Source organism: Quercus robur, chromosome 8 (genome assembly GCF_932294415.1).
Source record: "Quercus robur chromosome 8, dhQueRobu3.1, whole genome shotgun sequence".
NCBI classification, from domain to species: Eukaryota; Viridiplantae; Streptophyta; class Magnoliopsida; order Fagales; family Fagaceae; genus Quercus; species Quercus robur.
In genome coordinates this window covers 22,635,272-22,768,966 of record NC_065541.1, presented here as the reverse complement: position 1 = coordinate 22,768,966, position 133,695 = coordinate 22,635,272, and the positions used below count along the sequence as shown (strand labels likewise).

At 34.8% G+C, this 133,695-nt stretch overlaps 3 protein-coding genes and 1 non-coding gene across 10 annotated transcripts; all 4 read left to right on the top strand.

Annotated features, from left to right (window-relative positions):
• The first annotated feature begins 9,298 nt into the window (after nucleotides 1–9,298).
• On the top strand, nucleotides 9,299–9,449 carry LOC126697977 (U4 spliceosomal RNA). The gene has a single exon (XR_007646346.1). It is a non-coding gene; the product is annotated as a U4 spliceosomal RNA (small nuclear RNA).
• A 9,170-nt stretch (nucleotides 9,450–18,619) lies between these two features.
• LOC126695010 (uncharacterized) lies at nucleotides 18,620–23,694 on the top strand. Its single transcript, XM_050391604.1, has 2 exons — nucleotides 18,620–19,042; nucleotides 23,171–23,694. The coding sequence occupies exons 1-2, from the start codon at nucleotides 18,799–18,801 to the stop codon at nucleotides 23,482–23,484; spliced, it is 558 nt and encodes a 185-aa protein (XP_050247561.1). The 5' UTR covers nucleotides 18,620–18,798; the 3' UTR covers nucleotides 23,485–23,694.
• A 29,790-nt stretch (nucleotides 23,695–53,484) lies between these two features.
• Nucleotides 53,485–115,669, top strand: LOC126695006 (probable leucine-rich repeat receptor-like serine/threonine-protein kinase At3g14840). 7 transcript variants are annotated; one of them, XM_050391597.1, is made up of 25 exons: nucleotides 53,485–53,525; nucleotides 83,543–83,663; nucleotides 83,882–84,041; nucleotides 98,442–98,513; nucleotides 98,604–98,675; nucleotides 98,765–98,836; nucleotides 99,373–99,444; nucleotides 99,666–99,737; nucleotides 99,843–99,914; nucleotides 100,011–100,082; nucleotides 100,184–100,255; nucleotides 100,341–100,412; nucleotides 101,609–101,683; nucleotides 102,447–102,509; nucleotides 103,634–103,690; nucleotides 103,770–103,805; nucleotides 103,999–104,039; nucleotides 104,901–105,277; nucleotides 105,374–105,569; nucleotides 106,205–106,339; nucleotides 106,695–106,813; nucleotides 106,980–107,190; nucleotides 107,299–107,536; nucleotides 112,263–112,413; nucleotides 115,170–115,669. In XM_050391597.1, the coding sequence occupies exons 2-25, from the start codon at nucleotides 83,567–83,569 to the stop codon at nucleotides 115,560–115,562; spliced, it is 2,997 nt and encodes a 998-aa protein (XP_050247554.1). In that variant the 5' UTR covers nucleotides 53,485–53,525; nucleotides 83,543–83,566; the 3' UTR covers nucleotides 115,563–115,669. The 7 variants fall into 7 exon arrangements, with proteins under 7 accessions (XP_050247554.1, XP_050247559.1, XP_050247555.1 ...); XM_050391596.1 differs by lacking the exon at nucleotides 53,485–53,525 and having other exon boundaries at nucleotides 83,470–83,663; XM_050391602.1 differs by lacking the exons at nucleotides 53,485–53,525; nucleotides 83,543–83,663; nucleotides 83,882–84,041 and adding an exon at nucleotides 54,026–54,038 and having other exon boundaries at nucleotides 98,442–98,509.
• LOC126695008 (uncharacterized) lies at nucleotides 57,387–60,510 on the top strand. Its single transcript, XM_050391603.1, has 2 exons — nucleotides 57,387–57,790; nucleotides 57,865–60,510. The coding sequence occupies exons 1-2, from the start codon at nucleotides 57,464–57,466 to the stop codon at nucleotides 57,964–57,966; spliced, it is 429 nt and encodes a 142-aa protein (XP_050247560.1). The 5' UTR covers nucleotides 57,387–57,463; the 3' UTR covers nucleotides 57,967–60,510.
• Nucleotides 115,670–133,695: the final 18,026 nt, after the last annotated feature.

Below are 133,695 nucleotides of genomic sequence, written 5' to 3'. Positions count from 1 at the left end.
TGGATCGATTTCAACCTGGAGGGTCGCGGAGAGGTTTTTCGTTGAGCTATTTGATTTCCTCTTCAATAACACATCATGGTATTATCTCGTGTTTGCATCTCTCTTCCCTTACTCTTTATGCTTTACATTTGTTGTTTATCGTTCATGTTTATGCACTAGAGTAGTTTCAGTTTATTGCACTTCATTTGCTCTTGTTCCGCACTTAGATAAGTTAGAGTAAAAGCAATTAAGTCGTAATTTTTAATTTGGGATCTAAACAAGCTCGTGTGTTTTCACACAAAATCTGAGCTTTCACTCTCATATTTACATGTAAGTTTGAAAATAAATATAAAATAGATGTGATAATGCCTACCAAAACTAAGATAATATTGTACTATTAAGCTATTATCACACACCCCTCCTCCCCCACCCCCACCCACCCCCCCCCCCCCCCCCCAAACATGAACATTGCTAGTTTCTAGCAATCACAAAACTCATGAAGTCCACACTAACCCTTCCATATTATCTTTATCTTTTGTTCTCAAGCATATTTAGTGCATTAACTGTACAATATTCCTTACTTAATTTTTAAAGACCTGGGTTTGAAAATCTTGAAGCAATACATACTTAGAAGATCCTTACTTTTCCAAGGTGGTGTGGTAAGAATGCTCAAAGGGGCTATATAATTATTTCTTATTGCTAGATGGTTACCAATTCAAAGGTAATTGGTTGTGTTCCACAATATTTTCTTTAAGGATCGATGTCAATATTACTAAAACTTGGTTCAACATCGTTGTGTCCAGTGTCCTGTCAATTTCGACTTTTTTTAAGTAATGCGATCGATACAAGAATTAAAGTTAGATGCAATTATAGTTTTTTTTTTTTATTATTTTTTTTTTAGATAAGTAAATAGAGAGTGAGTTTCTTGCTATGTATCTCGTTGGTGGATTCTTTAGAGTGGTGAGTATTTCTATCATTTACTTTGTATCCCTTAAGCCGTGTTTGGAAATGCGGCTATAAAATAGCTGCATTTTTCAAATGCGGCTATAGTCCTCTTTTTTTGTAGTGCTTGTATGGGTTTCTTTGAGTCGTGAGTATTTTCCATTAATTGTGAGTAGTAATAGAGCCAACAATTTACTTAGGGGTGCAAAATTTATAACTAACATATATATATATTACATATTTTAGTGTTAAAAACTCATAAAAAAATATATTTATTATATTATGCTTGTAAATATTTTCCTTGTGAAAATGTTACTTATCTTTCTCATATATTGATTTTTATTACTTAGATAAACCTCAACTAGAACATATGTCAGTTTTTGTTAAACTCATAAAATCATTAATTTATAACAAAATTTCAAATCATATATTTTGTTTCCAGCCAACTTTAATGAGTCTTTTTTTAATTCTCCTCTAGTCCTCCTCCCTCACCCTCAATTCAAACTAGCCATCATGAAAGCTCCTAACCTCCCACTAATCATAATTTGATATTTGAACTCAATATATAGGCAAGTCATTGGGTTTTACACCTAAAGCCCGCTATCAAGCCCAGGCCAATGGGCCTAATTTGAAAATGGTTGTTCACGTGGGGAAGGGACTATGATATGTCTTTTTTCTTGATTTGATATTTGAAATTCAATACTAATATATTAGATTATTGAATTTAATTGATTCATGGTTGTGTTAGTTATTAGTTATTATAATTTACATATTAGTAGTTGATATCATAATCCTCCTTACTATATAATATTAGTTGTTAACCCATGCGATGCACGAGATTTATTAAAAAGAAAAAATATATATTGTAATTATCAATTGCTGTACTAAATCAAAATGCGTCAAGACTCACTGATCAAATAATACAACTAAATGGAGAAGACCCAAGCATAACATAAAATCTTCACTAATTCAAATATTAAATACTGTCAAACCTAGTACACTATGTGCTTGTGACCAATTAAAAAGTATAAAGACAAATAAGGGATAAAGAAATCCTGTATGTTAGCTCCATAAAAATACATACATTTTGAAAAGATTAATACCACTACCATAGATCCATTGGCAATGAAATTATTTTCATAGTTACATATATACTATGAATAAACAAATTGCAATAATGATCGCAACCGTATTTTCATAATAAATAAATATAACATAGTTACCATTGTCAAATTCTTTTTCTATAACTCAAAAAAAGTAGAGAATATAATACAACACATCTACATTATGTAGAAGAGTACATTATATATTTATTCAACATAAAACATTGAGTTTTATAAATTGTTATTAATCTATATTTCAAATCTCTTGTTAAATAAATTAAAGACAACCATTAAGTCCATCAACACATATTTGGCAGCTATGTAAATGCAATAACAAAACTCAAAACAATAGAAAAGACATCTTCATGGGCAATGTCCTACACAGCCTTATTAAGTGCATCCCTTTTAAGAGGATCCAAATGTCCCTCATAGTGAAATAATTGGCAAATGGCCAATGAATGTCTTTGCATTTCTCTCATGAACTTCACACCAGATTTTCCCATTACATATTTAATCAACCTCAAAGCCAGCATAAAATTAAAGAGTAATTGGAGTTATAATTTTTTTATAAATTATATTTTCAAGTGACAATCTGCCAAACACATCTGTCTAAATCCACATATCCAGCTAACTTTCACAATCTAAGCAATAATTATGTCAACAGCTAAGTGTCATGTGTTAGATTATTAGAGCTATTTATGTCAAATCAATTTCCATTCTCAAATAAAAGACAACGCATTGTCTAATTCCTAGTTTTATAATATTGAAATCAAGTTAGAGCATATACATAGCATTCTGCACATAAGTTTCAACCAAATCACAAAGAAATAATTAGGGTTATAAGAAAAACCAATTTTTGCAGCTCCTTTCATTTAGTTATTTCTTATCTATTCATTTAGTAGTTCAACTATTCAAAGAAACACCTTGAAGAACTTGCTTTTTCCATTGCTCAAATACACAATGGAAGGCCTTGCGCTCCTTTTGTTTCTACATTGGACAATGACTCCCCTTGAATAAGATGTCTGCTTCAAAAGTAACTGTTAAGAGATGTGAGCACTTTAACAGTACTTCAACAATCATCAATTTGCATATTTTAAAAAGTATCATGCACCGTAAACCTAACATGACTCATAATGTTCGTAAATCATTGTTAAGAAAAATCTAATGCACCCATGTTCATAAGAAACTTACCATGATACATATAGTTCTTTTAGGCAACCACTCATGGGTGGGGGGCCATGCAAGCAAATCCTTTTACCAAGGAATTCAGTACATTCTAAGAAACAAAAATGTTATATCCCTCATAACTAAAAATCAATGCTCTAGCTATATACAACATTCTGTTTCTAAATCAATAAATGAAAAGGCATGTAAAGTATTTGTCATGGTAAGAACATACACATACTTACAAAGATGCCCCTAAATCAATGTCATAGTTGTGCAGCTAAAATTTTCTTAACAATGACTTATGAACAATTATGAAGCATAAAGGCATATACTTAGTGAAGTATTTCATTTTACCCATAAACAAAAATAAATCATTAAAAAAAACTTTTTCCAAAATCAATTACATAGATAACAAATACTCACAAAGCCTTGACTATATTGTTCAAGAGTTCTCAAAATTATCAAAGGAAATAGAAACTCAACCACAAAATTTGGATTGTTCTCATTTTGCAGCAGTTTCTGAAGTTGTTCTTTACCTACCATAGGGTAGGCAGATTGTTGTAACATGTAGGCTTTGTCCATTTTCACCACCCTTTCTTCTACCAAAGTTCCAAACTTGTCCAGTAAATTCATCTACTCGGCTGCCCTATTTTCAATTTATATAATGGTGGTTAGGATGTTGATCAATGTTCCACCTGGTTCCTTAAGTTCTATATAGGTTCTAAAGTAAAAGCTATGTAAGCAGAGAATTGATCTTTTAATATACTTTGGGATTGACTAGTAGTGTGGCTGTGTGCTCATAGTGAAAGTCCCCATATGCAGAATCCCACCAAGACCCAGCATCAAACACCTCACAAGCACTATTATAGAGACTCTTTTTATCATTTTGTCGAATAAAGAGTAATCTTCGGTAATTTGAAATTTTCACTTTAAATTGCCAAAATTAAGAGTACAACCACCATTCAAATTCAATAGCCAAATGGGTCATTTGAATCAAAACCCAATAGTTGTAAATTATAGAAATCAAAAGGACTACAATATGATTAGAGCACCTCACCTATGTGAATTGGGGACTGGAGCTTGATGCATCAGTGACTTAGGCTAAGGTCTTGTGATGGATATGGTGGGCGAAGGTAGCTACACTATCAGTGGAAGCTATGGTCATGGGTGGGACTTAGAGAGAAGGAAATTAAGGAGAAGTTCTTGCGTCTGATTTGTGGGTTTTGGGGAGCTTTCGCGTATGCATATTGGTTTAAGGAAGGTCGGAATCAGGCCAAAATGGCCAACTGGCCTTAAAATCGTAACTATCTAGTTAGTAGGCGTTGTTTAGAAACATATTTTGTTTATAGCATCTCGAGTCTTAAAGAATCGATTTTGGTCTTCAAAATCGAGTCTTTGAGGCTCGGTTTGTAACTTGGACCAACTTTGATGTGGCAGGACTGCCACATGGCATTTACATGGAAATCGAGTCTCTAAGACTCAATTTCTAAGCCCTATATATAACACTCAGACCAAACACCAGAGCATCAGAGGAAAAACCCAGAGAAAAAAAAAAAGAAAACCAGAAACAAAGAGGGAGAGAAGATCGAGATCGGAGACCCAGGCGCGCGCGGCATGACCAGAAACTGACCAGCGACCCAGGCGGCCTGGGGCTCAGGCAGTGCGCGACCCAGGCTTGCGCGAGCCCTAGGCCGCGCGCGAGCCCCTGGCCGCGCGTGAGCCCCAGGCCGCGCGCGAGCCCCTGGCCGTGCTCGACGCTGGCCGGCGCGAGCCCCAGCCCGCGCTGGTGAGGTTTAGCGATGAGGTTCTCTGTTTCTCTCCCTCTGATCTGAGTAGCTGTGTGTTTCTCTTTCTCTCCCTTTGATCTGATCTGATCTGCGTAGCGGTGAAATTTTTTAAATTTGTTTTGAGTATTTCGGCATGTAGAGACTTAGAATTTTTTAAAAAAAATTTTGGGTTTGAAATCGAGTCTTAGAGACTCGATTTCCAGGTGGACACCCATGTGGACAAAGTGCCATATCAGAACTGGTCTAAGCATACAAATCGAGCCCAAAGACTCGATTTTGAAGCCCAAAATCGAGTCTTTAAAACTCGAGATGCTATAAACAAAATATGTTTCTAAACAGTGCCTATTAACTAGATAGTTACAATTTTAAGGCCAGTTGGCCATTTTGGCCTCGGAATCGGGATCGCGATGTAGTTGTTGAATGATAATTAATCCTTTTTTTTAAATTAAAAAAAATGGTTACATGGATAACTGTGAGGGCTGAAAAGAAATTGGAGGAAGCTGATATAGAGAATGGCGTTTGGGGGAAGGAGAAGGGTAGAGAAGAGAGAGGAGGGGGAGAAATAGTTATTGGGATTGATTTTTAGAGTTGGGTTTTGGGGGAAGGAGAAGGGTAGAGAAGATTTTTAGAGTTGTGAGGATATCAAGTTTGATTTTCAAAATTGTGGAAAAAAATTTGGGTTTTAGTTTTTTTTTTTTTTTTTTAATAATGCTGATTTGTAAAAATGTGGGAGCTCTAAAAAAAAGTCAAATATTGATAATAGACTTCAATTTTATAGCATGCTAGCATTACTCTTGTGCGTTACACGGTTTTGGTTATAAAATTTTTGAATAATTTTATTGAAAAATAAAAAATTAATAGTCACTTGAGTACAGATCATATAAATTTTATATAAAGTATTGTTTTTTGGATTCAAACAATCACACAATATATTATATGAAAATAGTTCCTAAATTTAATAATTAAAAACCTAAGGAAACTTAACCAAAGGTTTTTCATTTGCCAATATATTTATAGTACATCTAAAATTTGTTATGCACTTGAAGAGTATAGATTGCATGGTATTTTGTTTTTCAAACCTTTAAAGGGTTACGTTTTGATACACTAATGACCTCTTTTATCTAAACGGGATCTCCTTAAAAATTAGTGGAGAGTCATGAAAATTCAATATTAAAGGAGTCTTAAGGGATAAAATGGATATATACAATTGTTGGAAAAAATTATTAGTTCAAGCAAATATTGCATGATCATATTAAGATGTGAATTCCTTTTCATGATGTAGATTTACTATTACTTGCTAATAGCAATCTTGTGAAGGAATATGTCGTTGATATTTATAACATGATATTTTAAAAATATATTTTCATGATTACTATTTAAATGTGTTGTGGGTGATAAATATAGATATGGATATCGATATTTGTAAAACCAAAATAAAAATTAATTACATTGAAATTTAATATAATAAAAAAAAAAGTTACATGCTCATAATATTAGAAAATTTCTTTCACACACATATAATATCATTAACAATAAAAATAAAATTGAGAAATAGTGACATAAAATTTTACTACACAAGAAAATTAATTTAATCTAATAATGAAAGTATAAATGTAACACAAATACAAATGGAACCCTTTTTGTAGGAGAGAATACAAAATTTGATCATTCTTAAATAATATTTATAGACGTTTATATAATAGATTTCATGGATTTAAAATTGCATTTATAACTCATAAGCAAAACCTTTATTAAAAAAAAAAACAAAAACAAAAAAAAATAAGAGAAATACATACTTGTAATAGTGTGGATGGTAGGTTTGATAAAGACTTCTACTATGGATTTAACAAACATCAAATTGCCTAAGTAATAAGAAAAAACAAACAAACAAACAAACAAAGGAGAGTTAGATATATAAACAACATAGAACTTGTATAGAGAATGAGAATTATTGATAATGGGGAGAGAAAAAAGAAGAAGAAGAAGTTGTGCATACGAATATATAAAAATACACTAAAAAACAGAATATATATATATATATATATATATGTATACACACACACATAGAATTTCTAATTGTGAGGAAGTTAGATTTCTAATCATTCTAGAAATTATAAGAAAAGAAGAATTAACTTAGGATGTATGTTTATCCAAAAAAAAAAGTCATATGGTCATTGAACGTAATGTAAAAAATAAATAAATAAATAAATAAATAAATAAAATAAATAAAAAAGTGTGAACGTGAATGGCAATAAGGAAATAGGATAGACATATTTTTTTAAGTTATAATCAACTTAGAAGTTTAAAGTTATCCCAAAAAGAAGAAGTTAAACTCAACATAACTTTATCCAAAAAAATGATAAAATCATAAAGGAAAAGTTGATAATAACAAAACTATATCTATAAATTTTTGCAGATGTAGTATGTTGCTTTTATAAATAAATAAATAAATAAAATTAAGGATTAGATGAAAATTTTGGATTGTAATCAAATTAAGATAGAATTTAGATTGTAATCAAAGTAAGATTTTTATCAATTTAGAAATTATAGGAGAAAAAAAATTATATCTATTTTTTCTTAAAATCTAAAAAAATTTCTGCAATTTGGTGAAACTACTTGGCGCAACTACGACTTCTAAACCCAACTTTTTATTATATAGTATATGATATGATATTGATTAGTGTTAAAAATGAGTATTATTTGTGTGAGGGTGAAATAAGCCGAGCAAGAGTGTTGAGCCATGGGCCATGCCCAAGGACCTATAGGAACCTGAGGATGGTCAAAAGGTTTAGTAAGTATTGAGGTTAATAGGCCGAGGAGAAGGAAAAATGATAGCGAGTTGGTGATACCTCTCAAGGAGCCAAGCTTCCTTGGGAAGGTATTACGGAAGATTGGAACCCAAATGCCTGGAGGACATTGTGCAAGGAGCAATCATACTTCTGAAGATAAGCTTTAAGGAAAGGAGCCAACAATAACCTAGGAAATATCTGAGAAGAAGACTGCTACTACCACATTAAATGTTTTGCACCTAACCAACTGGCTGTATTTATGTGGAAATGACCCTTGACTAGGGATATCTTAGTTCACAGCTACTCACAAAACTTCCAGGAGGTTTTTGATGGGACAAGCATCCAAAAGATCCCCTACGTGATCAACAAGTGGAAGGTTGGGATTGAAAAGGATAGGACTATATAAGGAAAAGGCTCCCATGAGAAATGGGGCATGGAATCTAAGAGAAAAAAAGAAAAAAAGTGAATGCCTTGTATTGAGATAAACTTGTATGATTATAAGAATACTTCATCCTCGGACTTGACCGAGGAGTGTTATTTTCTTCAAATTCTATTTTCTTATCTTCTTGGCATGAATCCAATCTACTGTGGCCCATACTTGATTTGCTGAGTCTTTTACTTGTAAAACTCACTCTCTAACAAATATATTGTGTTGGGCTTGTTGGGCCATCATCCATTTTTAGTGGGCTGAAAGTCAAATCCCAGTCCTTATAATTTGGTTTTTATTTCAATATAAATAAATTAGAATTGTGATTAGAACACAATTGAAAGGGGTTCTAATACAAATACACACTACAACTCCACTCAAAAGCCATGGTAACTTTTAAGGAAGGGTGGGGCAAGTTATACTACACACAACACACTCTCTTAAGCAATGTGGGACAATTACCCATTCTTTTTTTTGAGAAACAAACACACACACACACACACAAAGGAGAGAGAAAGAGATTCTAACACAAAGGCATGTCACAACTCCACTCAAAAGTCATGATAACTTTTAAAGGAGAGTGGGGCAAGTTATACCACACACAACACACTCTCTTAAGCAATATGCGTTCGATATCATCTTCTTGATTAAGGATTTTAGTTGTTGTTGTAATTGATATTTTAATATTGTATTAGTTTGATATTTTAGTTTATTTTCTGAGATTTTAACTTATAAAACCAAGATCTCGACTCCACTAGATTTGGGTTGAGGCATGGCATGTCAGAAAAGTATCAGTTAAATAGGTAATGGAAGTGTTAACTCTTTCCTGGGAAATACAATTCAAATTTGGCCAGCAATGTTGTAGGTCAACGTTTAGTTCAATTTACATAAGCAATTTCCTCATAAGAAAAAGAAGAAGAAGAAGAAGAGAGAATTTACATAAGCAAATCACACTATTATAAGCATATGATATGATATGAAAACCATTGAAGCGATTTCTCCCAAAAAAAATGCAAACTGAAATAATATCCCACACCGAAAGTATAGACAAATACGGAGGCTAAATGGGACTTCAAAACCAAAGCAAAGTTGCAAGACCAAAGCATCTTTGCGCTTGGGGCAATGACGCAGCTAGTGAGGTTCTAACCGAGGCGCGTCTATTGCTGGTTGAAAACTATTTCCAAACCCCCTCTTAGGCCTGGGTCAAGCCCAGGCCTTCGAGAATTTCTGGAAGGGCTCCCAATTGGGTAAAGCCCTACAATATTTAGTTCAAGCTTTGCCTCTGAGGTATCGTTGGTCCAAATTTGGTAATTTTTCAATTTAATTAGAGGACCTTAAATTACATGTATTGCTTTTAATTTAAGAGGTGCGAATAATCTTCTCAAAAAAAAAAAAATATAAATAAAAGGTGTGAATAACATATGTTTTTGGAATTAATGAAATATATAAAATTAGTGCTGTGAAAGTAATCTCTATATTCAAATTTGGTCAGGTTTTGTTTTTTTTTTTTTTTTTTTTTTTTTTTTTTTTTTTTAATTTTATTATTTTATATATATATATATATATATATAAAATAGGGTATACTACATATTTAGTCTCTATCTTTTACACCATATTATTTTAATTTTGGTCCTTAGCCTTTCATGTCAATTTGGTCCCTAACCTCTTAATGTTGTGTTAATTTAGTCTCTATTATTATATCTTGGATAAAAATTAATGACATGACAGACAGCCAAAATAAAATTTTAGTGTATTATCACATCAACGAAAACTAATTTTTTATTTTAGCCATTAGACATCATCAATTTACATCCAAAAAACAACAGTAGAGACTAAATTGATATGGTACTAAAACTGAAATGTTAGAGACCAAATTGATACAATTGAAAGGTTATGGACCAAATTGAAATACAGTGTATAGAACATGGACCAAATACGTACTTTATCCTATAAAATATTTATGGCGTAAATGCACTTTTAGTCCCTATATTTTGACGTTTTTCCATTTTAGTCCCTACATTTTATTTTTTTCCACTTTTAGTCCCTAAAACCAATTTACGCTTTCCGTTTTAGTCCTTGAAGCACTATTCCGTCACCAAACTAACGGGGAAACTGGACGTGGCTGACGTGAGTATTAAAATATTATTAAAAAAATTATTTGACATTTTTTAAATGCCAAAATTTAAAAAAAAATTTTAATTACTCAATTTTCTTTTCATTATTTGTGTTCTTCCCTTGTTCTTCCCTATAATCAATCTCTAGCAAAATACAAACCCTAAACCCAGATCCTAACCAAACCCCAAACCCATATCCCAGTAAAGCAAACCTTAGCCTTCAAACCCATAAATTTTCTTGGCAAACAAACACAAAAAAAACCCGCTGGAAAAAAAAACCCCAAATCACCACCACCGAATCAAAGAACATGAAGATCATACCCAAGCAAAAGAATAGAAACCCACGGCATTAAAAAAAGAAAAAGAAAGAAAGAAAGAAAGAAAGAATATCTCATATCTCTCTCTCGGTGTGTGCACTGTGTATGCGAGTACCTGTTTCCTTTCCTTCTTTCTTTTCTGATCTATGATTCTTTCTCTCTCTCTCGGTGTGTGTATATGTGTTTACTTCTACTAATCTGTCTTTTACGTCTTCGATTCTTCCAAGTTTTCATCCCAATCCCCATTTCTAAACCCAATCGAATTTGGGTTTTTGCTCTCTCTCTGCTCTCTGCGTGTCTGAAATTCAGAGAAGAAAGAGAGAAAAAAAAAAACCAGAAGGTAGTCAGTCCAAGATCAAGAATGTAGAAGTCGTGTCTCGATGCAAAGATCGAAAGCTCTACATGAAAGAGGCAGTTTCTGCGCGCAACGCCTTCGCCACCGCGCACTCTTCTTACGCCACGTATCTCAAGAACACCGACGCCGCCCTCAGTGACTACGCTCACGGCGAGGTTTCTCACCACCACCACCACCACTCGCACTCGGCCCTGCATCTCCCTTCTTTGTGCACACACCGAGAGAGAGATATGAGATATTTTTTTTTTTCCAATGGGTTTTTTTTTTGTGTTTGTTTGCCAAGAAAATTTATGGGTTTGAAGGCTAAGGTTTGCTTTATTGGGATATGGGTTTGGGGTTTGGTTAGGATCTGGGTTTAGGGTTTGTATTTTGCTAGAGATTGATTATAGGGAAGAACAAGGGAAGAACACAAATAATGAAAAGAAAATTGAGTAATTAAAATTTTTTTTTTTAAATCTTGGCATTTAAAAAATGTCAAATAATTTTTTTAATAATATTTTAATACTCACGTCAGCCACGTCCAGTTTCCCCGTTAGTTTGGTGACGGAATAGTGCTTCAAGGACTAAAACGGAAAGCGTAAATTGATTTTAGGGACTAAAAGTGGAAAAAATAAAATGTAGGGACTAAAATGGAAAAACGTCAAAATATAGGGACTAAAAGTGCATTTACGCCAATATTTATTTATAAATAAAATTAATGAAATTATTTTAAAACAATAAAATATTGAATTTTATTAAATATGCTTTTTTGTGTAATATTTTTTGTCAATGATTGTGTCAGGTTTTACTAGGATTAGTGCCAATGAGTCATAATTGAAAGATTTTCTTTTTGGTTAAAAAAGGACATTGCAATGTCTTGGGACAAAGCCTGTTCGGCAATCATCCACAGAGAGAAGAAACAAACATCATTCGAGTGGTTTTCGTGCTCACCTTAGTCCACTTTAACTTCTCTGACCTTGTTAGCAAGCAAAGATTTCATTGTTCTTGAGTTTTAAGACCCATGGTATAACATAATTCTCATTATTAATAAAATATGTTGTCAGTTTATGTAAAACACTTGATTTAAGAGGGAAGATATATTCAATCAAACTGGCATTTTGAGAGAGGCATCAATACAATCTCACTCATTCTCATGGGTGGCCCAATAAAACAAGTAGGTTGAAGTTGCGGCTCTCACTTTCATTTAATGATCTACACACCCAAATGTCTCAATTCAATGTTGCCACTTGCCATCAACTTTCTACGCTTTAATCAAAGGGCTTTGCATGCTCCAGCAGTATTTATTTATTAATTTTTTTTTATACCAAATAATACATCGTTCATGATGGAAAAATTTTGTTAAAAATAGTGTATGACATTGCAGGGCCTATGTTTGCGTGATGGAATGTAGCAATGTGGCGGATTTATGGTTTGGTTTTTTTTTTTTTTTTAATGTAAAAAAAAGGGTTAAATTATGTATTTTGTCCATTTACATTATTTTTTAATTTGGTTTTAACTTTTTAGTGCCAATTTAATTTATTTTAAGCCGTTATCTTTTGGACTTAAACTGTGGGCATGGCAAACGACACCAAAAAAAACAACAACAACACTATTGCCATATCAACAAAAACTAATTTTTTATTTTAGCCGTTTGTTACGTCAGTAGTTTCTATTTAAAAGATAACCGCAGATACTAAATTGACAAAATTAAAATGTTAAGGATCAGAATAAAATATATTGTAAAGAATAGGGGTCAAATACGCAATTTACCCAAACAAAAAATTATCTAATCATTGATAAAGAGACCTTATGTGAAACTATATTTATAGAGAAATGGTATGGTTGAAGTGTGGGTTTTCAATTTTTTAAATTTTTTATTTCATTTTTTGTGGATTCTTAAAAAAGAATGAATGAATCAAGAAATTGAATTGAAATCTCCTTTTATGTTTTGGTAGGACAATCACTCTTTGAAAGTTTGTATAGCTTTGTATAATTTCCATTTTGGCTATTCATTTTCTAATACAAATATTATTTTAATAATATCGATTTATAAACTATCCAATTATTCTAACATTTATTTTACTTTTTATATAATTTTACTATTATTGGTAATTAATTATAAATTAAATTTTAATGTTATTTTAATTAAAAATAATATAAAAGTCTTTTTTATTTAATGTAATTTTGAATAGATGATTCATGAATAAAATCCAATTAAAAAGATTCTATGTGATTAAGAAAGATGGAAAGATCTTTCATATTCAGTCATATAATTAATTGAAAATTAACCTTTAAAAACTACTCATACTATAGGAATGGACTTAGGATTTCAACCTAGAAAGGACCGAAGTACAAGAAAAAAAAATTCTAAATAGGCATCTATATAGTATTAACAAATTATAAATACACAAAATCATTGATTTTTAATACATTAAATTGCAATAATCTACCAACAAAGACCACTAAAAAAAAAAAAAAAAACAAAACAAAATAATGCTATTTTTTTTTTAAATACTAAGCTAGCTAGGATTTTTTTTTTTTATTCGAAGTTAGAGCATTCATAGTAGTGGTGCTAAAAAATTTAGCTTATAACACCTCAAATGGTTAATTTATCTATTTTACCACTCCACTTTACAATACACCCAACATTAAATATTTTTTTTTTACCACTTCATTTAAAATAATATAAACAACTCATTAAAATAATAAAGTAATAGAGAAAATTTGAGTTTTTAATTGAATGTAGAGAATTTGAGTTTTTTACTGTAGTTGCAAAAAATTTAGTTTTAACTTCTCCAATAATATATGGTTTTTTGGTTCTTTGGTGTTAAAATAGTTTTTTTTTTTTTTTTTTTTTTTCCTAAAATACAATCACCATTGTAAATGTTTTTATTTGTTTTGTTAAGTTTTTGAGTTAAATAGTTGCTGATTAGAAGGAGCCTAAGGTTTTGAAATGGAAAAATTGGACTAGGGGGCGCAGGCCTCCACCTAGGTCCGCCCCTATCATACTATGAACATAATATGATTGTGAATTGGTGATCAGATAAGTATGCCCCGTATTTATACCCTTTTTTTTTAATCCCTTTAGAGAAAAAAAAAAAGAAAAAGAAAAAGAAGAGAGGAATTTTGATCAAATTGATAGATGAAAGGTAAAAGTATCAATCAAAACTTCTTGGTTTCCTTTTGGAAACATTGTTGTTGGGACTTTGGAGTGCTCAAATCTTGATGAAGTGTCAATTGGTAATTTGACATTGTGCAAATTGACATTTGCACCTAAATGCTTTTTTTTTTTCTTTTTTCTTTTTTTTTGCGGCTTTTGTATTTTCAAATTTGATTAATTATATATTTATATATATAAAGATGAGTTAGGTTTAAGTTATATTTAGTGTAACACACCCAATATTTTTTAATTGGATATGAATTTTGATAAATCCACTGCTAGATTATATTATTTTTTTATATTCTTCATTCTTACAAAATTTAAAGATGATAAAAAATCAATAGCCATGTCATCAATCAATTGTTTAAATTCAAATTTTTGTAGTTTAAAATAATGTATAAAAGATGAATTTTTGGATCAATTAATAAATTACATTCGATTGGCATGAAAATTGGCATGCATGTTAAGAATATATAGAACATGTAATTCAGCAGTTGGATTTTCAAATATGAATTCAATAACAAGTTATAGAACATGCTTAGAGTTACATAAAGTGTAACTTGAATTCAAACTATAAAAAGATTAGGTTAAAAGCTTTTCTAATCAAATTTGACTTCCATTTTTTTTGGGGCTACAATCCAAGTCGAACTAATCTCTTTGGTAAAGTATTCTTTTGTATTATTTATTTATTTAAAAAATGGATATTTATTAGGATAATCATATTTTTATATCTTATTTTGTAGGAAAAACTCTGTGATAAGCAAACACAGTGTTCAATGAGTGTGGACAATTTTAGCATTATCAATCTACAAGCCCATGAGATTAATTTTAATGATCCTAGTATGATCTCCTGTGATTCTCTTTGAGAAGAAACAATTGATTAAATAGATCTCTGTTAGGACATATGTGGAACTTGTTAGAGACATATGTCATTTAGAATTGGCTAATCCTTTGACAAAGTGCACTTTACTTGTAATTGGGTATATCTAGGATGTATTTAATATTTCAAGAAACAAAAGTTCAAGTCTAGTATTGAAGTCATACAAATCTGTTCAAGAAACAAGTGAGAAAGTGTTGTTCATTAAAGCTTGATAAATAGCTTGACAGATGTATTTATCGAGGTCTCGACAAAAACTCGACAGAAATATCTATTGAGATCTACGAAATTAGAATTTCTAAATCTGATTTTCGGCCCATGCTAACTTGTATGTATAGGGTTTTTTTTCTCATAACTCTAGACATATATAAGGTTTATTTTAAAGGTCGTTACACATGGGAATACAAAGAGAACACATGCAAAAAGTGACTGAGTGGCTTATTCTCTTTGAAAGAAGCTACTATGTTTTTGCACCTTAGGGTTTTGTAACCAAGTGCTTCTTGATCTTCAATGTTGATGAAGTGAAGAATTTTGCAGCCAACAACATCTTCAAGTTAGTGAGTTAGTCACGTATTGAGAGCTGTGCCTCTTTGGTTAGTCACGTACTGGATCCGTGCAAAAATGGTGGCATTCATATATTGAAGAGTTTAGAGGTTCTGAAGCGGTAGAAGGTTTCTACTATATGTTCATCTACGGGGATTGTGGAATCTAGGGACAAAGGTTTTGTACTAGATCTGAAACTTCTCTTCACTATAATGAATTGCTTTTTGGGAAGGTTTCCCCCCAAATTTTTTACTGTGAAACTAGTTTGTTTCATTGGTTTTCCTAGGTCATCATATCTTGTCTTATTTACTTTTCCATTGTGCATGATATTGACATGATATTGATGTAAGTTTGTTTTAACAAGGTTTGTTCATAATAAATCTAATTAACAACTTAGGTTTAAAACTTGTTAATTCTATCAACCAGAGTTTAAATTTCCCAACAATCTCCTCTGATTAAGGGTCAATGAGTAGTTATTTTTATTTTTTACCAACCAATAATATTTCATATTAGCCTTAAAAATAATATCATGAATCTTATAAGACAATATTTAGACCAATAAGGACTAGTAATTTCAATTTCCAACATTTTTGTGTGTTTGTTGTCATTGAAAATTTCACTTTAGTCCGTTCCTTCTTCTTTTCTTTTCTTTTTTTTCATCAAATAAACTAAAATCAATAACTTTTGCAGCAAAATATTGGTCGATCTTCTAAACATCATATGATGTATTTTTGCCAGATGGAAAACTATAAGAATATTTTAGGTGAAACCTTATCATTAAAAGTTGGGTAAATTTGCAAATTACACCTCTAAAATTTGGGAGTGTTTGGATTTTACACCCTAAATTTTTAGAATTTGAAATTTACCCCCTAAAATTTGAGGGTATTTGGATTTTACCCCTTAAAGTTTAGAGGTATTTGAATTTTACACCCTCGAATTCTAAAACTTTAGGGTGTAAAATCCAAACATCCCCAAACTTTAGAGAGTAAAATCCAAACACCCTAAGATTTAGAAGGTAACATAAAAAAAAAAATTGAAACATTAGGGTGTAAAATCCAAACACCCCCAAACTTGAAGGGTAAAATTCATATTCTAAAATTTTAAGGTGTAAAATCCAAACACTCTCAAACTTTTAAAGTATAGTTTGCAATTTGCCCTTCAAAGCATAAGAAAGTGAAAATGCTATTTCAATTAAAATTTTATTATCAAAAGTTTGAAGAAATTAAAAAAAAAAATTGTTAATTTGTAATTCTAGTTTTTGATTAGAGATTTCTAGCATAACCTTTTAGTTTAGATAAGAATTTCAATCTTAGAAAATATGGGTCTTGTTTGATTAGAGATTTCTAGTATCGTTGTTTAAGTGTTGTGGAAATATGTGTGGGTTAAAAAGTGTGATGGAAATACATGTTTCAATGTTTAAACACTGAAAACTGTTGTTTAAAATCTAATACCACACAGCCCCATACTTTTTCTATTCAATGTAACTTATAGTGTGTTTGGATGGAATATTAGGCAAGGGGAATAGCTTGAAAGGGGGATATGTTAGATTTTTGTGGAAGGGGGAAGAAGGGTTTCAAGAACTTGGAGGGGTAAGATAGCACTCCAAAATCTTTATTTTTAATTTCTCATAATTGGGGAAATTTGTAGAGGAGAGGTTCCACTTTTATATATATAAATATAAATGAATAAAATATATATAACGTAAAACATACCTATTGTATAATAAATAGTCAAATGCTTTAAAATAGGTCTTTTTTTTGTGTTAAAATTTGTACTTTTATTTGAATCTAACAAGTTATTAGACTTCTTTTTAACACAAAATTATTAGCTTACTTAATTTAGCCTAATTTATCCATAAGGTTTCTCTCTCTCTCTCTCTCTCTCTCTCTCTCTCTCTCTCTCTCTCTCTCTCTCTCTCTCTCTCCTGCGAAATTTGGACTACACACATACACTTCAATTTCATATTTTCAAATTTCTTTTCTACATTATGAATTAGGTATTAACTGTCAATTTGATTAATATTTTTTTGTCATTATTGTTATAAGTTTAAGAAACTAGAATGTAGAGAAGAAATTTTTTATTTTTTTTAAAAATTATTAAAAGAAAAGAAAAAGAAGAGAAAATAAATGTTGGTGCTGAAGAAGAAAATTCCAGTGAAGAAATAAGTTTGTAAAATGATGATAGCATTGACTTAGATGTAGTTGATTAGACAATATGATAAAAAAAAAACATTATTATTTTGGGTTATTCGTAATATATTATAGCTTTTGAGTTTAATCAATTTGAATGTGTATGTTTTAAACACGTGCTAGTTTGATTTATTTAACTAGCATGTTATTTAATATTACATAAGTGATGAATAAATTAGTTATTAGTTGAATATATTCAAAATTTATGATGAATATACCCTTTATATATGTATATTTATAAATTTTATTAAGTTTTTGTGTCTTATGATACACGATACAGAAAAATAAAAAATTGATTTATATTTTGACAACTGTAATTGTATTTAAACAAACTCAATACATACATACATACATGTATATATATATATATATATATATAGCCAAAACTAAGAAAATCGAAAATTCTAAATTGGAGTCTAATTTTGTGTTATATGTCTCATTTGATTTTTAAATTTGTGTATCAATTGAATTATTGGGTGCAAAATCAAAAAGTTTAGATTCAATTAGATTCTAAATTATATGTATATATATATATATATATATATATATAATTGTGATTATTTTTAAATATACATGTATATTTATACTAGTGTGTATTTGTGTATATGCACAAAATTATATATTAGTATAAATAAAGATAAAAAAACAACAATCCTTAAGATTGAGAATTAAAAAAACAGTTTCCAATTTCAAACAAAAAAAAAAAAAAAGAAAAAAGAAAAAAAAAAAAGAAAGAAAGAGAGTAATAAAAAAATTAGAATCGTAAATAATAAAGTGTAAACCAGGTTTGTCATTTTCTAAACCATCATTATCACTTAAAATAATTCCACCCGGCATTATTGCATTCGTCAAATGCCCAAACTGCAGCAAAAATCACCGAACGAAAAGCCCTTTTCCTCACCCTCATCCAGTCCACTTCCCTCTCCATCCGATCGCTAAACACAACACAAAACACACACACTCCCTCTCTCCCTCTCAAGTCTCAACCTCTCAGATCCCAAACTCTACACTTGCCCCCAATTCTTCTGTCTCACTCTCTCTTAATCTTACAGCTCCAATCCCCTGCTTCGATGGCCACTATACTCGACACCCTCAGCGCCCCACGCGCTGCTTCTGCTCTCTCTCTCCCTACTCGCCCTCACATCGCACCAGCTGTCTCTTCTTCCCTTTCACGTATATCATTTCCTAAATTCAAAGGCCTCAAAGTCGGACCCACTTTCACCGCTCGCTCTCTTGGCCCCCTCACCGTCACCTCGCGACGTGCCACGACCGCCGGACCCGTCGTGTGCGAGGTTCAGGACACCGCTGTTGAAGGTCAGGACTCAGGACTCAGGATCGATATTATATCGTTTTTTTTTTTTTTTTTTAATATTTTGTTTGTGGAATTACTGTTAGAGATTGATTATAGATCTGTATTTTTTCTGTAAAGTAAGAAAAAGGATCTCACTTTTTAAGTACAGTACAAAAATTTATAAAAGGTGGTGTCTACTTTGGACAGGTTGATGGTTGTCAGTCCTTAATTTTGTTTGTGGAATTACTGTTAGAGATTGAATATAGAGCTGTTTTTTTTGGAAAGGTGGTGCCTACTTTATTTTATCAGATATTTGTAGTGTTTCTTTTAGGTTGTGATTTGTATGGTGGTGCAGTAGAGTGGTGGTGTGTTAGGAGTTAGGACTTGGACCTGAGATGTCAGTTACTTCAACTTCCCTAAGTTTAGCGTTGGCTTGTATAAGGTTTTATGTCATGGCATGTTGGAAAAATAGCTCTTGTACTTCTTGTTCACAAAATTATGTTTAACTGAATGAACTTATTATTATTAGGCTAAAATGTGATCCTCTCCTGAATTCATTTCAGTTCTCTAATTTTCAAGTTTATTCAATTAAGATATCTCCATCAAATTTCTTTAAATGTTGTGGTTAATTGCCCAAAATTTTAATTTTTTTCTTCAAAATTTTTAAATTAAAAAAAAAAAATCCAATTAATGATTGAAAAATATTTTTCATTAATTTAAAAAAATTTGAAGAAAAAAAAAAAATTAAAAATTTGACCTGAAACTTTAATGGAAGTTAAATGGAAAGGCCTTAATTGAATAAACTTGAAACTTAGAGGATTGAAATGAACGAATGTAAAGTTAGAGGATTGAAATGACTTCTGGTGAAACTTAGAGGGTGTGTTTTGCATTTTAGTCTTATTATTATTATTATATTGGATAAGTAAGTTTAATTGAAGATGAAAAACTAATGATTAAAACAACCACCAAATCTAAGAACTTGAACTTAAACAACTAAGGAAACATAACTAGAAATGTGGAATTGTAGCTTTGGAGAATCTTTCCTTTACTTTCACTTTTTAGTACCACATAAGATACTTTCAATTTTGATTGGTTGAGGAATATTGGGAATCTCTGTTGTCTTCTCTTTTAGAATTCATCTGTTTTTTTTTTCCTCTCATAATTTTAGCTCTTAATTTGTTGTGTTTGCTCGTGTTCTTACCGTGTACTCAGGCTTTGTCCTTTTTCATTTCAATAAAACTGATTACTTTTATGAATAAAAGACTATCATTTATATTCTAAATTATCTTTTCTCCATTTTATATGAGTTTTTTCAAATTTAAAATTCCTTTCTTTCTATTAGTCATTAAAAAAAAAAAAAAAAAAAAAACTTTACTACTATCTCTAACTTTTTTTATTTCCTAAGTGTACTTTTTTTTCATGCATTCCTTGCATTGTAACAGATAGTTGGAAATATGATAATTCGAGTTGTTAGTCTTGATTACCGCCCAAAATATGGAGATGAATTTACTAATAAAACTGCACAATATACTGTGTTATTTCTGTCTCACACTACCTATTCCTGTGCTTTATTTAAAGCACCTTGTAGATGAAACTATTATTTGATTTTGAAAAGAAGGCACAGCTGTACCATGTGCTCTGGAAGTTTGAGAATTTTAGCAAATTATAATAAATACTTTATGTAGATGGTAGGATGTTTTGCAGTAGTTCCCATCGTTTCATTTACTACAAATACCCCAGTCATTAAAAAATTGTAACCATGACAAAGGATACAGATTTCATAATATGAAAGAAGCCATGGTTGGTGGAAGAGGGGGGTTGTTAATGCTTCTATTTTTTTTAATGCATTTGTTTTAAGCATGTTTCCACAATCTCCAATTGATTCTATTTTCAATCTGAGGTTTGGCTAAATTTGATGATTCAAGGTTGGCTGTACACAGATTACAGGCCTGGGAAATTGATCATTTGAACATTATGTAATTGGTATTGTGAGGCCTGGTAACAGACTGGGTCTTTTGGTGAATACTTTATTGACTAAACAAATTCAATTAGGGGACAACAGCTCATCGTCGGATTCTTACTGTGGATAATCTCATGATTAGGGGTCTCTCTTTTGCGAATTGGTGTTGTATGTGCTGTTGCAATGGGAAATCTGTGGACCATCTCCTTCTTCATTGTCCTGTAGCACATTCTTTATGGGTGCATATGCTTCAGGTTTTTGGTATTCAATGGGTCATGCCAGGCTCTATGGCGGGTTTGTTATTTTGTTGGAGATAGTTTGTTATTTTGTTGGAGAATGTAGACACTGGCTTGGGAACCATAATTCATATATTTAGAATAGTGCTGTTCATGGGTCGATCTGGGTCGGGTTTGGACTCGACCCACTCAGGTTGGGTGGAAGAAGATCAGACCCACAACTGACTGCTGATCACCAAGGGTTGAGTTGGACGGATTCTAGAAAATGATCAGTCAGTTTGGTTGAAATTGATGAAGGGCGGCCGTGGGTGGAGGAGAGCAAATCTTGGCCAAGTTTGAGCGGAGGAGAATGAAACATTGCCGGATCTGAGTGAAGGAGAGTGAAATTTTGCTTAATTTGAGTTTAAACATTGCCGGATCTAAGGCAAAGTCACCCAATCTAAGAGAATTTGAGAAAAATTTCGCCAGATCTGAGCCAAAAGTCACCGGATCTAAGTAGATCTGAGAAAAATAAACCGAATCTAAGTGGAGGAGGGCTGATCGTCGCCGGATCTGAGTGGAGGAGGGCTAATTTGAATTGGTGGTTGGTCGGGTTGGGTGGCTCGGGTTTTAGAGGAGTAAACCCACCACTTGACCCGCTAGACTTGGGTTTTGAAGGCTGAGACCCGCCGCCAACGACCAAAGTCATCGGATTGGGCAACGAATGAGTACGTTTGGGCGGGTTTGTCTGTTTGATCAGGTGTCCAGGTTGCTTGGACACCCCTAATTTGGAATTTGGTTCCAGGCTATTTGATGTGGATTGTTTGGATGGAACTAAATCGTCGCTTCTTTGAGGATATTGAGAAATCGTTGGTTTAGTTTAAAAATTTGTGCCACCGTGGACTTTTTGATTGGTCTCACTGTTGGGGTTTCACAGATAGTTCTTCTCTTATAGAGTTCCTTTCTTCTTTTAGAATAGTCTCTTGATTTCTTTTTTCTATCTTTTATTATTATTTTATCCATGTTCATCGTGAACACACTGTATTCTTCTTTCTTTATCTTTGATCAATAATATTACTCTTATTACGTATAAAAAAAAAAAAAATCAATTAATTAGTAGATGCTGTATCGAAGAGTGGAATTTTTTATTTTTTATTTTGTTCTGTTTTGTTTTGTGTGTGTGTTTATTGTGGTTTAATTGGAAGGAGTGTAATTCTAGGATGTTCAATGAGATGGAATCCTCATTGCTTCAATTGAAATTCCTGCATTTGAGGTATTTATTTGATTGGTTGTGGGCAATTGTAGGCGTCGATTGTTACTTATCAAAGAAGAAAGAGTGGGGGGTTTTTTTTTTTTTTTTTTGGGGGGGGGGGAGGGGCGATTGTTTCTCTTTGCCTGAATGTTTAGATCATTGTAGTCTTTGTATACTTCCCAGTACTAGGGTTTGCCCTTTCTCTTAATAAAATAAAAAAAAAAAAAAATTATTGAAAAGGTTGTACTTAGTGCACAAAGCTCCCACTTCTGTGGGGTTTGTGAGAGGACTGCAAGGTGATTGGTAGGCAGACTTACTAGATTGGTTGCCTGCATCAAGTAAAACTTAATTAAAAATATTTCTTACTTTATGGATGCAATGGCTGAGTATATGCTACAATATGTTGTACAAGGAATTCAATCTACATTTTCTATCTTCTCTGGTTGCTTTTACATATGGGACAGGGTGTATCAATAAGGTTATTTAGAAAAATAGTATTTGGATTTTGATATGGTTGATGTGTGAATAACTTTGGAACCCTATTTTTGGAAATAGTGAAAATTTTGCTTCTCTGTTGGTGTTGGCTGTTTTAAACTGTATATGTTATTCTTTTATATTTTTGTTTAGTTCTTGTAGTTAGGATCTATTTTTGGTCAGTGTCTCTTTTGTCAGTTTGAGGAAACTTTTAATAAAATTAAACAGTGTATTCTTTGGAAAATTGCAGTTCCTGCTATTACAGATGCAAATTGGCAGTCACTTGTTCTTGAATCTGAATCCCCTGTTCTGGTTGAATTTTGGGCCCCATGGTGTGGGCCATGCCGTATGATCCATCCTGTTATTGATGAACTGGCAAAGCAATACGCTGGAAAGATCAAATGCTACAAAGTTAATACTGATGAGAGCTCTTCAATTGCAACCCGTTATGGGATTAGAAGCATCCCAACTGTCATAATCTTCAAGAACGGTGAGAAAAAAGACACGGTTATAGGTGCCGTTCCCAAATCCACCTTGACTACCAGCATAGAGAAATTCTTGTAGACGTGGTAAATAAAGAACACCTTTACAGTAATAAGCTATTTCTGGTGCTCGTTTCTTTTCTTTTTAGCTTCTAATGTCCTAAGTTTGGACAGCTGCTCCCATAATAAAATGATATTCCTCCTGTACAGTTATCAGATGCAGCTATATGTTTAGTCATCCTTAGAAAATGTACTGACTGATATACTTGTTATATGAATGTCTATTTTACAATGTCTTCTGTATATGATTAAATATGGGCACTATTGGCTTATGCTTCTTTGTATTATTATTGAAGACCATTATAAGTGGCTGTGTGAGTCTGTGGCTGTATGTAATTTTATACATTGAATTGGTAGATAGTAGGTCTAGGAAAGCTATACCCTTTCTCGGCGTTTCAGCTAAGAGCAAGTGTAGGTCTAGGGAAGGCCAGAAGCAAGCTAAAGAGAGATTATTTGTTGGGGAGATCATTGGATAAACTGTCCTTCAGTCACTATTTTGCTAAGGGAGACAGGTAGGTTAGAAGTCACCAAGAAAGAGATGTGAGTAGTAATGAATACCGTCAGATGACTTAGAAAAACCAAGAAATATTTCTGGTGAGAAACGAGAACATATGACTACTGTCGATCCAAATGCCAATGGTTCTTTTCTACTTTTCTTGGGTTTTTAGATTCTTCATTTAGTAGTCCTCCGTGTCTCTGGGTACATTTACCCTGTATTTGAGCCTTCTACCTCTTGGCCCTTTTCTTAGAATTGCTGTATTCTGGTAGAACGGGAATTAAAAAGGTACAAAAACAGTGTGGAGAGATGATCACAAGAGCGGGGTAAGACGATTAATCAAATGACTTGTATGATGATAGTTTAGGAAGTGAATCAATAATTATTTCTCAATCAATGGTGATTTCTCATATACAGATGATACTCTTATTTTTTATAACACTGAACCTTCATTATTTAAAAGACTCTGAACCAGTAATATGGGAAGGTCAATTCAATAGAAGTAAAGCTTGACAAATTCTCCGCCATGAAAGGAACTTTGGATGGGCTCAGTAGTCCATCTTGGCAAATTTTCAGTTAGAATCCACCATCGATCAAGTCTCCAAATCCTCTAAATCAGGCCCTAGTGTAGCCTCTATGCTTCCCTCAGATTCAATACATTTTTCTTCTATAAATTCCTACGGACTAAGCACTGGTTAAATGCTCCCACAACAAACACAATCCACAATTGTGTTCACGCATCAAGGTGCTGGTTTTATGGAAAAGAATTAACCTTATCGTCCATCATTGGTCTGTTACTAATGCAAATAGAGGTGTTAAAATGGAAGTTTATGACTTTTATGGTGAGGGCAATATTGGTTGCATTGAATAAAAAGCTTTTTTTAGATGGTATAGCTTAAGGAAAGAGCGATCTTTTCTCTCTCTCTCTCTCTCTCCTTTTTTTTTTTTTTTTTTTTTTTTTTTAACTCAAGAGGGATAGCTATAATATTGTGGGAAAAGTATAAACAAAAACTCACCAAGTAGTCATTCAATATTGGGAGGACGTGCGAAGTATTATGACTCATTACTTTATACTACCTAATTACAAGCTACGAGCTCGCTTGCAATTTCCACAGTTGGTGCGAGGAGATCTTCTATTGAGGAGTACACCAACAGTTCTATTGCTTGGCTATGAGATTGGGATTCCCATGGAATGAAGATGTGAAGATTTCTATCCATTGCCAAGTCTTAATCTTAATATTTAATTTCTTTGAGTTTGGCTGCAACAAGGCTTAATACTATGGCGGATGCAATTCAAGTTGCATATCAAATGTGTTGGGTTAAAGAATTGACCCTAGTGAATTAACCAATAACCCAAATTGATTGATTAATTCAATTACATGCAATAATCAATTAAGGAACAACGATATTGTATCAACTAAGTATAGCAGAAAATAAATTAACAAAACGATACGATCATGATGGGGAAACCCTCATAGGCAAAACCCCATGGGGTGATTACATAAGTAGCCTTGATAGATAGGTTGCTATCGAGACTTCTGTTGAGACAGCAATTGCAACACTAATTTGAGCAGTTATTGAGCTTGCTTTGATTGTCTTTAATCTATACCACTTGAACTTTATTGAATAATCTAGACTAAGACTCAAATACATCAAAAATGTGTTTTTACTTGGATATGCCAATGTTAGGCTTGTCTACGGGTTGGTTTTGGACTGAACCAAGACTCGACCCATCGGTGTTGGGTGGAAGACAAAGGGACCTAAAACTGACCGCTGACATCAATTGGTCGAGTCAGTTTTGGGCTTGGTTGGTGGTGAAGACTGCCGAAATCTGCAAAGATTTGCTGGATTCTGCAAAAATTCTCCAAAATTTTCTGGGATTTGGTTAAGTCTCCCTAAAACAAAGCTTGATCTTGCCAGATTTGATTGGATTTCTTTATATAGCATTGGTCTGGTCGGGTCGAGTGGCTTGGGTTTTCGAGAAGAAAACCCGCCACCCGACTCGTCAACGTCAGTTCTTTAAGGTGGATACCTGTTGTCAACTGATAATATATAGATAATGGGATAGGAAATATTTGTGGGCCAATGAGAAATATTCATGGAGGCCCAAAATAATATATAAGTGATATTTCGGTATTTTTTTGGTGAATAAATAAAAGTGATTAAATAGGATTAGAGCATGTGGCATGAGTGAAAAAATTGTACCTCAACCTTTAGCCCCTTGAGTATATGTGATCAGCCTACCTTTGGTCCCACATGTGAGTTTGAATGAGTCCATAAGCTTGTTTTGCATGGGTTGAGAGAGAGAGAGAGAGAGATGGTGAGCCCGAAAGAGAGAGTTTCTTCCTCTTTTCTAAGACTAAAGGAACCCTTTTATCTCATTCCAAACTTCTTCCATCCTCCTTTTCTTATTCAACTCTTCTTGATTGAGTTTTTCTTTCGCATTTGTAGTTGATAAAGAGAATTGGAGTTGCTGGCAAGGTGATACGAGCCCTTCAATAGTAATTGAGAAGGATAATCCAATTAGTGCACCTCTGAAATGGGTGCTACGAAGAGATATTCTAGTGACGAAACTGCATGGGCTCCAGCTGCTACTAATGTTTTGTATCTAGCAATAAGAGCTTCTTTCAGCCCCCATTTGATTTATGGGTCTTTGTGGGCCCATTATTGATTGGCCTAATTGTATAAGCTGAAAGATTGATAATAAAGTGTTTTATTGACCCCTTCATAAAGCCAATATCATTGGTGATGTGATATTGTTCCACTATAAAATTGTATTCCATAATCTGACGAGCCGCTGGAGTCTAGAGATGTTGAATTTAATAGTTGTTTGGTTCATGGAGGAGATATTTAGATGAGTGAATTATGAGTATAACATCGTGGTGGAAGCCCCCAAGTCTAATCTAGTGAGAATTTCCAGTTGTGATGAATCTAGACCCTCCGATGATGGTTATTTAAATCAAACTGATACTTTTGTTAACCCAACTATTGGTTCCATAGGTCCAACTATCATGATGAAGCAATTTAGTGGAAGACCATTGCCGGTAGGGTGAAGATTTATGAACCTATGGAAGAGGTTTCTTCAAGAACTCCTTATCTTCTTTCATCCTTTCTTTCCTTTTTCTTCTATCCCTTGTCTTCATTCATGGCCTTGCATTTTTCTACCCTTATGGTTCCAGCAGCTTGGTGGTAATAACAAGACATAGTCGAGGAAATATGATGATGGTTTTGAGGATACGGATACATACTTCGGTAATTTTATGCCCCTTCCCTCTTTCTTATCATGTATTTTTACTGTTGATGCATTTTCACTTCAAGTTTTGCCGTTGAAGACATAATGGCAATTGACAAAAGCCTTACTGATTCTGTTACTACTGGAGAGACTGCCTTTGAAGAGTTCCAATTGTGATTCTGCCATATCTCCATGATGTTCCTTAGAATAAAAATCTCTAAGTATGATATGAAATTACTCATATTGCTAGAAGGAATTATGTCTTGATATTGTTCATTTGCTCTTTTGTTGTTACCATTGGATATTTAACTATGGTTTCTTACTTCATGGTTGTGTATGGAAAATTTGTTGTCATTGTTCTTGAAAGGATTGATCATCAAGGGTATTTGGAGCTATTGTAAAGAAACATTCCAGCTTCATGGTCGGATGCAAGATCGGTGTTGGAATGAGAGGACTGTTGTTCTAGTTGTAGGTTGCTATATCATACGTGTTGTGCAGCTGAATCACGTACTACTTGTGATGATGAAGATAACTGATCCGAGGAGAATATTTGCATTAATGATGGCTGAACTTTATCCTTTGATTAGAGGGATGAGATCATGTGTCTTTCAACGGTGTTTCCCCTCTAGTGGAGATCTTTGGCAATGGCTTTGTTGGAGTAGATTCTTATATTTTCTTAGGTGTATCTTTTCAAAAATTTATTTTTTGTGATGTATTGTGATGTGATGTAATGTAACGTAATCATTATGTAATGTGAAGTATGTTGTAAACCTATATAGCTGTAAATGTTGTATCACATGTGATGTTTTGAAAATTGGTTCTAGTCATGCATGTTGTGTTTTATAACTTGAAATCGGTTCAACCGTGTAGATTGTGTTTTATTTAGCCATATACTTCTTTTGTCAAGATATTTTGATTGTCAAAAAATTAAAATTCTTAGGCTCAAAAAGTATGGTCATAAAGGTAATATCTATTTTTGAAATCACTTGCTAAAGGCATGACCATTTTATTTTTGAAGAGTCCCAACCATAAAGGCTGTCTTCAATTTGGATATTTATAAGTTTTGAAACATGTTTTGATCATCGAAAAATTGATGCACTTAAGTTAAAATACAGTAATGGAAGTTATACATTTTATTTTGTAAAAATAACTTGTTGGAATCATGATAATTTATTTTGGAGATATCAAGTTGCAAAAGGTTATCATTGCAAGTAAGATTGAAATATAAATATCAATGAAAAATCTGTCTTAAAATACTTATAGTTTTGAAATAAATTTAAGATATTCATGTTTTAGAGTAAAGATAATGCTTACTCTCTACTTCCAAAGCATTTTGTAGAAAATAAGCTTATTGAGTTAAGTATGATATAGCTCTAGCCATTTTCCATTGATAGGTTCCATGAGATTTTTGCCTTCCGCCATGGCTTAGACAATAATAGCTATTGTTATAGACGTCTTTTTCAAGACAAATGTCCCTGGATGTAGGATGTCAGATTGATTAGGCACTTTAGATCAAAGCCCCAAGTGTGAGATAGTTGATACCCTTGATGATGCTTAAGATTCCAAGGGTTCCAATGATGCGAATATAATGATTCTAGTAACATGATGGAGTCACCATGGTCTTGAATACGCATGGGGCTGCCATGGCTTCAATGGCGACAAAGCTTCTTTAAGGGATGACCGCCAATCTACTTGGTTCAACGGTTGGTATAAGAAGGATTTCCTTTAGCGAATAGGATAATATTGATGATTTTAGTTGCAAGGAGTTATGATCAAGGATTTCATGCCTACAAAATAGACAAATTCCAAAGTTTAAGAAGCATAACGATGGTTGAAACAAACAATATGTTTCACATAATAATTTTCGGTCAATGGTTGCGATAAAGTAATATATACTTAATGTGATAGTTTTAATTGAATGATGAATGTGATATAATATTAAAGTAATTTGTATTGAGTGATATGAGCATAGTAGCGTAACATATACTCAATATAAATTTAAAGATAGCGACGTAATGACTTATCTTGAAAGTTCGTGGCTCCAGCCATATGTTAGTGAACTTATGGTAGTCCAACAGCATGATGACATGAGTACAGCGTTGGAGAGTCCATATGCCACGATAGGTCTCTCCATGGTTTGATATTGAGAGCATGTATCACCAAGTTACGATCTAGACTAAGCATCATGTTGTACTCCTAAGCAAAGATGTCAATGTACTTTTTATTAGACGGAGAAGGTACGTCAGGTATTGCTGGAGGTTCCTTGAATGGTTCAGCTATACCGTTGGACAAGAATTCTTCTTCCATTAAATGTGTTCTCTTCTGGATACAATTGTAAGTTTCGTACTAGCTTCATTTGACCTAGTACCCTTCTATTTGAGGCAACTAAGCCTTATGCGTCATCATGAGTAACAATAAATAGTTCCATTTCATAGCCGAGTTATTCACATTGTTGCTGTGATTTGCTATTGGATGCTTCCTTGTGCTTTCCTTTCTTTTGGATTAAAAAAAAAATGCTTTTGAACTTATTTTGGGATCATTCTTGATTGGCTCAAAACTACCGCTGCCTCATGCATCATCCATGATGGTGAGATGAAGTTGGCTGAGCTTGTAGTGAAGATTGCAGATTTAGAGAAAGAAATTGCAGCAAAGTCAGCGAAACTATCCCTCTTGACAAGTCAAAAGAATTCCATCATGTTGTCCTTACCCACAAGCGGTGGCTCCTCCTCTGTGGAAACCTTTGGTGGCTTATTGGATTAGGCTACTTATGCTTTAGTTCATTTCTCTAGTGGGCAACTTTGTTGGGATGTAATATATATCTGATGTGTTACTACATGTTTTTGAGACTCTCTAGTTATAGAGACTTCTTTCTTTTTTTTTTTGTCAATGTAATAGGGGAAAAAAAACTCTCCTAGCGGTAGGCGATGTTACTATTCATGTATGCGAACTCATTTAACTACAGAAAAACTTATTTAGTTGTGAATTGTTCAGTTATAAGTGTTGTTCTTGATGACGTCGAAAATTGTCACCAATGGGTCACACCGTACTCGCGACTCGAATCGAACCTGCACGACGAAACAATCGAAAGAATCCTTCAGAGAGCACCGGTGTGGTGCCGGCCAAAGGCTCTCCGACGGTCAAGTTAGAATTCCTCTGTTTTACTTAGTGCGTTAGAGAGGGTTCATTAAAGCGTACCTCGATTTCTGTGGGTATTAGGCCTTTTATAGTGATAAAGGGTTGACTTTTCCTTTTTGGTTTCCACATCTTTTCAATGTGGGACTCTACTCCCAATTCTTCTAAGCGTGGTGAGCAAGGATTCCCATTTCCGGATCTTAGGGTTCTTCTGGGCTATGGACGTTTCGGATCATGGGTCCTTACTGTGTCAGTTAGTGATGGGCCTTCAAAGCTGGGACCATCTTTACACAGGCCCAAGAGACCCAATCCGTCAGGCCCATTAAGGTAAGCCCATCAGGCCCAATATTTTATCATCTTCAGTTGCCCCCTTCACCCCAATGGTCCGTCACCTTTTAGGTCAAAGGATCAATGGGGTGACGGTCCTTACGTATGGGTATGACGGTCATTTCATGACGGATTCATGCAAGATAGGACGACGGTTCCAGATGGATCAACCCGTCATAGGAAGATTCATCAAGTTGACGGTTACATGACGGGTACAAATCTGTTGGTACGTACTGACAGGTTGTCAGCATTTATTAAGCATGCCACGTGTCACTCTCTGAATGGTCGTTGTATAGGATCGAAGCGTCGCTTCGTCTTCCGTGCACCTCCTATATATATAAGGTGCCTCACTCTTTCATTTTTCAATTTTCACTCAGAAAACATTTGTCAGAGCGAAGCCGTCAGCCTTGTCAGAGTAATCCGTCGAGGACGAATATCTGCTGATTACACCAACCGTCACCTATCTTCTGCTAAGCTTGGTAAGTGCTTCTAATTTACTACAGTCAAGTTACATTTCCGTCCATGCATTGTTGTTAGGCTTTCCATACCCGTCAACACTTTCAAACCCGTCGGTCTTAGGTTTCATTGTCAATTGTAGGAAATGTCTAGTGCGTCAAGTAACCAGTCGGTGGTTCGTGATGGGACGAAATACGAGGATGTATACCCGTCCGGTCATAAAGACCAAGAGAGCCCCGACGAAGATAGGAGTCCGTCTGCCTCCTCTTCATCCTCAACAAATGAGGATGTGGAGATAGTTGAAATAGAGGGTTCTGATGACGACGGGGATCAAGCACTGGAGTCCGTTGTAGGCGCTGATGGACTACGGCAGTTCATCATGTTGCCAGAGTGGATAGTGCATAGGTTTACATCCGTCATCAGGGAGAAACATTTCAGCACCTTTAGAACCAACTTCCAAATCCCTGACTATGTTTCCATCCGTCTACCATACGCGTCGGAGAAGTGTTACTATGAAAGGGTAGACGGTGTCGGAGTGTACGAGCAGGCGTTGAAGGTTGGACTTCGATTCCCGCTTTCTACACTTCATAGGGAGCTTTTACAGTATCTGGGGTTGTCCGTCACCCAGATATCCCCTAACGCCTGGAGGGTCTTCATAGCCATGGAGATTCTTTACGGTGCAATGTCAGGTGGGGAAAGGAAACTGACGGTCCGTGAATTTCTTCACTGCTACCGTCCAGACGAGATTTCTGGATCAAGGGGGATGTATAGTTTTGCTAGTCGGAGCCCCTTGTTGAAGGTGATCTTTGAGACTCCAGACTCAAATAGAGACTGGAAGAGTCGCTACTTCTTCCTGGAGGGTGACAGGTGGATGAGCCATCCAGGGGAGACGGATTACATGCCCGTCGACACAACTTGGGCAGTGATAAATCAATCGTGTATGCATCCGTCTTAATTTTGTAAAGCTTTTCATATCCGTCCATTTTTATGTGTATATCTTGATCGACTCTCTCTGCAGGTAGACGGCGCCCACAAGTCAGCCTCGAGGAGTTTAGTTTCCTTGAAAAGGTTTGCAGGAAAACTACGCCGGAGGAAAGGACTTGGGCTAAGTTGGTGAACCCGAGGACCATACATTGGTACTGCGACGGTCCTGAGCCCACCCAAGAAGCAATTAGATACGACGAACGAGTTCATAGACGTAAGCCCGTCAACTTTACTTTGCCATTTACCTGGCCTTATTTTGTTTTAATTTCATCCATCATTACTTGCAGAGATGGAAGATGCAAAAAAGAGAGCTTTGATCAAATCCCAAGCCGTCAAGAAGAGGGAATCCGGCGAGGAGGTACCTAAGGTGTCGGCCTCAGCCCCTAAGAGGAAACTGACATCAAAATCCGACCATCCATTTAAGCAACCAAAGGTCTCTCTCGAACCTGTGGTCGGTTTAATGGCTGAGGGTAACAAGACCGTCACCCCAGCTAAGAAGGGGACGGGTAAAGGATTGATGACGGCCCCAGAAAGTAAGCAAGAGAGACCTCTCTCCCTTCTCCGCGACGACTCCAAGTATGCATTGGAGAAGCTGTCGTCCATCATCACGGCGGAAGACTATGAAGATCTTGGAAACCATTCGACGGAGGCCATGGGGGAGACGGGCCTCTTTACCGTCGCTCAGGTTGGTTATGTCCGTCAAATAAGTTTATTTTTCTTTTTCGTTGTTATTTACATTATGTGACGGTCTCTTTTCTATTCGCAGTCCTTGGTCATGATGAAGGGACTACTGGACCGGTGTCTCAACCGTGAGAATACCTTGGACCGGGTGCGCGCGAAGGCGGAGCATACGGAGGAAGAGCTCGGACAACTCCATAAATGGAGGTCCAAGATGGAGAAGAAGCTGGAGCTTTCTGAGAAGGCAAGGAAGGAGCTGGAGGAGAAGACGGCCTCTGCGCTGACGGCCATAGAGAAAAAAGAGGCGGAGATCAAAGAACTCAAGGAAGAGATCCGTCATGCGAAAGAGGTAGCCGTCGAGGAGTACCGATGCTCGGAGTCCTGTTTGGGCGAACTGTCGGACTCCTTCCTTCAAGGCTTCGATGATTCTCTCCGTCAAGTCAAGAAGGCCTATCCAGAGCTGGATTTGTCAATGGTCAAACTTGAGGACCAAGCCCAGACTTCTGCCTTCCCCGTCGCCTCCGAAAATACGGAGGACCTCTTTGGCGACGGAGCTGCTCAAGGAGACGGAGAGTCCGTCCCGTCGAAGGATGTCCAAGTTGCTGAGCAAAAGGAAGATTAACGTCTATGTAATTCATTTTGAGAACAATCCGTCCATTCTTTTTTTTTATTCACATTTCAAGACAATCCGTCCTTTTTAATTGTATTAAACATTGCCTTTGGGGCTTTTGGCTTAATGTTCACATATGCTTTTTATAATTGTTTGGTACTCTGTTTAAAGCTCCGTCCTCCTTCTTGAGGAAGGATTTTTGTGAGAATATTTGTTTATCTGTGGTACTCCGTCCACATTGCAGACTTGTTATCTTGTGTTGATTGAGCATTTACATCGGTGAGGATTTTCCTTTTCCGTCTGTTTTGAGAGGTTTATTATGAGGACCGTCCACTTTGTGGCGTTGTACATCATTTTTAAATGTATCGCGTATTTAATGGACTTGTAAAAAAATTTTAACGTAGCTAGTTGTCCGTCCACTTCGCTTACACGCTCTTCTATTATTTCCGTTTGTTTTGTGGACATGTATTTCAACATCTTAGTGATCCGTCCACGTTGGGGACAGTTTTTCAATCACCTTAGTGATCCGTCCGCTTTGTAGACAGTTTTTCATCACCTTAGTGATCCGTCCACTTTTCGGATTTATATCATCACCTTAGTGATGCGTCCACTTTGTGGACTCATGTTTCATCACCTTAGTGATCCGTCCACTTTGTGGACTCATGTTTCAGTCCACTTTTTGGACTCATGTTTCATCACCTTAGTGATCCGTCCACTTTGTGGACTCATGTTTCATCACCTTAGTGATCCGTCCACTTTGGGGACAGTTTTTCAATCACCTTAGTGATCCGTCCACTTTGTAGACAGTTTTTCATCACCTTAGTGATCCGTCCACTTTGGGGACAGTTTTTCAATCACCTTAGTGATCCGTCCACTTTGTAGACAGTTTTTCATCACCTTAGTGATCCGTCCACTTTGTAGACAGTTTTTCATCACCTTAGTGATCCGTCCACTTTGGGGACAGTTTTTCAATCACCTTAGTGATCCGTCCACTTTGTAGACAGTTTTTCATTACCTTAGTGATCCGTCCACTTTGTGGACTCATGTTTCAGTCCACTTTTTGGAAGTGATAATCCTCGTAGGCTTATCCGTCCATCTTGTGGACTTGATTTTGTATCCGTCCATCTTGTGGACTTCAAGTGATCATCCTTTAGAAGGATCCGTCCATCTTATGGACTTTATTTTGCATTCGTACATTTGGTGGACCTCAGTTATCTTGTGGGCAATTGTAATGACATCCAAGTAGAAAATCAAAGTTGATAGAAATGCGTAAAGGAAAAGTGCCTGCCCCCCCGGGCTTAAAAAGGCACGACAAGATTGTAGCAAAAATAGTTAAACAGTTAAAAGAAAAGCTAATAATGCCAAAAAGTCTTAAAAGAAAAACTGGTTGTCGTGTCACTATTACTGGTAATATTTCCTCAAATGCTCGGCATTCCATGGATGCGGTAGCTTCTCTCCGTCTGTTGTCTCCAGGTGGTATGTTCCTTTCCTTTTCCACGACGTAACTCTATAAGGTCCTTCCCAGTTGGGGCCGAGTTTTCCCTGTGTAGGGTCTCTAGTTGCGCCCATGACCCTCCTGAGTACGAGGTCTCCTACTTGGAAGTTTCTGTGTCGGACCCGGGAGTTGAAATGTCTGGACATGCGATCCTGGTATCTAGCGATCCTTTGCTCTGCTGCCGACCTAACCTCATCTATCAGGTCCAGCTGTAGCCTCATGGATTCGTCATTCCTGCTCTCTTCATGGTTGTGAACCCTGTAGCTTGTGAGCCCAACTTCTGCTGGGATAACTGCCTCGCTCTCGTATGTCAGTCGAAATGGCGTCTCTCCTGTCGGAGTCCTCGCCGTTGTCCTGTATGCCCACAGTATGCTCGGCAATTCTTCTGGCCATATACCCTTTGCCCCCTCGAGCCGAGTCTTGATAATCTTTAACAGGGATCGGTTCGTGACTTCAACCTGGCCGTTAGCCTGAGGATGGGCGGGTGATGAGTAGTGGTTTTTTATTCCTAGCTGTGTGCAGAAATCCCGGAAGTGGCCGTTGTCGAACTGCCTCCCGTTATCTGAGACAAGAACTCTAGGAATACCAAACCTACATACGATGCTCCGCCAGACAAAGTTTCTAATGTTCTTTTCTGTAATGGTGGCCAAAGCTTCCGCTTCTACCCATTTTGTGAAGTAGTCAATACCCACTACCAAGAACTTTAGCTGCCTTATCGCCGTTGGGAAAGGTCCCATGATGTCTAGTCCCCACTGAGCGAACGGCCATGGAGCCGTTATAGGGGTTAGTTCTTCAGCTGGCTGTCCGATAAAATTGCTGAACCTCTGGCATTTGTCGCAGCTTTTAACGTAGGATTCGGCATCCTTCTGCATGGTTGGCCAGTAATACCCAGCTCGTACCAGTTTGTGCACTAACGACCGCGATCCAGAATGGTTCTCGCATATCCCTTCATGTACTTCCCTCATCACGTAGTCCGCCTCTTCAGCCCCCAGGCATCTAAGATAAGGACGGGAGAAACCTCTTTTGTAAAGAATATCCTTTATTAAGACGAATCTCGCCGCTTGGACTTTTAGCTTTTTTGCTGCCTCCTTTTCTTCTGGCAGTAACTCGTCCTTTAAGTATGAAGTTATCTGCGTAGTCCAGTTTCTTTCGGAGCGTATCTCCTGCATGTTGTCGGGGTCTATTAGCGGAAAGATTTGAACAAAGGAAAGTACATTACTCGGTGCCGTCATATGTTCTGCTGAAGCGGCTTTGGCTAGCCGATCGGCGAGCTCATTTTCTCCCCTGGGGATCTGGACGAACATTGCTTTTAGCTCGTCGACTCTCGCCCTTACTTGATCAAGATATCTCTTCAACCTTTCCCCTTTGCATTCATAATCTCCGTTTACTTGATTGGTCACGACTTGAGAGTCGCAATGCACGACCACACTTTCAGCTCCGGCGGCTTTGGCTAGGTCGAGCCCTACTGCCACCGCTTCGTATTCTGCTTCATTGTTGGTAATGGGGAAGTCGAGACGGACCATACATTCAATCTTGTCTCCTTCAGGTGACAGCAATACTATGCCGGCTCCTCCGACTCGCTTATTGGATGATCCGTCGGTGTAGATGTTCCACTGGGGGGGTTCTTCTGCCCCCTTGTCCGCGTCCCGCGTAAACTCTGCTATGAAGTCGGCTATAGCTTGTCCTTTAATGGCCACACGTGGTCGGTACTTGATGTCAAACTCACTCAATTCTATTGCCCACAGCGCCAGTCGACCCGCGGCTTCAGGATTACTCAGTGCCTTTCGCAAGGGCTTGTCGGTCATTACGTTCACGGTATGGGCTTGAAAGTAGGGCTTGAGCTTGCGAGCCGCCGTGACCAACGCAAAGGCGAGTTTCTCCATAGGTTGGTATCTTTCCTCGGCACCGCGGAGCGCCCGGCTGGCGTAGTACACGGGCTTCTGTGCCCTGTCCTCCTCTCTGATTAAGGCAGCGCTGACGGCCACCGGGGAGACAGCCAAATAGAGGAAGAGTTCTTCTCCTGGTTGCGAGGGGCTCAGTAGAGGTGGTGAAGATAGATAGGTTTTTAATTCCTCGAAGGCTCGCTGACACTCGTCCGTCCACTCGAATGACTTTTTCAATGTTCGAAAGAAGGGTAAACACTTGTCCGTCGCTCTCGACACGAATCTATTCAATGCCGCTACCTTGCCGTTAAGGCTCTGTACTTCCTTCACGTTTCTCGGGGGGGCCATCTCCATTATGGCTCGGATTTTGTCCGGGTTAGCTTCAATCCCCCTTTGAGATACCATGAATCCTAGGAATTTGCCTGCCGTTACACCGAACGCGCACTTTCCCGGGTTGAGTTTCATGTTGTAGGATCGAAGCGTGCCGAATGTTTCCTTGAGATCTTCCAAGTGGTCTTCCTCCTTCCGGCTCTTCACCAGCATGTCGTCGACATAGACTTGGACATTCCTCCCGATTTGCTGTGCGAACATCTTGTTCATTAGTCTCTGGTATGTTGCCCCTGCATTCTTCAGGCCGAATGGCATTACTTTGTAACAGAAGAGTCCTTGACTGGTTACAAATGAAGTCTTCTCCTGATCGTCCTCGTGCATGCGGATCTGGTTATAACCCGAGAAAGCATCCATGAAGCTTAGCAATTGGTGTTGAGCCGTCGAGTCTACTAGGATGTCGACCCTCGGAAGGGGATAGCTATCTTTGGGGCATGCTTTGTTAAGATCGGTGAAGTCCACGCACATCCGCCATTTGCCGCTCGTTTTCTTCACCATTACCACATTCGCCAGCCAATCGGGGTAGTAGACTTCCCTGATGAAGCTTGCCTCTTGGAGTTTGCGGACCTCTTCCGCTATTGCTTGGTCTCGTTCCGGGGCGAATACTCTCTTCTTTTGTCGGACGGGTGGGAACGAGGGCAACACATTCAACTTGTGTACCATGACCGAGGGATCGATTCCTGGCATATCGTCATGGCTCCAGGCGAACACATCCTTATTGCTCCTCAAGAATGCTACGAGCTCTTGACGGATTTCGGGTTTGGCAAGCGTTCCGATCTTGGTGGTTCGATCTGGATTGGAACTGTCGAGAGTTATCTCCTCTAGCTTCTCTGTAGGTTCTGCCGTCGTTCGGTGTTCTTCTATGTTCAAGGCCTGGATTTGGTCTTCCACCTCCATCATAGCTACGTAGCATTCTCGTGCGGCGATTTGACTTCCGCGTAGCTCTCCTACCCCATACTCCGTTGGGAACTTGATCATCAGGTGGTAAGTTGATGTTGCCGCCTTCCATGAGTTGAGCGTGGGTCGTCCAATAATAGCATTGTAGGCTGACGAGCAATCGACCACCAAGAATGTTACGTCCTTGGTGATTTGTTGGGGGTAATCTCCTACTGTCACCGATAACGTGACTGCGCCCAAAGGGAATATTCTACTCCCTCCGAAACCAACGAGCGAGGCGTTTGTCGGTATTAGCTGCTCCCTATCAATCCTCATTTGTTGGAACGCCGGATAATACAAGATGTCGGCCGAACTACCGTTGTCGACCAACACTCGGTGGATGTTGTAGTCGCCTGCCCGCAAGGTGACGACGAGGGCATCGTCGTGTGGATGGTGTAGGCGTCTTGCATCCTCTTCCGAGAACCCGATAATGGGGCCTTCCCTTCTTGCCATCTTTGGCATTGTACCCGCCAACTGGACATTCTGTACCATCCGAAGGTATGTTTTGCGGGCCTTTTTCGACGATCCGGCCGCGGCTGTTCCTCCAATTATCATCCTTATTTCCCCTAATGGGGGCCTTGGTCGCTCGTTTTCTCGACGGGGGTGTTGTTCTTGTGGGTGTTGCTCCGTTCTCTCCTTGCTGACGAACTTCTTCCGCTTCCCTTGTCGGATAAGGGCTTCGATTTGTTGCTTCAAGTCGTAGCAATCGGCCGTGTCGTGACCATGGTCACGGTGGAAGCGGCAATATTTGTCTCTGGACCTTTTGTTGGGATCACTCTTCAGCTTTCCCGGAAACGTCAGGGATCCTTCGTCCTTAATCTGCATTAGGACTTGGTCTATCGGAGCGGTCAACGGAGTGAAACTTGTGAACCTTCCGCCCATTGGTTTTGGACGTCTCTCCTCCCTCCGATCTCCCATCCGTCCTTTCTTCCGCCCTTGGTCCTGTCGGGGGTCCTCTTGTCTGTCTCTTTTCATGGGTCTGTCTTCTCGGGCTAATAGTGCGTCTTCAGCATTCATATACTTGGTGGCCCTGTAAAGCACCTCCGACATGGTCTTTGGGTCGTTTTTGTATAGGGAAAACAAAAACTTACCCCCCTTCAGCCCGTTCGTGAACGCTGCCACTAGTATCTTGTCATCGGCTTCGTCGATCGAGAGCGCTTCTTTATTGAAGCGTGATATGTAGGCCCGTAACGTCTCCTCCTCTCTCTGCTTGATGTTCATTAAACAAGCTGTGGATTTCTTATACCGATGTCCTCCGATGAAGTGCGTAGTGAATTGAGCGCTCAGCTCCTTGAAGGTGCCGATGGAGTTTGGTGTTAGCCGGCTGAACCAGATCCTTGCTGCGCCCTTTAGGGTTGTAGGGAACGCCCTGCACATAATTGCGTCTGCCACTCCCTGAAGGTGCATCAGGGTCTTGAAGATCTCTAGGTGATCGAGAGGGTCCTTGATTCCGTCATAACTATCCATACTTGGCATGCGGAATTTACTTGGCAGGGGAAAGGAATTGACGGATGCCGTAAATGGCGAGTCAGTCCGGTTGACAAGGTCATCAAGATCACTGGACACTCGCCCCTTGAGAGCGTTCATCAGTACTTCCATCTGTTCCTTCATCGCCTGCATCTCCGCGATGATGGGTTGTGGAGCTGTATCCGTCACTGAAGGGATGCTAGCGTCCCGTCGCACTTGTTTGCTTGGGGCGTTACTCTCTTGTGGTCCGTCATTATTTCTCCTTTCCGCACTGTTCCCTTCTTGATCTTCTCCTTGGCTATTCACCGCCGCACTCTTTTGATTCAGCTGCTCTACCAGGTCGTGGTTTTGTTTGGTGAGGCGCTCCACGGCTGCGGCGAGCGTCTTGACCTGTCTCTCAAGGGCAGTCGTGGGGGCTTCTTCTTGGACGTCATTTGTGGTTGCCATCGAGCGTGTGAGTACCATGTAACTCTTTTGTCTAGGAAGCGATAATGTTACCGTACCCGTTTCCCACAGACGGCGCCAACTGATGACGTCGAAAATTGTCACCAATGGGTCACATCGTACTCGCGACTCGAATCGAACCTGCACGACGAAACAATCGAAAGAATCCTTCAGAGAGCACCGGTGTGGTGCCGGCCAAAGGCTCTTCGACGGTCAAGTTAGAATTCCTCTGTTTTACTTAGTGCGTTAGAGAGGGTTCATTAAAGCGTACCTCGATTTCTGTGGGTATTAGGCCTTTTATAGTGATAAAGGGTTGACTTTTCCTTTTTGGTTTCCACATCTTTTCAATGTGGGACTCTACTCCCAATTCTTCTAAGCGTGGTGAGCAAGGATTCCCATTTCCGGATCTTAGGGTTTTTCTGGGCTATGGACGTTTCGGATCATGGGCCCTTACTGTGTCAGTTAGTGATGGGCCTTCAAAGCTGGGACCATCTTTACACAGGCCCAAGAGACCCAATCCGTCAGGCCCATTAAGGTAAGCCCATCAGGCCCAATATTTTATCATCTTCAGTTCTTATTTGTGCAAAAGGTCATTCAATTGTAGGTACCAATACTATTCGCGAAAGAAGGACTAGTTAACTATGGACATTGTTTTGCAAAAGATTCATGCCCAAAAGAAATTTCCTGTATAAAAGGGATTTTTCTTTATAAAAGGGGCTACCCATTGTTACTTTTTTATGTATGCAAAAGGTCATTCAATTGTAGGTACCAATACTACGTGCGAAAGAAGGACTAGTTAACTATGGACATTGTTTTGCAAAAGGTTTATGCCCAAAAGAAATTTTTTGCATAAAAGGGGTTTTTCTGCATAACAGAAATTAAACTACATAAAAGAAAATTCTTCTGCATAACAGAAATTTTTTTGCATAATAGAATTTTTTTGCATAACAGAAATTTTTTTTGCATAAAAGAAAAATTTTCTGCATAGCAGAAAATTTTCTGTATAACAGAAATTTTTATTTTTCTGCATAAAAGAAAATTTTCTGCATAACAGAAATTTTTCTGCATAACAGAAAATTTTTTGCATAAAAGAAAATTTTTCTGCATAACAGAAATTTTTCTGCATAACAGAAAATTTTCTGCATAAAAGGGGCTGAAAGAAAATTTTCTGCATAAAAGGGTTGTCCATTGCCATTTTTTCATGTGTGCACATGTCTTTTCTCACTGTTCATGTGGGGATATTGCACTGTACATAGCAGGGGACACCTCCAGCTGTAGCTATAGTGCCCCCTTTGTTTTGCAAGAATGATATTTTGAGCCAAAAGGGAGGGGGGGGGGGGGGGGAATGTTTTGTGATAAAATAGTGTTCATTCATCTATGTATATGTATATACATGTATACTAACATATGTATACACATCATTACCCTTTTCTTTTAGTCATTTGCGTGTAAATATTGTACTTTTCATGGCAAAGGACACCTCCTACCGTAGCCACTGTGTTCCTTCTTCTTCTTTTTTTTTTTTTTTTTTTTTTTTTTTTCCTGCAAAAACCATTTTTGAGCCACAGGCAGAGTAAAAAAGTTTTGTGATTATGAAAGAAAACAAATAGTGCCCATTCTTCTATGCATGTATATAAACATACATATGTGCATTGTTATCTTTTTCTTTTTGACTAACCATGTGTAAATATTGTACTGTTCATCTTGAGGACACTTTTTTTTTTAAGAAAAAAATTTTGTTTCTTTTTTGAAGGAAAGAAAATAGAGTGTTCTCTTACTTATACATACGTGTGTATATATATATATATATATATATAATGTTAGCTTTGTAGAGGTTGCAATAAGGCAGCAAGGCAGTAGAGGTTGCTATTCTAAAATTTGGCATCAAGTGCAGTTGTAGAGTGCTAACTTTGTACTGCCAAGCTAACATCATGTTGACTTGTTTCTTGTTAGCTATTATACAACCTTGAGGGCACGATAGACTTTCACTATGGTTGGCTCCCCAGTGGAGTCGTCAAAATGTTGAGGGGAAAATTTTGGATGTTCCCAAATAGAATATGGGGTAGCCAAACCGAAACTCGACGATAGGCCGTAGAAATAAAGCCCAAAGGCTTTCAGTGTTGTGTAAGCCCGTCCAAGTAAGAGATGGAGGTTGCACCCTAACAAAAAGACAATAATAAAGCACAATAAATACGTTACTATTGTTAGTTTGTTATATTATTAATCCTTTTACAGCATCATAGTTCAAATCAGTCCTTTAGTGGTACGGTATTATCTCCAGCAGTAGGGTAATTTTAGGTTAATAAGTGTATTTACATGGTAAAAATCATGTCTTCCTTATTATTATTTAGTCAACATAAGGAAAAACTTCCATAGTTTTCAAAACATTATGGCCTTCATCATAATAATACTAAATAAGGATTAAAGGCTTTATAGTTATAAATACAAGAGGAAAAATAAGATGGAATGAAGAGAGAGAGAGATCTCAGCTTAGTGCAGCAAGTATTAAACTAAGATTTTGATGAGTATGTGTGCATAAGGCATGAATGAGGTAATGTGGGCTGTTCTGAGTGAGTGGGATGACATTAACACTAAGGTTAAGGCTTTAGTGAGTAGTGGGCTAAAGGGGAATGAGTGATGAGCTTAAGGAGAGCTAAACCACAAGTAAAATGGCAAATAAATCAAGAGTTTCAAAAGGGGTAGCTGTTTGTGACTAATTGGGAGACATTTATAAGCTCTGATTGTGTAAAGGAAAGAAAAGAATATCTTAGGTTAGATGAGTGTGGGCTGAAGGGGATAAGTAGTGAGCTTAAAGAGAGCTAAACCACCAGTAAAATGGCAAATAGATCAAGAATTTTAGAAGGAGTAGCTCTCCCCTTTGTGGGCTAAGATGCTTTTTCTTTTATAATGGAGTTTTAGAGAAGCATTAATTAACAAGAATCCAAAAAAATGTAGTTCTGATTCAGGGGAGCTAGATAGCTGCATTAATAACCTAAATTTGGCCTAAAAATGGGAGATTTTCTTTTGGGGCTGCCTTGCTTCTTTGGGTAATAATGGGATTTTAGAATGCTTTGCATTAAATGCCATGTTTTCTAGAGCTGAGCTTAATCAATGTGATTGAGGTATGTATCAAGAGTGAATCCTAAAGCTGCAACTGAGATTTGGACTCCCAAGAAGTAAGATTCAACACCCCAAACTAGGTGTCAAGCTCTAAGTTCACTTTAGGGGGTTCCGTTGGAGATCCCTTTTTGCCTTCTAAACCATATGTTCCAAATTTTCCCCCTTTAGGATTCATGGGCTTGGGACATGAATCACGTCTTGAATGTTTTTACTATTTATAGCATCAATTTGTTGAAGTTTGGATGACTTGGTTTCAGCTCCCCTTCCGTTGGAGGTGCAGTCTTGAGGAAGATGATGGAATCCCATCATCCTTTTGACTTCAGTTGATATAACAGTCTTTAGGCATTGTTCACATCAGGTAGAGGGTGGCAGAAAACTGATGGTACAGCCCCTAGTTCATCCTCATAGCCTTGATTCCCTTGTAGGGGTCTCTAGTTATTTCTTTGGTTAGGGGTGAACAAGGGCTGGTTGCCCACTTTCAAGCCTCTTGCTGGGACCTTTTTAGGCTGGAACTTTGTTCCATTTCAGCACTTTTAGTTGGGCCATATGACCCTTTCTTTGCTTGGACTTGCTCCCTTTTCCACGAGATTCTTGGGCTTACAAAATGGGCATTAAAGACATGCTTTGCCATGGGTTTTTTACTTCTCATGGGCTTTAGTTGTTAGTAGAAATAAAATGAATCTATGAGCTTTAATAAATATTTATAATAGATTTTGGGTATTAATTCCTATGGGTTTTAAATAATTTCTCATAATTTTTACTATGGATTACTTTGTAAATCATATTTTCCTTAAGGCTTTTTTAAATAATGGCCTCCAATATTTTTCTTGAGAATAATATTTATCACGGGTTTTAAATAAATATGGTAACAACCACTACAATGGAATAATGTGATGTTTTCATGAGTTTCTCTATAGATAATCATAATGGAAATGTAGGATGAATAATTACCATGAGTTTTGGTAATAAATATTATGAATGTTGTGATGTAAGATAGATAGTGAACATGAGTTTAAAATATGAAATAAATAAATGTCATGGGTCTAATAATCATATCTTTCCAGGGGCTTTTATAAGATGACCGCCATGGGTTTTGGGAGTAGATAATTCATAAATTTCATGAGCTTGTAATATTATAGTAATAGGTTTAAGAATCTAAAGTATTGTTCATTATTGGATTTTTAGGTGAAATAATTATGATATAGCATTTTGCCAAGTATTGATAACCTTGGACTTTCGATAAATAGTGCCAAGTAGTTAGCTTGGTCTTTTAATAGTGCCAACATAAGTTGGGCTTTTGATATTGTCAATGAGAATTGGGTTTTTGATGTTGCCAATGAGAATTGAGTTTTGATGTTGCCAATGTGAATTGGGCTTTGGATAAATAAATCGCCATGATTTCAAACCATGGGCTTTGATTATGGATTTGAATTCCATTGATAAAATTGTTTTGTCATGGATTTGAGTCATGGGTTTTTCAAATATTGCCAAACATAAGTATTCTTGGGTTTTAAATAGAATAAGATGTGTGTATTGAGTTCATAGGACTGGTTTTGGGCTTAGCTAAATAATGATAATAAAATTGGATAAAATATGAGTTTTTTGGGCTTTTTATGATAGTTTATATTATGACCCAATTTAGATAATGAGATATGAAATATTTGTGATTAACATAATAATAGACTCAAAAAAATGTTTGGGAAAACCCAATAACTTATAGTGGTATAAATAGGTGGTACTCGAATAAAGTTAGGTGTAAAAAAAAAAGTACCCTAACAGTGTCTATACAAAGGCTCTCTCTTTTAAGGTTTTATACACGAACTAGTATACATAGTCTCTCTCTCTCTCTCTCTCTCATCAACAACTGCGACCAAGAAAAAGGTCCCTCACCTAGTTAATAAATAGTGACTGAAATCCCAACTAAGAGAGTCATTCTAGCAATAATCCTAGTCCTAGGTTACATACCTCTTTGTTGCCTAATTACCCAGTATCCATCCATGGCAACAAACTTAGTACCAAAAAGACTTAAAAATTTATTCTTGGTATTGGTTTTAGCCAATATTACACTTTTAAAAATTATTTCACTAAATTCAAAATAAAAAATAGCCTTATTACACGTGCTCGTATAATGAGTCTGGTGTCTATATAAAGGCTCTCTCTTTTAAGGTTTTACACACAATAGTATGCACGGTTTCGGTATCTCTCTCTCTCTCTCTCCATCTCTTTTCTCTTATTTATATCAACAACTGGGACCAAAAAAAAAAAGTCCCTCACCTAGTTAATAAATAGTGACCAAAACCCCAACTAAGAGAGTCATCGTAGTTATAATCCTAGTCCTAGATTACATACCTCTTTGTTGCCGAATTACCCAGTATCCATCCATGGCAACAAACTTAGTACCAAAAAGACTTACAAATTTATTCTTGGTATTGGTTCTAGCCAATATCATATATTTAGCCAAAGCTACCGAACCTAAAAAAACCACGCTATCCTTGTACTTTCATGACACCCCAGATCGGTGTGACTCCAATGTCAAGGTGATCCCAGTTACACGTATTGCTGGCAAGGCTTGGAATGTCCCCAAAACTGGCACTGTCATTGTCACCGAGGACCTTATCACCAAAACCTCAGGTCAGAACTCAGCTGAAGTTGGCCGTGCCAAAGGCATGTACGTGACAGCAGGCTCGAATGGGTTGGATTCACAAGTTTCAATATCAATAGAGTTCACAGATGAAGAGTACAAAGGAAGCACCATAGAGATGCAAAGTATTAGCAACCAATTCATGCCTGGTGCAGAGGTTTCAGTGGTGGGCGGCACTGGAAAATTCCGGTTTGCTAGGGGCTACGCTACTTTTGCAACCCATCACTTGGACATTCCTAACCGATATGCTATTATTCGGTGCGACATCACAGTGCAACTACATTGTTGTTGAAAATGTTGATGGGTTACCGAGATCAGATATGGACGGGGTTGTTCTTGGCCAATAAACAAGGTCTGAGAAATAGGATTACCATAATAATAACTGTCCCATTATTTTAAGAAAATGTATTATGTTTGGTATAACCTGGCACATTCACCTTTAAAAGTTAAATTGTCTTTTGAGTGGAGTTTATAATATGTTGTGTTACAATCATATATTCTCTTCGCTGTGTGTTTTTTTCTAAAATAAATAAAATGTCATTATCTGTAATTTTATTTTTGTATAAGGTTATTTGTACCGGTTGCGTTGGTTTTGTATTTTTTTTGATGTTGTTATTTATTTTTCATTTCTAAGTTTTAAGCGTTGACATTTGGCGTTCCTTATCCTTAGCCTTTGCCTTAGCATCAGCCTTTGACCGTGTATCTTTCAACGATAAAATTTAAATAAAAAAAATTGCAATTTTTATTTCATAATTTTGATATGACAAATTATAAATAATTATTTATCACTTAAACATAGATTTATTATTTTTATTCCACCATTCATGGTCACCCACGTCAAGATTGTGGCAAAATTTAAAGTACAAGAATTATGTCCACAGATTTTCTCAAAAAATATAAGAGAGATTTATTAATCTTGGTAGCCTATTTATATTTATGGCATAATATTGTTAACCCGGATTATTGTTATCAACTTTTTTTTTTTTTTTTTTTTTTTTAGAATGATTATTGTGATCAACTTAAATAAACAACTCGATTTCATGTTTGAATTTTGAGAATTACTATTTTTATCCCAAACACAGTTGGATATGGCCATCTATAGACGTTGACCATCCAAGTTTATCTCAGGATTTGAAATTAATGAAACCTTGCTAATGGTAATCCGACCCTATTTTGGGGTTTTTATTTAAAGTAATGCTAGAGAAATAAACTTTTTTACAAAAAAATTTATAAAATGTTGATGTGGTGAGTGGTTATTGGTAAATGAAAAAGTGATATTCATGGTGAGCCTAAATGAAAATCAATAAGAAGTTAGTTACATCAACAATTTGTAAGATGTAAAATTTTATAAATTGTTGATGTGTCTAACTTCTTATTAGTTTTCACTCAGTACCACTATTAACATTACTTTTTCATTTACCAATAACCACTCACCACATCAACAGTTTATAAAATTTTTGTATATCTAGCATTACTCTTTTTTTTTTATTTTTTTTTATTTTTTCATATCAATATTTTCCCTAATTTTTGTTAAGATTTGTGCAATAAAAAATAAAATGGTAAGATTATGCCACATCATGAATCGACTAACAAAAACTTAACAAAATAATATTTTCCATAAAGAGTTCAAAATTATTCACGGTAAAACCAAAAAGGCAAAATTTGCTCCTCTCTTTCTCCCTCCCTAGCAATCTTCGGTGAGAATACATGGAAAACTCAGACCACCAAAACAAATCCATTGCCGGCTGCCATCTCTAATCAAACAATACCACCAAACCCCATCAACTCCAACCAAGCTAACTCCATAAACGGAATCTAAATTTACCATAATTAATCACATGGACTACTTGATCATTAAAATTGAAACTTTCATTATGTAATATATGAATATCCAACTTACAAGACGATATTGAAAAAAAAAATTGAACAAACTTTTTGCAGTGGGCATTTCAATCAAAAACTTATTAAAATGGTCCTCCACATGTTATTCAAACGAGTGCCACTCTTGGTGAGTCACTTGGCACGTGTTAATGCCACTCTGTGCAATAGCAAAGGTACAGTTGGTAGAGTCTCAAATCTCTACCGTACAGATTTGAGTTGAATCTCTAATTCGCTTCTTATTGGAAATAGGGAAGGAAAAATTGAAAAAAAAAAAAATGCTAAAAGTTACAAATTACTGCAACTCTGCTTTCATTTTCTTTTGGAAAGAAAATGGTAGAGGTGAAGACACATTTGACTTAACGATCGGTGTTTGGAGTTGGTCATTGATAATTAATGGATCCAATCGCCAAAGATCAGTAGTGGAAAGGGAAAAAGGGGAATTTTTGAATTTTACCATGAATGATTTGAACTTTTTATGGGAAAAATTACAATTTTTTTATTGTCTCTATTAGTGGATTCATGACATGGCATAATCTTAGCCTTTTATTTTAAGTGGATGGTGAGGATTTAAAAAACTCTACATAGTAAAATACCCTAGCTAGTAACTCTAGAAGATCTTAATACAATGTTAATACTTATGAGAGACCTTCAATTGCAACCAGTTATGGGATTTGAACTTCAAAACTTGAAAGCATCCCAACTAACATAATCTTCAAGAATGTAGAGAAAAAAAAAAAAAATTATAGGTATTGTTCCCAAATTTACTTAGACTACTAGCATGGAGAAATTTTCTAGAGGTGGCAAGTAAAAACTAAGAGTCTGTTTAAGAATAACTTATTTAGCTTTTTGCTGGAAGTGTGCTGAAGTATATTTGTATATTATACCTTAAAAAAATTTGAAAAAGTAAGGTTTTAAAAAGTTGTCCATAAAAGCTAAAAGTTTAAAGTTGATGTCAAACTCACCCTAAAGACTAAAGAACGCCTTTATTGGAATAAGTTGTTTCTTGTGCTTGTTTCTTTTCTTTTAGTTTCTGATGTCCCAAGTTTGGATACATTGCTCCCATAAGAGTATTCACATCCAACAACTTAAGAATTTTAGCTTTTGACAACTCAAAACACTACTTTATTTATTTTAACAACTCATTTTACAGTTCTTCCAACATAAAAGGTTCTATTTTTCACATCACACATAAAAACTATTCATTTTTTTATTCATTTCTCTCCTTCTCTCTCTCTCTCTCTCTCTCTCTCACACACACACACACACACACACACACACACAACCCACCATTCATCATCTCCATAAATCCACAATCAATAACCACCCAATCACCACCACCACCACCACCAAGCTTTCATAAAACCCAAACAATCACTACCCACCATCACAGCCCAATCCTAACCCGCCCACCCCAACCCGATCTCTACCCCATGTAGGGAAAACACATGGAAAATACAGTTTTGTATCTCATACAAAAACACGGAGCGGAATATATACGAATCTACTTCATTCATGTGAGATAACATGCAACATCTAAATTTTAGAAACAAAGAACAAGAAGGCATACCTTGATGCAATGAATTTCAAAACAAAATGAAGATTGAACTTGGGAAGACTTTCAATCATCACTCTAATTCAACAATGTGCCCAAGATGTGTGGTCTCTCAATTAGTTCTATACATACTTGTTTAAGAGAATAATCAAGTGTCTTGAGTAAACTCTGAATCTTTCTCTTTTTAATCATATGAATATTTCTACACTTGGCAATTACTTTATTTAATAACTCTTATTAAATAAATAACTAATTATCTAATTGGGTTAGCCTTTTGGGCCAGCCCAATTGGGCTTTAGTGTGTGGCTTGGAGTGCGACCAAAAGGGACAAATAAAGCTCTAACTCTAATGGGTTTTGGACTTATTTGTCAACTCTTAACAAGCCCAAAGTTACCGTTAATTATATTTAATATCACTATATAAATATAATTGCACTCTAGACTTTATTAATAAATTATATCCCAAAACTTTATAAACATTTAACCCCTTCATAAAAATATTCGTAGTAATACAAAGTCATAATATATAACTGTCTCTTTGAAGATTACTACATTTTGATCCTTGAATACCCGGTTTAATCCTTTAAGTTATTCATATATGTTTTATGAATCTAATTTCATAAAATATAAATTCTAGTAACTCTTTGCTAAAGTGATTAGGCCTAACACTCTAAATAACCAAACCCATTAAACTTATGTCAAGGGAATGTTTTATATCTCTATAAAGAGATTATGAATTCTATCCTGAGAATATATGTTCCTTCAACATTATGTGTGGTTGCCCAATGTTGATACCCATTTTCGCGACACATTTCGTACAAGCTCGACCAAGCTTGACTTCCTTATGGACTCGATTCATATATTATATTTTATTTATTCTTTTAAGCATAGCCCGAGCCCATGTGACATATGGGGGAAATTGAGAAAGTGTGGTTTGGAGGGTATGGGTCGATTCCTTTCGGACCTTTTGCATGAGCCTAGCCCATGCATGTTACCAATTGGGTAAGGGACACTAGTAGCACCTCAGGCTTATGGAGGAGGTTTTGTATCCAAAATTTCCATCCCAAAATAGCTTTTATGCTTTGGGTGACTGTGGCCCAACTTTTTTGCTCTACCATTTTTTTTGCCTAGAACACGTAGCTGACCCTAAGTAGTTGGCCTTATTTGCTGCAACAACCAAATGCAGACTCCAAAGGCTTGCCATGTCTAGGAAACATCAGCCTATGAATTTAGGTCACTCCATTTCCCAAATTATGTAAAAAGCAAGCCAACTCTCTTACCTAATTAAAGCAAATCTAACCATAACCTATTTGATTGAGACCTTGGGGTTCAAAGCCTCTTCTATTGACCAAAAACCAGTCACTTAAAACACTCTAAACTCAATACAAAAGGCCACAATCAAATTCAAAAGAGACAAAGGACGTTCTACCTAGAGACTTGAAACTTCAGAGCAAAAGCCCATTCAGCCAGTCAACAATCTCACAATTCCGAACCTTAAGGGTGGAAATATGGGTACATGGAAACCTTCCCTCTCTTCCTCACAACCTTTCTCAATTTCCTCTTCTCAGTGATTGTGGGTCAAAGTTTCAGACCTATTTAACCACGTTTTTCCTATAGAGCTGAAACTTGAGAGCAAAAATCCACCGAGTTTCATTCTCACAATTCTAAACCTTAGGGGTGGAAATATGGGTATAGGGGAACCTTCCTCTCTTCCTCACAACTTCTCTCATTTTCCTCTTCTCGGTGACTGTGGGTCGAAGTTTCAGACCTATTATGTTTTTATACTTTTTTTACACTTTTGTTATTAGCATTTTGATTCTCTCTTGTCAAAGCACCATTAGCCTTTTGTTCATTATAAATTTGGAATTTGTGCTTGATTCTCCACAATAAACACTTCTAAAGAACCTAAGGGGAGATTTGGGCCATTCTCGCATTTTCGGCCCTTGTCGCAAAACGTCCCCAACACCCAGCATACTGTGGTTTTAATCATATGTCTAGATCTCACTCTTGATATATTAAAGCAACCTATGTTTCATGATCAGGTTCACTATTCCCTCAGGATTAAGAGTTTATATAAATGAAAGTCGTGAGATTTATTATTCATTTGACAGTCATTAATAGAATAATAAATCTCACAACAGTCCAGATCAATATATCTTATACACTTAAAACATATTAACATATCACTTAGAAGGCTTCACTTTCATGATCAAGACAAATCATCTTAATCGACATGTTACAGTCTTCGCAGATGAAATGCCCAATTTCATCACCGACTATGACCTAAGATTTTGAGTTTACAAAGAACTTATGATTTATATCTTCTGTGACTAAATCACATAAATCACATACTATACAATTCAAGAACTATATGATAATATCCAAATATTCATGCTATTATTATTTTAGATAATAATAAAACAAGTTTATTACATAGAACATAATGTCATACATAGCATACAATAGGATTTTAGGGCACTAATCCTTACACCCCAACCTCGACCTCTACCCACCCAGCCCAACCCAATCTCAACCCTAGCCACCCTAACCTCAACCCACCCCAACTGGATCTCAACCCACCCACCCCGACCACCACCCACCATAGCCACCACGAGCCATTACCACCATGAGCCACCAATTGAGAGAGAGAATGAGAGAGCAGATAAAGTGAGAAGGAAGGAGAAGAGATACGAATGAGAGAATGATATAGAGTGAGAGACATGGATGAGAGAGAGAGAAGAGAAACTAATTTAATAAAGTGGGAAGGAAAGAGAAAATAGTTTTTTATTAGTAGCATCTTGCTACAGTAGGTTGCTAGTAGTAGCAATTGTAGCAAGTTGCCTAAAAAAAAGTTTGACGACATTGATGAAGAGTGTTTTTTTGGTGATTTTGTTGCTAAAATAAGTTTTTAGCAATTTTCACACCTTTAGTGTGAATGCTCTAATAAAGTGATATTGCTCATGTGTAGTTATCAGATGCAGCTGTTTTTTCAGACTTCAGTTATACTTAGAACATGTACTTACCGATATACTTGTTATTTAAATGTCTATCTTACAATTTTCTTCTCGTATGTGATTATATAATTTGGACAGTATTGGCTTATGTTTCTTTGTATTATTATTGAAGACCTTTATGAGTAGCAGTGTGAGTCAGTGCGTGTATGTAATTATCTACACACTTAGTTGGGAGATGTTGGGTCTAGGGAAGTCACAACTTTTCTCAGCCTTTTGGCTAAGATCAAGTGTAGGTCCAATGAAGCCCTAAAGCAAGCTAAAGAGAGATTCTTCGTTGGAGGGATCATTAGATAAACCCCAATTGTTGTCTGAGTTTGGTTGGCAAATGCAGAATCTAGATTATACTTAAGCTAGCACATTACACCGCTGTGTTTGATGTTGGCTTATTTGGAAAAAAGGGGGTTTAAAAGGCTCTAAAGCTTGTTCCCAACGCTTATTGTTAAATACTGTTAGAATATAATTAATCACAATAGATTTAGGCCCATAGCTGTAGATTACTTGTACATAACACCTTGTCTACCTTTATACTAGATAAGACAAGACCCTCATACTTTACTAGCCTGATCGCATTGCGATGAGGCTTTTTTTTTTTTAATTTTTATCAAGTGTCATAATTTCCCTTTTTTTATAAAAAAATTTTAGATAAGTTTATTTTGAAGACATGGATTAGTAGAAAAGTGTCCTATTTTGTAGGCATTTTAAGTGGAGTTGGAGAAACATCTGTTAAACATAAGGTTTAGAAATATTTTTAAACCATATAAAAGTCTGATTCAAAGAAGAGAATCCTCTTATAAATAGTATAGATTACTTACTACAATTTAATACCCAAATTTTCAGACTTTCACAATTATAAACAAAATGTCTTTCAGTTACTAATTTGTGAAGCGAGACAAGGTTCAACTTAGAAGCCAAACATGAAATAGCTTTGAGTAGCCATGAATACTGTTAGATGAATTTGAAAAATTAAACAAGAAATATTTTAGGTAAAAAATGATTCAAGCTTAAATGCGAAATTGGTACTATACAAATCAAAATTCTCAATTGAATTTGTTATTTTCACCATAATTCGCAATATTGCAATTATTGAATCAGTCGGGTGGGAATAGCTTAACTTAATAGTTGACCTCCAAGTGTCTTTAAGGTCTCCCATTTCACACCCTCTTTTGAAGAAGAAAAAAAAAATTATATAAATATATATATATATATATTTTTATATATTCTCAACTTTATTGTCTTACTACTTTTATCGATCTCCCACGATCTCTCTCTAGTATGTATAACAATTTTACACCATTTTGGACACCTAATATTTTTGCCTTCAAAAGTTAGGTTTGTTTATCCAAAGAATTGAAGATGTTTTTCATTCGACTTTTCCTTGCTTCAGCTGTCACCTTTTACTTCACAAGTTTTATTTTTGGAGCCACTGACACTGTATTGGTAGATCATGAAAGTATGTTCTCACTCTCTGTTTCTCTCACACACAGTTGTGTATGTGATATATAGCTTGAGTTCTTTTTTTTTTCTTTTTTCTTTTTTTTCTTTATTCTCTATAAAATCTTTGTTAAATTTGTTTCCATGAGTATGGAATGGAACTCAAACGTGGTTGAAAATATTCACAAGTATTATTGATTTGATTTTCTTTTTAAGCTTACTTATATATTTTGTTTTTGGTGGTGATAACGCTTCACAGTACAAGCTTTACGTGACATAGGGAAGACTTTGGGGAAGGACTGGAATTTCAATGTAGATCCATGCAGTGCACAATTTGTATGGGCCAAATATTTAGAAAATGTCGTTTAATTGCAGTATCCCCGATACCACCGGCTGCAATGTTGTCAGCATGTATTCTTTCTCTCTCTCACACGTACATAACACCAAACATTTAAACCATTGAAGTAATTTGTTACTGTTCACAATGATAACTTAGAGTTGCGCGTGGTCGGATGAATTGTGCATATAGAAATGTGATTTTTAATTTCGTATGCGATTGGCAAAAATTATTTTTGTTAACTTATTTTACTATTCAGTTTATTTTTACTATTATTTATGAGTCTTACTACACTTTTTGGTACTATTTATGAGTCTCACCGTACTATTTCAGCTAATTTTTATTTTTATTTATAGTACTTTTAGTAAAAAGTTTTTAGTTTCAGCAAAATAAGCAAATCTCAAATAGACACTTCATAAAAAAAATTGTGATTTTTAACAATTAAGAGCCCGTTTGAGATCCATTTATTTTGCTGAAACTGAAATTTTTTTGTTGAAAGTACTATAAATAAAGGTAAAAATTAGCTGAAATAGTATAGTGAGACCCATGAATAGTACCAAAAAATGCAATGGACCCATAAATAATAGCAAAAATAAACTGAATAGTAAAATAAGTTGGCAAAAATAATTTTTGCCAAATGTACAATAAGCATTCTCTTTTTTTAGATCTAATTTAGCTGAGGCACACGATATGGACGTTTAAGTGATCTTAACAACAAAAACAAAATCCACTATCTAATTAAGTTTAGTCACAAATACTTTCAGAAATTTTTGAGATTGTATTAGTGTATGACAAAAACAATTGGAACGAGATTTCAACATACTATTTTAGGATTACTATATATATATATATATATATATATATATATTTTGTTGATATTTGGCCCGTGTGGCCTGAATTGCCAAGCCCAAATTTGGTCACTTTAGTTGACCGAATCCAAATTGTAAAAGGAATGCTCCTGCCGACTTGGTTAATAACACATGCGCACGCGTGCGCGCACACACACACACACATATATATGTTGTTATGTGTGGCACAAAATAGTGAAAATTTGAGAATTCCTAAAACTTAGCAGCAGCCGCATAAGAAGAAGAATAGAGCTTTCTTGTCTTGTGGGTGAGAGAGAGTTAGGGTGTAATTGGGATTTGGGTTTCTTAAGAGTGTTATTGTACTCTATTGTATCTCCATATTTTATAGTAAAATTTCTTTGTGGTCGTCGTGGAGGTAGGTAATTTGCTGAGCCACATAAATTCTTCTGTTCTTTATGTGTGCTTATTATTTAATTTCCACTTATTTACTATTTTTGATTTGAGTCCTAGGGTGCTACTTGCTTAACATATACATATATGTGTGTGTGTGTGTGTGTGTGTGTGTGTGTGTGTGTGTGTATGTATTTATATCATATCTTATTGCTTTAGAAAAAAAATTCATAACAGTTATTGATGATTCAGAAACAGTTGAGTTTTTTGTCTGTGTGGATGGACGATGACAATGGATTCGTCCAGGAACAAAAGTGTAATAAGATTTGAAGTAGGGCAAGAGAAATACACCAATGTGGTGTTTGCCAAAAACCCTCAAATGATTAAGTTAAAAAGGAATTCAATTGAAGCATATTGCAAGAGAATTCAACTAAGGAGTAGTTTTTGGGGTGAAAATTGTGTGTACCTTTTGGTCCTATTCTTCTCTGGCTTTATACCCATCTTGTCTTTAATGAGCGACAGATTTCTGCATTCATTCTCATTTGTAATGGTTAATACGTTACAAGCTAATGCTTTGATTTGTGTAACGTCTTCTTTCCTGTTGCTCTGTCCATTACTCTTCGACATAAATGCTCGCCATAAATGCATAACATATCTTGGTTTTGTCCATAATGAATGACGATACCATTGAAATTTGGACTCATTAGCTGCCCCCTTATCCCTGTCCTCATCTCTATGACAGGATAAGAATATAGGAATCTTTGTCTCTTTGTTTTCCGTGTTCTTGCATTTATTGTGAAGAGATGTTTCATCTGTCCACATGTAGCACTAAGATTGCCTCGTTGTGCTGAAGAGCTGCCTCTCGATTTTCTCGCTCACGTTTTCTCCCAGTCATTTATTTTGGTTTTCCCTCCTTTTTAATTTTGTTTCACTTTCTCTCTGTGCTTTGTTTTTGGAGCTTTCTTCTTTCCTATTGCTTCCTCTAGAATTCCTAGTAAGCTTCTTTCTTCAATCTTCTTTCTTTTCTTCATTTTATGGTGGACTATTCGTTGGTTAGGCATGATTGCCCTTCTCTCTCTTTCTTTTTTGTTCGCTTGTGTGGTCTTCTCGATTTAGAGGGTAGGAGGCGCCCCCCATTAGGGCTATTTGTAGGGCGAGATTGCCTTTTTAGGTTTGCCCTAGTTTTTCTTTTTCCGTTGGTTCACCGTTTGGTGGATTTTGCTCAAAACTTGTCTAGGATATTTAGGGAGGAGATACGGTTTAGTGAACTTGAAATGGGTTTGTCTTCATCTGAACAAGATGGGGCTCTTGAGGTTTCTTCGTCAAGAGTTCCATTTAAAGCTTAGGGAGTGCTTTGTACTCTCAAAGACAAGGACAAATCTAGAATTAGGAATAGATTTCAATTTTCTTCGTCCGTTAAGATTAGGATCCCTGACGTTGATGATAAAGCTTGTTCTTATTTTCTTGATGAAGTTTGCTTCTATGAGGCTGACTTCACTAGTGGGCTTCACTTCCCTGTTCACCCCTTCACTTAGGAATTGTTTCTTCGTCTAAAACTTGCTCTTGCTCAACTCATCCCAAATTCATGGAGGACGATTATATGTTGTATGGTGATATGGATGTCTGCCAATGAAGGTGATATCCTTAGAGTAGAAGAGTTCTTGCATCTTTATCATTTAAAACGATATAGGCTTCCCGATTATTAGGAATTTAAACCTTGGGATAAAAGATCAAGATTGGTTATTGATTCTCCCCTTTGTGAGTTGAAAACTAGCTTCTTCTTTGTGTTTGGTGATGGTTGGGAAACCACTCCTCGTGAAAATTCAAATGACGTTTCCAAATTTCTTCATAGGTGGGGCACTCCCAAGTCTGGTGCATCCTTCATTTTTCTTTTATATATACATGTTCATATATACATATGCTCATCGTTTCTAAATTTTGCAAAAAAATTTGTCTTTACAAAATCTCCTTGTCCTCATCTAAAGAAGCACTGCCACAATCGTCTAGAGAAAGTTTGGGGATATATTAAAAGTATCTCAGACTTTAACAAACTTATTTCTCCACAGTCACTATTTCTCCATTTCCTTGGACTAGAACCTTCTAGCTACGTACAAAAGGAGATAGAGATTGTAAGAAAGAGTAAGCGTACTCGATTTTTTCATTTCACCTTTAAATGAATTTTTCCTACTGATTCGGTTTTTTTTTTTTTTTTTTTTTTTTTTTTTTTTTTTTTTTTTGGTGGGAATGGCGACCAGATTCATAAAGGGAAATTGGCAAAGGTCTAGCAAAAGAAAGTGAAGATGGGTGTGAAAGAGAAACCTTTATCGAGGAAACGCAGTAGAGACAACGAATCGTCAAATAGGGAAGATCCTGTGGTCACTTCTTCCACTGTTATGCCTGCCCTTCAACATCCTACTTCTCCCACATCATCATTGGAGATGATTACCCCTACTAATGAGGTGGCCCAAAGGAGAGGACAAGATAAGGCAATGGTTGGAACTTTTTGGGATGAGGCCGATTGTGCTATTGCGAAGGCCCACGATGCCATTTCTGTTAAGGATTTGAAACCACTGACGACCAAACCTTTGAATGAATTGATGTATTCTCATATTCATAAGATTATGCAGGTATGCTTTTTACGTTTGTCACATAGTTGTGCGAATGTTTCTCCTTTGAATTCTTTTTTCCTTTTGTGTTTTAGGTGTTGGGTGAATCTCTGCATATCTCGGGGAAATATTTGGACTATGAGGAGAAGTTCGCAGTGGCTCAGTCCAAGGTAGACTCACTTTCTTCTGAAAAATGAAGTGCTGAAGGCAAAGGTCACATCCCTTTCTAACGAGGTGGACAAAGCTCAGGATCGTCTGAAAACATTGGAGAGAGACGTGAACACTGAGAAGGCTTTCTCCAAATTGAAGGATAAGTAGATTGATGATGCCTTGCTCAAAATTCAGAAAGCTGGTCCTGAAGCAGTGGAGAAGCTCAAGAAGTCTGACGAATATTCAAACAAGCAATGCGATTACTATGTGGATGGTTTTGAACTTTTCTGCAAGTATATGGCCAAGCATCATCCAAACTTGGACTTCTCTACACTAGACATGAAGGCAGTTAAGATGGAGATTTTGGAAGATCGCCCTTCAAATGACACGGAAGCTGATACTGCTGAAGATGTGATCGGAGATGATACAACCGTTACTGCCGAAGTCCCAATGGATCCGTCTCCTTCTAATCTATTTGAAATGCTTTTACTTCTGACTTTGAAAAGAACAATTTCTTAGGCTCGTTTGTTTTGAGCAAGTTTACATTTCTTGCTTTTTTTAAAACAATGTCTTGGGCTTGTTTGTTTTGAGCACGTCTATTTTAACAATTTTTGCTTCATGTTTGAATGCTTCGTTGTTTGACATCATTTCTCTTAGTTTTTCTTTTTTGAATATGACTTGTCAGGAATTTTGGTGGTCATGTTTAGACTATGAGGAGAAGTTCGCGATGGCTCAGTCCAAGGCAAACTCACTTTCTTCTGAAAATGAAGTACTGAAGGCAAATGTCACATCCCTTTCTAACAAGGTGGAGAAAGCTTAGGATCGCCTGAAAACTTTGGAGAGAGACGTGAACACCAAGAAGGCTTTCTCCAAATTGAAGGATAAGTAGATCGACAATGCCTTTCTCAAAATTCAGAAAGCCAGTTCTGAAGCGGTGGATAAGTTCAAGAAGTTTGACGAGTATTCAAACAAGCTGTGATATTACTGTGTGGATGGTTTTGAACTTTTCTGCAAATATATGGCCAAGCATCATCCAGACCTGGACTTCGCTACACTCGACATGAAGGCAGTTGAGAAGGAGATTTTGGAAGATCGTCCTTCAAATGACATGGAAGCTGATACTACTAAAGATTTGATTGGAGACGATACAGCTGTTACTGCCGAAGTCCCAATGGATCCGTCTCCTTCTAATCCTATTTGAAATGCTTTTACTTCTAACTTTGAAAAGAAAAATTTCTTGGGCTCGTTTGTTTTGAGCAAGTTTACATTTCCTACTTTTTTTTAAAACAATCTCTTGGGCTCGTTTGTTTTGAGCACGTTTGTTCTAACAATTTTTGCTTCATGTTTGAATACTTCGTTGTTTGACATCATTTCTTTTTGAATATGACTTGTCAGCAATTTTGGTGGTCATGTTTGGACTATGAGGAGAAGTTCGCGATGGCTCAGTCCAAGGAAAACTCAATTTCTTCTGAAAATGAAGTGCTGAAGGCAAATGTCACATCCCTTTCTAACAAGGTGGATAAAGCTCTCAGGATCGCCTGAAAACTTTGGAGAGAGACGTGAACACCAGGAAGGCTTTCCCCAAATTGAAGGATAAGTAGATCGACGATGCCTTGCTCAAAATTTAGAAAGTCGGTCCTGAAGCGATGGAGAAGTTTAAGAAGTCTTACGAGTATTCAAACAAGCTATGCGATTACTATGTGGATGGTTTTGAACTTTTCTACAAATATATGGCCAAGAATCATCCAGACCTGGACTTCTTTGCACTAGACATGAAGGCAGTTGAAAAGGAGATTATGGAAGATCGTCCTTCAAATGATGCGGAAGCTGATACTGCTGAAGATGTTTCTCTCCTCATGCTATGGAGTTCACTTTCCATCTTGGATGAATTTTCTTCTAATGCCCTTGTTCTTCTGTTAATCTGACTGTCTGACTCCTCTTCATTATTATTCCCTTCAATTCTTTGAGGTTGTTCTTCTTTATTCTAAATTTTTGGTATTCTACTGCCATTTCTCGTTTTGGGATTCAGCTGCTCTTCACAGTTCTTCATTTATAGCAAGTCAACTTTGCTACATTGGTTGTGAGAGCCTAAATCTGTTGTGCTGCTTGCTTTGGGTCATTCTTGCACTATGAAGATCTCTTTTGTCAATTAGGGAAATGGCTTAAATGATCAATGTTCCCCACAAATGGCATCAAATTGATGATTCAGAAAATCAACAGTTGAGTTCTTCATCTATGTGGATGGAAAATGGCAATAGATTCGTCCAGGGACAAACCTGCAATAAGATTTGAAGTAGAGAAAAAGAAATACACTGGTGTGGTGTTTGCTAAAAACACTCTAATGATTAGGTTAGAAATGAATTCAATTGAAGCATATTGCAAGAGAATACAACTTGGGAGTAGTTTTTGGGGTAATAATTGTGTGTACCTTTTGGTCCTTTTCTTCTTTTGCTTTATAGCCATTTTGTCTTTAATGAGTAATGGATCTCTGCATTCATTCTCATTTGTAACAATTAATACGTTACAAGCTGATGCTTTGATTTATATAACGTCTTCTTTTGCGTTGCTCTGTCGGTTATTCTTTAGCATAAATACTTGCCATAAATGCATAACGTATCTTGAGTTTGTCCATAATCAATAACAATACTGTTGAAATTTGGACTCATCAGTTATTATTATTAATACATTTATAAACTAATTATTTTAAAACTTGTCTAATCAATTCATTTAAATTATTATTATTATTTTAATTAAAGTACTAATTAAGGCTAGGCAACAATGAAACAACTAAATTAAGGCTCAGCAAGGGCTTTAATATTTTCAGCTAGCACGCTGCCCAAGCCACCTGCCAACTTCGTCTCTAACACGTTTACTCTTTTTTATTTTTTGTCCCCAAGGACCTATTTCAATTCCTTCTCATCTATATATATAAAACCGAAATCTTTGCTAGCTCCACAATTTTCCACGTCAACATTTTTTTTAATTTTTAAATCTTTTTTTTCTTTTTATTTAATATTTATATACTGTCCATCGAGAATAATCTCTTTTTAAACCAACCTTTTAAGTTTTTTTTTTTTTTTTTAATCGATCACTCTCTCTCTCACAATGGCTTATCTATCACACAATGGCTGACACCACTGACAACACCACCACGGTAGCGCCACCGCCTCAGGAAAAACCATGGCTATTGCTGCTGTTGCTCCGCCACCGCCGCCACAAGAAATCCCTGTTCCAAAGACGGAGACGAAACGCTAGGGCGATGAAGAAGACGACGTGCCTTTGGAGGACACAGCTACTTCATCAACTTTGTAGCAAGACAAAGTCGCCGTTGAACTCAACATCAAGGCCTTGACCATCAACAACACCAAAAGCACCATCAACAAGTACCTTGATGAACCCCAAGACGCTCACATCACTGTGGTACGATCAATCTCTCACATCACCGAGATTTGAATTTCTTTATTTGCCTAATCATAATTAGGGTTTCGATCAACTTAATACCTTTGTTGCCACCTTTGGTTACAATATATACTGATTTTGATTATAGTTTGAAATCCTAATTAGGGTTTTGAATCTTTATCATTGATATCAATTTTTGTTTTGATGCTTATACAATGTGGTAAGAGATATAGTGTTCTATAGTTTTAATTCCTATTATTATGTTACTTGGAACATGAATGCAGAAACACACATGTATAGTTGAGTCTAATATAGATATGTTTTGTTCAGTTTTGAATTTTGGGTTTTGATATATTAGGGGGTTAATTTGATGTAGGTTACTGTGAATGATACCCTGTATACATCGACGAGTACTTTTGAGGACTTGAATCTATCAAAAGAACTGTTGAAGGGTTTATATATTGAGATGAAATTCTAGAAGCCAAGTAAAATTCAAGCTATTAGTTTGCCCATGATTTTGACTCCTCCCCATAAGGATTTGATAGCCTAGGCACATAATGGTTTTTCTGTCAATTTAAGGATTTTGTTTTTAATTAGGTTTTTCTGTCAATTTAGGGATTTCAATTCCTAACCCCTTTTTCTCTCTATTCATTTTTGTTGAAGTCAGGGAAACACTCATAGAAAATCAAATTCTACAGGTTTTATAAGAAAGTGGAGATAGTATTAAAGAGCCTCCCAACCGTCAAACTCTAACAACAATCCTACAGGTTTTGCTTTACCTTCAAGTTTTGCTTTATTTTGCTATCTAGGTTTTTTAGCACATCTAATTTAGCTTAGCTTAATTGTTTGTTTGATTAAATAATTATTTGGGCACCTAAAACATCAGCCTTCTTTGTCTCCACTCAGTTCCTTTTTTTTTCAAACCTTCTACCTCTTCAATACAAGTTCATGTCTTTTTTCTTTTTGGTTTGTCTCTGATTGTAAAATTTAGGAAGAAATTTTATCTTCTTAGTTGGGTTGTAGCTGTTGTTTTGTTTTATTGTAAAATTGTAGTGAAACTCCAGCAATTATTCTTTTTAAGCTATTCTAGCAGATGAAACACATAAAAATCTTAATTAAAGAGATATGTGATAAGTGATTGCAAAGGGAACAAATTAGCACAACTTATTTGTCAACATTAGATTTGTTGTTCTGTATATTTTTTTGCTCTATTGTTGGTGACACAAATTGGAGACATATGGCCATTAATGATTGATTCATAATGTGATTGTTTTGTGCAGATTTACTGTTCGACATTGCACCTAATAGCATCATGATGATATGTTTCTTCTTCTTTGTTAGGACATATGTGATTCACTTGTTAGGAACATATGTCACTATTTTATGTAATTGGCTAATCCTTTGACAAAACACACTTTTGTTTGTATTTGGGTAGATCTAAGATGTGTTTAATACTTCAAGAAATCTTGTTTCAAGTTCAAGTGTTAAAGCCATGTAAGTTTGTCTAAGATTCAAGTGCAGAAAGTGCTGTTCATTAAAGCTCGACAGCTAGTCATCTATCAAACCTTGAAGAGCTATTGTAGCTCGTGGCTCGACAACAGCTCGACAAATAGGCATCTGTCGGGATTTATGAAAAACAGAGTTTCAAGTCTGTTTTGACTCCAATCCGTGGTTGCATGTTTGGACTTTCTTTTCTCACAACCATAAACATATAAAAGAATTATTTTAAGGGCCATAAAAGGTGGAATAAGTTACACAAGTGTTGAGCAAAGTTTGTTCAAGCAAATTGTGACTAGAGACAGAATTTGCCCTAGTTCATCTTTCTTGTGAAGAAGCTGCTATGTTTGTGCACCATAAGGTTTTATAACCAAGGAGCTTTTCGATATTCATCATGTGATGAACTGAAGAACTTTGCAGCCAACAACCTTTTCTAATTAGTGATTGAAGTCGCGTACTGGGATCCGCACAATTGGTTAGTCACATACTAGGAGCCGTGCATTATAAGGAGAGATTGTCACTACAAAACAAGTCCAATTGGGTATTGGGGTAAGGGTTTAATTGTAGGTTGGTATAAGGTACTGAGATTCCTTTACTTATAACCACTTGTTTTGATAATAGTGGATTCTCGAGAGTAGTGACCTTAAAATCACCCGGTGAGGTTTTTGCCGAATAGGTTTTCCCCATTCGTAAACAAATCACTGTGTCAATTTATTTTCCGTTGCATACTTAGTTTATTGGTGATTTGTTTGTGCTATCACACGTTTGCATGTTAATTTGATTAATTAAAAAACTTGGCTAATTAATCAATCAATTTATCACAAGGGGTCAATTCATTTTTGACCTATCATTCTTCTTTTGATTAAATAATAAATAAAAAAATTCATGTTTGAAAAGGGCGCGATCTTTCTTCTCTATTCTAAACCAACCATAAACTTTGCCACCAATTAGATTCAATTTCTGAGAAGAACATTAATTTAGGATTTGGCTACATTTGTCAAGCAGTAGGTGTTTGTATGGTATTTGGAGTGCAGTTTAATTGTGGAATAACAAGATGTCTATATTTTGGAGGGTTTAATTTGAGAGATTATATAAGTTTACCACATTATGCATGTTTATTGTGCATGATTTAATATTAGTAGGTTGTGTACTTTTGGTTTCTAAGGTTTTGTTCTCAAAATATATTTCTGAATTTAGAGTTATAGTGTTATGATCTATTTAACGTAGTGAAACTATTAATTTTCATATAAATGTATTGTGGTCTTTGGTGAGCTTCATTGGATTGGTGTCAAAGCATATAAGAAAGTGATTATTGGTATATGGATGCATTTACAGTTTCTTATGACATTATTCATGATAAATCAAAAGGCATATATTACACCTTTATATAAAGTTTTATTGTGCAGTTGACCTTATACTTAAAGCTTCAAGTTCTTTCTTGAAACGTCATATTTTTAGAATTGTGATCTTGGATTTAGAACAATTAGATTTTCCCTAGGAGGATCTTCACTTTGGATCAGATTGAATTGCATGTTTGAGATTTGAACTTGAAGTTACAAAATTAGTCAAGGTTAATAGATAAATTTTGAAGACAAGATAAAAATCAGATTATATCCAAAAATTTTATTTGCTATGCTTGCATTAAATTGGCTATTTTAGGATAGTGCTTTGAGATTCTTTTTTTTTTTTTTTTTTTTTTTTTTTTTAGAATACTAAGTATTTTTAACACACACACACGGGAAGAGGGGATAAGGTTTTTTTAAAGAAACTTATAGTGGTGTATATCCAAAAGGACCTTGCTTTGAGATTCTTTTATGTAGTGGTTTGTGCAAAATGAGTGTTCACAACTTATAGGGTAGTGGAAGTGTTAATTAAGCTACAAGACATTTGGCTGCCTTTATATTTTAAAATGCTCTATGTTTTCTATCCCTTTTTATTTTCCTTTCCTATCCATCAAGTGCCCAGGTATATTGAGAGTTCACAATAATTTTTTAATGAAACAAGCCGGACTATTTTTAGCATAAACCTTAAGCTAGAGAGAAAAAAGAAGAATAGGAGGCTGTAGGTTATTAGCAACAAATAACACAGAAGTTGTGCTTGAATTTGTATGCAGGGAGTTTCACTCTATTTAATTTGATCATGTTCAATTGAGTTATCAATCATAATGACCATTCTCTTTTGTTTTTTTTTTTTGTTTTTTTAATGTTCCTATATGAATTAATTAGATTGCTCTGCCTGTTTGTAAGTAATTAGCCATTTGTAGTAAATTGGGAATGATGTCCAAGTGGCTATCAAGGCTATTGGAGCATTTAAAGCCAACTGCAGTTGCTGATGCAGGTGTGATTTTCAGTGTGAAAAGTAAAATGCTGGTGAGTTTCATTTAGTTTTCATTTATTTTATAATGTATAAATCATTAAATTTTGTTTAACATTCATAAGCTTATAACATAGTAAATAGTACTTATGAACCATTAGTTAAGGTGCCTTACCAGGCTCTTATAAAATATGTGTGAAAACGAGAAAGAAAATATATGTGTAATGTGTTTGTGTGTATATACATATATATACACACAAATGTAATATTTAGTACAGTTACTTATTTGTTTTAACTTACATTACTTATAAATGAATTGCATGAGGTTGATTAACTGTTTTTGGCACATTACCAATTATTTTTAGCTCTTTTTTTTTAGTGTTACATTTTGTTATAGGCTTTTGTTTCTTCGAATTCCAAACCAATTGAGAAGGGAAATTAAGGTATCGATGTAGCAAAAGCTTTATTTTAGGAGAAAGAGCTGAAAATTGGTAGTTTCATCATTGTCATGTAATAGAAATTTCCAAGCACATGCTGCAAATTGCGCTTAAGTTCTTGAATGGTAGGGTATAACATGGGTTTCGAGATAGGTGCCTAGGATCAACTTAAGGATAGTGTGTGCTAGGTTGGATAATTGATTGATTGGTGTTATTATTGCTTTCATATGCCTTTTATATCTACGACTGAATTCATAGATAGCTTACCTTCTTCCATTAAGAATTTTCCAATTTTGTTATTACAACTTAAGCTATGCATTTTTTGCTTGCTTATAAAAAAGGATATAAGTGCAATTTATGAAAGTTAGAATAACAATTTGTTATCATTTTTCTTTATTAAATGAAGATAGAAGAAAATTTGTTATATGTTTTTTAGTTTTTCATAGATATGTGTTTGTATATGAGTTTGTTTAATTTTATATTTCTGTCTAATTTATTGGTCTTTGTGATGTTTCCAGCAAGAAGGTTTTCCTTTTTTGGTGATTTTTATTGGCTTTACTTACACTAAGTGTTGTTTGTATGCCTGTAAACCAAATAGTTCGATTAAAGCGATAGATATAAGTGCAATTTATGAAAGTTAGAATAACAGTTGTTTATCATTTTTTTATTATTAAATGAAGATAGAAGAAAATTTGTTATATATTTTTTATTTTTTCATAGATACATGTTTGGAAATGAGTTTGTTTAATTTTATATTTCTGTCTAATTTATTGGTCTTTGTGATGTTTCCAGCTAGATGGTTTTACTTTTTTGGTGATTTTTATTGGCTTTACTTACACTAAGTGTTGTTTGTATGCCTGTTAACCAAATAGTTTGATGAAAGCGATAGATATAAGTGCAATTTATGAAAGTTAGAATAACAATTTCTTATCATTTTTTTTATATTATTAAATGAAGATAGAAGAAAATTTGTTATATATTTTTGAGTTTTTCATAGATACATGTTTGGAAATGAGTTTGTTTAATTTTATATTTCTATCTAATTTATTGGTCTTTGTGATGTTTCCAGCTAGATGGTTTTCCTTTTTTGGTGATTTTTATTGGCTTTACTTACACTAAGTGATGTTTGTATTCCTGTTAATCAAATAGTTCGATGAAAGCGATAGACAATTTAAGTAGAACTTCATAGTGGGTTTGTGTGATTGTGTCTGAAATTGTAATTTTAAGATAGATTTGCTTGATTTTGATTGCTCGATTTTATTTGTCCTAAAGTAAATGCATCACAACAATACTTTTTGGATTATTGATATTGTTGGGTTTCTTAGAATAATGGTTAGAACTCTAGGCCATATGGTCGTGGTTGTAAGAAAATGTTTGCCCTACTCTTTGCCCTCTACAACACTCTAATATGTAACATTGGTTACACATTTTTGGATTGGATATTAGCTTTAGGATGTTGATTATAATGATAGAATTTTGTATAACCTTATACATATTCTTGTGCAGTGACCACATGACACTTCTTAAAGCTTTTGAAGGATAGAAGGATGCAAACCGTAATGAAAAGAATCCTGTCACCTTGCAAGTGACAGAGGATATGAGAATGCAATTTGTAGATCTATTTAGCATTGGCTTTGTAAACAAATGAGTGCTAATGTAATTTTTTTAAGATTTTCAAATTTTAAAGCATTTGATTTGCTGAAATCTTATAGTTACTAAAAACTTTCCCGTGTATCGCACGGGTTAGCAGCTAGTATTTATTTATTTTTTTTTCTCTTAATTTTTCTCCTCCGCGCACACATCTTCCAAGTCTCTTCTCCACTTCTCATTATTAAATATCTTCTTATCTATATCATTTATTTTCATTTATGTTTTATTTTTCTTTATGTTCATCCTCAACCTAAGCCTGTACCTGTACGCCTTTTCTCACTCTCAGTTTCCTCATTAGCAACTCTCCATGCATCACAGTCTCATCGTCATCTTTTTATTATTATTTTTTTAAGGTTGTAGCATTGTTTGTTCATTTGATTTTTTAATATTTTTTTTTTTTAGATTTTTATGTGTACAGATTTGTTTAGGTTTTAAGATTTTTTTTTTTAAAGTCCAAAATTCATGCTGGTCAAATCTTGCATTTTAGCTGGTATTTACAGAAACTACCCAAAATGATCCAAAATGGCCTTGAATTTTCTCTGAGGTAAAATAGGGGATTACCGCTCCTAATTGTTTACCAATATGATATTTTCAGTCCGCTAAAATGGAACGTGAAGAGCAACATTTGATCAGCAGATCTTCAGTAAATTTGGTCATTTGTAAGATTGCGGACCGCCAGTAAAATAGGTCGTCAGTGATACTGACGACCGTTATACGTATTAATGACCCAGTCTTAAATCCTTTCCTTAACAAGGTTTGAACGTAACAGACTTTAGCAGACAGCCTCAAACAGCTAAGCTGATTGTTGTAAAAATGTTACAAGACTTTAAACAATGATATAATGGCATTCAATAGGCTATTCAAAGCCTCCAACGTCTGGCACAATAAATGCCCCAAGCATTTATTCACAAACATGCTATATATGGCAAACAACAACAAATAAGCAAGGAGGTATGCATACACTTACACACTATACTCAAACTGTCTCTTACATTACTCTGTTTCTTAAGGAGATAAACTGACTTAAGCATTGGAAACTCCCCCGAGACCCCGGGTGCCCTCTTACATTGTTTCTTTGAAACAGGTATTGACAGTTGTCCATACCAATGACGAGGAGCATACTAACAAGCTGCAATTTTTTGCTTCATTAATTTGGCGCCGTCTGTGGGGAACAACTGAGTTGCAATTTTCTCAAGCAAGTCATCATATCTCTACCAACAAAGTTCCTTGAGACACATGAACACTTCCAACTCATCACCTCCTACGTACCCAACCGTGATGGCTATGCAGATCCGAATTTAGACGGCTAATGTCCAAGAGTTGATGAAGCAAAACTCAGAATTCAAGTAACGAGGACATCCCGAGAACCAAGAACGACCTAAGAACAGCAACACTTTTCTGGTATGACGAAATCAGAACAATGATGAAAACCACAATCCAAGCAACAGTAGAGCCACCTTTGAACGAACTGGGCAGACCGCGCCAAATAAAGATCAGATAATGGAAGCCATGAGAAAAGAGCTTGATGAGGTCAAAAAGGCCTTGAAAGGGAAAACTGCAGTAAACCTTGAAGGCATGCTCTAGAGGACAAACTCACCTTTCATTGCCAAGGTACTCAAGTGTCCTCTTCCCCCCAAGTTTAAACTTACACAATTGGAGGTCTATGATAGCATGAAAGATCCTTTTGATCACATTGATGCATTCAAGACAATCCTAAACCTTCAGCAAACACCAAACGAGGTGATGTGCAAATCCTTCCCTGCCACCCTTAGGGGGCCTACAAGAGAGTGGTTCAGCAAGCTACTAGTGGCCTTAATTGATAACTTTGAGCAGTTAAGCAACTCCTTTGTTCGACACTTCATTGGAGGCCAGCGACACAAAAGGCTCACTTCATACTTGTTGACCATAAAGCAACAAGAGGGAGAAACCCTAAGGGAGTATGTGAAGCGCTTTAATAAAGCAATACTAGAGATTGACAAGGGCAATGACCAAATTATAATGACAACCTTCTAGGCAGAGCTGGTCAATCTAGATCTCGTCTTCTCTCTAGGAAAGACCACATTAATGCCAATGACAAACTTGCTGTTCAAAGCCCAGAGGTATGTAAATGGGGAAGATGCCTTGGCCACCGAGAGCCTAATAGGCAAACGAAAGAAGGACTAGAAGATTGATTTGCAAAACAGAAAGAAGGACCATAAATTCAATCCTTTAGACAGTTGAGCTAGCAAGAATAGTGCAGAGACGGTAAAGAAGGGATTGAACTTTACTCCTCTATTGATGCATGTTGGTAAGATTCTCATGTAGATTAAGGACAACCCAACCTTGAAGTGGCCAAAGCCTTTAAGCTCAAGGCCAAAAGGCAAAAATTCTCAGAAGTATTACCGATTCCATAAAGGTAATGGTCATTCCACTGGCGAATGTCGTGAATTGAATAAGCAAATTGAGGAACTCATCCAAAGAGGCAAGCTCTAGAAGTTCATCAAAAAGGATTATCAGTCCAGTCCAAAGATAGAAGACGTGTCCAATGACGACCAAAAGGAAGAAGAACGGGATCGTCCAAAACCAGCAGTAGGGAAAATCTAGATGATTACTAAAAGACCATTTACCAGAAGTTCATATAGGTCCCTAAAGAAAACTTATCAAATACAAGTCAACAACGTCCACGTGACTCAGCCAGTGACAAAGTGTCATTGTACAGACGACATCACCTTCTCTGAACGAGATGCAAGGGGAATCAGGCAGCCACACAACGATCCTCTTGTCATCATGTTAGCCATCGAGGGATTCAATACAAAAAGGGCATTGGTGGATAATGGAAGCTCTACTGATATCATGTATATGATGGCCTACCAACAGATGAAGTTGGATCCGAATCTACCCAAAAGGCGTCATCTCCTTATCCATCACAGCAGGCAGTTATCCAACACAAGTAACAAAGCAAGTAGATTTCTTGGTGGTCGATTTCCCTTCCACTTACAATGTCATCCTGGGATGACCAACTCTCAATCGTCTAAAAGCAGCAATCTCCACCCATTGCCTCAAAGTGAAATTCCCAACTCCCTATGGGATTGGAGAAATCAATGGAGATCAGCTCCTGGCCAGAAAATGTTATCATGTTGTGTTGGCTTCCAAAGAAAACCATGCTTGGATGGTAAAAGAAGAATCAAAGATGACCATCGAAGAATCTAGAGTGGCTTTTTAGGTAAAAGAAAACCATGCGAGGTCTACTACCTAGAGTGGCTTGTAAACGTCGTCATGGTCAAAAAAAAAATCCAAAGGAAAATGAAAGATGTGTGTGGATTTTGCAGACCTAAAAAGTGCATGTCTAAAGGATAGCTTTCCTCTCCCCAGGATTGATCAGCTTGTCAATTTCACAGTAGGACATGAACTGCTGACATTTATAAATGCCTTTTCAGGTTATAATAAGATACTCATGAGTGAGGAAGACGAGGAGAAGACCTCATTTGTAAGTAGTCAAGGTTTGTACTGTTACAAAGTCATGCCCTTCGGACTAAAGAATGCAACAGCTATGTACCAAAGGCTGGTAAATCATATGTTTAGCAAGAAAATAGGCAGAAACATAGAAGCCTATGTGGGCAACATGCTCGTAAAGAGTAGGGAGGCAAAGTCCCATCTTGATGACCTCCAAAAGATCTTCAATACTTTGAGGAGGTATCAAATAAAGCTAAACCCAGCCAAATGTATATTTGGAGTCTCATCAGGAAAGTTCCTTGGTTTCATGGCCTCTCAATGAGGGGTTGAAGCAAACTTAGAGAAGGTGAAGGCTATACTGAACATGGCTTCATCGAGAACAATGAAGGAGGTACAAAGACTGAAGGGACGAATCGCAGCTCTGAACAGGTTCATCTCTAAAGCTACAGATAAGTGCCTGCCCTTCTTCAAAACCCTTAAGCAGGTTTTCCAATGGACGGACGTGTATGAGGTAGCCTTTCAAAACCTCAACGAATACTTAGCAAAGCTTCCTACCTGGGCCCGTCAATACAAGGAGAAGATTTGTTCTTATATCTGGCTATATCCCAAACAGTAGTCAACTCAGCCTTGATATGTGAAGAGAACAAGATCCAATGGCCAGTCTACTACACAAGTTGAGCTTTTCAAGGGGCTGAGATGAAGTACCCAAGGACGGAGAAATTAGCATTTTCTTTGGTCGTCACTTCAAGGAAGCTTCGTCTGTACAAATGGCTCGTTTGTTACAGGCCTAGGTGGAATTGGGGTAGTTATCATCTCACTAAAGAAAGAAATCTTCAATTATGGAGTACAGTTACAATTCCCAACCACTAATAATGAAGCAAAGTATGAAGCCATCCTTACCAACTTGAGAATAGCCAAAGCTCTGTGGGCAAAGAAATTAAAATAGAAATCTGACTCCAAGCTCGTCGTTAGACAGACGGCCAATGAGTACAAGACAAAAGAAGAAATAATGCAAAAGTATTTAAGACTATCTCAACAATTAGTTAATTAATTTGATAATGTCAGGTTTGAATAGATCCCAAGGGAAAGCAACTCTGAAGCTGACAAAGCTGGCTAGAATGGCCTCATCCAGTGATGTCACAGACTGGCCAAGAGTACATTGGGAAATATAGACGACCTCAAGCATGGAAGGACTGCAGACCTTTCCTATCCAAGGAAGATCATTGTTTGCAGGTTTGGAATCCCAAAAGTGATCGTCTTAGATAATGGTCATTAGTTCGACAACTATAAGCTCAAAGAGTTTTATGGAGATTTAGGAATCAAAAACCATTATTTGTCACCTGAGCACCCCTAAGTAAATGGCCAGACAAAACTCACAACTCGAACTTTGTTGAAAATCATCAAAGCTCGATGTGAGGGGGCAAAGGGGCTATGGCCAGAAGTATGGCTAGAAGAACTAGCTCGAGTGTTATGGGCCTATCAAACCACTGCAAGAACACTGACAGGAGAAACTCCACTCGAGCTGGTCTTTGGTACTAAAGCTATGATTCCTGTTGAAGTTGGACTGTTAAGTCTAAGACAAACTCATTATAACGAGGCTAAAGCTAAGCCTGGACTGCTTACCTGAAGTCAGAGACAAGCCAACTCAAAGAATGGCTCGATACTAGCAAAAGATGTCGAAGTACTACAACTAAAGAGTGAAGCTCTAGCAGTTCAACCCTCATGACCTAGTACTTTGAACAATCTCTCAAGTCACCAAGAACCTAACTCAGGGGAAGTTGGGGCCCACATGGGAAGGCCCTTACAGGGTCATCCGTTACACAAGAAGAGGAAGCTATTACTTGAAGGACCACAACAGTAATATGCTACCTCATCCCTGGAATGTGAAGCATATCAAGAAGTATTTCAAATAAACTTCGTCCATAGGAGTTTCTCGTCTGAAGAAATATTAGATATGCAGAAACTTTATTAATGCATTTCTTTTGAACATTTCTTTTTAGTCGAGATTATTTCCCTTGCAATTCCTTTATTAAGGTGAATGAAATAAAAGAACTTCCAAGCTATTCAAATACTTGATTTTTCAAAAGTAATATAAGCTCCAAGGATAGCACAAAGCTTCAGTAGCAAGCCTATGATACATATTCTACTGATGAGCATAAACTCAGGTAGTCAATCTACATCAAATTGTTGATACAGATTCTACTTATGGGCATAAACTCAAGTAGACATCAAATTGTCGATACAGATTCTGCAGACGAGCATAAGCTTAGGTAGTCAATCTACATCGGACCAACGATACAGATTTTACCGATGAGCATAAGCTTAGGCAATCAATCTACATCAAAACAGATTCCACTAATGAGTATCAACTCAAATTTGCAATCTATGATACAAACTCTACTACCAAGATCAACTCTGACATACAAACCCTGCTATGAAAGAGCAAATCTTCAATAGCTAGTTTACATCAACGTAGTGATACGGACTCTGCTGTCAAATCTTCAGTAGTCAGTTTACATCATCTCAAAACTACAAACTTCACTGACGAGCATAAGTTCACGTAGCTAGTTCCCAATATCTTTACAAAGCTTCAACAGCATGTTTTCACCACAATTGATGGTACAAACTCAATTGGTAAGCTAAACTTTATGAACAAGCTTGAACTATATCTTTTATTGACGAGCATAAAGCTCAATATACATCATTCCAACTCTATTGATGAGTTTAAAGATGGTTAGCTTATATTATCTCTATAAAGCTCTGATAGCTTATTTTCAGCATAACAATGTTACAAACTTTGTTGATCACATGACAAACCTCAAAGCTGTAAAATTCCTAAGGGAATGACACCAAGGTTCAAATAGCAAGCTTTAAAGCAAACAGTAGAGCAAGAATCATGATAGCAAACAAAGCACGAAATATAAAGGCCTCAAACAAAGAGGCAACCATTGTTTTTAAAACAAGTTAAGCCTTAGGGTAGTCATTGTTTTCAAGAAAAATAAGCCTCAAAACATGAAGGCAGTCACTGTTTGGAAATAAAAGCCTCAAAATAGGAGGCACCCATTGTTCATGACTTTGAAGAAAAAAAAATACTAAACTTGCTCTAAAGGATGATCTATAGGTGCAGTGACAATCTGTCCATCAGCACCTTCGTTAGTAGCCTCACCTCCTTCAATAGCAGTGATCTCTACCCCAATAGCAGCAGTTTCAACTCCAACTTCGATTTTAATATCAGCAAGAACAGAAGAGACCTCTTCAATAGCTTGTCTCTCCTCCTTATTGGCTTCATCAGCAATCATCTCTATGTCAACGGTTTCAAAATCCAAAGCTGAGAGTTCGATGGCTTCAGCCTGGTGCTTTAACATCCACCTATGGAGAAGTTCAAAGCCCTTGAAGTACTGGGTGAATAGAAGGTCAGAGTAATGCTCAAACTCTTGGAACTGAGCAATCACCCCATTTCTGGCCTCAACAATCTGAAGGAGAGCAACTTGGAGTTCATCATCCTTTTGAGAGAAGAGCTTCTTCTCAACCTTTAAGGCCATCTTGAGCTCATTTGCCTTCTCCTTGGATTTCACAGCCTGGTTCATAGCTTTCACTAAGTCCTTCCTCAAACGTGAGCTTTCAGCCTCAGTAGACTCAACCTTAGATTGAGCGACGACCACTTTTTCCTCAATACTCAGATAGTCAGTCGAAGCAACTCACCAAGGACTTGGAAGATAAAGACATGACCAAATCTCACATCTCTGTGGAATGAAATCCAAGGAAAAGCCAAAAGAAATAAATAACATACCTGTACCAACTTGTGGATATGGCGACTAACAAGCTCGTGAGAAGGTGTAGCAGAAAGGCCCCTTAGCTCCTTGTCAGTGATGACATTGTGAGCTCGGCCAATGGCGGTAGCTGGGTCCTCCCAAACACTTTTCCCAACCTTGCCTTTCCCTTTAGAACGAGTAATGGGAGGAGCGACGACCGATGTAGGAAGCGCAACCACCACCTCTGGGGAAGGAGTTGGGGAAATAGAAGCCTAGAATAAGGCCAGAGGGGTAGGCCCTTCAAACTTTCCTTCACCAAATTTTCGCCTTTTTGCATCAGGAGCTAGCGAAGACAGAGGCTCACTCTTCATGCTCCTCAGATGAGCATACTTATCCTTGCTCTGCCTGGTCGCCATCTCTACAAAAGATAGAAACTTGTCACTATAAAAAAGCTTTCTCATCATAAGAAATGCGTAATCGTTGTTATAAGGAAAATTGCTAATCATTAAAAAATAAAAAAAGCATACCCCTTTCTTTGAGAGCAATCTTTTCCAGCACCAATTCAGAAGGTTCGAGTCCAAGACAGCACTCGTATAACCGATGAGCACCTACAAGACCCTTAAAATCCTTAGACGAGAGAGAAAGAGCAAATTCCAAAGCAGCTTCAATGTGTACTTGGTATTGCTCCTCCAACTCAAGTCGCTCAACAGCTACAAAACAAATAAGAAAGAGGGTTAGAAATTAGAAACGAGCAAAATGAAAAGAAAACATAGACAAAAAGAGAAAAAGAGAACACCAAGAGTGGGTATTTCCCATCTTCGCAATAACCTAGGGACCTTACCCCAAAGGTCGTTGCTCAACGTCTCTAATTCTCCAGACATAAAAAAGTAACGTGATTTCCAATCACAAAAGGAAGTAGGGAACTCATGGACTATCTTGGTTTGCTTATCCCAAGGAGAGAGTTTGAAGTACCCGAAGTGGGTAGAAGGCTTCAACCTATATAAAAATAGGAATTCATTCAGGGTAATCATCTCCCCATCATGAACTATGAACCATATGGCCATGCAACTGACAACTGTCCTCCAGGCATTAGGGACAAGCTGCCTAGGAGTGATATTAAGATTGGATAGAAGGTGGTGTATGAAAGGGTGAACAGGAAACCTTAGTCCGTAGGAGAAATCAGCCTCATAGAAGCTCACCTCCCTATGAGCAAAGTTACATGCTTTCTCATTGGTATGAGGCAATCTAGAGACGGCCTTATTAGGAATTTGGAATCTCCCCCTAATGGATTCCAAATCCTTATCGTCTAAGAAACATTCCTCAGAAAGAGCATGGAATGGAGTCATAGACAAAGATGAAGAAGCTTGTTGGGACGAGCGATTACACAAAGGAGTCAAGGACTTGAGAAGCTTAGAGGAAATTGAAGGTTTCAAAGAAGAGGATGGCTTCATAGGAGTAATTTCAAAAATGGAATCACTGCTAGAAGAAGAACTAGACTCGGACTCACCAACCCTAGCCTCAATTTCTCTATCACCCATCTCTACATGATAAGAGGTCAAGGAGCGTCAAATCAAAGGGTAAAAATCAAGAAGCATAGGCCTAAAAGCAACACAGCCACAGGGAAGAAACAACCCAACTTGAGGGCGTTTTCCACCAAACTTCTCAAGAAAAACTCCTAATCTAGCAAAGAAGAAGGAAACAGGAGTTCTAAAGCAACACACTCACGCCGAACTAAAGAAAAATCAACCATAAATGGAGTTCTAAGAAGAAGAATCTTACTGAGATTTTGAGAAGCAAGGAGTTTTTGTACTTTAGATCTCAAATATGAAACTGGCGTAGAGAGAGGAAGGAAGAAGTTAAAGGGTTTTTCTAAAAAGGAAAGCTCGGTTTATGGCTCCAAAAGCTGCTACACGTGGTCCGTACTTGACAAAAAAAAAATCACATCTCCATTAATGTGATGGGATGAAAATTTCGGGAAGAGGAAAAGCAATCAAAAAACCGCTAGAATTATTCCTCTACTCATCTCAAAGAAGTAACGACTAAGGAATAAGAGGGCAACTGAAGAGCAACATTTGATCAACAGATCTTCAGTAAATTTAGTCATCTGTAAGATTGCAGACCGTCAGTAAAATAGGTTGTCAATGATACTGACAACCGTTATACACATTAATGACCTGATCTTAAATCCTTTCCTTAACAAGGTCTAAATGTTACGAACTTCAGCACACGGCCTCAGACAACTAAGCTGATCATTGTAAAAATGTTACAAGACTTTAAATAAGGATATAATGGCATTCAACAGGCTATTCAGATTGCAGACCGTCGGTAAAATAGGTCGTCAGTGATACTGACAACCGTTATACACATTAATGACCCGATCTTAAATCCTTTCCTTAACAAGGTCTAAATGTTACGGACTTCAACAGATGGCCTCAGACAACTAAGCTGATCGTTGTAAAAACGTTACAAGATTTTAAATAAGGATATAATGGCATTCAACAAGCTATTCAAAGCCTCCAACATTTGGCGCAATAAATGCCCCAAGCATTTTCACAAACATGCTATATAAGGCAAACAACAACAAGTAAGCGAGGAGGTATGCTTACACTTACACACTATACTCAGATTGTCTCTTACATTACTCTGTTTCTTAAGGAGATAAATTGATTTAAGCATCGGAGGCTCCCCCGGGACCCCAGGTGCCCTCTTACATTGTTTCTTTGAAACAGGAATTGACGGTCATCCATACTAGTGATGAGGAGCATACTGACGAGCTACAGTTTTTTGCTTCATCATAATGAAATTCATAAAATTGGATAAAAGTAATGTTATTAGTGAGATCATATAAAAATGATATTACATGAGTTATAACTTATTTTTTTTAATAAGTTGCAAAGTTCTTCGTATGGAAAAGAAAAAAAAAAGTTGCAAAGCTAAAATAATATACAACAGTGTTAAGGACATAATTTTTTTTCAAAAAAAAAAAAAAAAACTGTTGAAATGACAATGTAATGGGTGCCAACATTATTTTTTTTTATAGTTACGCATTGCTACACTACTTTTTTTTTTTTTTTCTATGTGTAAATTATATATATATCATGTTAACCAATGTAAAATAAATTGTGAATGATTTTGTTGCACTAAGATTTATTCAACAAAATAGCTTGATACTCATGAGGAACATACTTTTCACCACTCCAATCAGGGCTTGGACTTTGGACTTTTTCCAAACAACTTTGAGTGAGGAGAGGTCTTGCTTCGTCATATTAATGAAACTTCGGAAAAGTTACATTTCCTCCCAGAATAACCCTAATTTGGGGAAGTGTTGCATAACACAACCATTTCCAATGCACACATGGTTATTGAGGTGTAAGCTTGTAACCTACATTCTCTCCCCCCAAAAAAAAAAAAAAAAATTGTAACCTACATGTCCCACACATTTGATATATACCGACACCAAAAGCACGATTGGTGTCTTAATTTGATGATAAAGAGCTATTATTAGAAGTAGATACCATATGTTAAAACTCTCTCTAAAAAAAAAAGAAGATATATATTGACACCTTCTAGTTATCAGAATAAACTTCTTCTTCTTCTTCTTTTCTAATTGAGTAATAAACAAATATTAATGAATTCTACTTACACTTACACTCATATATAATTCTAAGGATAATCTTCTCAGGTACTGGAGCTAGTTCAATCATAATAAACGGAAACATTCTTATTAGTTACAGCGCTTACTCTTTTTTTTTTTTTTTTGGGTCCTTTTTATAATTCAATAATTACAAATAATAGGATGAAGATTTCACAAAAGACAAAGTTTGGCTATAAATTTCACTATATACTTTAACATGACTACATACTTTAAAATTTTTATAGTTGAATTACAAGTTTTATATGTTTTAAATGCACATACCAAATTTCATGTCAATTAGATGTTATTTATTATTTCTTATATAAACTTATTTTTTATACTTAATTTTAGGAGTCTTTTGGCTAAAAATTGCAAAAAATGGAGTTTATTGTTGTTATAGGTACTGTTCAAAGTTATTTGACAAAATGAGGAGAGAGATTGAATTTCGGCAACAGCATTGCCAAAAATGCAAGAAAAAGTACAATTGTTAGGGGAGAGAGAAAATTGAATTTCGGAATGAAATTACCGAAATTCTTGTCCTGTCTGCATTGCTCGAAATGGAAACCAATTGTGGCAATGGCATTGTCGAAAATGGGAGAGAAAAAAAAAAAAGAAAAAAAAGAATTGTGGCAACTAAGTTGCCGAAAATGGATGAAAAATTTTTTTTTAAAAAAAATGTTACATTCACAACATTTTTCATCACAAATTACAGACGGTTAGTTGTTATTGGTTCAAATTTGAACCTAACACTAAAATTACTTTTTTGTCCCAATAATAATAATCAGTAACAACTTGCCACTTAGGATTTGTTGTGAAAATGTTGTGAAAATATTGTGGACATATCATTTCTAAAAAAATAATTGTGGTGCCGAAAGAAAAGGAAAAAAAAAAAAAAGTGGCAAATTGTTTTGTGGCAATGGCATTGCCGAAATAGAGGGGGGAAAAAACAATTTGCCACTTTTTTTTTTCCTTCTATTTTGGCACCACAATTTCTTTTTAAAAATGATACGTCCACAACATTTTTACAACATTTTCACAACAAATTTTAAGTGACAGGTTATTACTGATTATTATTATTAAAAAAAAAATATTTTAGTGTTAGTTTCAAATTTGAACCAATAACAACTAACCACCTGTAATTTGTTGTGAAAAATGTTGTGGACATAGCATCCTTTTTTTTTCATCCATTTTCGGCAACTTAGTTGCCACAATTTTTTTTTTCTCCCATTTTCGGCAATGCCATTGCCACAATTGGTTTCCATTTCGGGCAATGTGGGTAGGACAAGAATTTCGATAATCTCATTATCAAAATTCAATTTTCTCGAGATTACCGAAATTCAATTTTCTCTCTCCCCTGACACATTGTACTTTTTCTTGCAAGTTCGATAATATCGTTGCTGAAATTTAGTCTTTTTCCTCATTCTACCAAATAACTTTAAACAGTACCTATAACAACAATAGACTCCATTTTTTGCAATTTTTAGCCAAAAAACTCTAATTTTAGACTACAAAAGTACAAAATTTTAATATTTGATTGATGAAATAGTTACTGAGTTTTGATCTTTTGAAAATTTTTTGACAATAAATTTGACAAATTTACATTCAATAAAAAAATAAAAATAAAAAAGGATTTTGAACTAAGTTGTGGTGATTAGTTTCAATCAAGTCTTCTTATTGAATTGTTGATCTGGTCTTCGTTTTTGCAATTATTATTCCGCAAAAGTTGAAAAGTATGATGATGAGGCCGTTAGTATTGATAATTGAGTTAAAAGTTTAAAGTTGTACAGTATAAAACTTGTCTTGTCATAATCTGATGATAAATAACTATATTAAAAGCAGATGTCATAGATTAAAACTCTCTTTAAAAAAAAAAAAAAGATATATACCGACACCTTCCAGTTATCGGAATAAACTTGTTCTTCTTCTTTTCTAATCAAGTAATAAACAAATATTAATGAATTTTGCTTAAACTTACACTCATATATAATTCTAAGGATAATCTTCTTAGTTACTGGAGCTAGTTCAATCATAATATACGGAAACATTCTTATTAGTTACAACGCTTACTCTTTTCTTTTCTTTTTTTGTCCTTTTTATAATTCAATAATTACAAATAATAGGATGAAGATTTCACAAAAGACAAAGTTTGGCTATAAATTTCATTATATATTTTAACATGACTACATACTTAAAAATTTTAATAGTTGAATTACAAGTTTTATATGTTTTAAATACACATACCCAATTTTGTATCAATTAAATGTTATTTATTATTTCTTATATAAACTTATTTTTTATACTTAATTTTAGATTACAAAATTTTAAAATTTTAATATTTGATTGATAAAATAATTACTGAGTTTTGATTTTTTGAAAATTTTTCGACAATAAATTTGACAAATTTATATTCAATAAAAAAAATAAAAAATAAAAAATAAAAAAGATTTTGAACTGAGTTGTGGTGATTAGTTTCAATCGAGTCTTCTTATTGAATTGTTGATCTAGTCTTCGTTTTTGCAATTATTATTCTGCAAAAATTGAAAAGTATGATGATGAGGCCGACAGTATTGATAATTGAGTCTACTAAAAAAAAGAAAGTGATGATGAGGCCAACAGTATTGATAATTGAGTCTACTAACAGTATTGATAATTGAGTATTGATAATTGAGTCTACTAAAAAAAAGAAAGTGATGATGAGGCCAACAGTATTGATAATTGAGTCTACTAAAAAAAAGAAAGTATTGATAATTGAGTCAAAAGTTTAAAGTTGTTAAATATAAAGCTTGTCCTGTCTTTGCATATGAGGAATAATATTAACTACTCCGTTTGTTTAGATAACTCTTATTTAGTTGAAAATTAAAAATTAAAAATTAAAAATACTATATTAAAATAAATTTTAAATGTATAAATACTACCATAAGATTTATTTTTAATAAAAGTTTGTATGAAAAAAGAGGTTTGTAGGTCTTGTAAATAGTGCACGAAGCCCACTAAAAAGCACTATCCACTGCTTATTTTGCTAGTCAAGAGGTAGTGAGTCCATGTACAATGAACAGAACCTATTAACAGATATAATGGAGTGCTTCTCAATTAAAAAAAAAAAAAAAACCAAAACCAAAAAAAAAAACAAAACAAAACAAAACTGAAACGCAGCCGCTATCCATAAGCTGCTTTCATGTTTGAATTTTAAGAATTACTATCTTTATCCCAGACAGTGTTGGATATGGCCATCTATAGACTTTGACCGTCCAAGTTTATCTCAGGATTTGAAATTAATGAAAGCTTAGGCTAATGGTAATCCTACCCTATTTTGGGGTTTTTATTTTTATTTTTTCATATCAATATTTTCCCTAATTTTTGTTAAGATTTACACAATAAAAAATAAAATGCTAAGATTATGCCACATTATGAATCTGCTAACAAAAACTTAACAAAATAATATTTTTTTCTATTAAAAAAACAAAATAATATTTTCCATAAAGAGTTCAAAATTATTCGCAGTAAAACCAAAATGGCAAATTTGCCCCCTCTTTCCCCCTCCCTATCAATCTCCAGTGAGAATCAATGGAAAACCCAGGCCACCAAAACAAATCCATTGCCGGCAACCATCTCCAATCAAACACTACCCCAAACACCATCAACTCCAACCAAGCTAACTCCATAAACAAAATCTAAATTTACCATAATTAATCACATGGACAACTTGATCATCAAACGTTAACTTACAAGACGATATTGAAAAAAAAAATTCAATAAACTAGTTTCAGTGGGCATTTCATTTAAAAACTTATTAAAATGGTCCTCCACATGTTATTCAAATTAAACGAGGACCACTTGGTGAGTCACTTTGCACGTGTTAGTGCTACTCTGCGCAATAACAAAGGTGCAGTAGGTAGAGATTTGAGTTGAATCTCTAATTCGCTTCTTATTGGTAATAGTGAAGGAAACATTGAGAAAAAACAACTTGATCATCAAACGTTACTTACAAGACGATATTGAAAAAAAAAAGAATTGAATAAACTAGTTTCAGTGGGCATTTCATTTAAAAACTTATTAAAGTGGCCCTCCACATATTATTCAAATTAAACGAGGACCACTTGGTGAGTCAATTTGCACGTGTTAGTGCTACTCTGCGCAATAGCAAAGGTGCAGTAGGTAGAGATTTGAGTTGAATCTCTAATTCGCTTCTTATTGGTAATAGTGAAGGAAACATTGCGAAAAAAAATATGCAGAGAGTTACAAATTAGTGCAAATCTGCTTTCATTTTCTTTTTGAAAGAAAATGGTAAAGAGGTGGAGACGCATTTGACTTGACGACTGGTGTTTGGAGTTGGCCATTGATAATGGATCCTATCACTGAAGGTCGAAAGTGGAAAGGAAAGAAAGGGGATGGGTTTTACCGTGAATGATTTGAACTTTTTATGAGAAATATTACAATTTGTTTTTTAATGATTTTGCCAATGGATTCATGGCATGGCATAATCTTAGGCTTTTATTTTAAGTGGATGGTAAGGATTTAAAAAACTCTACATGGTAGAATACCATAGGAACTAGGAAGTAGGAAGATCTTAATCAAAAGTTAATACTGATGAGAGCACTTCAATTGCAACCAGTTATGGGATTAGAACTTCTGAACTTGGAAGCATCCCGACTATCATAATCTTCAAGAATGGTGAAGATTGTAATTTACCTAGACTACCAGCATAGAGAAATTCTTTTAGAGGATGTAAGTAAAGACTAAAGACTAAAGAACGCCTTTACTGGAATAAATAAGCTGTTTCTAGTGCTTGTTCCTTTTCTTTTAGCTTCTGATGTCCCAAGTTTGGATACATTGCTCCCATAATAAAGTCATATTAATTCCTCCTGTGTAGTTATCAGATGCAGCTGTAAAGCATGTTCCCAACGCCTATTGTTTAAATATTGTTAGAATACCAATGGACTTAGATCCACAGTTGCAGGTTATTTGTACATCACACATTACCTACCTATATATAAAATAAGACTCATACTTTATTACTTTTAATTTAATACACAATTTTTCAAACTTCCACACTTACAAACAAAATGTCTTTCAGTCACTAATTTATAAAGGAAGACAAGGTTGAACTTAGAAGTTAGCATGAAATAGCTTTGAGTAGCCACGAATACCGTTAGATTAATTTGAAAAATTAAACAACTTCAAATATTTTAGGTTAAATGCGAAATTTTTACTTTACAATTTCAAATTTTTCAGTAGAATTTATTATTTTCATCACAATTTGCAATATTGCAATTATTGAATCAATCAGATGGGAATAGCTTGACTTCATAGTTGACCTACAAGTGTCTTAAAGGTCTCCCATTTCACACCCTCTTTTGAAGAAGAAAAAAAAAAATTTATATATATATATATATATATATATTCTCAACTTTATTGTCTTACTACTTTTATCTCCCATGATCTCTCTCTAGCATATATAAAAATTTTACACCATTTTGGACACCGCATATTTTTGCCTTTCAAAAGTTAGGTTTGTTTATCCAAAGAATTCAAGATGTTCTTCATTCGACTTCTCCTTGCTTCAGCTGTCACCTTTTGCTTCAAAAGTTTTGTTTTTGGAGCCACTGACACTGTATTGGTAGATGATGAAAGTATGTTCTCACTCTCTCACACACACACAGTTGTGTATATGATAGCTTGAGGATTCTTTTTTCTTTTCTTTTTTTTTTTTCTATAAAATCTTTGTTTCCATGTGGATGGAATGGAACTCAAATTTGGTAGAAAATATTCACAAATATGATTGATTTGATATTCTTTTTAACCTTACTTATATGGTTTTGTGTGTGTGTGTGGTGATAACGCTTCACAGTACGAGCTTTACGTGATATAGCGAAGACTTTGGGGAAGACGGACTGGAATTTCAATGTAGATCCATGCAGTGCACCATCTGTATGGGTCAAAAATTTAGATGATGCTGTTAACTGCAGTTGCAGTATCCCCAATACCACCGGCTGCCATGTTGTCAGCATGTATGCTCTCTCTCTCTCTCTCTCTTTCTTTTTTTTTTTTTTTTTTTTTTTTCTTTTTTTTTTTTTTTTTTCCTTTTTTTTTGCTGAATGCTCTTTCTCTCTCTCATACGTACGTGCACCAAACATTTATCTGCCAAACCATTGAAGTACTGTGTTACTGCCAAAATATGAAACCATTATATAATTTATATCCTCTTTGATGGAGGAAAGGAGAAAGAGTAAAGTAAAATTAGGTAAAAATAAGTTAATTTTATATTAAATCTACTTTACTCCTCCTTCCTCCCTCTTAATCCAAACGGATCATTAGGGTTGCATGTGTGGTCAGGTGAATTTATTTTGTCCAAAAATAGAACTATGCATATAAAAATGTGATTTTTAACCTCATCCAAAATAAATAAATGTCATTTTTAACAATTAAGCATTTTATTTCGGTACCAATCTATTTTGACATATCGTTTTGAGCAATATATATATAATATTTCATATTTTATTACTATAGAAAAAAATTCATAAAAGTTATTATAAAAATTATTATTTTAAAATTGGCGGCCTAATCAATTCATTTAAATTATTATTATTTTAATTAAAGTACTAATTAAGCTTATGCAACAATGAAACAACTGAAATAAGACTCGGCGGTGGTTTTAATATTTCAGCTAGCATGCTACCCAAGCCAACTCCATCTCTAACACATTTTTCCCCACCTACCTGTTTCACATTTTTTCTTGAAACATAACAAAATTCATAACATTGGATAAAAATAGTGTTATTAGTGATACCATGTAAAAATGATGTTACGTGAGTTATAACTTATTTTCTTAATAAGTTGCAAAGTTCTTCATATCTTAAAAAAATAAATAAATAAATAAATAAATAAAAGGGGTTGCAAAGCTAAAATAATATACAACAATTTTAAGAACATAATTTATAAAAAATAAAATAAAAACTTGTTGAAATGACAATGTGATGGGTACCAACCTTATTTTTATATAGTTACTATTGCTACTCTACCTTTTCTTTTTCTTTTTTTCCTGTGTATAAATTATATATATATACCATCTCAGGAGCAGAACTAGAATTTTATGAATGGGGGCAAAATAATAATAAATATAAAATTGAACTAATTTATTAGTATCATACAAGAAATATGAACAATTGGGGGGCTAATCATATTTCTTTTGAAAATTTTAGGTAAATTTAGGGCTAAAAATCTAATATTTAACAAGTTTGGGGGGCCAACTATATATTTTTTGAAAAATTTAAGAACCTTTAGGGGTAATTTTATAAAATTAGAAAAGTTTAGGGGGACCATGACCCTCCACCCTTCCAAGTTAGTCCACCCTTGTACCATCTTAACCGATGTAAAATAAATTGTGAATGATTTTGTTGCACTAAAATTTATTCAACAAAATAGTCTGATATTCATGAGTAACACACTTTTTCACCACTCAAATTAGGAGTTTGGAATTTGTCAAATTTACATCCAATAGGAAAAAAAAAAAAATATATATATATATATATATATATATTGAATTGAGTTATAGTGATTAGTTTCAATCAAGTCTTCTTTTTTTATAAAAAATAAAAAATAAAAAAAGGTCTGTGGACAAACTTTATATCCTTTCACAAATTATACAAAGCTTGCTTAGAGCATCCACAGCAGGTGCGGTAAATGTGCCAAATGCCAAATATTTGGCACATTAAACACAAAAATGGTACTTTATGAGATGTGTCAAATCTCAAAAATTATACAACATAGACAGTACCGTTGCAAATTTGCAACGGTACGGACAAATGTTGCAAAAAATTTATTATTTTATATTCTCTTTTCTCTCTTCTCTCTCTTCATTTTTTCTTTCCTTTTCTCTCTCACTCTCCGGTTCCCTCTCTCTTCGCCCTGTACTGATTCCCTCTCTCTTCGGAGGTGAAGCTTCCGAGACCGACGCGACTGAGATTCGGCCTCCGAAGCAGAAGATCACCAACGCGACTGAACTTTCCGAGTACCAGCTTCGTAAGCGGCAGGAGTTCGAAGACCTAATCCGCCGCGTGCGATGGAATAGCAGTGTTTGGATCAAGTACGCGCAGTGGGAGGAGTCTCAGAAGGACTTCAATCGAGCTCGCTTCGTTTGGGAACGAGCTCTCGATTGGATGTTCATCGGCAGCGACGATAGCATAGCTCCGACGACGACAGTGCGCTCCGCCACACTCGATCAGCCACGCTCGATCTCACCCACACTCCAGCCACGCTCGATCTCGCCGATCTCACCCCGAGGTCGCCATCGATCTCACCCTCTTTCCTCTCCTCTCTATCCGCCTTTCACTCTGCCTCTATCTGGTTGTGGGTTTTTTTTTTTTTTTTTTTTTTTTACTGCAATTTGGGTTGATCTGATGGTGGTGGTGGGCTGTGGGCTATGGGCTATGGGCAATGACAATGGCAGTGGTGGCGGACTGTGGGGGTAATGGCCAGTGGTGAATGTCGATGTTTTTTTTTTTTTTTTTTTTTTTTTTGCTGCAATTTGGGTTGATTTGATGGTGGTGGTGGGCTGTGGGCTATAGGCGGTGACAGTGGCAGTGGTGGTGGGCTGTGGGGGTGATGGCCGGTGGTGGCTGTCGGTGTCATTGATGATAATGGGATGGGATAATATATTATTTTAATGTGTAGTAAATATTATTTTAATGTATAGAATTGAATGATAAAACATCTAATAAATGAGATATTGTAAAATGATGTGGTAAAGTAATAAAGTAGGTCTTTAGTGTGGCAAAATGGCATTTTTTTTACAACATTTGTTGTGGATGCTCTTAGCAAAAGGAAAAGCCGAAAACGGAAACATTAAATATTTTACTTCTCGAGGGAAAAAGGTCAAAAAACTGATATTGAATTGGTAGATCTCTAGTCTTCCCTTCTGCAATTATTATTCCGCAATAATTGAAAAGTATGACGATGGCGCCGTCGGTATTGATAATTTTTCATTGAGCCATAAGTTTTTTTTTTTTTTTTTGGTAAACAGACGATTTCATTAAAATCAAAACATTACATCTTGCTTAGTCCATAGTCTATTGGAGAAGACACCATTACAATCATCCTCCAAAGCCTTAGTTAAGTCCACAGGCAAACTAGAAAACAACCTATATTCTAGTTCTTGTTTAGCCCCTAGTCTAGCCATCAGGTCAGCGCATCGGTTAGCCTAGGGGAAGCAGTGCTTCACCTAAACTTGCTAAAATCTGGTCATCAAATGTCTGCAATCGTCCAATATAGGAGATATTATATGATTTACATAGGTAGAATTTTTTAAGATGTCCACAATCACTTTGGCATCTGACTCAATAGTAAGGCAAGAGATATTCAAGCTACTGCACAGTACAAGACCATCCCTAAGCCCCCAAAGTTCAGCAGCAAAACTGTTGGTTGCTCCGACATACCTTGTGAACCTAGCAACCCAATTCCCATGCTTATCCCTGACTACTCCTCCACAACCAGCCCACTCCATACACCCTATAACCGATCCATTCGTGTTCAACTTTTTCCACCCTGTCAGTGGCTTTTCCCACCTAATTCTCTTGCTAATTTTATGGACTGGGTTATGAGGTGAAGCTACACAAAACATGAACTCAGAAGCTTGATTATAAATCTCCTTATGCAGGTTCGGATTTGGGCTTTTTCTATTAAAAACAAAGGAGTTCCTGCTCTTCCAAATGCACCACACAGCAAAGTTAAACATGATACTCCATGGTGGCTTCCCTTGAATAGGACTATAGCTCCCTTTCCCCTTGTTTTGCAGCCAATTATGCAGATTACTCCTCCAAAAAACACTACTATCCCCCTTTACACCCAGCTAACTCCATATATGCTTCACCCTTGGACAATCTCTAAGGGCATGCAACATAGTTTCCGGTTCTCTATGGCAAATGGGACACCCTTTATCATCCACAAGACCTCTTCTAGCAAGACAATCTTTCACTCCTATGCTATTGTGAACACATCTCCATAAGAAAGTTTTAATTTTAGGGAGAGTTTCTAATTTCCAAATCCAACCAGCATCTATAATTCCCACATCATCCACCTCTCTGTCAAAAGAATAGGCACTTTTGAGATCAAAACAACCTCTAGCATTACCTTGCCATCCAATCCTATCCCTTCCTCCATCCACTAAGGAAATAGGGATGGCTTGGATAATTGATTTAATTTCCGAAGTAAGCTCAAAGGGAATTCGGTTCCAATCCCAACCTCCACTCATCAAGACATCTTTAATCTTCCATTGGCTTGCATCACGGGTTAAAGGACCATGAATGAGACCGCGAATAGGACCTTTACATGTTCAATTGTCCAGCCAAAAGTTAAGAGTACTGCCTCTATGAACCACCCACATGCTACCTTTATTAAAGGTTTCTCTACCCTTTTTAATGGCTCTCCAAATCTGAGAGCAAGGCAGTCTATCCATATTGGTAGCATTTAATCTCCTGTTGCTACAATATTTTCCTTTCAACACTTTCACCCACAAAGCATCATCTTCCGTATGAAACCTCCAATTCAACTTGGCAAGGAGTGCAGTGTTTTTACCCTTCACCTCTTGCAATCCCAACCCACCTTCTTCTTTCGGATTTGTTACTTTTTGCTAGCCAACCCAATGGATTTTCCTTGTAGTCTCCGATGAACCCTATAAGAAATTTCTATTAACCCAATCTATGCCATCCAAAATTCTTACTGGTAAGTAAGTGCCTTGCATGACGTAAGAAGGAATTGATGATGAGGAAGCTTGAATCAAAATAGCCCGGCCAGCCAAGGATAACATAGTAGCTTGTTCAAAGCTTGTCCTATCCTCAAATATGAGGAATAATATTAAGGACAACACTATTTGTTTTGTTTTCATTTGCTGTTTCATTTCTCTTTTTCTAACGTGTCGTGCCATTGCTCCCTAAAAGAATTCATTATTTGACAAGACTTTATTTCTCCGAAATTAAAGGTATACGATCGTGTTGGTTCGGTGTCTCCATCAACTATTGCAACTTGCAATATCTTTGAGCATAAGTATTAGGGTGTAAGTTCCTTTTAGCATCTATAAACAAAAAAGTTCATTTAGTATTGAGCATTAGCATTAGGGTGTAAGTTCTTTTTAGCATCTGTAAACAATAAGGTACATTTAGTATACTGTAATAGATACTGTAATGTAATAGTTATTCTTATAGTTTAATTATTCAATAATTTGGTTATGTTTTTATTAAAAGAAATAGTTATTTCTTATGAATTATTATTCTTTAAAATAAGGAATAGCTATTCATCTCTAAAAAGATTGTAATAGATATTCCTTAGTAGGTATATTAATTTCTAAAATTAATATATTTTCAAATAAACAAACTTTTCATATACACATAACAATTATGAGAATAAAAAATCATAAAAAAAAAAAATCTAATCTCTCTTTCAAATTTTAAAATATATATATATATATATATATCTATATTTTAGGATATATAATTATATAAGTAAGATATTTTCTAAAACATATTTTAAGTTTAATTTAAAATGTTTTCATTCCATTGTATTCATTGTAATACATATTCTTATTCTAATGTAATTACCGTTACAGTCTACTAAACGTGCCCTAAAAGTACTAGCATCCACAGATGCAAATTATATATATATATATATATATATATATATATTACATCTTCAAACACCACTTTATTTGGTTTACCAACTTATTTCATAACTCACCATACATCCCAGTTTTTTATTTTTACATACAACCCAATAAAATAATATAAACTATATAATAAAATAAGAAAAAGTACACCTCTCTCTCTTTCCTCCTAGTTTCTTTTTCTCTTCATCCACAATCACAAACACCACACCCCAACCACAAATATAACTAACCACCACACCCACAATCAAAATTAGCTGCCTGTACCACAACCAAAAATCAATTAGTATCCATCCAAAAATCAATCCCAAAGAGAGAGGGAGAGAGAGAACTAAACTAAACTAAACTAAACCATAACACAACAACCACCACCGACATAGCCCACCACCACCTAAAATCCAACAACACCACCACCACCAACATCAACAACAACCACTGCCAAATCCATACCCACAAACCCAAATTAAAAAAAAAAAGAAAAAGAAAAACCAAATCAAAATCACAATGCACAACCACCAACCACAAAAAACACAACAACCACCACCACCACTACAATCTACCACCACATAGATCGGACTCCACCACCTCATGACCCACCAAAACCCAAACCCATACATCCACAACCCACCCCCACCACGGGCCATGCCCACCACGATCCCACAGCCACTGGCAACCCACAACCCGAAACCCTCCACTACCAAGGCCAATCTACAACTACCCACCCAAGGCCGATTCAAAGTCCACCCACCCAAACCGATTTGAAGCCACCCAAAACAACCAACCAAAATCTTGAGAGAAATAGAGAGAGAGGCATAAAACATGATGAAGAGAGACAAAGATGAGATATTTGTTAATAAAATAATATATATTTTTTACATCCTAAGTTACAGTTGGTTCTCATATATGACAACTAATTGCTCACAAATGGTTAAAAAAATTTAAAACCTATCTCCAGATGTAGCTTCTTTTTGCCTTGTTGATTGCTAAAATAGTAACTGGGGAGATTTTACACCCTCAATTAATGCTAGTGCTTTAAGGTTGTATATATACAATCCTACTGTTAATGGATTGTAAAAATAAAAACATATTTTTTAATAGAGTGAGAGAGGGAGAGAGGAAGAGAGGAATTGAGGGAAGAGAGAGATGGGAGAGAATTGATTTGTTTATATTATTTGTTGGTATAATTTATATTATTTTAATGAATTGTACATAAAAATAGAAACTGGGATGTTGGGTGAGTTGTAAAATAGGATGATAAAATAGATAAAGTAAGTTTTAAGGATGTATAATAGACATTTTTTTAACATTCCTAGATGCTAATTCTCTTAGCTAGTTATTAGAAGGCAAACAAATAGAATACTGCTACTCAATTATATATGCCTTTTTCTAAATTTAAAAAAAAAAAAAAAAAAAAAAAACTATATGTGCCTACATAGTTGTCAAAAATATGTGTATATAGTTGTTAAAATTGAATTAATATTATGACTCGATTTTTAATTTTTTGTATACTATATTATATCGTATCATGTATAGTAAAATACACAAACACTTACTAGTTTTTTTTTTTTTTAATTATAGATATACATAATATTACATATAAAATCTATGTTTATTATAAATTCGAAATATATTCAACTAATAACCAATTTAATAATCACTAATGTAATAATATTTAAGAAAACTAACTAAATTAATCAAATTAACATATACATTCAAATGGATTAAACTCAAAAGTAATAATACATGTTATATATGAGTCAAAATAATAATTACTTTTCATCATCTTGCCTAATCAACTCCATCTAAGTCAATGTTATCGTTATGCTCATCATCTTGCAAAACTATTTATTCATTAACATATCCTTCATCATCATCAACATTTACTATCTCTTTCCTTGCAATTTTATTCTAATTTTTTTTCTTTATATTTCTTCTTGGCATTCTTGCTTCTTGGACATATAACAATAATAATAATTTTTTTAATTTAATACATTATTCATAGCATAGAAAAGAAATTTGTAAATATGAAAATGAAGTGTCAAGTATATAGCTCAAATTTTGTAGGAGAAATAGAAGAGGGGGGAATTAACAAAAAAGCTCATTTTAAACTCACATGTCAATGTATTGTACGATAGATACAATTATTGATATGATACAATTCATATGATATGTACCTATGTATCATATGATTCATGAGCACTTCCATTACAATACAAAATCTTGTGTACACCATAAAGTAAGTATAATACGATACTAATAACTATGGGTGGAGACATGATTTGCAACTTTGTATGTGAAAAAACTCACAATTTCACCTCTTGGGTCAACCATTGATTAGTGTTGGTAACATAGCTAGTTGAGTTATAAGGTTTATCCAATAATAACCTTACTTAATAATAGAATCATTTAATAATTTTTACTTTCCACTTCATATTCATCAATCACCATTGGTAGTACAAACAAGCTGAACTACAAAACTCTTGACCTGTCATAACTTCACTTAATAGAATCATTTAACAGTATCAACTTTTCATTTCAAATCAAATTAATATAGAATTTTTCTTATTAATTAATCATAGAAATAAAATAAAATTATTTACCTTAAATTTGGCATGTGAGACAATAAAAGAGTGATGGTTTTGTTGGTGACTAGTTGGAGAGAGAGAGAGAGAATGATGTATGATGGAACTATGTGAAGATTTTTTTTTTTTTTTTAAATAATGGAAATACTTTTTTAAGTTAGAGATTTTTTTTGGGGGGGGGGGGGGGGGGGGGGGGGAGGGGGAGATGGAGCTCGAATCATAGATATGGGTGGTGGCAAAGGATGTTATTACTGCCGGACTATCGTTTGAACCCTCTTCTTTTTATAATCATACGCACACCACTTTACTTGGGAAAATGGGTATGAGATACAATTTTGTTTTAGATAGAGACGAGGGAAAATGACACAAAACTGTTTATGGTTTTCTTGGTCATATTTGTAAATTAGCAAATATGACCTACAATCTCAACCAATCACAGCCACCAGCAAGGCTGCCCACTTCCATCCTACACCTTCATATTTTTATCATCTCCAATTGCAAAAACACCATCAATTCTTGAAAAGTGGGTTGTCTTGGTTGGCAAATCACACAACAGTTTAGTGGATTTGACCATATTCCAACATATCTTCTTTTGTATGATCTCCCATTAGGAGAAAAAATCCTAGCTCAAAAAATTTTCAAGTACTCAAAATGATTTTTAGTAGAAAACATTTTTGGGAAAAACTTATTATTTTCTAGTGTTTAGCTATGTTCATAAGAATGTTCTGGAACGCAAATTCGGCAATTGGCTTGTACAAAAAACCAAAAAACTTTCTATATATTTTTTTATATGATATTAAATTACAACTTTGATTCACCATTTTTAAAATATTAATACCTAACATACAAAATCATCCTAAAAACTAAAAAGTACGAAAATCAAAATGAAATTATTTAAAATTACACTAACAAGTATGTACAATCAAAATAAGAGTGCAATAACCAAAAAAAAAAAAAAAATACTAAAAACTATCAACTAAACTTCTTTATATATACAAAATAAGCTAAAAAACAAAGTGCACCCTCTAAGTTTTATTGAAATTTATTTCAGTCCTCTAACTTTACTTTCGTTCAATAGAGTCCTCTAAGTTTCAAAATTATTTAATTTAGGCATTTTATCCAATTTAGTTTAACAAAATTGCCATTAAGTATGAAATTAACTAATGAAAAAAATATTCTTACATAAAAAATCTATAAAATATTTTTATTAATTTTATATATATTTCCATGTGAAAATAATATTTTTTTTTAAGGGCAATTTTTTTAAAAAAATTGATAGAAGGCTTGAATTAAATAAATTTGAAATTTAGAGGATTCAATTGAGTGAAAGTAAAGTTAGAAAACTAAAATGAATTGCAACCAAACTTAGACGGTGCAATTTGCATTTTAGCCTACAAGCTACTATCAACTTTTAATTTTAGGTGAGACCCAAACTACTCATTCATCGAATTACACTTTTGGTTGCATAATTACAAAACACTTGAAACCTTCAAAGGAACACTTGAAATTTTTTTTGCATGATTTAAAAAATTTGGAAGCAATTCCCAAAGTTTTAAGTCATATTGTGATTGTTTTGAAGTTTTCCTGAGGTATCTTGGTATTTCCATGGTATCATTTTTTGTCATTTTAGGGGCATTTATGTCACATTCAAGATTTTAAAGATATTTAGTCATTTTGAAGAGTTCAAGTTTATTTTGATCAATTTGTAAGTCTGGGGGTGTTTCGGTCATTTTGGAGATTTTAGGTTGGGGAGTGCATTGGTCGAGTTGAGAAATTCTTAACCAATTCATTACATGTGTGGAAACCAACCCAACCAACATGGATCAAGTTTGGTTAGGTTGGGTTAGTGGGTTGTGCATACATATTTTATATATTTTATGCCTTATAAAAAATTAGTCTTTCTTAATTATTTAAACACTTTATTCAATAAATTGTTACAATTCATATATTATACTTAGATTATATCAAATTCACCAAAATTAATTCTTATAATACCAAAATATATAAATTTAAAAATTAAAATAAACTTATAAAAATAGTGGATTAAATGGGTTAAAAAACTATCCACCTGAACCTTACCCAACCTAAGACTCAAAATAGTATTCAAACCTAACCCAACCAACTAACCCATGAAAACCAAGTCAAGGCATCGGGTTTAGTTAGCTTTTTTTAGGTTGGTGGGTTTGATGCACACCCCGAATTTTAAGTGTATATTTGTCATTATAGATGTTTCCAAAGTATTCTAGTCATTATAGAGGATTTTGATCATTTTGAAAGTTGAGTGGCATTTTGGATGTAATGATGGTATTTTGATTATTTTGGAAATATTGGTGGATATTTTGCCATTTTGAGGGTTTTAGAGGTGTTTGGTTATTTTAAAGGCCTCACTGTAGTCGATTGGGGGGTTTTGAGGGTATTTGTATTATTTTGGAGATTTTTAAGAATATTTGTCAACTATGCCCCTTGTTACACTTTTCACCCCTGATGTTAAGTTTTCTATTAACTTGGATAGAAAAATAAGGCACCACGTGAAAATACCTAATTGTCATTCTTCTCAATGCTTTAAAAATAATAAATAAATTATACTTTACCACCCTAAACTATACTTCTAATTACACTTTGCACTCAAAATTTTGAATTTCCATCCAAGTTAACAAAGAACTTAACAACAGGGTGCAAAGTGTTACAAGAGTCATAGTTTAGGGAGCAAAATGTGCATTCAAAAAGTTTAGGGTGCAAAGTATAATATAGGGTTTAGTTTAGGGTGGTAAAGTGTAAACTATCTCTTGACTTCTTTTCAAATTTTTGTAAGATTCTCTTTTCAAAAGTTTAACCATAGTTTAACCATAGTTTTGTTATGCGATCGTTACTCAACCCATCACTTTCACTGGTGAAAGTGATGGGTTGAGTAATGACTGCATAACAAAACTAACAACTGGTGATTAAAATAACACTTTTCAAACTACAAAGAGACAACATAAAATTAGTCTTGACCAATAACCACTGGCTGGTAAATTGTTATTAAACCTTAAAAATATTATAAAATTTCAACCCCTTAGTCCCTTTTTGGTTCTACCCCAAGTGGTAGGTGGCATCTTGGGACCACCCCAATAGATACCTCCTGATGGTTACCTAGTGTGGGTGGGGTGGGGGATTACACATATATGACAGAATAATCAAGCCTTGAAGAGTTATGAACACTTATGTTAACAATAAAATAAAATAGTAGGTGCTCTGTTTGTTTTGACATTAATAGTTTTTGGAAAATGAATAATTTAAAAAAAAAAGTTTTTTTCTATTTGGTAGCATTCTTGAAAAGAGCTAGGAAAATATCATTTTACTTTCCTTATTAATAGAGTTGTTTTCTTTTTACAACTCAATCTCATGCCAAGCTAAACAATAGAAGGGGGGAAATTACACTTTACTACTCTAAACTATACCTTTGATTACATTTTGGCGAAACTACAATATTGGTCCCTCAAGTTTACTCTGGTTGCGCAATTGGTCCCTCAAGTTTTTAAAATGAGCAATATAAGTCCTTTTACTAAATGCCATTAACAGTGTTACTTATGTGGCTAACGGAACCATGACTTGGCATTTTATTTTAATGATGTGGCATATTTTTAATTAAAAAATTACAAACTAAAATTACACGTGAGAAACATTATTTATCAAATTAAAAAACTATTTTCTACCAATTGTAAACACCCAGCCACGGCTTAAAAAAAAAAAGACACCCAGCCACAAGACAGAGAAGGAGAGAGAGGGAACAACAAGCCTTAGCCACTGCAACTGTAAGCTCTTCACGCACTCCTCCACATCCACAACCCGACGATGACGACGACAACGTCGTATTCATACCACAATCCCCTAACGACGACGTTTTGGACATCGCCACAACGCTTATGCTCAAAGACATGAACAGGTTCGTGCAAGAACTCGAGGACCGCGAGCAAAGCGAGGCGGAGATGAAGAAATTGAAGGAGGATCTTGACCATCAGATCCACGATCAAAAACTCGCCGTCGATATCCACAACATCCTGGACCAATAATGGGAAAAATACGGCGACAATTACCATCGCCCCTACCATACAACCAAGTCTTCACCATCGTCTTCACCTTTGTCTTCGAAGGCTTGGGTTGACTTGGAGTGTTTCAGGTTGTATTTCAAGGGCTTGGTGAGCGAAGAGAGGGTTAGGGGTATAATGGTAAATTTGGCTGGTGCTGGGGTTGCCATTTACGATTCTCGAGATAATTTGATCTTAGAGGCGAGGAAGAATGTGGAAGCTATGGTGAACGGTGTGCTGGTGAGTGGAGAAGTTGCTAAGCTTCAAGCTCTCAATAAAGCTTTGACCATGGTGAATCATTACAATTGGTGAGTGGAGGAGTGCGTGAAGAGCTTGCATGTAATTTTAGTTTGTAGGTTTTTTAATTAAAAATATGTCATATCATTAAAATAAAATGCCGAGTCATGGTTCCGTTAGCCACATAAGTAACACTGTTAATGACAATTAGTAAAAAGACTTATATTACTCATTTTGAAAACTTGAGGGACCAATTACGCACGCTTTAAACTTGAGGGACCAATTAATTGTGCACACAGGGTAAACTTGAGGGACCAATATTGTAATTTCGCTTACATTTTACACTCTAAACTTTTCGAATGCATATTTCGCACCCTAAACTATGGCTCTTGTTACATTTTTCACCCCTGACGTTAAGTTTTTTGTTAACTTAAATAGAAAAATATGGCACCATGTGAAAAGACCTAATTGTCATTCTTCTCAATGCTTTAAAAATAATAAATAAATTACACTTTACCACTCTAAACTATACTCCTAATTACACTTTGCTCTCTAAATTTTGAATTTCCATCCAAGTTAACGGAGAACTTAACGACAGGGTGCAAAGTGTTATAAGGGTCAAAGTTTAGGGAGCAAAATGTGCATTCAAAAAGTTTAGAGTGCAAAGTATAATATATGGTATAGTTTAGGGTGGTAAATTGTAAACTATCTCTTGACTTCTTTTCAAATTTTTGTAAGATTCTCTTTTCAAAAATTTAACCATAGTTTGTATAAACATAGCCAATAAATTTAGAATAAAAAAGAAAAATTCTCCACCACCCACTGAGAAAAGAAAAAAAATGAAGTAAAACTCATATTTATTATTTTAAAATACACTTTAATTAAAATTTTAAAACAATGGTTTTTAATTTAAGGAAGATAGTTTGGAAACTTGCCTTTAAGTAAATGGCATGTTAAAAGACAATATTTTCAACATTAACTTCATAAAGTTTGGTTAAACGGATGTTAAAGGGGGAAAATATTTTTCCCCTCAGGTAGGGCTATAAACGAGCAGAGCTTTGTCCAATTGTGCATGTTTGAAATTGGCTCACTACTAAAAGTTAAAAGTTCAAGATTGGCTCAAGCTTGAGAGAAGCCAAAAATAATGTTTGAGCTTTAACCCTTGGAAAAGCCAAGGAGTTTGAGCTTGGTGTTGATCAAATGTCAAGCTTAATGTCAAGCTCAAACTCAAGTCAAGTTTTTGAGCTTGAGATCAACAAAATTACATTATGAAATGCTTAAATATCCAAAAACCAAGTAAACAAAATTAAGAAAATAGCATACTCATTTGATCATGTTTTTGGTCCCACCTATGATTATTTGTTGTTCAAATTACAACTTTATATTATTAAACCTGTCCATTCATCCTTATTTGTCTATAACTACAATTGTTCAAAATAGGATTTTTACATCTATGTTAGATGGTGAAGAACTAAAAAAAAGACTTGTTTGTAACTATTGAGAATGATAAATAACCAATATGTTTCATATCTTTACATTAAACGATGGATGAAAAAAAAAGACTATCCGTGATCTGCTTAAATTTATTTATTTATTTTTAAAATATAACTAAAGTATTAAAAGGCAAAACATATTTTTCATATCTTTACATTATTTTTACATCTATGTAAGATGGTGAAGAACTAAAAAAAAGACTTGTTTATAACTATTAGGAATGATAAATAACTAATATATTTCATATCTTTACATTAAATGATGGATGAAAAAAAAGACTATCCCTGATCCACTTAAATTTATTTATTTATAATTAAAATATAACTAAAGTATAAAGTATTAAAGGCAAAACATGTTTTTCTACTGCTGGAAATACAGAGTTCTGAGAGCACAAAATCTCCCGGGCACTCTGCCACCAGAACTGGTGAACTTGCCGTATCTTGAACGTATGTAAGTACTAGTCAATAGCAAATAATTAACCTGTCTGTGTTTTTGTGGTTTTCATCTCTTATTTATAATTTGTGCCATCTCCTTATACAGTGACCTGACCCGTAACTACCTTAACGGCACAATCCCTCCAAAATGGGGCTCCTTCACAAGGCTTGTCAACATGTACTCTCTCTCTCTCTCTGTCCCTGTGTGTGTGTGTGTTTTTGTTTGTGACTTTCATATTGTTATTCATGGCTTCTTCTGTATTGCAGTTCTCTTCTTGGAAACCGGTTGACCGGTTCCATTCCCAAAGAGCTTGGAAATATCTCAACTCTCAAAAATTTGTGAGTTCTTACTCTTACTGCGCACCCCCACCATTTCACTCTGTTTCTATACAATGTATGATGCCCCCTTATTGATATTGAATTAGTTGAGTGAGTGTAGTGACTAGTGTGGATGTGTGATAATTCTCATGTCGGGGCAAATTTTGCCAAATAATAATCTTTTGATAATAATGATTTAAATTGGTACTGTTTTGAAATCATTTGGGTATTTAGCAAAACCCAATTTTGAAGTGTTGAAAAACACAATCGCTTAAAATTCAGTCAAGTCAGCTGAAATCGTGTTTTGAAAACACAATTTTTGTTGAAATTGTATCTCTAAAACTTTATTTTATATTAGAGGCTAGATTCTCAAATAACTCCAAAATGGTACCAATTTAAATAAATAATATTTAAAAAGTATTGTTTTACAAAATTTCTCCCCATTTTAGGCATGCTAAACTAGTCATTTTAAGGTATAGTGCAAATGTAGCTAGCATTTTTCCTCATATCGTTATACAATGTTTTGTTATAAAGGAATTCCAATTTGTTATCAACAGGACCCTTGAGTTCAATATGCTTTCTGGAAGTCTTCCTAAAGAGCTTGGGAACCTAATCAATATAGAAAGGCTGTAAGACCCTTCATTTGAATTACTATATTTTAAAAACTTATTGCATTATACTTTCTTTTTTTCTTTTGGTTGGCCTCCGTGGTAAGAATGCAAGATGTAAAAGTGTCATTATGATCAAGCAAAATTGATTTACATTAATTTATTTTTACTTGTATAAGCGTATTGATGCATATCTTTTTTAGCTTATTGGCTTTTCTAAATTGGTATTGTTATTGTCATAGACACTTTACTTCAAACTATTTTACTGGGGAGGTACCTGAAACGTTTGCAGGGTTAACGACAATGAAAGAGTTGTAAGTTTCAAGATCTTAAAAAAAAAAAAAAATACTATCTTGAAGATTTTATGCATCTATTATACCTTCTAAATTCACATATTGCTCCTCCCCCCTATAATGCAGTCGGATTGGTGACAATAATTTTACTGGAAAGATACCCGATTTTATTCAGAATTGGACAAATCTCGAAAAACTGTGAGAATTTGACTGTCTTCTTTTTAATTTTTTTTTAAGAAAAGAATTGAACTTGATGTATTATTTACTTATTAAATCAAAATTTCTTAACAACAGGGTGATTCAAGCAAGTGGTTTGAATGGGCCGATTCCTCTCCACATTGCTTTTTTGGAAAACTTAAGTGACTTGTCAGTGTTGCTTTATAAATCTGTAGCTATTTATTGTTTTATAGGCAACTGCATTTTCTTTTATTTTAACTTTTTACTCCTATTCAAATTTCAATATCTAGGAGAATTAGTGACTTAAGAGGACCTGAAGCAAATTTTCCGCCACTTCTTAATATGACAAAGATGAAAGTTCTGTGAGTTAGATGCTTCAATCAAGAGTATGATTTTATTATTGTTATTATTTTGCAACTCAATATAAAATATTTTGTTCTGTTTCAGGATACTAAGGAGTTGCAATATTACTGGGCAACTACCTGAATACCTTGGGAAGATGAATAAGCTGAAAACCTTGTCAGTATATAATTCTTTTTTACTTAATTGTTTGCTGTACATTTTTTTCCTATTATTTTAAGGGTCATGTAGGATAGGCTAAATCAAATTATTGACTCTGCATTTTGACTGTCTGATGGTAGCAATTATCCAAAAGGCAGGTTACATGCATGTTTGCATGTGTGCACGCACGCTTGCAGACAGTTTTAAGTTTTAACTACCGACCATGGATATACATGAATGTATGGTAGCATAAGTACAAGACATCTATATACATGCTGATGGACTATAAATCCAAATGTCTTTCTCCTTTTTATTCCTTCTCAGAAAAGAGTACTATTTTTTTAGGAGAATAAGGAAAAGGTGAATCTGGTGATTAACCAGTCTGAGGTCACGAAAATGAAGAGAAAGGCTTCTATGGTAAAATCATATCAGGAACCCACAAGAAGTGACATCCTTGAGAATGGAAATAAAATTTTTCTTTAACTTAGTGAAGAAAAAGAAAAAGAGTTGTATCTTAAAACTTTTGAGATTCCTGTACCCCTGGAGCATTACCATGTAAGCAAATGATATCTGAATGCACATGTGGAACACAAGCTCACTGTTTTCTGTTTTTGTTTATCTAAGTCATGTGCATGTGCTATGTCTCATTCCATCTCAAATGAATTAGATGCTTGATACAAGTATGTTTACTCAATAGTTATTGTTGGTACATATTTTGTGAAGTGATATGCATGAGCAGGAAAATGACAAATTTGAATAGCCATTTTGGCTCAAAGTTACCACTGCACATAAATCAAGTTCATTTTTATTTTCAGCTTCATTGAAAGAAAAAGGAAGAAGAATTTTTTGTTCTCATTTATTTAAAATCCAAATCATGCTCAAGTCTACAGTAGGATTTTTCCCCCCAACTTGCTTGAAAATTTTTTTTTTAAAAAAGAGATAATTTTTTATGTTCATTTATTTAATAACCAAATCAAGTACAAGTTTCCAATAAACACTTGTTTATGAGATAGTTATGTAAATAAATAGTCTTTTAGTGTGTGTATTTTTTATTTTATTTATTTATATTTTTTCTTACGTTTCTTTCTATTGCAAACTTCAATATATTATTTGCATAATACAATTTTTTGAGTAAATGATTTGGATTTTTTTTCTTTTCTTTTTGGGAGAGTTTTCTGTTTCACTAAAATTTGATTATATAAGTTCTCTTGCAGAGACCTCAGTTTTAACAAACTAACCGGAGGAATTCCAAGCAGCTATGACGGTCTTCTAACAGGGATCGATTTCATGTAAGCGTTTTGACTTTAGATGTAGATTTCCTTACACTGAAGTAAAGGAAGCTGTCTAAGAAATTGTGTGAAAATGTTTGATTTTGTTCCATTCTGAACATACCAAGTAGCCACTATATCAATTTGATTAATTTTACAAATCCAAAATTTTGGCCTTAAAACATCTCGAGTAAGATAAACAAATTTTTTGCATTAAATTAAAATGCAATATGAATTTTGGGCCTAAAGTTGGCTAGTGTGTGCCTAATCCAACAATAGGCTTCAAGGATAGAGTTGTCAAAAAGCCTTTAGAGTAAAATCTGGCCATCCATAAAATGATTACTGAAGTTAAATGTTGACCATTCTTGGGGTTCAAGTGATAGTCTAGTAGAGATGGCATCCTTTATGGTGCCTCATGTCCGTGGTTCAAACCTCCCTCCCCCTTCCCCACTATCATCTACCTAAATATATGTATATAAAATAAATAAATAAAATTAAATGTAGACCCTTCTTTATTGTCTTCTGAGTCAGAGTTCCTCTGTCATATGGTGGATGTAATTGACAGTCCTACTTCTATTGGCTAGAGGTGGGGGACCTTTTTATTTTTCCTCCAATTCACCACTGTTAATATATATTCTAAAATCATGAGAATGTGTACATGTGTGTGTTTGTATTTCAAGTTAGCCATTTCACTGAGCTCAAAATTTGTGTCACTGGCAAGTCATATCAATGTGCTGTGTAACTACATAAGTTGTTCTGAATCTTGTAGATTGAATTTGTTTAGGTATCTAACTGGAAACTTGCTAAGTGGACCAGTGCGTGATTGGATGCTAAACAAAGACAGAATGTAAGCTTCTCTTCCAAATTAATGTGAAGGAGTTTGTATCATTTACATTAATAAATTTAAATTCATGCATTATTTGTTCCCCTTTAGTTTGCTAACTCCTGTGGAGAATGTCTTGTATAATGTAGGCAATCTAGGTTTAACTGTATTCTCAACATCTGTTGATAACCATTGGTATTAAGTAGTTATTCGCATGTTTGGATATAATTTCTTCCATCTGATTTGTTGTGGATGGTTATATATAAAGGAACTTTTTTTGCAATGAATATTGTTTCTTTAAAGGTTAATTTACAAAACCATCTTAGATAGTTAATCAATTGTAGCATAAATGAGTGCATCAAAATATATTAAATAGTGGAGTCATAGGAAACATGTTGCCTATACACTTCCCTAGCATTTTACAGAACTCATAAAAGTATTGTGGGGATTCCAAAAGTTTCTAAATGTTTCCAACTCTCCATAGTCTTCAGCTATTGTATTTTCATTGAAAAAAAAAAAAAAAGGAATTATTTATTCGATAAAATTTTAATCACTTAATCGCTTCAGGAGCATCAAAAGCCTAATCTTCTACTTCTACGTGATCTTTTCCTTTGCACTGATGCATATAAATTGCCCTATCCCTTGCAATCCCTCACCCATGCATACATCAATTATCCTATCCCTTGCAATCCGCCCATGCATCATCCAAGAATTGAATGTGATGAGCCGTATCACTAAGCTCCAGCTATCGTATTATATCTCCTTTTTAACTTCAAACTTTAAATTTTAGTATCTTTGTATAGTTCATAGTTTAACATGAAGGAAAGAGTCTCCTTATTTTAGGTTAGCTCTTATGATCTTGATATTTGCATATGGGGTTGGTTATTTACATTATCAAAAACACAAAGGTGGGCTTAGGTAATGTAATGGTAAGCATCTTTCTCATATAAGAGTGGTTTAGCTTATATGTGGGAGTTTGGATGAAAGCTTTATCTCCTAAAATATGTAGGATTGAGTTTCACTGAATTAAAAATGAAATATTATTACCCCTTCCATATATGTTATCAACTATCCTGTGTAAAATAAAAGTTTATTATTCCTGCTTCATTCTGTTAGGTAATGAATTACATCATAATTTTTATGTGCAGTGATCTTTCGTATAACAACTTTCCCAATGGAAGCTTTATTTGTGATCACCAAAGCTTGTAAGAATGCTTTTGTCTGTGTGTGAGTGTGATCTTTTATTTACTAGCTAAGCTTTGGACTTGGTGATATTTTATGTAGGAACTTGTTTACAACCTCTTCAAAGGGGAGTGACACGTAAGTTTTTTTTAGTTTCACCTTTCAAAGCATGCATTACAAAGGTTTTTTGAAATTAACTTTCTGGTATATTGTCTTGATTCATTTTTTTATTTTATAATCTTCAATGTAATATTGTCTTGAGTCATGTAACATATATTTAATCACAATGTAATATTGCTGACTTGCTTTGGTACCTGGATTGCCTTATCAGTGGAAATATTTCGTGTCTGAGGAGTTCTTCTTGTCCAAAAAGTAAGTTCTTGTATGGGCTATTATAAAATTGATTTAGTATTAAATTCTTCAAGATTTACCTACGTTATGCTTATGATTGCTTTGGTTCAGATCTGTACCAGTTCCTCAAGTATATCCTAAAGGGTTTTCTCTCACGCTTGTAACCATACTGAATAATGAATCTGTTTTAAGAGATCCTACTTTACATCTATGTTTTAAAATTCTTCTAAGCTACACAATTTTGCGGTTGCTAAATCATTTTACAGTTTCAAGTCTTTCTTACAGACTTGCAGTCTTTAATGTGACTAGGCACTAACCATGTTTTAATTTTTTTGTGTCAGAATTGAGGGCCCCTCCCTTGCTTGTGGCCCCCAAGATTGGAAATTTATTGTAAATGCTTCCAAGTTTATGAATCTTTCTCATCTAATTTATGTATTACTAAACATTTTAATTTTTAATAAATCTTCCAAATTTTGTCTTTTTGAAGTTTGCAAAATAATGCTAATGCACTGGGATTGAACTTTTGTTGTTAGGATCCATTTCTAGCCTTTATGTAGTTATCTAGCTATCTTATCTAACAGTGGCATAAGTCTCATTGGATATAGTAACACATGAGTGCACCCCCCTAATAGTACTAAACACAAGAATGAGCAGTGTCCTTGAATGACCGTCTCATTTGGCTTCATTTTGCACCAAATGAAACTCTGTCTCATCACACACTCCTCCCCAAACCGCATTTTCCCCGAACCCCCCCCCCCCCCCCCCACAAACAAAAAAAAGGGAAAAAAAATATTTTTTCCCTGTTACTAATTTGCATTAATATTAATTTAAATATGTTTAAAATGTTCAGCTGTTAGTAATTCATTTTTCCTGTTTCCCCAGTTGTCTACTACCTCCAGATAAATTGTGGCGGACCAGAAGTAACTATAGATGGAAATACTATGTATGATGATGATACAGAGCCAGGTGGACCTGCAAAATTCTTTAAGAGAGGAAATTGGGCATTTAGCAGCACTGGTCACTTCATTGATGATAACAAACCAAAGGACATTTATATTTTGGGAAATTCCTCCAAACTCACTATGGCTAATCCTGAACTATACATGACTGCACGCCTTTCTCCTCTGTCTCTTACTTATTATGCTTTTTGTTTGGGAGCTGGAACTTACAAAATAAACCTCCATTTTGCGGAGATAAAGTTCACCAATGATAATACATATAGCAGCTTGGGAAGGCGTGTATTTGATATTTATATTCAGGTATTTAATGACATTATGCTCTGACCTTCATCAACCAAAGTTCTTATGTTTATAGCTTGTTACTAGCTGGTCACTAACATGTTTAGAATATTGAAGGGAGAGCTAGTGGAGAAGGATTTCAATATTGCAGATGAAGCTGGTGGAGTTGGCATGGAAGTCATAAAACCTTATCTTGCAGTTGTGAATAATAACACCTTAGAGATCCGTTTTTATTGGGCTGGGAAGGGTACAACTGGCATCCCTGGAGGAGGAGTCTATGGTCCTCTTATTTCGGCAATTTCTGTTCATCCTGGTGGGTTTAGAGTCTTTAGACCTTGCATTTGCTTCTTGTAATCAATTTTGGACGCTTAGAAATAGACCATGTATTAACTTGCAAATCCATGTTTATCTTCATTCTATAAATTCAACATTGTCAAGAAATTCTTTTAGGGTAATGCCCTAGGATCTACAATCTACTCATTTATTTAACTATCTGACTAAAGTCTTTTGGGTTTTGGCTTTTCAATCAAGAATTTTTTTTTTTTTTGGGGTCTGATTTTATTAGTTTGATATATAGGACCCTAGAATGTGTCTAAAGTCTTATACTATTATTGTGATGATTAATGCATTCCTTCCATCAGTATGCGGTACAAATGCCACAGAATTCAGATGGAGTGGATTTTATTTTTATTTTGCTTCTTAAAATCTCTACTGGATTCAGGACAAATTAAGCTGATAATTGTCCTTGTGTTTTGAAAAACAGTCGTGTTCATTTAAATTTAGAACTTGTGAAAAGAGCGAGACTTGATTATTTCTTTGTTGAAGTGGTTGTAATGGTTTTGATGGTTTTTTGTGTTCCTTTACGCATTACATAGTTGGCTGGAAAATGATTTTACCCCCTATCTGAGGCATCTAATATTATATCTTTTGAACTATTTCTTTCAATAGACTCTACAAATGGCAGCGGTGTATCAGTAAGAGTAGTAGTTGGAATAGTGGCTGTAGGAGCATTTGTTCTATTTCTGGCTCTGGGTATCCTCTGGTGGAAAGGCTGTCTAGGACAGAAGAGCAGAATGGGACAAGGTATTTAGTATTGTAAATGCATATTGATCTGTTCCTAAGGAAAGCTTATATGTTCAGTGAATTGGATTTTGCATTGGAGCTTTTTGCATGTGTATATATATGCCCCTGATACGCATGCTTGTAGAATGACTTTAACTATTCAAAACATAATAAAAGATATTAAATATTTACCATTATATGCTGCTAGAAAACATCATTTTACCTGAATGCCTGGTGTAGGAATTGACTGCATATGGGTGTTTTAGAAGTTATGATTTATTACATCTGCTCAAATGTTTTGACAAAAACTTAAAAAAGTGTAAAATTTTTCAATTTTCCTAGATATAATTCATATGTGAATTTGATTCTTCTACAGATCTAAAGGGTTTAGACTTGCAAACTGGTTTGTTTACCTTGAGGCAAATCAGAGCTGCAACTAACAACTTTGATGCTTCCAATAAAGTTGGAGAAGGTGGTTTTGGTTCTGTTTATAAGGTATTTAACACTAAATTTAACATTGATATATTCTATTTGAACTTTCATTATTGAGTTTTGACTCCACGCAAAAAAATAAAAATAAATAATAAAAAAAATAAAATCCCTATCCTTGTTGCAGTTTCTTCTTTCTTATGTTAAGATGTTGAAAATTATATTCGCACAGGGCCTCTTGTCAGATGGTACAACAATTGCAGTAAAGCAGCTTTCTTCCAAATCAAAACAAGGAAATCGCGAGTTCGTAAATGAGATAGGCATGATTTCTGCTCTTCAACACCCTCATCTTGTTAAGCTCTATGGATGTTGCATTGAAGGAAATCAACTATTACTAGTATATGAGTACATGGAAAACAATAGCCTTGCTCGAGCTTTGTTTGGTAAAAATTTACTTCATCCACTTGATGTTTTTGGTATTCGTAACATGCTGTAAGTAAGATAATGTATATATGAATAATTGATTTTCTATTAAATTTGACAAATTAAAGGCTCAGAAGAATGCCAGTTGAAGTTGGATTGGACAACAAGACATAAGATCTGTGTTGGGATAGCAAGAGGTTTGGCTTATCTTCATGAAGAGTCAAGATTGAAGATTGTTCATAGAGACATCAAGGCTACTAATGTTCTGCTTGATAAATATCTTAATCCTAAGATATCTGACTTCGGTTTGGCCAAGCTTGATGAAGAAGATAATACACACATAAGCACCCGCATCGCTGGAACTTAGTGAGTTACTGCCTTCGTTAATTTCTCTTTTATGAATATTATAAAAAAGTGCTGATAATAAAATTTTATTTATATAAGGGAAATATAGGTGTTTTTTCTTGTAAGAAAATATCATAAGGATAATGGTTATGTGACATTAGGAGGACAACAACAACAACAACAAAAACAACCAATTTTTAATCTCAAAATATTAGGGTTGGCTATAGATCCTCAATAGAGTAGTTAGAGTTGGCTAGATGCATTCTTTTTTACTATCATATTCATTGTTACCTCCTTAATTGACATGTCTATTTTTACTAATTTTATTTTAGGTCTTCCTCTATCTTTTTCCATTCTCTTAACTTGAATCAATTCTCTCTTTGTCATTGGTGCATTAATCACTTTCCTTTCTACATGATCAAAATTTTTTAAGCTATTCTTCCTCATCTTTTCATTAATAGGAAAAATCCTATCTTTCCTTATATTTGCACTTATTTATATTAACACCCTCATTTTAGTTATGCTAATTTTACGAGCATGTTGCTTCTCAAAACTCAAAATTTGTACCTAAAAAAAAAAATCACCATTCAATACCATTGAGCATATCTACTCTTACAAAAAATTTTCCTTTAACTATTCTACTACACAATGCTCCTTATGCCCTTCTCTACTTCATCCACAATGCATTCGCATTCTCTTCATTCTTTTCATCTTTATGAAATTATTGGAAACTGATTCTAAAGACATACCTATTCTTTAATAAGAATGAGATACACAATGATAATATTCTGTGTCTCTTGTATAATAAATTCATACCTTCTTCAATATCAACTAAACCCACATAAACTGTACATGTAGCTAAAGCATGGATATGTTGATTTTACGTTTATTGACGCGGTCTCATTTATGCTACCATGACCATATAATAATCACTTTTGTAAATTTGATTATATAATAGGTGCACCATTTATGTGGTTAAAGCGTAGACTACTGTTGTCATGTATCATGTTCATTGTAATAATCAAAATGAGATACAAAATGATCAAATTATATGGGTGAAAATACCATTTTGGTTCCTACATTTTTTACTCACTATTAATTTGGTCCATATATTTTGGTAGCAGTCAATTTAGTCCCTGTTATTTTCAACTTGTAGTCAATTTAATCCATATTATTTTCAATTTATAGTCATTATGGGTCCAAATTTGGGTTTTTTTTAGTTGTTGAGTTGATATGTGTGTCTACTAGAGTTGGAGATTGGTAAATTTGATTTGTGTTTTTGTATTTGGTTGCCAAGAAAGTTCAAGAAAATGCAAGAAAAGTGATGATTTGACTATAGGGAATAAATTGACATGTTGAAAATAACAGGGACTAAATTGACTTCGACCAAACTATAGGGATCAAATTGACAATAACCCCCAAATGTAGAGACCAAAATGGAATTTTCACCTCTATATGTGTCTTGTATCATAAATTCATACCTTTTTTTTATCATCAATTATACCCACACAAACTCTAAATGTAGCAGGAGAATGGATATATAATTGTTCAAGTTAAACATAGACAATATTTTAGATATGGTTCCTTAAGTAACCCTCCTAATATTCAGCCATCTGTCCACTTAACGAAAACACTATGTGGCATTAACACCATCCATTTCTTTCTTCTTTTTTGTTTCCCCTGTATGTGTTAACACCATATACACAAAAACACAAGAAATCCTAGAACCCCAATTTCTCTGACTTCTCAATTTTCACCCTCAATCGCTGACTTCTAAGTTTGTGAAGAAATTAAGCTCTGCTTGCTTCTTTCTCTCTCCCTTTCATAAAAACTGGTCCAAGACACGAACAATCACCCAATATAAAAGGTACACCTGAGATGTTCAATTTGACCACATGGAAAGGAGGTAATGAAAGTGCCCACATCTACTGCTTTAAGAGTCCAACATAGCTAAACTAAAAAAAAAAAGAACACATAAAGAAGTCATGTGCCCAAACCCAGAACAAGCATTGCAGGCATTGAACTTACATCATAGAGCCGATAACCAATTAAAAAAACTTATATTTTATGGGGAATCATTTTAATGGGAAGGAGTTAAGTTTTTCTCACGGAATGGGTTTTTTGGTTCTCTTGGGAAAACAAAAGTCGGATGGTGTTTACATTGTTTAGTGTTTTGGTTAAGTAATCAAGTTGTTGAAATTTAAGAGGGTACCTAAGGAACCATACTTAAGATATTGTATCTAAGTTTTTCCCTGATTGTTCTATGTCCTACACACAACAAACACAACAATTGAAGTTTATAAACATGTTCTCATAAATGTCTGCATTATGACATATTAATCATTTTGGTATAGTTGATTATAGTCATCAACCATCAACATACTGTGTGTTTGCCAAAAACCTAAAGTAATAAGCATAGGAAATCTGTGATCAAACACCGAGGTCACGTTTGGAATAGAAGACACATAGAGAGAGTCAGAGAGTTCTAAGTGTCATAGCTTATGACACTATAGTGGTGTGCCTCGAATTTCATAACATGTTGACTTGTTGTAAGGAGGTGTTTAGGGATCCATATTAGTTCAGTTTAAGTTTGCTTATGGATTTATGTATTCATTAGACTTCTCCACCTACTAGCTTAATCCTTTTGGTATATTGGAGATGGAAAGCATGTGGTCTGCCAAGAGGGTGAGTGGATGTTCATGACCTAGGTCTCCCCAGCCAATATCTGGTCAGCTGGAAGCAAGGTTTCACCGTTGAGAGCTACCCTATAAAATTAAGGAAGGTGGTGGTGGTGGTTCACTTGAAACTAACCTCATTTGAGTTTTTTGTAGGGTTTGAAGTTGGGGTTGTTAGCACACAAAGAGAAGAAATTGTGCATCGGTAGTAATTATGGAATTGGAAAAATCCATCGGTTTTGTGAGGATTTAGAGCTGAGATTTGTCATCCTCAAATCCTAACTTAAAATCCAATTGGAAATTTTAAATTCTCACACCAGAATTTTTAAATATTGAACCCAAATGATGGCTATGATTGGCGCACCCAAACACACGGTATCTCTCTCAACTTGCCCTCTCTCCCTAGAAAATGCAAGTATTCATTTTCTTGCATAAAAAATGGTCCATTGATGCAGACAGTCAATAAGAGTTGGTCTAGTTTTGATGCAAGGCCTTCTTACCACATTTCATTGGTTACTTTAATTATTACTGAGTCTTTGAAGTTTTTTGGTTAGAAAGTTGTTGGTTCAGTTTTAATTAAAAGTATGGTAGGATAAGGGCAACCTGGTAACTTCTAGATTTTTTGGAACGTGTTGTCATTGGCTGTTGGAAAGGCCCATGAGTCTTATTTTGTGTTTTGAGTCCTTTTCCTATTAGGTTTAGAAATTCTTAAGTATTCTTTGTTATTAATAATCCTAGTCTTTATAGAATTAGGTTATTTAGGAGTCCTATTCCTTCTAGAAAAGGTTTTAACAAAAGCTTATATTAAGGTTTTATTGTAGTCAATAATATTCATAATGAAATTGATTCTAATACATTTCCTTTAACTTATTTTAAGCTTTGAGAGTGTGATTGCCTTTCCCCTACTTAGGTGTGATTGGCTTAGGGTTTACCTTTCTTTAAATCTTGTTTTATTCACAATTTTAACACTAGACATCCATCAACATCAATCCTAATTCAAGAACCCTTCAAAATCTCATCAAGAAATCCAATTTAGTGTTGAATTCCAAAAAATCCTACATCATGACTGCAAGTTGTCTTTCATTCCGCCTCATGCTATTTAATTTTGTTCTAGTTGTTTTCTTACAAATTCCCTTTAGATTGCCTCATATATATGAAAAAATTCCATTTAGATTGTTTTCTTAGCGTACTAGAGTAGTAACAATTAAACTTCTGAAAGTCATATAGGTCACAATTTTGGGTTACTTATCAGCTGAACGTATCTTTATACCAAAATGATACAGACAATGCCATGTACATGAATATGGATAAGGTTGAATTTATGTTGTATGTTGTGGTCAACAAGTAAACACTCAAGCCAGTCTAAGAAATCCCACATTGTCATGTATCAATATAACCAAAAACAATCTAAAAGAAAATCCTTCATATCTTTTCGCATAATCTTGAGACTTATATAGGAATTTGTTCCATTGCTTGTTTGCTACTACATCAACAAAACCAACAGCATGCTGCTATCGATGTCAAGTGTCAACATCTCATTATAATCTTTATCTAGGAAATTTTAATTTAATATTTGTAAAAGTTGCAACTCTAGAGGTGGCTGGACTATGGCTTATGGCACCATGAGTTTGGTCCATGAAGGTTTTCATCTTACTTTTACATAGGTTTTCATTTAGGAACTTCATTGATGAATTTGCAAATGCTTCATTAAATGGCATCAAACTCACAAGAATTTTAATTTTTTGAATGAAGGTATTAAGGAAACACATCTAGAATAGAAGATATTCGGGGAAACTATTTATTAATTAGGGAAGAAAACGAGAGAAAAATCAAGGGAATTTTTACACTTAGCTTGGTTTGAAGGAAATGGGTGAGGAAACAAAAGGGAGAGAAAAAAATGTTTATAGAAAAATTTTAATATTGAGCTTAATGCAAGGAAAATGTTTTGAGTATCCTTCAATTCAACTTTGTTGAATATTGCTATAATAAGCATTCATCTTCCTATTAAAAAAAGGGTAAAACATTGAAATATGCTTGGTGGAAAAGTTGTGCATAATTTTGTGTTATTGCAGTGGATATATGGCACCTGAGTATGCAATGCGGGGTTATTTGACTGACAAAGCAGATGTTTATAGTTTTGGGGTTGTTACCTTGGAAATTGTTAGTGGGAGGAGCAACACTAGTCACCGACCAAAGGAGGAACCTTTTAATCTTCTTGATTGGGTAAGTTTGATCTTTTACTCTTTTCATTTTATTGCTTTTTATTGTTCTTGCTTAATTTTTATTTGGGCTCTTTATGTTTTTGGGAAAACACAAGTTAGGGGGTATTTTATATATATGTACACACGCAAGTTAAGGTCATTTTGATTTATTCCAAATATGTTTAAAATTTTGGATTTGAAACCCTAGTACTAGATATTGGTTTAATTCAAGCTCGTTTGCCTACATTCATTTTTGAGATGGCCGTTAAATGTTACTTAAGCTCAAAAAGACAAAATTTTAATGCACCAAAACTATGTCATTTTGTCTAGGTCAAGAAAAAAGTCCATACCCAGTTAAAATTTTTTTTTCTTGCTAAGAGCCTTGTAGCTCTACAAGCAGCTCTTAAGTGTTTTTAACCAAGTTAGGGGGTATTTTATATATATACACACATGCAAGTTAAGGTCATTTTGATTTATTCCAAATATGTTTAAAATTTTGGATTTGAAACCCTAGTATTAGATATTGGTTTAATTCAAGCTCGTCTGCCTATATTCATTTTTGAGATAGCCGTTAAATGTTACTCAAGCTCAAAAAGACAAAATTTTAATGCACCAAAACTATGTGTTTGTCTAGGTCAAGAAAAAAGTCCATACCCAATTTAATTTTTTTTTTCTTGCTAAGAGCCTTGTAGCTCTACGAGCAGCTCTTAAGTGTTTTTAACCAAGACACTTATAGCATGGTTTAAAAAAAAGACCAGACCAGTTGGTTCAACCAATTCGATAGTGAACCAATACCAGTCAAGATTTTCACAAAAACTGGTAATGCATAAAAAGTTTGCTCAAAACCAGAGAATCGGTGATTTAACTATCCTGAATTGGCAACCGGGATGATTGAACTGGTTTTGAGTGAAGAGAGATTTTTCAGATCTAATTAGATATTTGGTCGATGATTTGAATGGTTGAAGTGGTTAAGGAGAACGCAAAGAATAGGAGAAGTTGGATCTTGGATCTAAACGAATAATAACTCTAAACAATTTCGCTGGAAAGGAATCTCAAAACTTGGACTTGAAGTTTGTGATGTGAATGGTACACCTGCTAGTATTATTCTTTGCAACTTATTTGTTAGATTCTAGACTTCAAACTTTAGATGGCTATATAAAATATTATTATTGTGTGGCTCTTTTATTATTATTATTTTCATCATTTGTATTGCTCTCTTTCAACTTACAAGTTACAAGTTACAACACACAATACAAGTTATAATAATAATAATAACAACAACAACAATAATAATAATAATGATGATGATGATGGTTAATTCCATTAACTTATTCTAATATTTGGGTTAGTATTAACTAGGACCAAAACATTTCAAAACTGATTAATTTGGTCTCTAAACTTAACTTAGTCCCTAAACACCGTTAGGCTTGTTAGTAATTTTTTCTCCTCTCTTACGGACCAAATTGGTCAGTTTTGAAATGTTTTGACCTGTTTGGCATTAGCCTAAACCTGAGAGTAGGTTATTAGAATTTACCCCTAAAATATAATAATAAAAAGATAAAAGAAAATACAAACTATTTGGTTCTTCTCCCATCTGATATATTATTATCCCATAATTGTGCCAATAATTTTATTGTTTTGTATTTTCTTTTGGTTCAAATACTTCTGAAAGGTCTTTTTTATTTTTAGATTTTCTTTGTTTAAACATTTAGAACATATTATTGCTTCCATTTTTTTAGTATAATAAGATGGAAAAAGTCACTCAAATTATTTTAATTATCTAAAATATTTTCTAGTTAATATTATTAGTTATTATAAATGTATAATTTATTTTTTTAATTTAATAATTATTTATTAAATTATTTATGACATTACCAATTCGACCATCGGTTCAACCTTTGTGACATCAAGTTCAAATCCCCTCTAGCTCTTAATTTGGGTTAACTGAGTCGAAGTGACATCACTGATCTTGATGACCACAATTACCACTTAGCCAATCAAACCACCAAATCTCAAAATCCCCAAGTCTCTACATGATCGACCCAAATCTCTTTGCACTCCCTAAACTAAGAGCCTTGAAGTCGAATTCAAAAAACACAATAGCCTTTAGCTATTTGAATTTCACTCTATTTAGATGCCTAGAAATGCTAGGATTTGAATTCTTTTCTTTTATTTTTGATTTTTTTAGTTTTTATGTATTTCTTTTCTTTTTTTTTAATATAAAACTTTTTGTTAGACTATTTAATTTATGTGAAATAATTAAAATGACATGTCATGATTTTTTTGACTAATTAGCACATGTGACAAGCATGAGTGGTATTTAACGGCTACATTATCAGCAAGCATGGATGAAAGGGCTTATGTCAAAATACTAAATAACATTAAAGGTTCAAATCTAAATTTTTATATATTTGGGGGCAAAATCTAAATGATCCCATACTCTAAGGGCTTAATTTACAATCTAAAATTTTGATGGTCACATTTTCATTTAAGGCTAATTCCATGTTGATAAAAAGTTTTATAATCAACGTTAAGAAATTTAACTCTTTATTTTATTCCCTTACTCCTAAATTCTTCTTTCTTATTTATATACTGGCCAAGCATATGTTAATGTCTTTATTCCCAATATGGGCGTAGATTGGGACTCGCAAATTTAGATGTGTCTCTACCAAGAGCTTTATAACTCAATTGATATATCTTTGTGTTTCCAATAGAAATATTTAGGATTTAATCTTCATCCCCCGTTATAATTCTTCGTTTTTATGTTCCTGTTCCTAGGCACACCTTTTGAAAGAGGAAGGGAATTTAATTAAGCTAGTTGATCCAAGGTTGGGCTCAGACTATAACAAAGAAGAGGTGATGGTCGTGATCCATGTGGCTCTCCTATGCACTAATGTTTCTTCTGCAGCTAGACCCACCATGTCTTCAGTTGTGAGCATGCTCGAAGGCAACATTATTGTTCCGGATTTGGTTTCAGATATGAGTTTATTACATGATGAAATGAAAGCGAAGGAACTGCGAAAGTATTATCAAATCAATGAGGAAATCAATATGAGTGAAAGCACGAGGCGAACAATGTCATTGGACGGCCCGTGGACTGCTACTTCTTCATCTGCTGCTGATCTCTACCCAATCAATCCAGAATCTGGTCTATTGGAAGATAGATTTTAGAGAATCTCAATGGTTTCTCATCATTTCTTAATGTTACAAATGATTGATGCCTAACAATTTTAAGAACCATGAAGTTGAAATAATAGAACTTTATATTTTTGGTTTTTTTTTTTTTTTTTCAAAACTCAGAGAGGAGAGCGAGACGCAATATTGATAGATGGTGGAATTCTCGTGCAAGATGAGGATGATAATAAAAACTTGCCTCCTTACACGAGAAAAGTGCATGTTCAGAGGCTTTTGCCTTTTTTTTTTTTTTTTACATGATTTTGCATTTAAGAATTAGAAAAAAGTTATTGTTTTGATAAAAAGAGAAAAATGTTTTGACGATTTTAACCTTATCCCCGCATGGTCTAGAGGCTATAACAGGGAGGTGTTTGACAAGAGCTTTACTAAACAAGGTTCCACATTAGCTACAGCCCTATATTTATTTCCTTAATGTTCTGCCTTCCCTGATTTTTGTTAGACCATGTGTGATGCTCTAAGTTGATTGGATATTAATTGAATGTGTTTTTTGTGAGCGTGTTTTGAGTCCTACATCAGGCATTTATTAGGTCAATATGAGTTTTATTAACAACAAAAATGAATCTCAACTATTGATACCAAAATTATAAAGGAATACTCAAACTAAATAACGTCTTGCACTCCAAATATCAAAATAAGAGTTTCTCTTGCCTAATTCGAGAGTTGAATTTGGAATATGCAATTGATTATCCATCCAACCTCACATTGATTTTAAAATTGTCAATTGAACATTTCACAACTTGAGGTTTCAAGCTCCATTCCTCTGGTTTCAAGGTCCACTCCTCTTGTAACAAAGGTATAGAGGCTTTGCTAGGAAAGGTTTAAATTTTGCTCCAAGTCAATTTAAGAAAATGTGCAACAATGTAGCAAGAGCAAGGTTTATAATTTATAAAAAATTCCCGCAAGTCAGTAAACTCTAGAGAAATTTAATGTCCTTAAAAAATTTTAATACCAACTCAATTGTTGTAAAACTTGATTCTAATTTTTTTTTTCTCCATTCTAAACTTTAGTTAGGTTTCATGGTTTTAAAAACCCAAATAATCAAAGAATCCAAATTGGGTCTGGTTCTCGGTTTTAACTGGACTGAATTAGGGTTTAGTTCCCAATTGAATCATTTGGTCCATTCAATTTTTAAAACCATGTTTATTTTACAAGTAAATTCAAATAAATACATTGCAAGTTGTAATTAGTAGATTACAAAAAAGTGGGATATAAGATTTGTATTCCTCCATCAACATTTGAGTAATGATGCAGTCTCAATAAAGTGTTATAGGATAAGCATTTCAAAGTTTTTATAGCGAGGAGTAGGGATGGCAATTTTTTCCCGCCCCGCTTAACCCGCTCCTCCCCGCTTCGCCCCGTGCGGGTTTTCCCCGCTCCACAAAGGTGATGGGGCGGGGATGGGGCAAGATTTTAGCCCCGCACAACGGGGCGGGGTGGGGATGGGTTTAGGCTTTTGAGACCCACCCCGCCCCGCCCCTCCCCGTCCCTGCCCCGCCCCACATTACTAAACGTTATAATTGTAAATTTTTCATACCCTAAAACCCTACTATTTAAACAAATATTAGCATATTTTATTCTACCCAATATGATTCTCTGCTTTTATTTTGTTATGTGTTATACTATAAGATTTTTATTTATTCATTTATTTTTAATGATTGTCTTGTTAAACACTTGGATATATTATTCAATTTTTTCTAAAAATTGATTTGATTTGATGGAATAAATTTAGTTGTAATTTCATGTATATTTTTATTAATGAAATAGGTTTCATTAAAAAAATTGTACTAGTTGTAGGGAAAATTAACAAAAAAGTAGAGTTTTACGGGATGGGGCAGGGCTTCGTGGGGCCCCAAGGGACGGGGATGGGATGAGAAAGTATTCCCCGTCATGCGGGACGAGGTGGGGATGAGACAAGACAAAACCATGTGGGGCGGGGACGAAGACCCTATCCTTCGGCCCCGCCCCACCCCATTGCCATCCCTAGCGAGGAGTGCAGGGTTCAACTAGGGATGTTCGATGTCTCGCCTCTGTCTTGTCTTCAAGATAAGAAAAACCCACGTAGAACTATGCCAATAGAAGTTGAATGAATTTTTTCATCACTATGAGGTGGTTTCAACAATATTAATGAGAAAGCGATGAAAGAGAATTGATAGGGATAGTGGTGAAAGTAGTAAAAGAGTGAAGACTGTTTTTTTAAGAATTGTAATAAAAAATGTGCAAAAAAAAAAAAAAAACTATAAATAGGATATATATTCGTGGCAGAGCCAAAATTTTAGTCTTATGGGAAAAGATTAAAACAAAACGTTGAATAAAAAATTAATTTAAGAAAAATGTTAATTAACATAAGTAAGAAGTAGTTATATAATTAAACATAAAATTTGATTAATATAGAAAATATAGTGTAAGTGTAAGTTATAATTTTTTTTTTTTTTTTTGGTGCTTAGCTAATATCAATTTATTATTATTTTTGTGCGTCTAGAGTTAGAGTTAGAGTTTTTTTTTTTTTTTTTTTTTTTTTTTTTTTTTTTTTTTTTTTTGAGAGAGTAGTGTTGGAGTTGAGACTTAATGATCATTGATATGTTTAAACTACTTCATGATCAATAAGATATATATTATACAAGTAAAATTATAAATAAAAATAATCAATATATAATTGTTAATAGATGAAGTTAAAAGACTAATTGTAATATATTCAAACAAGTCATTTTAATTATTTAAAAATAAAAACTAAACATAAATAAATTTGAACATATATATTAGAAGTATGATAATCAAAGTTGTGGAACCTGAACTTGGCCAAGCGTTTGACCAGATTAACCTTGAATCGGCCTAAAGACCAAATTTTAATGCACAATTCAACCCACTTCTATATTTTGGGTGTCTGGAGTAGAAACCATTGGGCCACAAATCTTTTGATGGTAAGTTATGGAAAATTATTATATATAAGGACAATTTTTATGAATTAAATTTACTAAAAAAATAAATAATATATCATAGTTAGACCTCAGTTGAACTTTAGTGTAACCTCAAAAACTTTGAACCTTTCTTTTCTAGTTCTTTAAATGATCTGAGTTTTAAAACTATAATGATAATACACTTGATATTTTTAAATGTTCTATAAAAGCCTTGATTTTTTAAAGAGATTATATTTATATTTTTTGTAAAATAATTTAAGAGTATCAATCTATGTTATATGCATCTCAATTTTCATTATCATTGTTTGTTATATGTGCCTATTACAGTTTTCATTAGGTAGGTTTTTTTAAAAAAAACAAACCTTAAAAAATAGATGGCATTGTAGAAGAAGTAAAAGCAACAATAAAAACAAATAAATCTGTGCATCAATGTTGCCATACATAAAATTTAATATTTTAAACTACATTCAAGATAATTTTTTTATTGGAAAGATTAAGAGAATTAAAAAAAAAAAAATCAATGGAGATATTTCGAATTTAAGATAAATTTTTATTTTATGAAAAAGTTCGGGAATATTTTCTTTTAAAACGTGGGGATTTGGGATGGATTGGGGGAGCCCCTTACCCTTGCTCATGATTTTTTTTTTTTTTCCTCGGAACGAGGGCCACATAATGCAGGATATATGTATGAGATGGGTTCAAGTTACTCCTGGTGTAACTCTTTAGCATTGCACATTTTTTAAACCGTTAGATTTAAGTAAATCCGACAGTTAAAAAAAGACCCTCATTATTATAAATATTCTTATTAAGATCTCATTAATTACCCTCATTTATTACATTTTAAACCTATCTCTAAACACAAAAACATTTGACGTCTGACTCTCTCTCTCTCTCTCTTTCTCTCTAGGTTTCTCTCTCTCTATCTCCTCCACCATTGCTCCTCCACCATTGTTCCACCTCTACAGGTTGCCAACAGGCATAAAAAAAAAAAAAAAAAAAAAAAAACACTAACAATAGAGGTTTGTGAGTGCTCTGTTTTTATTTTTCCTTTCTTTTCTAGTTTATGAGTTCTCTGTTTATGTTTCTTTTCTGGTTTGACTCTCTCTCTTTCTCTCTACGTTTCTTTTCTGTATCATGCTTGGTACATCGTTTGTGTTAGTGATGGTTTAATATGCTAGTGACTACTCAAATGCTAAGTGGCGTATAGAAAATTAAATGGTGATGGTAGCTATTAATATAAAGGCTACGGGCATGTTCATTTGAACTAGTTGATATTGACATTGAGTTTCAAGTCTTGTCAAGGTGGGAAAAAATCTTACATTTTACTTTTATAACAGGATTTGGCCGGTGAGAATATTGTGGTTGATTGAATTTAGTGATCATGCTTGTAACATTTTTACCAAGAAATTTAATTGTGATTCGCATATGCTTGATGTTTCTTTGGTTCCTTTTTCTGTTCCCTCTTTCAACAAATTTAAGCTCTTGGCCATTAGTTTTGAGAATGACCCATCACCAATCAGTCAATTTACCATTAGATTTACAAGGACATCAATATTGATTGTTAAAGCAGCTCTTGGAAAAGCAAGCATTAACACGAGGAGAACCATGTTCAATCAATCCCACCTTTCCCCATTTATATAACTATTCAATTATCAAACAAAAAAAAAATGGAAAGTTCTTGTCATTTGTTGGTAGTTCCCTAGTTACATCTTGTAAACACTCGATTTTACACCCATGATTTAATCAAGGAAGACGATTAGAGTGACCATCCATGTACCCCAAAAATCATCACATGCATTAATTCATTCATTGCATATCATAAAAATGATCTTGAGATTCTAACAGTCACGACGGTATGTCTGGTTTCTAAATCGAACTGTCAAATCGAAAGATGTCATATGATCAAGTTTGCACGGTCAGCATGCATTGTGTCTAAGTAGAGTAGACCATGCATGATTAATTTAAATTAATTCTGATTGGTTAAACAATTAAAATTAATTAAATAATTTTGTGATTAGTTGATAATTAGTGTTTAAAATAGGATTGCTTCAATAGGAAAAAAGGGGATAATTGGATAATAATAAAATTGTGGATAATCTGAACTTTATCAAGATTTATTTTAGAGTATTTATCTACAATATATTTTTTGTTGAATTATCCAGAAAAGAGATAAAAATCTAGAATACGAATTGAAAACACGTCTAAAAAGGCTTGGTTCAAGAAAACCTAAAAAAGAGTCCAAAACGCACCTGAACATGAAAGTGTGATCAGCACCCAAGAGTACCATTCGACACTTTTGGAGTGCCGAATGGCACCCTTTTGGGCTTTGGCCCAACTCTCTTCAGGTGACGATAAGGCACATCCTTTTCGACTTTTTCACAGAAAGGCGCGTCTTGATTTGCATTCTACTCATCGTTGCTTATTTTTTAAGCATTCTAGCCTCTATAAATAGAGACTGGATCTAAAAATTCAGCACACTCTTTTACATTCTCAAGAGAGACACTTTCTCATACCCCTAAATTTCTCATATTTCCGATCCCTATTATGATATTCTCTCAAGCTATGGTTTTTAGGTTTCAAAGATAATTGCATAAATTTCTTTGAACCCTAAAATATCCTCTCAAGAAGAAGAGTGCTTCATGCAAGAGGTTGTTTCTTATTAACCCTTTTTCTTTTTTTTATATATTGCTCTTATTATGATGATGCATTTTTATTTATTTTAGTGTAGTTGTGTCAAATATTCATATTATGAATTGTTAACTTATTTTGTTAAAATATGTTCTTGATTCTTTTTATTATTGTTATGATCTCTTTCTTAGTTCAAAATCTTCATGTTATCAATTCTTTTCTTAAATCAAAAACAGATCTGCATCTTCCTTAGATGCAGATCTGAACTTTTCTTAAATCAAGAACTGATCTGCATCTTCATTAGATGCAGATCTGCATTTTTTTTAAAATTAAAAACTGATCTACATTTTCATTAGATGTAGATCTGATTTTTTTTTTTAACATAATAGATTTTGAAATAGAAAAGGATCATGAATGGTTGTGTTTGTTGTGTTTGTTTTATTTAGTACACATAGCATAAATTTATTTCATGAATGAAATCCTTTTCTCAATAAATCTTTTTCATGTTTTTTTTTTACACATATAAAAACATATCTGATTTTTTTTTTAAATACAAAAATCTGATTTTTTTTTTCTGATCTTTTACAAATCAAAAACAATTTTTTCTCAGTTCTCAAAAAATAAATCTGATATATTTTCAAATCAAAAGATTTTGTTTTCTTTAATAAGCACAGATCTGAAATTTTTCTCTTTAAAAAACCAATTTTTTTTTCAAGTTCTCAAATATAGATCTAATTTTTCTAAACCAAAATCAAATTTTTTTAACTCACAACAACATATCTGAATTTTTTTAAACAAAGAAGACAATGCATTCATAAATAAACTTGTGTCATTTAGTTTTGTTCATATATGCAACATGTCATTCATAGCATGCATAAAAGGGGTACATAGGTAATGAGAGTCTAGAAGACCAGACTCTGTTTGGGTGGAATGGGTGCCTAACACATTCCCATTCTGTAACCTAGCCTCCGAATTTAGAGTCTTTGGATAGGTAGACCTAGGCTTTATCTTTGTTCTTTATTTATTTTGGGTAGATTGTAACTAGGACAAAAAGACATGTATTTTTGGTAGTTTGTAACTAGGACCCAAAGCCATGAAATTTTTAATTTATCAAACATGTATATATTTACTCAATCAATGAAATGAAACAATTCAGTCATGTATAGTTATATTTAGTTTTTCTTATTTATTTATTTTTTTGTATAAAAATAAGTGGCGACTCCACATCGCTTACCTAAAAAGAGAGGTTCCCTAAAAAGCACTCCAAAAATCTCTCTTTCTTAAGGCCCCCCAAGTTTGGTGGTCTCTCACAATGGCGACTCCACTAGGGATGTCAAGGGCTAAGTTTCGTATTAGACTTAAGTGACCAAATGTGTACCCTAGTTTTGCATGGTCTTGCATGATATTGTTGTTTGTCTGTTTATTTATGTTTGTTGAGATGTTGTATGATACTTTGTTGTATGATATTTCATTGTGTGTATTGTTTGTTAAAAGCTTTCCCTAATTGTCATAGTGTGTGACATCAAAATCTTGCGATAACTATGATTTATGTTTGGCAGTTTGGGTATTTGCTTTGTTTTGATTTAGGCATTTTGGTTAGATTTCTATCTCCCTCTCTCTATGCTTTACCATTAGAATTTCTCTGCATTTATTTCATTTTTTTTCTTTGTTTAAAGTTTATTTATGGTTATGGGCTCTCTTTCTATGTTTTTTTATTTTATTTTATTTATATATATTTATATATAAAGAGTGGATAGGTGGGTTTTAATGTTTAGGAGTGTAGATACTGAAAATTTTAGATGCTAAGGAAAACCAATTGTGGTAAATTATAGAAAACAAAAAATAGTATTTGGAGAAGATAAAGTATTCAAAGAGGATAATCAACATTGGTATGTTGAAACTTGGGTATATGGTGTTGCAGAGAAGAAATAGAACAAAGAACCCTCCCACCACTAACCTGCCGGAACTGCAAACAGTAAGTTTTCCTCTTTATTTTTGAATTTGTGCATTAAATATTATCTTATTTTATCTATAATAGTTGGATTAGTTTGGATGTATATCTTTGGGTTATATGTGGCTTTGATTAAGGTATTTGCATTATGATGGTGGTGTATAGCTTAAAATGTATAGGTTAAAACACAGGAATGGAATTAAAGTCGGTGACATGACTAGCACAAGAAGCAAGTAAACTCTGCACCACTTAGCGGTGGCACATCCCAAGTGGAAACTACATCACATCTCTTTGACTCACCAAACCCACCCTTCATCAAAGCCCCCTTGACTGCAAAGCTTAATAGAAAACATTTTTAGCTAAAGTCCAATATTTCTTCTTTTCTTGGTTTGGATGGAATCGGATTTTTTTGGTTACCTAAGTTTAAGATAACCTGGCTGTTTTTTTTTTTTTTTTAAAGGAATTACACTCTTTTAGACAAAGATACATATACTTATTGAAGTTGGTACGATCTCCAGTTATGGTTGTGACTCCTATTTTGGTAGTTAACTTGGGAATTTTTTCTATTGACAAGTGGAACATTAACAAATTTGTTCTCTGTTCTTTGTGAGATGTATACATGTTGATTGTGATTTTTATGTTGCAAAAGCCATTAAGAGTAGGAAAGAATCCTTAAAATTGCTTCTACTATTGCTGCATTTGGATGATTTAAAAGTTATATAGGCATGGCTTTATGCATAAACATGTGATGTTTTTTTGCTACTTTTGCGTGTTTGAGCTTTTGACATCTAATTTTTTGAGTGAATGATCATGGGATTTTTCTCCTTAGTCTATGTATGCGTTTAATTGTAATATATGTGTTCCAATTTTGGTATTATTCAATTCTAATATATGGGTGTTGCATTGTGTTACTCTTATAGGAGTCTAACACTAATCATCTTGAATGCCATTTGATTTTTTGGTACATGTTAGTCTATTGGTTAAATATTTACATATTTTTAGCTTCTATTGAGAGATGATGTCTTTAGGAAATGTCTTTGAAATTCCTATCCACAATCTATATTTTTATGAGTTAAGTTATTTTTTAATGATGATGCTTATTCCTAAATTAGTTTATGATTCTTGATATGCAAATTATTTACAAATAGAATTTGCTATACATATATATATATATATATATATATATATTATTCCAAATGCTTGCTGAACATTGAATTTACAATTTAAATTAGATTAGTCTTGGTCCATGAGCATTCAACATGATAGGCTTTTTTTTTTGTTTTTTTTTTTTTGCTTATACCCAAAATTTTGTACATGCATGTGTTTGCTGCACCCATACCCAATTAGTGACAAATATATTGAATGATTTATGTTAATAATAATCCTTTGAAGTTTATTGAGTGCAACATAGTGCACCATTCTCTAATTTATGTTGATGTTACTTTGTTAGGTCTTAATTGCTATTAAGAGCCGGAGAGTATTTGAGAAACTGCTAGAGACAAATAAGAAAATGGCTATTAATGAAGTTGAGAAGAGGGCAAAAAGTGTCAATATCCTTATGCACCAAGAAATTTATGGAAAAGGATTGCGCTAAAAAGCATCAAGTAGATGTACATGGTTTAGGAAAGGGATCAGGTAGCTGCAGATTTCTCTGTGAGATTTCATAAATGTAACTTTGATTAAGTGCTACTATCTTTTATTTTTTTATAGGGTGGTAGAGTGATTGGTATTGATAAAACTCTACAATATAACTTTTTCAAGAGTTTTGGTTTTTTTTTTCCCCTGCCCTAAGACATATCTTTTATCCAGTTTTTGTATTCTTGAAATTAATTGTCCTTTGTGTAGTTTAAAATGGATAGTTATAGTAAGAATCCTGTAATCGTTATAAACATAGTTTGTATAATTGAGGTTCTTTGTATTTTCCTTATTTAGTATGTCTTCATTTGACCATATTTAATACATAAACAAACCTTCAATTTTAAGGGAGTTTCTAATCATTTAAAATAATAATAATAAAGAAAAATAAATATAAGAGGGAAGGTTTCTTTTTTCTTTAGAAAAATCAGTACACTTCTTTTAATTGTCTATGGAGTTATCATAATATTTTTATGATACCATGATAATGTTTGATTGGCTAATGGAGTTAGCGCAAAATTTTTGTATCATGATCATGTTATTAGAGTCTGATAGACAATTGGTGAAACAACTAATATTCTACTAATAGAATTTTATTATGATTTTACATATTTTTCTGTGAATAATAAATAAAATTTGCCCGCACATTGCGCAGGTCATGCACTAGTATATATAAAAGTAGAAGCCTTTGAAGAGGTGATGTCAAATTAGGAAAAAATGCCATCTAAAATTATACCACATATAAGTTAAAAAGCGATAAATTACAATGTTTCACTCCGTTAAAAACACCTTTTGAGAGCCTCCTAGTATAAAAACAAAACAAACCGCTTAATAAATTAGTAAATTACGTTCAAAAGGCTTTTGTCCCGTACAAAGAAAGAGAGAACATAAATTCTGATTTTTATTCTATTTCTCTCGTTCCCCTTCTCTGTTCCACTTCTCCATCTTCCAAAACAAACTCCATAGCCAAACCCCTTCTTCATTGTCCAAAACCCAGACCATAAAGGTAGACGGTTTGGTGAAATGGTTTGGTGAAAGAGAAAAAACACAAAAGAACAGAGAGATACAAAGAGATTTCGTAAACTGCAGAAGAACAGAGATCGAAAGATAGATCGATAATTTCTCATTTGTTGTTTGCAGACGACACTATCTTATTTTGTGATGCCTCTAGGGAGCAGTTGCTGTCCATAAGGTTGGCATTGTCTTGTTTTCAGGCTTTTACAGGCTTGAAGGTTAATGTTGGGAAAAGTGAGATTGTCCCTATTGGGGAGGTGTATAATCTAGCTACATTGGCTAGTATTCTTCATTGTGGAATGGAGAGTTTGCCTATGAAGTATTTGGGGATGCCGCTGGGAACTTCCTTTAAGACAACTTCGATTTGGAATCCTATTTTGGAGAAGATGGAGAAGAAATTATCAGGGTGGAAGCGTTTCTATTTATCTAAGGGTGTTAGACTCACACTTCTAAGGAGTACTCTCTCAAGTTTTCCAATGTATTTTTTATCTCTCTTCACTATCCCTAAAGTTGTGGCTGCTAGAATGAAAAGTATTCAGAGGAATTTTCTTTAAGGGTCTTCAGAGGGGAGTTTCAAATATCCTTTGGTGGCTTGGGAAAAGGTGTGCGTACTTGTTGAATTGGGAGGTTTGGGGATAAGAAGTGTGGCATCGTTTAATCAAGCTTTATTAGGAAAATGGTTGTGGCGTGACGGGCATGAAGTTACCCATCTTTGGCGGAGAGTTATCTCCACAAAATATGGTGAGGGTCAAAGGGGGTGGTGTACGAAAGTGTGCAGAGGACTCATGGATGTGGCCTTTGGAGAAGCATTCATGAAGGGTGGGAGAGTTTCTTTAAGCATCTGTCTTTTGTAGCGGGTGAAGGCACCCGTATCCGTTTCTAGCATGATAGGTGGATTGGGGACAACACCCTAAAAGATCTCTATCTTGAGCTCTACGTGTGTTCAGTTGCCAAAGAGGCTTACATCTCTGAGGTTTTGTGGATTTCGAAAGGAGGTACTTCTAAAGTGTGGGACTTAAGGTTTTACAGAGCATTTGAAGATTGGGAACTAGCTGCATCTTATTCTCTACTTCAGCTTATCCAACCTCGTATTCCTCGAGGTGATAGAAAGGATACCCTTTGTTGGCGGCTCAAAGGTGATGGGAAGTTTGACACCCGTTCTTTTTACCTAGCAATTCAGGGATCTCCAAATTTTTTATTCCCTTGGAAGGGTGTTTGGAAACCAAAGATTCCTAAGCGGGTGGCTTTCTTCTTGTGGACAGCTGCTCATGATTGAATTCTCACGTTGGATAATCTCATGCTTAAGGTTCGCCCTTTGGTTAATAGGTGTTCTATATGTTGTTGTGATGGGGAGTCAGTAGCCCATCTTCTACTTCATTGTCCTGTTACACACACCTTATGGACCTTTATGCTTCAGGCTTTTGGTATTCATTGGGTTATGCCAGGATCGGTGGTGGGACTGTTATCTTGTTGGTATCAATGGCTTGGGAAGCATATCTCAAATATTTGGAATTTGATTTCAGGGTGCTTAATGTGGATAGTCTGGTTAGAACGAAATCGTCACTCCTTTGAGAACAAGGTGAAGACGTTGGATGAGTTAAAGGTTTTATGTCAGCGTAGTCTTTTTAAGTGGTCTCGTTGTTGGGGCTTTACTGATTCTTCATCTCTTTCAGAGTTTATGTTTTCCCCTAGATTATCTTTTTGATCTCCCTCTCTATTGTTTTGTTGTTTGTTTTATTTGTTTCTTGTTGTTCATCATCATGAACAACTTGTACTTGTCCTTTTTTTTCTTTTTTTTTCACATTAATAATAGTTCTTGTATTACCTATCAAAAAAGAAATATTACTTTTTATTGAGTTTTTTTGTTGGATGGGTTTAGATTTGATTTTGGTTTTGATTCCTTTTTGTTTTGGGCTTTTGGGTTCTCCATGAAAATGTTTGTTTTCTCAATTTTCTGATTTTTTTTTTCTTGGGATTTTGATTTGGAAAACACCTTTTGATCTGTTTCACAGGGTTAAAACACCTTTTGATAGCCTTCAGTATAAAAGAAAACAAATCGCTTAAATTAGTAAATTGTAATCAGAAGGAAAGGGGAAAGAGAACAGAGTTCGTCAGAACCGTAACCCGATAGCTTAAAAGAGAATTTTCTGGAACCATCGGTTTCCCCACCACTGAAATCAAAACCCAATAGATACTTATTTAGTTGTTATTAATTTTGGGATTTGGGGGTTTCTAATTAGGGTTTTGCTACAATTATAGATTTCAATTCCTAATATGTTTTCCTCTCTCTCTCTCTAATTTTTTTAATTTTTTTTAGGGAAACACCATAGAAGATCAAATTCTACCTAGGCTTTGTCTCTCAACTTTTTTAATTTATTTTTAGGATTTTCCCCCCTGACCGATTGGTGTTCAGTTGCCTATAATAATTTGGAGACACAATATTACTTATCAAAAAATAAATAAATTGGAGACACAATGTTATGTTATTTTTGCTACGTTGGTGTGAATTGATGCTTGAACCTTTTCAGTTTTCCCTTTAAAAAAATGAAAGAATAGTGGAAGCTATAGCAACAACCCGGCCCACCTGCGGTTTCCTTCAATTTCATTATCATTTAAATACTTTTGTTTGATCAAGCACATGGAGGAGACCATCATTTTCTACATGATTAGAACAATGTGTATGTGGCTTGATTTTTTATAACATTGATGTGAGATTAGATTATTCTTATGAGAATATTTACATAGAATTGAAAGTTGAAACTTCCTCTATTAGAGTTCTGTGTTTTTTTTTTTTTTTTTGGTTGGATTCATGTTGTTAAACTATTCTTTCATTCCCATTTAGAATGTTTGACTCACTCACTTTTGCATTTTTCTGTATTTTTTTGGGTGGATTCATGTTGTTAAATTGTCCTTTCATTCTCATTTAGAACATTTGGCACCATTTCTACCATCACATCCTGTGTAAGAGAAACCTGTCACATCACACATGATGTCAAAATATGCTAGAATAAATCTTAAATCTATTTTGAAAATTTTAACTTTCTGAGAATGATACTACTATATGCAAACCCTTAAACAACTGTCAAATATGTTGAGTATATTGAACATGGAAAAATAATTATTCACCCCGGTATTTTGGTGTATCTGACTTTAAGAATTTCATTGATAATCCTAAAAAATGTGTTCCCAACTTTTGGATTGCAATTCTATAAGATACATTCATCAATTTTTTGCTATAATGTTTTTTCTCGCCTTTGCAGGTACCTGTAAGGTTGAATTTATTCAACCATCTAATTGGCTTTATTCCGTGCCAAATTTGCTTGTAATTCAGCATTTAGTAACCCTGTATTTAGGTGGGTTTGTTGTAAGGGTAGTGAGTGAGATAGAGTGAAGTTTGCTCAAGAGTGTGCAAGAAAATAGAGACTCGCGGCTGGGACTCGCAGGTGACTCGCGGCTGCAAATCGCCAGAAGCAGCACACGTGCCAAGCATGCTGGAAGATGAACAGTCATACTAGCTGGAGCACTACAAGACAAAACAGGACAACTGGCCATACGGTTAACTCGCGACTGGATCTCGCGACTTAGTCAAGCCGCGAGGTCAAGCCGTGAGCCACCCCTGTTTTGTAAAACCTGACGTTTCACATTCCTCTCCCACTCCAGTATAAATACCCCTTTTACCCACGATTGAAAGAGAGCTTCCAGAGAGAATTTTGAGAGAGAAACCCTAAAGAAAAACCAGATTGTTTCACCCACAATCTCTACCTTAGAGTCTCTTCAAATTCCTCAACTCTCTTCCTCTCCATTGTCAAATCCTTGAGAGGCATTATACCAAACCTGGTTCTCACCATCATCATCACTGTGAGACAGTTGTTTGGATTTCTGGGAAGCAGTTAGGAAGGAACTGATCTTCATTGGTTGATGCTACGGTCTAGTAGCGGAATCCGGGAAGCTAGAAAAGAAAAAGGTTCGGCGCAACCTCGTTGGAGCAAGAAGCTTGGAGGGCTTAGGTGCACTGGGTAGATTAGGCTTGGAGGGTCTATTGCTATCCTTGTATCCCAACTGTATTTTCTAGTGGATTGTTTACCGCTTGGAAGGCAGCGGAGAGGTTTTTCGCCGAGGACTTCAGTTTCCTCTTCGATAACACATCACGTGTTGTCTTTGTGTTTGCATCTTCCTTCCTCTCTATCTTTGCCTTTTTATTATCTGCTGTGGTTTTATTTTGTTATGGCTTAGATAGTCTTTAACCAATTTCGTATTATAGCATGTGTTAAGTTTCCGCACACTAGTTGTTTGACATATTGCTTGTATTGGTTAAGTTGTAATTTGGGGGTCTAAACGTTCAAAGGTGTTTTGTACACGTTTTTGAACTTTCAATTGGTATCAGAGCGGGTACACTGCTATTGGTTTCATTACCATTGTGTGATCCTTGACTCCCTTTTGAGATGGATAGGTCTCAATCCCTAAATGCACCTCCATATTTTGATGGTAGTAATTATGCTTTTTGGAAGGTTCGCATGAGAGCTTTTCTGTGTTCTATTGATGAATCCGTTTGGGATGCTGTTGAGATTGGTTGGACCAAACCTGAGGCAGCCAAATCCACATAGGATAAGGCAGCACTTGCTGCATCTAATGCTAACAGTAAAGCACTCAATGCTATTTTCTGTGGTGTGTCTCTAGATGAATTTCACAGGATTTCTCACATTACCATTGCCAAAGAAGCATGGAAGATTCTGGAAACCACTTATGAAGGCACGAAGAAAGTGAAAGACACCAAGTTACAAATGCTGACCACTCGGTTTGAGGAACTCAAAATGAGTGAGGATGAGTCTTTTGACTCTTTCTATGGAAAGCTAAATGAGGTGGTTGTCAGTAAGTTCAACTTGGGGGAGAAAACGGAGGACTCAAAGATTGTAAGGAAGATCCTTTGATCATTGCCGGAAAGTTTTCGTGCTAAAGTGACAGCAATTGAAGAGAGCAAGGATCTTGATGACATCAAAGTACAGGAGCTGGTTGGTTCTCTGCAGACTTATGAGATGTCGCTGCCCAATCAACGGAAGAGTAAATCCCTTGCTCTAAAGACCATTAATGAGAAGGTGGAAGATCAAGACTCATCGGGAGAAGATGTGGTTGACAAAGATGTAGTCTACCTTGTCAAAAATTTCAGAAAGTTCTTGAAATTCAAAAATAATGGCAAATTTGATGATAAAAGAAAATTCCAAAGTTCTGGAAGGGAGAAGAGGGATTTCAAAAAGAAAGATGGAAAAGAATCCCAACCCACACAAGGTGTCACTTGTTTTGAATGTAACGGGCATGGACACTTTAAGAAGGAATGTTCGAATTATTTGAAATCGAAAGGTAAAGTGTATGCCACGACCTTGAGTGACTCGGATTCATCTGACTCAGAATCTGAAGAGAGCTGTGATGGAGAGGGGAACTATTCAGCTTTTATGACTATTGCTCATGTTGAGTCTTCGGATGAGTTAAATCTGCTTGTACGAGACCTTGGAGAACATAGTGATGATGAATCACTAGGAATTGTTGAAGAATCAGATGCTGAAGAAGATGAAAGCACAGCAAATCTTCAAGAGAATTATAACTCACTCTTGGAGAAGTCGAGTGAGTACACAAGGGTGGCCAAGGCTGCTGTGAGAAAAATGAAGAAGGCTGAGGAGGACTACAAAAGTCTCCTAATTCGATATAGGGAGGCCAAATGTGAGATAGAAACACTGAATGGTGAGTTGTCCGAAACTTATACAAAAGTGAGATTTCTTGAGAATGAGGTTGTGCAAGCGAATGCTAAAATAGAGAGGGTCACCACCAAGAAGCTAGATGATGTTATATCATCTCAAAAGAGCTTTTCAGACAAATCCGGATTGAGATATACTGGAGGAAGTAGTTCATCTGGAAATGTCACTAAAGAAGTGAAGTTTGTAAAGGCCAAAGATCCAGTTGTAGCTGACCTAACTGGTGAGAAGCTCGAGGTGGAGGAGAAGAAGAATGTGGTGAACCAACGGATGCTGAATCCCCGTAATCAGTCTGTGGGCAGGTCTGAATCTCGTGCCAAGTCACGTCCATGACCACAAAGAGGTCCTAGAGGAACTTATGTGTGCCATTATTGCGGACTTTAAGGGCATACTCGACCAAATTGCCAAAAGCTGAGAGCAAAGAACAGTGCAACTCCTCAAAGGTCAGGAGGACCCAGAAATGATAGGAGAATTTGGGCAGGTGATCAATCTAGAGATCAAAATGGAGATCCCGGAATGATGAACGTGATGAAGATGATTGGTGCATTCACCAACCGCTTGGAAAGCTTCTCACGAAGGTTTGAAAGCCCTTACTCCCGTACCCAATCCTATAAGGAAATCACCCCAAACGCAAGTGACATGTGGGTGAAAAAGGGTACTCATGCATAAGCATTACAACATGTCCATGCATTAATACTTCCTATACTTTGTGACAATGTTTGTTTGGTTTGCTTGCTGTTTTTAATGTTGGTTGTTTGCTTGTCTACTTGTGAATTTTTTTTAATTTTGTTTTATCAATCTTTTTGTTTCTTGTGTCAAAAATCCAAAAATCACATAAAAAATTAGAAAATCAAAAAGCTTGATTGACTTTGTTGAGTTTTGTCTCAAAACTTGTTTTGTCTTGTACTTTTGTGCTAATGGCTTTGTGCATTTTCGAGCATTGCTTGTTTTCATGCACTTCTATCACTGTGGGAGAAATCTTGAAATCTTTGTGATTGTTGTAAATAGATCTTCAAACTTGTCATGAATGATTAGTGAATGGTTTTGTTGATCTTGAGACATGCATAGACTTGTGTCTATATATCTTCCCACTCTTTATGTTTGTTTTGCTAAAAAGAGCTCACCAAATGTAAATCTCCAAATGAAAAGAGATATTGAGCTGCAAAAGCCTGTCGCACATTCTAGTATTCGATTAGGAAAAAGGGTAAGCGACCTTATATTAAAGTGAATGTTTATTCAAAAAGCCAAAGGCTTGTTCTTTAAAGTGAAATGTCATATATCACTCTCACAATGAGAGATGATTGCCTCAAAAGATCAAAAAGATCAAATGATATGATTGAAAGTAGAGTCAAATGATAAGCTCCAAGTTATGTTATCAAGTTGTGTGGGAGGTCATATATACATATTTCTATAATTGAGATGGGTCACATGATCTAGTGCTAATTGTGTATGCCTTGGTTGAATCGATCATTGAAACTTCACATTAGACGAAGGACTATCTCATTGTTGATATCCACACACAACACACAAGTTTATGTTCAATAAATGCCATATTCATTTGTGTGATTGTACTTGATGAAATGTGTTTTCACATGCTCAATCTTTGTTAATTCAAGCACAAAAAGATTTTTGAGTGTTTTAGGTGTTTTTGGAAAGTATTTTGTTTAAAAAAAAAAAATCTGAAAATTTCAAAAATCCAGTTTTGCCCTGTTTTGGCGGCTCAGTCGCGGGTATGTCAAGTCGCGAGCCTCAGTCGCATCTTCGCTGGTCATTTTTGGCGACTTGTTCGCGAGTGGAAGGTCCAGTCGTGAGGTTCACTCAGAGATTTTCGCAGCTCAGCTCGTGACTCACTCGCGGGTAGACCTTCCAGTCGCGAAAAACACTTAGAAAAATTTTTCAAATTTTTGTTCTTGAGTGCTTTGGCGGCTTGAGCTGGCGACTGTGTGGCGACTTAATCAAGTCGCGAAAAACGCGTGTTTTGCAGAAATAGGAGCAGTTTTTAAACCTCTTTTCAATTTTCCCTCGAACTTTTGTGACTGTTCATCTTCTCTCTAAACTATCTCCCTCCCAAACACTCCGTGCTCCCATTTCCAATCTCCATTGTTGCATTCTTGTAGCTCAAAATCTTCAAGTCACAGGTATGGGTTTTCAGTTTTGCACTCTTTTCTACTTGATTTTGTGTTTTTCCCTTTGATTTTTCGCATATGTTTGTGATTTAGAAA

Bases quoted from the DNA above. Each gene is read 5' to 3' on its own strand.
- LOC126695010 (XM_050391604.1), top strand. From the start codon at position 18,799: ATGGCCACTATACTCGACACCCTCAGCGCCCCACGCGCTGCTTCTGCT. The intron at 19,043-23,170 runs GTCAGGACTCAG...GGAAAATTGCAG, and splicing joins TCAGGACACCGCTGTTGAAG to TTCCTGCTATTACAGATGCA.
- LOC126695008 (XM_050391603.1), top strand. From the start codon at position 57,464: ATGGGTGTGAAAGAGAAACCTTTATCGAGGAAACGCAGTAGAGACAAC. The intron at 57,791-57,864 runs GTATGCTTTTTA...TTTGTGTTTTAG, and splicing joins ATATTCATAAGATTATGCAG to GTGTTGGGTGAATCTCTGCA.
- LOC126695006 (XM_050391597.1), top strand. From the start codon at position 83,567: ATGTTCTTCATTCGACTTCTCCTTGCTTCAGCTGTCACCTTTTGCTTC. The intron at 99,445-99,665 runs GTAAGACCCTTC...TTATTGTCATAG, and splicing joins CTAATCAATATAGAAAGGCT to ACACTTTACTTCAAACTATT. The intron at 100,083-100,183 runs GTCAGTGTTGCT...TTCAATATCTAG, and splicing joins TTGGAAAACTTAAGTGACTT to GAGAATTAGTGACTTAAGAG.